The 144,179-nt window shown below is 34.1% G+C and overlaps 3 pseudogenes; 2 read left to right on the top strand and 1 right to left on the bottom strand.

Moving 5' to 3' along the window:
* The first annotated feature begins 6,886 nt into the window (after nt 1-6,886).
* On the top strand, nt 6,887-7,347 carry LOC109445571 (uncharacterized protein KIAA1143 homolog pseudogene; annotated as a pseudogene).
* Nucleotides 7,348-37,653: 30,306 nt separating this feature from the next.
* Nucleotides 37,654-88,423, bottom strand: LOC109445559 (vesicle-associated membrane protein-associated protein B/C-like; annotated as a pseudogene).
* Nucleotides 88,424-91,934: 3,511 nt separating this feature from the next.
* LOC109445566 (GTP-binding nuclear protein Ran-like) lies at nt 91,935-92,799 on the top strand (annotated as a pseudogene).
* Nucleotides 92,800-144,179: the final 51,380 nt, after the last annotated feature.

Here is a 144,179-nt window from a genome sequence, read left to right as displayed (position 1 = left end):
GAAGAAAACAGAAATTAAAGAAACAAATATATGATGTTAGATGGTAGCAGGCACAGTGAGCAAAATAGTCTGTGAAGAGGCTAGGCAGTTGTGATGGGGATAATGGTGGCAGTGAGGCTGGGGTGAGGCTGAGCCTGGGGCGGTGAAGGTGAGCCTGGGTGGTAGTGAAGGTGGTGATGATAGTGGTGCGTGGTTTACTACGTGTTCAGTTGTTAGAGAAGACCTCAATGATAAGTGTCCTGTGAGCAGAGAACGAAAAGAAGTGAGGAAGTTAGTAAGGCACAGAGTAAAATATAAAAGCCATGTAGTTCAGCTGTGGTTAGCAGGCAGGAGGAACAGGAATAAGGCTAGTGTGCTTGGACTGAAAAGTACAAAGTACATGAGGGTGTTGAACTCAAACTCATGATATCAGAGAAATGCAATGACTTAGCATGTAGAACACACTCATACATACATACATACATACATACACACACACATACACATACACAAAACGTTTGTCTTCTGACAAGTCTTTTTCTTTTGTTCAACATTTAATAATATTCTAGCATTTTGTCTTTCCTGGGGTCCAAAATGCTCGTTTATGGCTATGCCAATTCATATCCAATCCTTGAAACACTGAACGTTCAACCTCTCCATCTTCTAAAAGCTTTTTCTATCAAGTAAAAAGATCATAGAGTATGTGCTAACCCAAAGTATGGTGTTTTTTAATGCTTAACCTCTCAATTTTAACATCTCAGCCAATTTCAAAGTCATTAATTTAGGTTAAATTGTAGTAATCCTTTAAGTAAAATGCTACATTTTTCTGGTACTTTCATTCAAAATTAATTTCATTTTAAATAAATTCAGAGAAAGCCAAAATTTACAAGTTAATAACTGGCTTGAGCCCATATCTTAGTTATGTGGAGTTCTGTCAGATTTACATAACTAAGTCCAAATTTCTGGCTTAGTATTATACACTATTAAATGGAACACTGCATATTGAAATGAGCAACTTCTAAATAGGATTTCAGGTGAATCTACTAAAACTCTGGCACATATGATTTTTACTACATCAGTTCTTTTGGTAGCTTTGATAAGTCAGTTTATTTGGACTAGTATTAAATTGGTCTTCAATTTAGTCCCATTGAAGATCACTATTTTAATGTTCTTAGGTTCAAATCTACATTGATGAGAATGAGAAAACAAATGTCATCCCTCATCCCATTGCCTTATGTTAGGACTTTTATGAAGTATGATACAAGATGATAGATTCACAATCCAAGCAGACAAGCTCTGGTGAACCTTCTGTTATTTGGCAAGCAGTATGAAAGGCATGTCTTTATAACAGGAATAACAAAGGACTTTTGAAATACATAGGTAAGACATTAATACATTTTCATTATAAACTGTAAAAAAATGAAAATAATACTGAAGTACTAATTTAGATTTACTAGTCCAAGTTCTCAAGGTTAACCTAAGTTATCAGTTTTGTTTTGTTTTGTGTTGTGTTGTTTTTACACTTCCAGACCTGATTGTATTTATTTATTTACAATATAAACATCTGGCAAATATATTATCAAATACCTATCTGGTTGATATGGTAATATGTGTCAATCTGCTATGAGTATGAACTGAGAATTATTTCAAGTTTCTTCTACCTTCTAAGCCTTCTCTAAATATATTTTCTGCTTTTTTCATCTATACAGGCAGTCTATCTAAAACAGAACATTATAAAGCAGATACAAAGACTAGAATATACTTTAGGCCTACTATTTTGTGTAGATCTAAAATGACTTATGTCATATTAAATTTTAAAAACTAGTGCCAATTTCAGCATCAAATATCATGTTCCTTAATGCACACTTTTGCTTCAGAACAGGTATCCTTTCTGTTCACCAATGTAAAGCCAGCACCTAGCACATTAACTGCCATGTGAGTATGTACTCAAAACATTTGCATGATTAAATGAATGCACTGAGGAAAACAAATTGTTATAGATTCAATGGTGGGAAAATCTAGTCAGAATATCTTAAAAATCAAAACTGTGTTGGTGAATAAAGGGCAGGGAAACATCTATTGACCCTATAGCTCAAAATAGACAACTCTGCAGCTTTCTAATGAATTCTTCCTCTGAGTCACAGTTGGCCAGTGTACCAGAATCATCACTAGCAGATTGGTATCCTAATTACATCATCATCACCATCAGTATTATTTTTATCCTGACCTGCGATTGCACTACTTGGTTCAGTTGGACACCCAAGTCAGTCGTATTCGCTCAGGACCTTAGTTTCCTACTCCATATACAATCCCCACTCTATTATCTGAAAAACCATTACAGAAACCTAAAATTTCCAAAGTAAGAATAATTAACTAGTGATATTCTTCCACACATAAGATAGCACTGATACGAAAATGAATAGTATATTGTTGTATATTAATGTACTGTTCTCTTTTGAATTTTTTGTGTATGATTTTTTCCCATACTTAACAACTCTCTCCCCAAAATGAAACTATGTAAAAATTTAATCACAATACATTGAAAATGTAGCTTCTTTATTTTTCTATTCTGATTTGATCCTCCTTACAAGATACCATCCCATAATCAGTTTTTCTTATTTGTAAAGCTGCACTACATTCAATTCCTATTGTCAGCTATAACCCCAGCCTTTGGCAAAGATGGGACTTTGCTCCCCAAGGTTCTCCACTATAATTCAGTCAGGGCTCCTTGAGTGCTACCCACAGCATTCATTCTGCCATCACATATTCAAGCTGAATAAATTGGTTGGTTAGGTCATATGGGCCAAGTGTGAGAATTACTTGCACTGCAGTCTGGACCAACTTCAGAGACTTTGCCCTTGACTCATTTCAAAGCTGTCAGCCTTTCAGTTACCCAAACAATTGTATCAAAATACTCAGTCAAATAAGGAGATGTCCTACAAAGTTCAAACACCAAATAAATGTGTGCTGCTTTCTGACATCATTATCTTTTCATTTAGAAGGGATAACACAATACACCCTTCACCTCCACTGGCCCAGGAAGTTCAATAAATTGACAAGTCCCTTTATTTGTGTAGGATTTTTTTTTCCTCTTTCATTATTTAGACATGTGTTTTCCAAGTCATTTAGGATGCCTACAATCTTTTACCTTCAGTTTTTATTAAATGTCCAAGTGATATCCTTTGGGATGGTAGCAGAGTAAGTGTTCTGTTGATTAAATCCTGTCTAAAATAAGATAGGACACATGAAATGCCCATTATAATTTCTCTTTTCCTTCTCCATCATTTTAATTTCCCTTTCATCCCCTGCTACCTTGATCTGTCCTGGAAGAAAATTGTATATCCATAAATACTAATTCAAATAGAATATAGATATATTTCAAGTAACCCCTTTTCTACATAGACTTTCCTTTTACTAGAATGTTCTTCCTGCAGTGAACTGCATTTATCTCATTTGCTCCTGACTTTGTTGAGCTTTCAGCTCAATTTTCATCTTATTCAAGATACCTTCTCTGACAAATCTGAGGGAAACAGCGTTTACCTTAATCCTAGAATTTTCTATCTAGCGAAGCCATTATTGTCCTTTGTACACATGTAGGTTTAAGTCTGAGAACACACACGTAATTAGAGTTGTTTCTGCATATTTTAATCTTTTCTAGTATTTTCTGTTTTCAATAACATTTAGATCACTTGTTAACTACCTTATATTTATAAAAATGATATACTTATAATGTATTAGTGAGATATTGATAATAACGATAAGTAATCATTAATTAATTAAAGTAATTCAATAGCACCTAAGTACTAAGTACCTGTAACTAAGAAAAAAGCATCTTTACAAAATACCTTAATGTCCATATACTGCAACTGTCCCCACTCTTAAACAGTTCTAACCTTCTCTTCCTCATCAATGAGTCATTTTTTAAAATCTTCACTTTTATTATATATATAGTATTAGTATCTAGTATATATTAATAAAATATTTATTAGCTTTGTATGTTTTTTTTAACTTTATCAAATGGCATGTGTCATATGCATTTTTATTATTTGCTTTCATGCTTAGTATTATGGTGCTGAGTTTCATGATCCTTGGTACATGTAGGTCACACTTTGGCCATTGTAACTTAGAACTGAATTTTCTTATAATTTATTTAGCCACTTTTCTGTGGAAGAACAATATTGCTTTTCAAGTAAAAATAGTATTTCACTATTCAAAGAGTGCTAATATGAATACTCTCATACACATTGCCAGAGTAAGTATGCAAGAGTATCGCTGGTATTCTAACACGTTAGTTCTTTTTTCTTTTTTCCTACTTTTGTTCTACCTTCTCCTACTTTCATTCCAGTTAGCATGATGACTCTTGTACCTATTTTCTGTCACAGGTGAGACAGTTTGTGTGTTCTGCTTCTTTTTGGAGAGGCTTATCTCTTTTTGGAATTTAGGTTACTTCATTGCTTGCAAATTCAGTTCTCTTATGGGTCCAAGGAAGGTTATGAATTAGTAGTATATTTGGCTTTTTCTCATTGTTACAGTGGCAGCAACATTGTTTTCTATATCCTGAGCAAAAGCAGAGGCCCTGTATTAGATTTTAATATATGAAATAGAAATATTTGAGGGATACTTTTAAGAGATAGGTATTAACAAACAAATAATGAACTTATGATGAACCTAGAATTTGGGATAATGTTGTTATTTTTTAATTGTTGTTGTTACTTTCTGTTTTTGTCAACAAATACTAAGAAAATATGAAAAGGACACTTGAATTATATTCCCAATATTATACCTTTTTAGCTTGGTGGTGGGTCCAAGTCTGTTGGCAGTAATAGTCTCTCTATATATTTTTTATTCATAGAAGTTTATATGTCTGAAGTGGTTCTATCTCAAAATAAATACAAAGGAAAAAAATTACTTGTTAATTAGATGATCATATACTTAATCTAATTTTGCCTTAATCAGCTATTTTGTGTTATCACAATTTTAGATTGTGAGGTACTGTGTTTCCCTGAAAATAAGACCTAGCTGGACCATCAGCTCTAATGCATCTTTTGGAGCAAAAATTAATATAAGACCCGGTATTGTATTGTATTATATTATATTATATTACATTATATTATATAAATCATATTATGTAATACCTGGTCTTACATTATATTAAAATAAGACGGGGTCTTATATTAATTTTTGCTTCAAAAGGCACATTAGAGCTGATGGTTTGGCTAGGTCTTATTTTGGGGAAACATGGTACAAACAAGCAAATTTTATGCATTACTAATTGTAATAACCCTGCAGAAGTGTCTTTGGAATATGTCATGGCACATTCATAGGCTAAAAGTCAATTATATGTGATAGGTTTGTTAAACTGTTCCAGGCAAAGCAATTTATTTTTTAATTTCAGAAACCATGCTCTTGTTTTCCTAGAACTAGGGAAATATCAGTTCTGCAAAACATTCAACTCTTATTCCATTACAAGTCTATTAAGAATTACAATGTTGGTGATTGACCTGTACACTCTGTCCCTATAAAATCTCAGGTTGCTACAGTTGTACTATTAATTATCATTATTTCCTGATGCCCTGGTGATCCCCCTGAGAAATGTACTTTTAGAGAATTTAATATGTTAACACTCTGATGGAAACATTTAGAGTACTGGAAAAGGCAAATGACCAAATATCACCCTAGTAGTTTCCAGCTGTTAATTCTTATTTTCTGTAAAAGCAGTTTTTCATCAGAAAGTATTTTATCAAACCTTGGATTATCCCCATCAATTACTCACTCACTGGAATTTTAAGCTGTAGAGGAAAATGTACTTTAGAAGAACATGAGAAAAGTATCGTTGGATGTGATATGAAAGTTTGAAATATATGTTTAGTTTTAGGTTAAGAGACATCCAACATGAAATATAGGGGAGGTAATGTCAGCCTTGCTAATGTTCACAGAAATACTGATTATTATGCCAGTGGTGTGAGAAAAATAGCCTGGAGAATCATACTATCAGGAAAACTATACGTGAAGGTCATAGACTCAGATATTGAAGATCTGACACTTGGCTTGGCATTTCCTTATGAGCCTAAGCTTATAATAGCTTTGTAAAGATAAACTGAAAAATAAAATCAGATTTTTATCCCTAGTCAGGGATAGAAAGACTCAATACTGCCAAGGTGGCAGTTCTTCCCAACTATAGCTTCAATGCAATATCAATAAAATCCCAGCATGTTTTTTTGGATATCAATAAACTGATTCTAAAGTTTATATGGAGAAGCAAAAGATCCAGAATAGCCAACACAATATTAAAGGACAAGAACACATTTGGAAGATTGATGTTACCCTATTTTGATACTTACAGTAATCAAGCAGTATGATATTGGGCGGGAAATAAACAAATAGATCAATGGAACAGAATAGAAAGCCCAGAAATAGACCCATAAATATAGTCAACTGGTCTTTGACCAAAAAACAAAAACAATAAAATGGAGCAAAGACAGTCATTTCATCAAATGGTGCTTGAAAAACTAGACATACATACACACAAAATGAATCTAGTTACAAGCCATATACCCTTCAAAAAATTAACTCAAAATGGATCACAAACCTAAACATAAAATGTAAATCTATAAAACTCTTAACTGACAACAAGTAGAAAATCTAGATGATCTTGAGTTAGATGAAGACTTTTAAATACAAACCAAGGCACAATCCATGAAAGAAAAAAATTGAGAAGCTAGACTTTATTAAGTTTCTTTTGCTCTACAAAAGATACTATCAAAAGAATGAAAAGTAAGCCACAGACTGTGAGAAAATATTTCCAAAAGACACATTTAAAAGGACTTTTTTTTCCAAAATATAAAAAGAACTCTTAAAACTCAAGAAAACAAACAACCCAATTAAAAAAAAAAAGTCCAGAATAGCCATGAGCAAGCGGAACCAGGAGTCGTACGTGCAGCTGGCTGAGCTGGAGTTCCTAGCCTGCTTCAAGGAACAGGTCAGTCACAGGGAAGGGCCCATCGTAGAGACCAAGAGAATCCAGGCCCAGCTCCCAGATTAAGATGGTGATCACAGTGACAAAGAAGATGGTGAACAGCCCCAAGTGGTGATTTTTTAAAAAGAGAGACCTGTCATTTGAAGAAGTCATGAAAATGAAAGCAGAAATATAGGCGCCAAAGCAGATGAAGAACCAGCTTCAGATGATGGAAGAATCACGTATCGAAAACCAGTCAAGCGTTCCTCAGGTGCAAAATATTCAGATTTAACAGCAATCTCAAAGAAGAAGACAAGTGAAGATGAAATAAATGAGCAGGACTCAGTTAAAAAGAATGCAGGCAAATCAAAAACAGAAGCCTCCTTTCTTTTCACAGTAGAGATGAAAATTAATAAGTGTAAAGATTTGGGATTTAGTGTTTAAGAGCACGAGGGGTGTTTTTCAAAATAATTTTTTTTATTATAATGATAATACAAGTTCATTTTAGAAAATACAGAAAAAAAATAGTAAAATAAAAACTATGTCCATTCATCCATACAACTTTAGCTTGAAATGCTAACTCTGTAGACATTAACTCCTATTAACTCCTATTAACATGTTATTTCCCATGTGGGGTATGCACATTTGTAAATGTTATATACATACATACATATAATATATATATATATATATATATATATATATATATATATTTTTTTTTTTTTTTTTTAACTTTTTTTTTTAAGTGTATTTTTACAGGACCCATCAGCTCCAAGTCAAGTAGTTGTTTCAATCTCGTTGTGGAGGGCGCAGCTCACAATGGCCCATGTGGAGATCGAACCGACAATCTAGTCAATAGCACTGTGCTCTAACCAACTGAGCTAACTGGCTGCCCTGTAAATTATAGTTTTAAACAAAATTTGAGATATACTGTGTATGTTCTCTATACTGCTTCTCAGTTGATGTTAAATTGTGAGCATTTTTCCAGTTAAGTAAAATTCAAAATGAGAGGATTTTGTAATTAAACAGAACCCCTGTTGTATCTTCCTCATCAGCAGAACCCCACTTTGATGTGGGGGAGAAGATCATGTCCGTAGGTAAGAATTCTTCCCCAAATCCTCCTAAGCGTACTTCTATGACAGCTCTGGAAAGTTGTGCGATACAGGTGGGTCTTGTACAAGTAAGGATCTAATACAGATACAATTTAGGATCTAATGTATAACATGGTGACTGTAATTGATAACAGTGTAAAAAAGAGGGAGACACAAGTGGAAGTCAGCTTAATAAAGCTACCAGGTTTTTTGATGCAAAAGGAGAGATTTGGCAGGCATGCACCTTTGTCCTTCTGTCTTCATCCTGCCTGGAGCATAGACATGAAACCTAGGAGTACAGGGCCCATTTTTAGGCATGAGGAAGGCAGCCATGGGTGGTACAGTGGAAAGACTCAAGGAGCTTGGATCCAATGGCATGCCTCCAGGAGCTGCTACACCAGCCTTGGGCTGCCAACCCTTTGGAATTGATACAGGAGAAACAAAAGAAAAAACAAAACAAAACTCTTTTTTAAGCCTCTGTCAGGTTTCTGTTACATGAAGTCTAAGTAAGACAGTGATCAAACTATGCTTATACAGAAACCTCCAAATGCAATTCTAGTGACTCCTTGGGATAAATTAATGGAAGCAGAATTACTGGATCAAAGTGTGTATTTTTTTTCTTTAATTCTTACAAATATTTTTTTCCAGCTTACTGAGAAATGATTGACATACATCACAGTATAAATTTAAGGCATATAACATAATGGCTTGATTTGCATCTATTGTGAAATGAAAAGTATTTGAATATTTTTAAAGCTTTTGATGCCTACTTTCAACTTGCTTTCTCGAGAGGTTTTTACCACTTTTCCATTTTTCACGGATGAGCTGAAGAGCCCACTTCAGCTCCTCTGTGATAACAGTACACCAGACATGGGCTGGCACCAGCCATTTCATTTTTGTCAATTTGATGTATTGAAAATGGTGTTTCATATTTAAATTTAATTGGCATTTTCTTTGATTTACCAGGGAAGCTAAACTGTTTTTCATAGGTTAACAGGCCATTTTGTATCTTTTTGAATTAACTTTTTGTTCAATTTTCATTCATAGTCATATTTTTCTTACTAATTTGTAAAATATGTAATGTCAGTCTTTTTTGTTGTTCTGTTTTCCAACCTCTGCATCAGATAAAAAATCATCTATATTAAAAAAAAAAATGGTCCAAAGAAAATAACTAGACACCTCCCCAGAGAAAATATACAGACGGCCAATAAGCATAATAAGAAAAGATGTTCCACATCATATGTCATCAGGGAAATGCAATTGAAACAAGATACCACTACACACCTATTAGAAAAGTCAAAATCTGTGACACTGACAACACCAAGTCCTGGTTAGGATGTGGAACAACAGGAATTCTGTGTCATTGCTGGTGGGAATGAAAAATGCTTCACTCACTTTGGAAGAGAGTTTGGTGGTTTCTTAACCAAACTAAACATACTTTTACCATACTATCCAGCAATCATGCTCCTTAGTATTTACCCAAAGGAGTTGAAAACTTACGTTCACACAGAATCTGGCACATGAATGTTTATAGCAGCTTTATTCATAATTGCCAAAACTTGGAAGCCACCAAGGTGTCTTTCCATAGGTGGAGACACAGAGAAAATTTAGATGTGCATTATTCATTTCCTCACTGAGTATATGCTCAGTAAATGCAAACGATTGCCAATATATCTTGTTCATTAAGTGAAAGAAGACAATCTGAAAAGGCTATATACTGTATGATTCCAACTATATGGTATTCTGCAAAGGCAAAACTACTGCGTTTTCCCAAAAATAAGACCTAGCCAGACAATCAGTTCTAATGCGTCTTTTGGAGCAAAAATTAATATAAGATCCTGTATTTATATTATATTATATTATATTATATTATATTATATTATATTATATTAATTACATAGGACACAGTCTTATGTTATATAAGACCCGATACTATATTTATATTAATTATATTATATTATATTATTATATTTTATTATATTATACCCAGTCTTATATTACATTATATTATATAAGACCAGGTCTTATAGTAAAATAAGACCGGGTCTTTTATTTATTTTTGCTCCAAAGGACGCATTAGAGCTGATTGTCTGGCTGGGTCTTATTTTTAGGGAAACATGGTATGGGGATAACAGATCAGTGTTTGCCAGGGTTGGAGGGTGTGGTTAGAGGTTATAAAAGGGCAGAGCACAGAAGGGTTTTAGGAGAGCAAAACTACTCTGCATGGTGGATCCACTAAAATGGTTGATACATGTCATTATGAATTTGTCCAAACCCATAGAACGTACACCAAAAATGAACCCTAATGTAAACTATGGACCTTAAGTGATAACGATGTGTCAGCATTGGTTCATCACTGGTGCAGGATGTTCCTATGCATGTGTGGGGGCAGGAGGTGTGTGGGAACTCTCTGTACCTTCTGCTCAATATTGCTGTGAACCTAAAACTGCTCTAAGACGCACAGTCTATTAAAAAAAAAGATTCCTGAAGCTATATAAGAACAAAAGCATTCTGATGCTTACTTTGAAAACATTTTTGTATCTTGATTTAAACCTGAGATTTAAACCTGGGCGATGATACTCAGCAAACTCTAGAATAACAGGGAGATCAAGACAATGGGATGATTTCATATACTTACAACTCCCCTTCACTATCAAAACAGAGAGAGAGTGGATAAAAAATGAAAAGAAAAAATATATAATTTATTACTGGAATCATACACGAATTAAACATATTTGTGATTAGGGAATGAATTGAAACTACAGAATTGTAGGCAAACCGACTGGATTGGGTTGAGTGCTGTGTCTGCATGCACTTTCTAGATACTGCTGCAGAGTGAAATCTAAAAGTAATTGCCAAGGAGGTTGGTGATAGGTCAGACTTCACAGTTTGAAGCCAACAGCAGGAGGAGGAGGAGTCCTGCTTAAGAAGCTAAAAAAAACGACAAATAACGGGGGTGCAGGGGGAATCAATACCAAATAGCTCTGGATAAACGTCAGGGTTTGGAGGGAGGTGGGGGAGATGTCAGGCAATTTTTCAGAACTGAGATTTAAGCTAACATCCCTAGTGGCTCTTGCCTGCATCTCTGAAAGCCCTCACTGAACAAAAAGCGGTCACTCCAAATTGACAGTGAAAGAGAGATTATGAAGCAGGATGAATGTTCCTAAATCAAGTGTTGTTGTTGTTGGTCTTGTTGGTGTTAATATGAGAAATAAAGCAAGTTGTTTTAAAGGCTGACTATACTGTGTAAAGGAATATCCCTTTTTTAAACTAGGTTCCTAACTAATTTTGTTAGGAAAAACAGAATAATTTATTCCATTTCCTATTAGGTAAGGGTGAGAATATTTAGATTTGATTTTGGAGGTATTGGGGATATTGTATAAGGTCAGTAAGATTCAAAATGAAGGCCCACAATCTCGGGGTATTGAAAGCTTCGGGTGATTATGCAATACTACGTTCTCTTCCAGGTCTTCTCCCTAACCCCCTCTATTTTCTACTTCTGCACATTCTTGTTTTCTCAGGTCATTTTCTACTTCTCTGCTCTTCTTAGGTTGAAAAACAATGTCTCTAATCAATAAAGGTGATCATTCCTTTTATGTTGTGGACCCCACCCTCCTTTCCCTGAGCCTAAATGATCTCCGATCTCTTACCTACTTCATACCTCTATTGTCAATATGCACAGATCTCTGTCATCTTAAAACAACTCAATTAAATGAAAACCTAAGTTTCATTGTCTTCAGCAGTTTATTTTTCTCGTTTCCTTCACAGTGTTTCAAAATAACATTCTAATATCATTTTCTACAGTTCCTAATCTCAGACTTCCAACCTGGTAACAGCATATCTGAGAACCCCTTGTGCGCTTCTGCCAACGTGACCAGACAAGGAGACATGAGGTTGCACAAGCACCGTCCTTTATAGCTGTTAAAGTTTTACATTGACTCATATCAATGCAATTCCGTGCCACTTCTGGGCAAAACACCAGCTTCCATCATTTTTTCATATTATAATGCTAAGGCATGTGCCTATCTATCTATGTACTGTCTGGCATACATTTACTAAGGATAATCTAGGATTGCTTTGGGACACTTTGTGCCATGAACAGGATTATTTATTTAAGGCACATTAAACAAAAAGAAAACGAAATCTTGACTATCAAATAGTCTGCATTATTAAAATGAGGCTTTTAAGTGCAATTTGAATTCTAGAGTCATCTCCCTTAAAAATGCTTAGGCTAAAACTATTAAAAAGGAAGAAACTTTGTATTTCCTTAGTGTATATCCACCAAAGCTTATTCACGGGGTTTTCCCTTTCTCTTTACATTTCCCTTCTGCTCCTTCTCCTGAAGTGTTCATAGTATTTCAGTATACCTTAAAGTTATAATCTTCTAATTAAAAGAACCCAAATGTTTCCTAATTTAAAAGCTCTAAATCCTGATTGTGTTCAATTCCCTGTACCATGGTTAAGGGCTTCCTAAGTCCCACAGTGGAAAAGGAAAACTTGTTGAAGACTTCAACTTTGTCCCAGGTATACTCATAGACTCCAGGCTTACCTTCCCTTATGTTCAATTGATTTGATGTAGTCAGAAAATGAAAAACCTGTCAGTATTATATATAAAAGGTCACTAGATTTGTCACTGTTCTATCTTTCCCCCAAAAAAATTCAAGAACTGGAAGCCTCTGACAGATTATGAAAGGCTTCAATGGTACCGTGACACTGAATTTCTAATGTTACCAGTAAAACTGCAAGGAGAACTAGCAAGAACTATCTTAACAACGGAAGCTCAGAAACAATCGTTTAATAGAACAAGCTCTATTTGTCCATCATAATTCCTTCCTGTCCCTTTACTTATCCCTCAGAATTATAACTAAGGCCCCTGAGAACTTCTCTATACTGAACGAGTATTTGTAACCTTCTCCATATCTGGCCATAAGCAGCTCTTACTTCATATTGGTTTTTTTGTGTCTTTACTTTCCGTTTCTCTCTTTCTTGGAAAACTTTGGAGACTTATTCACCAAAAGCTTTTTCTCTAATTATGTGTGTACGCAAAGTATGTCTTGTCCAGATGAACAAATCTAATACAACATAAAATTTGACAGAGAGAGCAAAAGTTAAACTTCAATGGTTAACATATGTTGGCATCTCATTGCATCTTGCTAAAAGCTGCAGCTTAAAGAAAAACAAAGTTTTCACTGTGAGTTTCATAATGACTTTTATTACTGGCTTTTAAAAATAAGAAATGTGTGGCTCTCAAAGTTATGGAATATATATTTTTTAATTATTTAAATTTTGATTTATAAATACATAGATTTATAAACTATAAATAGATGACTCCTCAGACTAATTAGAATAAATCAATAACTTTGATTTTAAAACCACACATATATTGAAGTAAGCTACTATTGGAGCAAAACTCACAGTAGACAGCTGTAAACTTCAGAGAGCACACAGAAATTAGCTTCTAGTTTCTCTGATGACTAGTGAGGTTGAGCACCTTTGCATGTGTTTATTGGCCATTGGATAGCCTCTTTTGAGAGATTCAAGTCTTTTGCTCATTTTCCCACTGGGCTATCTGTCTTTTTATTATTGATTTGTAGGAATACTTTATATATTCTGGATATGAGAATTTTATAGGATAGATGTTTTATAAGCATATTTTCCCACTCTGTGGCTTGCCCTTGTACTGTCTTAATGATGTTTCCTACTGTCGTTTTAAATTTTGTTTAATGCAAAAAGTTGTTCTCTTATGCCTGAATGAAAACTCATTTCCAGTAGGCCCTATAGTTTGCCAGTTTCCTCCTACATAATAAAATGTCCTTAGAATGAGTGCAAAAAAAAAAAGAAATTAGCTTCTAAATAAATGCCCTGGAGAGAGAGCAGAGGCAGCTAATTCTGGAAGCAGGCTGATTTTTGGAGGAAGAGAGTGGCAGGGGTGAATTTCAAATTTTTGTGGCTTTTGGACTGAGGCCAGGACTCTTTTGGATTGAGTCCAGTTGGACCAATATAGACTCCTAAAACTCTTAACTGGTCTGAGGAACTGGACAGAATATGAGACAACCAAACTTCTTATAGAGGTAGAGAGATCACAAAAAGAATTAGAGAGGGGTATTCAAAATATGTATATAATCTCATCCATAATTTCCAAGCAAACCAGAATTATGCATTAGCAGGTTATATTCCGAGCATCCCAGCTAGAGAAAGAACAGAACAGAGGTATGAGCTGACACCCAAACGCCAGTTTACAGTTTGATTTCAACTAATTTAATGCCTGCCTGCTGAAACAAAGAAATCGACACTTCCAAGGAATACAACAGAATCCAGAGTCTTCACAGCATGACATTTACATTACATTTCTATATAATTAAAAATATCTTGTAACCTCAGGATCTTGATTTTAGTTAATTGACTAATCAATATACAGTCCATGTCAATTTACTAATATGTATCAATGAGGTATGCTCACAAAGTTTTAATTCTAAGGAAGATTTTATTATTTAAACAGTGGAAGTTTCAGATAGAAAGGCAGTGGACATTATTTTGTGGGTAGGCAGAGTCCTTTATCATTAAAAATTCATTTTAAAAACAACATAGAGTTAGCTTTAGCCCATAAATAGATTTGGTGATCCTTATTTTCTCTAAAGCGTGTGTGATAATTTTTTCCCATATATATGTATATCTCTTAAATTGATGGACTGGAACTCCCTGGGATTTTAACATTATTTTCCCAAATTTGATCTCTCAAATTTGGATTGTTTTCCTTTTGATACTAATTTACAGCTTTCATCTATGATAAAAATAATAATACAACAGGAAGAATTGCCAATAAGCAGAGAACATTTGTTGCTATGAAAGATTAGGTTCTCTTATTTCTGTCTGACACAAGTAATTAGTCTTATTACTTACAACTGATTCTCAGTAATAAATCACTGAAAATGGCAAGTTCTTTATAGGAAAAAGAAACAGTACATTCAGAGTTATTCCTTTGATAAAAACATTCCATAGGTGAAAGACATTTTTCTCTTTTAGAGTTCCAACACATTAAACAATGGTTAAAAATTATATATCATTTAAAAATACAAATAGAGTCATATATTATCATTATTGTCAATATTGAAAATAGACTTTAGAAGAAATAATTACTGACAAGCCTATAATGGTATGTTTGGGGGTAGGAGGAAGCTAAGGTTAAAACAATGACCAAGAAAACAATGTAGAATGTAAGATATCTGATATGAAAAAGTTAAAATGGCAAAGACTTAAATTATGAGGAGGCTTGGAAAGTAAATATGAGAGGAAATTTATGAATTACTGAACACAATACTTAAATTTACTAGAGAGCCAAAAGAATAAGTACATTGGTTAATTACCATATCTAATAATTCAATGATGCAAATTATCACTCTAGTGTAGTAAAATCAATGCGAAGAGACCTAAAAATGTCAATTAATTATTTAGAAATCTGATAAGTATACAAACATATTTCACTAAAGCACCCAGAAGTTCAACTCACTTTTTAAATTTCTTAATTCTACATCTGATAAGTAATTAATGACTTGTCCTGTTGGTCAGGCCTGACACTCTGTTAGCTGCTGGGAATAACAAACTGACACAGTCCATGCATTCATTCATGGGATTTCTAATGGGGAGAGAGGTTCGGGGAAAGGCAGACGCATAATTTCAGTTGTGAATGTATTATGACAAATTAAGGAAAGGACCACCATTGTTAGGAAGTGAACATACAATACAGGAACATGAATCAGCCAGAGTCATCAGGGAAGGCATCCCTGAGAAAATGGCAGGAGCTGAGACACGGAAATGATAGCAGTTAACTAAGAAGAAAGGGGATGAGATGGCAGAAATTTAAGGGTCCTAGACATCCTTCCAGAAGTATAACACTTGCCACTACCATATGGACACCCTCCCTGATACACCTGATCAAATTACTCATTCCCTTTAGCTGTATGACAGCTGATCCCCTTCTGCTTCACTTTCCACACTATATCATAATGATGTTTGGCAAGCCTTTTTTTACCTCACTAAACTAAGAGCTCTTCAAAGGCAGAGTCCACATGAAGGAATTTTATTTGCAAATTTACAGAAACAAATCACTGCGTTTTTAAAACTTCATAACAGGATCACTTTGTAAGGTATATAGATGCTAATCACTATGTTGTACATCTGAAACTAATATAATATTGTATGTCAACTGTAATTGGAAAATAAATTCAATAGATAGATAGATAGATAGATAGATAGATAGATAGATAGATAGATAGAGCCTCTGAGAACACTTACAATAAAAAAAGAGGTAAACTAGCAGTTTGGGATATGGTACTGTGACTTTTTTTGTATAATTATTACTTTCCTTGCTGCTTGGTTTATAAGAGATGACCAATATATATTAATTTTTCTATGGTTTACATGTATTCATGTGTAACTTATGAAGAGTGACATGAAAGCAATAAACACTAAAAATGTGCTCTTGGAAAAACACCTATAACACACACACACACACACACACACACACACACACACACGAGTATACACACAAACGCACGCACAGACATACATATCTGGGCACCCCAATTCCCATGATAATTCTTGACTAAGAGTAAACTGATTTGCAATGAATAATTCTATTAAGTTTCAGTAAGTCAACTACATCCAAAACATATTATTTCATGACATAATTAACATTTTGCCAATATAACAGAATTGCAGAAGATAAGAAATCTTATAGTTACAGTCTATTTCCTAGGATAAATGCTGTGTTATTTTTCTGCAACTTCAGTTAAATAATTGAAGGAAATGCGCACTCAAAATGTTCAAAAAATAATGAAATAACTAAACAACATCTAAAGAAAGTTGATAATAAAGTAAAAAACACAAAGCAAACACAAACTTTAAATATCATTTTAAGGTTCAATTAAAATGGGAGTTTTGGAAATCAAATAATTTTCCTATCTCTAGATAGTTTCTTGAGAATATAAAAATTACTTTCTAAAAATATAAAGTTCCTATTTCTGTACTACTAATTAAAGTCAAAAGAATACTTTGAGAACTGCATAATTCTTGTTCTCCAGAAATTAATATTGTGCCTAACTGCAAAATGTTATTGTAAAACAAAACAAAAAATATGGATCTATTTAGAATATCACTGGTTATGCACTGAAAATCGTGTCTCTTTCTTGATTCATTTTGGAATACATGATTGATGCAGAATTCAAGTTTATCTTATTTTGAATCAAATGGACTTCCTAACATGGGAGTGTTCCAGAACTCATTTCTTACTCCTCTACTTTAATTAAATTTATTCCCTTAATTTTCTCATTCAGTTTTTAAATATCATCTGTATGATGACTACTAAAAAATGTGTATAACTAGTACAGATCTTTTTGATAGCTCTAGACCAGGGGTGTCCAAACTACAGCCCCGCGGGCCAACTGTGGCCCACAATCCATTTTTTATTGGCCCGCAGCAAATTCCAAAAATATATTTAGTTTATGTAAATAAACCAGGTGAGGCAATATGTACTTCACCTCGAGTGAGTGGCCCGGCTGTTTGTGTATTTTACCGCTTATGGCCCTTGATGAAAAACATTGAAAAAAGTTTGGACACCCCTGCTCTACACACATATATATATATATGCCCATTTAACATTACTACTTGAATGTTGACTAGATCCCTCAAGTTTATCCTGTCTAGAACCTTCCCACTTTCAACTGATGGTGGCTCCATCCTTCCTTTTCCAAACAAAGGAAAAAAAACCTTGAATTTAAACTTCACCTTTTCTTTTTCTCACTTCGTGTTGAATGAGGCAGGAGATGCTATGGTCTCTGGCTTCAAAATATATCCAGATTCTGGCCATCTCTCTGACCACATTCACTGTTACCATCTGGATTGAGAGATCTCCATTTCCTTTCCTGCAATTGCCTTCTTGCTAATCTTTCTATTTCCAACCATTCCCCTCCAACAGCCTATACTCAAGAGCCAATGTATAGAAACTGTTACTTGCTAACTGTATTTCCGTCCTCAATGGCTCTGGCCTCACTCATGGCATCATAGTATGTGTGAAGAGTTTCATAGATAGAAGAGAAGCCCATGAAGAATGCCTAGGACATTCTGTTTAAAAGCACTGCATTTGTATCTTCGTGCTAAAATGAAAAAAACAATAATCTTGACTTACCCAGTCAGCCTTCCTGAGCCCACCTACACTTGCTGAATTCCTAAAGAAATTAACATTCACTAAAATGGAGAGACAGTCAACATTATAGAGTACTGACTTTTCTGGACTGTTTAAAGAACAATGTCCTGAGGAACTGGGCAGAGAATCTGTAAGTTTTCATTGGTATGGGGGTATCGAGAGAATGAAGTATTACTGCTCAAACTGTGGACTTAGGAAACTAGTACTGAGGGCCAGCCCCAGAAAGAGAGTCTGGATCTATGTGTGTTTTAACATGGACAAACTATAATGGCAAATATTTAAAACATTGAGTGAATCCAAATGTATCAGGTCATTTGATACAATGTTGATTCCTTCCATTTTATACCTTTAGTCCTCGGGGTCATAAAAATGTCCCTAAAATAAGGCCCCAACTTTCAGCATCCTAAAACGTTTGACTCCCCATAATCACTTCAGTAACATCAGTTCACTGCAGTCATAAGACAAACCACCCAAGGATAAGTGGTAATAGAAACTAGAGTATTTCATCTTACTTAACTGCATACACAGTGAACTCTGAGGAAGGAACTTTCAGGAAAATAGAGATGATGTATTGAAATCCACCTAAGATAAGGTGGCTATCAATAATGCAATATGCAAAAGAATATTAACTCCATAAAAAGATATGTTTACCTTATATAACATATAACAACAAAATATTGACAACCGAATAGTTTTCTATTGGGTGGATCCAGAGAAGAGAGATATTACCAGGGCCCTGGAAGCTTTGTCCATCCTTAATTAGCCCAAGTGGGTTCGTCCATTGGAGGAGAGGAAGAGATACACGTTTTGCGCTCCAAATTTACCCTTTTGCAAATCAAATTCACCCTCTTGCATATCAAATTCATCATTTTTCAATTCAAATTTACCTTTTTGGAAATCAAATCCATCCTTCTGCAGATCAAATTTTTCCACAAAAATGTTTTCTTAATCTTTGTGATAAAAATAAATCCAATGTTAAACTATTGTTAAAATTAAACATTTTATTGTATGTATTTAATAATTAACATAAAATACTTATATTTAACATCAGAAATACTTACTTACTTATAGCTTCATTTATAACAGTTCTCCTGCCACTGCTCATTGTAATTTCATATACATATTCATAAAATAATTATGACAATCTGTAGGAGTAATAGTTGCAACAGAATGATTAATAACATCTATTAAATGTTCATCGTTTGATGGATCAGTCAAAATATTTCTTGCGCAGAACGTAATTTTTGAAAAACAAAGGCATGATTGAAAGTTAATACATATACCAGCTCATGTGACTGTGTCAGTGGTTTAGAGGACAGAATGTTTCTCCAATTGCAGCAATAAACATTCAGGGAATGGTGTGGCATGAAGTAATTGCACATTCTACAGTTACTTTTTTTTTGCCCATTGTACGGTTACTTATTTTTTGTGAATTTCTTCAGAGATTATTGCAGAAATTGGATGAAGATAGTCTGGAGGAAGTGCGGTTTGTTTTGGACAATATATGCCTCCACAAAACCCAGAAGTACATGAACTTGTTGATTAGACAAGAAACACTTTATTATTTCTACCACCATACTCTCCAATGATGAACCCCATTGAAGAAGATTTTTTCAAAAATTAAGGTCTGCACAAGAAATATTTTGGTTGATCCATCAAACCATGAACATTTAGTAGATGTTATAAATCATTCTGTTGCAACTATTACTCCTACAGAGTGTCGTAATTATTTTGTGACTATGTATATGAAATTACCATGAGCTGCGGCAGGAGAACCGTTATAAATGAAGCTATAAGTAAATAAGTATTTCTGATGTTAAATATAAGTATTTTATGTTTATTATTAAATACATGCAACAAAATGTTTAATTTTAACAATAACAACATTGGATTTATTTTTATTATAAAGATTAAGAAAACATTTTTGTGGGAAAATTTGATCTGCAAAAGGATAATTTGATTTGCAAAAAGGTGAATTGGAATGCAAAAACTGAAGTTGATTTGCAAAAGGATGAATTTGGAGTGCAAAACCTGTACTTCTGCCTGTTCTCTTAACTTTGTCTCCCATCATCATCATGAGTGTTTGCCTCAAATGTTTATGGAGCTTTAAAAAACAGAGTTCAGTGGTGGCCAGATGGCTCAGTTGGTTAGAGCACAAGCTCTTAACAACAAGGTTGCTGGTTCAATTCCCAAATGGGATGGTGGGCTGCTAAGATTGAAAACGGCGACTGGATTTGGAGCTGAGCTGCACTCTCCACTAGATTGAAAGACAATGACTTGGAGCTGATGGGCCCTGGAAAAACACACTGTTTCCCAACATTCCCCAATAAAAAAAATTAAATTAAAATTAAAAAACAAACAAACAAAAAGACCGGAGTTCAGAGCTATCTCACTCCACTCTTAAACAAAGAGATTTCTACTTATTATCCCAACATCTCAATTCAAGTTATTCTCTAGTTTCAGAGAGCTATTAATGAATCAATTGATCTGTTTGAATAAAATGGGCACTGCCATAGGAGTTTCTTGCAAACAGTTAATTATTCACCTAGACTGTTAAACAATATGTACAAATCAACCATGAACTTTCAGCTGAGTGCAGCCCGCTCAAAGCCCTCTGATTCTTCCTCTGACTATTCCTACACTGAGGAAGAAATGGAGACTCCCCAAGGTGCGAAGAGAGCAAGAGTAAAGAGGCCTCAAAACCAGGTGTATTTGCCATTCCCCAGCTCAAAACTATCTACTGGCTTTCTATCCCATTTAGGAAATAATCCTTACCCCTTTCTAAGTCAGAAGGCCTTACAAAGTATCAACTCTAGCCACACCAGCCTTGATTTTCTTCACACTGGAAATCTCCAAGCTCAGTCCCTTCCCAGAACTTTGCTCCTACTCCTCCCTCTCCTTGGAGGCAGCCTCTTCAATCAGATTCATCTATGATTCTTCCTCATTTCTTTCATGCATATACTCAAATGTTGATTTCTCAGATGAGCCTTCTCTGATCTTCTCTAAAGTAGCCGCTTACTCCCCACCACTGTCACTTTCTACTTCCTATTGCTTTACCTACTTTTAACCTTAGTCAAGGAGATTGCCACTCCTTAATAATTATATTCAATATACAGTTGTCTATCCTTAACTTAGAATATAAATCCAGGACAAGAGTTACTACTATTGATGCTGTATCCCAGGCACTAAGAACCGTGTCTGGCACATAGTTGATATTTAATAATATTTTTGATTAACTAATGGTTCAAGGATATGTTGAAAAAGTATGAGAGGACATTTTTTTTCCCCATTTACTTTATCTCTTATATTTAGACTAACATATTTTAAATTTTATATTCAATGAGTTGTGACTCCTTTCTAAAATTTCCATTTGTTTACAAAATATTATTGTTTTGGAGAACAAACAAATCTGTTAATTATCAGCCTAGGGCCGTCTTGCTCTGGATACGATTTCTTGTTAAAAAATTTGTTCTAATAAAAGATACTCTAACTTTTCATATTATTTTTTGCAAAACTGAAATGTTAAAATGACAAGGTCACTACAGATAAAAAAACAACAAAAAACCTAAACTACAAATCTTTGATGAAAATGAACCATCAAAAAGCAGTAACCTGATATAACAATTATTATCATAGCAAATCTTTAAATTGCCCTTTTTATAAGATACCACCTTATTATCATAAACAACAGAGTTACCTACAAAGTGCTTTTAGGCTTAAGATACACTGCTTGGCACTGTGTAAATAACAAAAGAGCTTAAGGCCTTGCAATTAAATTGTCAACATAAGACTTATTTTAAGATGTTAAAATTTCAGACAATGCATGATAATTAGAAAACATATGCTACCATAGACTCAGCAGACAGAAATGTCTGTAGGCTCAGATGGTCAATTGGAACCAATATAAGAAGCTGAATTGAAGACCATCTGTGATTTAGGAAACAGATAAAAGAAGAGTAACTCAACATGGATAAAAAGGTGGGGAAGATTGTACAGAGCACTTTTGACATCAGTAAGTATGCAGAGCCCAGTAACAAAAGGGAGGGTTTCTACAACATAAAAATAAGAGCTACATCTTCAAAAGAAAGTTTTGGCTACATTGCTAAAGTGGCCAGTATAAAGTTAGGCATCAGAAAACATTTTTCTAAAAATGTCCTAAAACTGAAAACATGTCATTTTTACTCTGGAGGGGCAAGAAACAAATTCTCTTATAGATTTTCTTATAAAATTAAGCTTATTTGGATAGTATTCTTAGCATTTGAATATATGTCACCTCTGACAGACTCTTTCTTTGTTAATAATAATATGTAATATATTTAAAGAAAATGTGTGTTCTTTCCTTATCATGGACTTTATTTGCAAGTCTAAGACTGACTATGCTTCTCTGACATTGAATGCAACAGCATTCCAGGGGCAGAATTCTGTAATGCTATTGTCAGCATCAGACAGACTGAAATTTAATCTCATGACTGATCACAGGGCTAAAACTTGACTACCATCCCTAAAGCTTAGTGGTTAGGCTCCACACTCTCCTGGGTTCATATACCCAGTTCATACAGACTGGGGCTTAACTCTAAAATACTAGACGCAAACCAATTAACTTCATTATGTTGAATTTTATGAAGGGTTTATTTTTAAATTCATTATGTTAGTAAACATTCAACTATTGTCTTACACAAAGAGAAAGAAAATATCTGACATTCAGAATACCAATTAGTAAAAAAAAAAGAAAATAAAAAAAGAATAACAATTAGTGTTGAGACTGGGCTTCCTAATTAGAACAACAGCTAACCTCCATTGGAATGTGCATTCTTAATGAGACTGCTTGCAGTACCTGGATTATAGTTTAAACTGCAAAACATACTCCATATATCACACTGTTTGCTGAAATATTTTAAATTATAGGTATGAGTATTAAATATAAATATATATATATTTAGAAATATATATAGAGAATATATATATTTTTTATAGAATATATATATATATAGGAAATATATATATATATATTTGTAAGCAATATATACATTTTATATATATATATATATATATATATATATATATATATCATATATTTTCTAGAGTAAGCACTTGTCGTGCAGGGTGTCATATGGGGTCTCCACTCCCGCTCCCCACATAAGAACGCAGGATGTGGCTAGGCCCAAAAGGAACACCCACGGAGCCACAGACAGGGGAGTCATACCACCATAGTCTCGCTGGCGGCTGGGTTGGAGAAACAGGAAACAGGAGCCACACAATTCTCAACCCTCATTGCGCAGCTTGCAGGCTCAGCCACCATCATCTTGCTAGCCCCCATTTTCTGCTAGCGTAGCCACAGCAGTTATATTGGTTGCCAATGGCTCACTGGTTACAGCTGACGGCCAACTAGCCACAGCTGATGGCCATGCAATCACAGTTGATGGCCATTTACTACCTGAGCCAGCACCTTTCTATGTGAGGCAGAGAGCCTGGAAACTGCTTTCTGGGGCTCTGTCCTCACAGCACTATAGCCTACAGTCACAATTGCATATGAAATGGTGATAATTATTCTAGTGAAAAATATTTGTCTAGTTTTAGATGTAAACACTAAAGAGACTAGGGTAGTCCCTTCCTCTCTTTGTAACGTGCTTATAGCTTAAGATAAAGATTAAGCAATTTTACAAGTGAGTATATTACAAAGTTATGTGGGAACAGAGATTTGGAGATTTAGAGGTTGAGATTGTTAATGAGAAAATCACAGGCCCAAAATGGCCCATGATACCAAACCTAGATTTAATATCTGACCTAATTGCTGTTTCATTGTCTTCCAGATATATAATCTTAATCAATTAGTATGGAATTTTCTGGTCAACACCAGTGAGGTAATGTGTTACTTGAGTCTTCTCCAACCCCCCACAGAAAGAAGAGGCAATCTGTATGATAAAAACCCTTGCCCTTATGTTTCCCCCAAAATGACTTTCTTTTCTTTTGCAAATAGCTCCCTTGCCCCACCCTTCTTATTATAAAAATCTTACATTTTGTACAATCAAGTCGGTTGCACTTCAACTTGCTAGATGAGATGCTCCCCAACTCATGAATAAGCCAATTAGGTCTTCAAATTTACTTGAACTTTCTTCTTTAACAAGATGGTGACTTCTACATACAGTTAATGGAGAGAGGGCTTCATGAAACAGTGGAGTTTAGGTATACTTAGAAGAAAGAACAGGCAGAGATGGACTGTAAAAAGGTTTCTCTTTTCTTTTTACACAAAATGGAAGCAAAATGGAGTCAGAGAAAACAGTTCTTTCACTTCCTCGTATAAATATTCCTGAGGATTGTCGTTGAAAAAATATCCAACCTAAGAGAAAGCTTATGAGTTTATTTGGGCCAAATTGACAACAGTTGCCAGGAAGCAAAATTTCAATGGGCTGAGAAAACGCTCTGCAAAGTGGAGGTTTGCAGCCTATTTTATGGAATCAAAGGAGGAAGGTTACATGAAATCTATTGGTGGTAGATTAAGGGGGTAGGAGAAAGCAAAGCAGGGAAATCACTGGGATTGGATAAAAGTAAATTGGAGAGACAGGTACTTATTTTACATAGGTGAGTACAGGATAGTTAATAGTTAGCTTTTTACATCATAGAGAGATGGTAATCAGGAGACAAGAATAATAATGAGAGATACTGTAGTTTCCTGCTCTGGTCCTGAAAAAGGGATTACTGACATTCCAAGGGTGTGGTATGTAGATGCAAAAAGACAATTGACAGGCTCACTTAAGGTAGAGATTGACCTTTGTCAAGGAACCTACAGATTAAAGATGTGACTTCCCACATGGTCCACCTTAGTTAGGAATTTTTATGTTCACGCCATCCTATGTGGTTACTTTCAGTGTCCTGAGCTTGTCAGGTTTAACCTGTGGCCCCTTTTCCACCCACAGGACTCAGGTGCTATGTACCAGCCACAACGATGTGATGAGAGTAATGCCTACTCTATGTAGTTTATGGTAGGGAAACCAGTTAAATGGCAGCTGCAAATGTCATTTTAAAATAAATGTTGCATCAGAAGATGATACCATAGTTTGACTGTACAATTAAATAAATAAATAAATAAATACTAATAAATAAAATATTTATATTTTTAAAAGTGGTGACATAAATATTGTCCAAAACTGTAGAGAATTTTTATAAGTGTTTATTTGAGCCAAACTGATGACAAATGCTGGGGAGCAAGATCTCAAATGCTCCAGAAACTAACAGTTCTGCAGCTTCTTTCATGCATTTGAAATTAAGGAAGGAAGGTTAGGAAGATTACGTGGAGGTGGAAAGCAAGGTGGGGATTTGATTACAGAATAGTTAAAAGTTGATGCTCTCTCTTGACGGTGGTTACAGTTTATTTCAAAGGTGTTAACCTACCTGCACAGAAACACTGGACAGGGCTTGCTTAAGGCAAAGATAAGCCTTCTACTGTTGCCTTTTACTGTTTTTACCAGAAGATATACCTGGGGCATGACTACCCACCATGACCTGCCTAATTAGGAATTAATGAGCAGATTACCTTGCGAGGTTACTTTCCATAGAACTCCCTTTTTTTTTCACCCATAAAAATCACTAAATCTAAAAAGATTAAGAAGGATAAGAATGTGGAATAGAGGCTAGTTTGGAGTTGGGTGATAATTTAAGATCTCTTTCAGAAAATAACATACCAGCCAAGACTTGAAGGAGAAAAAGGAGCCAACCGTGCAGAGTGGCAGGAAAAGGGCTTTTCGGGGAGGATAATTTCAATAAAGCGGGTCAATCCATAATGAGGATATAAAAATCCTTAATGTTAATGCATCTAAAGAGCTTCAAGATACACAATATATTTCAGAAAATAAATTGATAGAACTGAAAGGAGACTTAAATCCACAATTATAAGGAGAGCGCTCAAAACCCCTCTCTGAATAATTGCTAGAGTAAAAAGACAGATAATACAAAAAACATAAAACCTTGGGCAGCATTATCAAACAATTTTAACTGATTATAGAACACTCCATTCAACAGCAATATGTTCTTTTTATGTAGATATGGACCATTTACCAAGTTAGATCATATTCTAGTCCATAAAAAAGTCTCAACACATATGAAAAAGATACAAGTATACAGAGACTGCTCATTGTAAACAATGGAATTAAATTAGAAATAAATAACATAAGACAAACTAAAAAGTCCCCAAAATATGGAAAGTAAATAATAAATTTCTAAATAGCCAGTGAGTCAAAGAACTGTCGATTAAAATTAGAAACTATTTTTAAACTAAATTAAAAAGAAAACAAAGCACATCAAAATTTGTGGATGCAATTAGAGCAATACTAAGAAGGAAACTGATAGCATTATATTATAAAAGAAGGTCCAAATCAATGATCTCAGGTTCCACATTTAAAAAAAAAAAAAGTAGAAGACCAAAAAATTGCAAAGAAAGCAACTAAAATTAAATAGTAATTATCTGAGTAGAAATCAATGAAGTACAAAAATAATAATAGAGAATAATCAATGAGACCAAACGATGGGTCTTAGATCGATAATAAATTGATGAATCTCTATCCAGACTTACTGGAAATACAAACATTGGAAACAAATTAACATTAACAGGAATAAAAGTGGTGACATGAATACAGGCTACAGATATAAAGAATAACAAAGAAATATCATGAACAAATTTAAGCAGTTAGTTTGTTAACTTAATTATATAAATAATATAGATAGGTAGACAGACTCCATGAAATTCTCAAATTACCAAAGCTCACTCAAGAATAAATGGCTTGAATAGACTTACGTCTATCAAAGAAATTGAATTTATAGTTAAAATTTTTATCCAAAAGAAAACACCAGAAAAATAATGACTTTACTAGTGAATTCTTCCAAACATTTAAGATATAATTCTATATTAACTGTTCCAGAAAATTAAGAGTATTTTTCTCTTATCTGTAATCAAAGAAGAGTTTTACTACTTCCCAACTATTTCTACAGGCCAGCCTAAAACAGAGCATTCTATCTAATAATTATGAAATCTTAATGAACATCATGGAAGTCCTAACGTTTTATGCTTTATTATACATACTAAAATAAGTATTTTTAAAGTGACATTATCTAAATTATATCTAATACACGTCTGTGTTAATGATTTAAAAAACAACAACATTGATTGAGTAGCTTAAGATGCATTCTAAATCCACACCTATGTAGGTGAACTCAAAATGCATATTATTTACTAGGTTATGGTAACATTTTTATAAAATTGGAGTTAAAGATAAAATTGTGTCTTATAAATGTACAAGAATAAGATGTGATCATTGCAATCAAGAAGGAGAAATATGCAAACTCTACTGCTTATTACTTCATTTAATCGGTGACATTTTGCTGTTTAAAATTAAATAATTTGATATATAAATCAGGGTTAAAATTTAGTCATAAATAGTTAAGTTACCTGTCATTTCTAGCATGCTTACAGCTTAAATAAATTTAAACATTAATTGCTTTAACTTGTATTACAAGAACATATTGAAAGTTCAACTTTATTCCAGCTATATGATTTATACTGCTTATACTTTCCTAGTTCATAAGTCATAACGTGTTTATCCTATTTCTAAATGTGTTTAATGTTGTTCCTTTACTGAGCTACACTGCTTTTGTGTAGAGATAACAGTACTTATCTCTGACATGCAAAATGTTGTCCTTTGCTTCTTTTTAGGGGTATGGAGGAAGGAGACAGCTACCATCACTGATATGTCTACATTGGCAGTAAAATATCCTTTATGTGAGTATGTGAGTATGATACAATGTAGGTGTTTAGACCAGCCCTGCAGGAATTACTTCATTTGTTTTCACAAGGACACTAGTCTTTATTTCAAAAGACAATGTTTTCTTGCTTCAGTTATTTTTAGAAATTTAAATCTGACATCACTTTTACTTCATCTTTAAATTCTGCAATATGTTTTTAAAAGGTAGATTTTATTTTGTACTTACCTCTACTGTAGTAAATACAGCTGGCTTTAGATGACCAAAGCAGACAGGGTTTTCGGCTCAACTTCAGGACAGAGCAGACTTTCTAGACTAGTTGGTCATCACCAGAACTGCTATTTATTTAGTGAACAACTTGCCCACTTCCATCCATGTCTATTAAATAATAGGAAAGGAAAAAGATGTTTTTCCACCACGCATCCCCCATCCTGTCAAATTGCACATTATAAACACAAAAACAAGAGAAGCAACTGTTGTCATGAAACTTCACCCAATAGTTTAATTAACCTGCCTTTTACAAAACATTTTTTACCTGTGTTGAATTTAGAGGTTGCCTTTAAAGAATTCTAAGAATTGGGATGGAAAGAGAAGGTAGAGAATGTGACACAGCTTTAACACAAGAATTATGCCATGTGCTTTTCTACAATAATAAAGAGGTAACATGTAAATATTTTCTAAACCAAGAAATTATGCCTAACTTTAGCATTTATTCACACCAAAATGTTTGCATTTTTATAATCACCATGACATTTAGCTATTCTTAATACATTTTCCCCCTTTTGGAATGCATTTCCTCATTTGCTCTCATGGCAAATTCCCACTAATTGAGACTCAGGTCAAACTTTTTTTTTTTTTTTAATTCTAGGAAGACTTCCTTGCTTTTCTCTTTCTGAAACAAAGTTTTTTGTTTTTGTTTTTTTCTATTATACTATCACAGTAACTCCATTACAACATTTGCCAAACTCTATTTCATTTGATACCCCAAATACCCACCTGCCCTTATAGTCCATAAGCAACTATTGACAGGGAAGGTTTATTATTCATCTTTGTTTTACTAAGACCCAACAGGAACCAGCACATGGCAGATGCTCCATCTTATGAATGAATGATTGAATTAATGAATGAATGAAGTTCACATCACTGAGATAAAAAGAATGGATATTAATTCAGAATACCACAAACACTGTGAATGTTCATTACGTCATGCATTATAAGGTGAATGCATTTTACTAAATATATAATTAATAGTACTTATTATTAATAATAAGCTTGACCATATGCTTGCACAGTGCTAAGTGCATTATGTCACCTAATTATTAAAGCTTCATAAATTAAGTATTATTTTAATTGTCATTTTAAAGATAAAGATATTGAGGGTGAGAGGTTAAATAACTTATCTTAAAATAATTATGTAAAGGCAACAAGAGAAAAAATAAACAAATGGAACAAAATCAAACTAAAAACCTTCTGCGCAGCTAAGAAAACCATCAACACGATGAAAAGGCAATCTACCAAATTGGAGAAAATATTTGCCAATTATATATCAGATAAGGGGTTCATATCCAAAATGCATAAACAACTCATACAACTCAATAGCAAAAACAAACAAACAAACAAAAAACAATCAGATAAAAAAATTGGCAGAGTATTTAAATAGATTTTTATCCAAAGAAGACGTAGAGATGGCCAACAGGTACATGAAAAGAAGCTTACCATCACTAATCATCAGGGAAATACAAATTAAAACCACAAGGAGATACCGTCTCATAGCTCTTAGAATGAGAATTATCAAAAAGAAGAAATAACAAGTGTTGGTGAGAAAGTGGAGAAAAAGGAACCCTTGTGTATTCTTGGTGGAAATGTAAATTGGTGCAGCCACTGCAAAACAGTATGGAGTTCCCTCAAAAATTTAAAACTAGTATTACCGTGTGATCCAGCAATTCCACTTTTGGGTATTTAACAGAACAAAAACCACCATTCTATTTTCTATTTCTATGAGTTTGATTACTTTAGATACTTCATATAAGTGGATGAAACTTCAGAATATTATGGTAAATGAAACGAGCCAGTAACAGAAGTATAAATACTTCGAGATTAGCATAATTTTTGAATCAACAAATTCTTTCTATTTTTTTGACTATTAACACAGATCTCTCTCTCTTTCTCTCTCTCTCTCTCCCCCAAACACACACACACACACACACACACACACAAGAATAATAATTCAGGTAAGCTTTAAGAGCCACTGTTTACTATCCTATACCAAACACTGTAAAACAGGATAGAATCAACATCAAGCCTTTCCATGTGACAGCTGTGTACCTACAACTGTGTTAGATTGTCCAGTGATTGTATACATTTTAAGATCTGATTCAGATCATTTCATGGTTCACCATTCTGTGTTTCTGTGGTTAACCACTTAATCCTTCACTGTTCCCTTGTGTGTTATGACTGGGTAGAGATGAATGCCTGTCTACCCCGTCATTCAACGGACAGGTACTCTCAAGCATTTCAAAAATATATTGAAGATTATCAATGTAACTTCAGAAATATTTGTTTGAAAATTGAATGACTCGGACTAGAGATCCAAACTTAATCATAACTTAAGATATGAAAACACTAGACAACAAAGGGCAAGGACTAGAGAGGCAATACAAATTCTATTGCACACCTGAAAATCATGCATGTGAACCCAGGACGGACTTCCTGTTGTAAAATCATGCATGTGAACCCAGGACGGACTTCCTATTTTTAAACTATAGTCTAGAGGCTTTTGCTGACAGGGGCCTCTCAACCCTGCCCCTAGGAAGAACCACAGACTGTGTTTCTAACCTCCTACACTATGCCCTGCCTGTTTACTCAGTCTGAGTAGACCACTGCAGGGAAGTTCCTTGTTCAGTCATCACCATACTACTATCTAGCCAATAGACTGTGACATGCCCCAACCATCAGAACTTCACAAAACCTCATTTGCAAATGTATATCTAAATGAGAACTTGGGCATGGATTTTCTCTACAAAAGACGGCCTCTCCTTTGTCTCAGGGGAGCACATTTTTGGTTTTCATCAGAGGCTGCATTTCTCCAGTTTGCAAACTGTTCACTTCAATAAAGTCTCTTCTTTTAATATTCTTTTTTGGAACTTCTGTCAACATGCAATTAGACTGTACCACTTCCCTGCCCTGCAGCATTGCTCTCAGTTAATAAAATATAAATTCAAGTTAGCACAAAAGCAACACAAAACACGTCACTGTCTACTGTTTCTACACTTTTCTACTGTGTGACATTTTTCCAACTGCTAGAAGGACATACTAAAAACTAATTTTAAAGGCACACATATGAGTATACATTTAAGAAAAACACAACACAATTGTTTCCCACCTTTCTGGGTCTGCCTGTCTGTTTTCCTCTTCTCCAAATCTTATAAGCAGTTGGACATCTAGAAAAAAAGAAAATGAAAGAAAATGTTAGCAAAGCCTCAGCAGCTTATTCTTTCTAAAGAGAGGATTATAGAAAGTTCAGCTTCGTTTGTTCTCTCTAGGATATTCAGGCACGCAAGCACAAAATGCAGATTGACTATTTTAAAAACAGACTGCTATGGAATGAAATGTGTCCTCCCAAATTCGTATGTTGAAGCTTTAACTCTCAATGTGATGGTATTTAGAGGTGGGGCCTTTGGAGATCATCAGGTTTAGATGAGACCATGAAGGTGGGACCTTCACAATGGTTATCAGTTCCTTATTAGAAGAGGGAGAGACACCAGAGTTCTCTGTCTTTACCACATAGAGACAGTGAAAAAGCAGCCATCTGCAAGCCAGGAGGAGAGTTCTCCCCAGGAACCACCTTGAACTTGGACTGTCAGTCTCCAGGACTGTGACAAATAAATGTTTTTTTGTCTAATTCACCCAGTTCTCGGTATTTTATTATAACACCAGAACTGACCAGGACATGCCATATACCTTAGTAGACAAATTGGGTAAGAACATCAGCCCAAAGTAACTCTTGTACTTTATTATCTTGTGGTGAAGCTTAATTTTAGTGTATTTAGTGAGAGAACAATGATAATTTAGTACATGTGTTCTAGATTCAAAAATTTTGTTAAAATTTCTCCTGTACTAGTAAAATTAAAAGTAAAAAACCGATCCATTAAAACAATCACCTCTATTTTGCTTATTCACTTCTATTTATAAAATTTCCCCCAAAAATAATCTAATCAGTTAAATAGGAGAAATAATTACATAAGAATATTTCTCCACATCCTTTATTCAAAAAATATTTTATTCAAACCTCTATCTCAATAGTTTATTATTATTCAAAAACTGAACATTACTAGAATAAAGACTATGATTTAACTGATACCTGGAAACAGAAATAATGCAAGTTTACATTTTTTCTAGGATATAATGTACAATTCTGCTTTTACCGCATTGTATCAATAGCTAACTATATTTTACTATAATTCTGATGTTATTTCCCTTGAATCTAAACTTTGTCTATTTAAATTATCTCTTTAGTTTTTTTTTTATATTTTTGTATATTAAAATAATGTTATTCTCATTCATTCTTTAGGTATTGTTAATTTTGAGGGTATTTTATGCCTTTCTATTGTTTCATATTTATTGTTTTTGCCAAATACAATGATGGTCATTTCAAATAAAATTTAATTTATTATATACATATTTTGGGTAAATCAAATAAATTATTATAGTACCATGGAAATAACAGATCAGCACAATTTATCATAAGGTTTATAATATACATAAATGGTGACTACTGTGATAAGTTCCAATAAGAACAATTGAAATTCCCAATAATATGGATTACTATTTTCTCTAATCTTTCTGCTTTTTATTTTCTTCTTTTTGCTTGTTCTTTCACTTGTCCAGGAAAGACAGATCACATTAATTCTAGCAGAAGGTCTTGATAAATCTATCCACTAAGTCATTAGTTCAACTGCAACAAAATCAGGGTAAATGATGGCTTCAAACAGGACTTACTTACAAAGTCAATTAACTACATGGGTTACCAAACCAGACAGGGACATTCTCACAAAATTCCACAGCAGAAAATGAAACAGAAGAAGAACATCTGGCTATATATATATATATATATATATATATATATATATATATATTAAGATTTTATTGGGAAAGGGGAACAGGACTTTATTGGGGAACAGTGTGTACTTCCAGGATTTTTTCCAAATCAAGTTGTTGTCCTTTCAATTGTAGTTGTGGTGGGCACAGTTCAGCTCCTGGTCCAGTTATCGGTATTAGTTGCAGGGGGTGCAGCCCACCATCCCTTGCAGGAGTCGAACAGGCAACCTTGTGGTTGAGAGGATGCACTCCAACAAACTGAGCCATCTGGGAGCTCAGTGGCAGCTCAGCTCAAGGTGCCGCGTTCAATCTTAGTTGCAGGGGGTAGAGGCCACCATCCCTTGCGGGAGTCGAGAATTGAACCGGCAACCTTGTGGTTGAGAGCCCACTGGCCCATGTGGGAATCGAACTGGCAGCCTTCGGCTGTAGGAGCATGGAGCTCCAACCACCTGAGCCACCAGGCCTGCCAAAATATTTTTAGATTTGTTTCTCTATTTGTACAGTGATTGAACCTTAAAAAATTCTTCCAGTGATTTGAGTCATGCGAATCATGGCTCACAGTGAGTGATTTTGAGCTTGAACATATAATTATTTAATTATGAACATATCTAATCATATAGACATATCACATGTATATGATACAATGTCTAAAATTATTCTCTATTGATCTGTATGACAAATGTGATATAATATTACTTTAAAAATGTACAACATGTATGATTTTTGGCAGAAGAATAAATTCTTAAAGTACTTTTGTCTATTTTAATGATCATAACTTTGATAACCTGAAATACATGTTAATTTTAAATTATTTGACAATTTTTATCTACTCTACTTAATTTGAAGTTAGATATTGCCTATTTTCTCAATTCTGGCTTTTAAGGCAACATTGAACCCAGGAGGAAATGATTTTTGAAATCCAAACATTAAATGACATGCCTATGCATGAATCTAAGATAGAATGTGATGTGAAAAGCAATATAGGAATGGGCAACGTGGAAATAGAACTGCTTTCCAGTCAGTCTTCCTGAACAAAATGTTCACATCCTGGCTATTAGATTGGGTTAATATTAATTTTCACAGAACTAAATGTCTATTCAAAAATAACAATGTAAACTTACACAAGCCACTTGCTGACTGTTTAGATGGAACTAAATATCTATTCAAAAATAACAATGTAAACTTACACAAGCCACTTGATGACTGTTTAGATACAATAGCAGCTACAGTCTTAAAAGTGAATGACTTTTGTTAGGTCCCCACTGTATACAAGTCTGAGTTATTAAAAGTAGATTCCAAGACATGATTAAATGTGCAAGAATTTTGTTGGGGGTGGGAGCAGGAGAGAGCCTCAAACCATGATGCAGTTATGACACCTATAGAAGCAGTGAGAGAAGAAAGAGAATTGGATAGGAAAAATAGGACTGCAGTAGCAAGTTTCAAGAAATTTTTGGCGAGTACAATGAGACTTCCTTAGTCATCGGAGGAGTACACATCTTGCTGGAATGGGTCTGATTAATATCTCTGCCATGCATAGTCATTGGCTGGGAGCTGCCTGTGGGATGTATGTCCACAGTGTGAAGACAGAAATGGTTGCAGAGGTGTGCAGCTGGGGTCAGTAAGTTATGCTCCCCATGGGAGATTGGAGCAACATATTTGCATTGCCCCATAAGGTCCAAGATATTATTAAACATCTATTGTTTCAAAATATTGTCTGTAATATCTTAGGCCTATTATATTACTCTTTTGCTCATTTTCCATAACTAGAAAAATATTCCAAACCAAACGTGGGACAAATGAAACATCATTTCTCTTGAAATTAATCTGTAACATTACTGAAATTGTAATAAAAAATATACTGAGATGTTGTAATAACAACCAGATTATTCTAAAATTTATTGGAAGAAAAAATGTGCAAATGACTCAAGATTATGAAAAATATAGAAAAGACAAAAAGTAACTACAAAATTGTGTAGTCATTTATAAAAACCTGCAGCAAAAAGGTTAGTGATAAATAGTGTGCTATTATTAAGTATTAAACAAATATGCTAAGGTAAAATTTTAAAATGCAAATTTTTTTAGAAATTAATGTAAGAAAAGTTGGCCTTTCAAATGTGTATGAAAAGAATGTGTAAGATAACACTATATATCACAATACAGTTGGAATAAAATTGACATACGGACCCTAAAAATCAACTCATAACCAATTGAAACACTCAATATAATTAACTAGAAATAGATTAAAGGAAAAAAATATGTGTAAATAAGAAGTTGTGAAAGCCTTCTTGAGCATGACACACAACAGATCCTGTTCTTTCCTATGATATATATATATATATATATATATATATATATATTCTACATCAAAATTAGTAATTTTATGTAGAAAAACAAACAAACAAAAAAACTGTGCCTTCTTATGAGAATAAAAACCAACCCCAATTAAAATTTTCCCCATAGAAGTGATACATCTCTTTACCCACTGATGTCAGGCTTAGTTCTGTTATTGGTTTTAACCGTATCTATGAGCAGTAGTAATACATGGCACAATGAAGCAAGAGACATACAATAGAGGCTTTGTTTTCAGTCTGGCTCCTGGACTAGGAAACACACAGCATAGAACTACAGAAGACTCAGCCTGTAGCTAACTAGTAACATGAGGAAGAAATAAATCTTTATTTTTGTAAACTACCCAATTTGGATTTGTCTGTAGTACATTACCTAGCAAAATAATTTTGGTGTATGTGATATAGAAGAAATAATCCTACCCTTACAATTTCTCAAAACAAAATAATCTCTTCTTCGTCATATGTCTCAGAATTCTTTTGTCTCTATCAGGTGTTTGATAAAATGCCTGAATACAATGATCAAAAAATAGAGGAACTTAAAAAGCCTGGTGGTCTGACAACTTTATCTTTCTGGATCTTGAGGAAATAAAGTGGTAAGATGATAAAGCAAGTGCATTTATTTCTATTTTTCAAAGCATGACATTTATCTGGTAACTAAAGAATCTATAACACAACTTAATTAACAACGCAGAGTATGGATATTTGGGCCACAGCCATGACTCTGTGGTAATTAGCACTTAGAGAAAAATTATCATGGATGTGTGGCTAATTCTCTAGATTACCTATGTTCTACCACAGTATTAAATTAGATCTTTACTTTCCAAAGTAGATTCCCAAAAGATGCTCCATGATAAATGTTGTGTGGTCACATGATTGTGGGAAATGCTGAACATCAGAATTACCTCCAGAAAATTTGAGTATCTACTATCACAACTAAAGATCTCATCACTCTGAAGTAAATAAAACTGTTTAATTTGACCCAGAATTTCCAAGCTTATTTATCTTGGGATGCTTTTTAAACCAATCACCCCTATTATCATCCTGCTAAATTGGCTTTCCTATAGCACATTTTAGGAAGTGTGAAAATAGATGATATAAAGAAATAAGATGAGGTCATGTAATCTTAACTTCCCAAGAACTGGCTTCCCTGATTTGTATCTTGGACTCTTTATTTTTACATCTAGGCGAAAAAGTAAATACGGATTTTAATACTATATCTTTCGGCACAATTATAGTAGATGCTATTTTTTATTATACTCCCAATGTCCTCTCTATAAAGAATAAAACAGCCAAAAAATACTCTAGTAATTTAATATTAGGAAGAAATACTTCTCTATGTGTAAGCTTGCATATTTTCTTTTAATGCAACTAAAGTGTTCGGTTTAGCTTTTAGAAGACTAAGAACCCAATTAAATGGACTATTTCAATAATACCCAAGGCATTTTTTGTACATCTATTTCTTTACTTTTTTTTAACTCTGAATTTTAGGGCTTTATTTTATTTTATTTTTTTATTTTTAAGATGCTACATAGTCAAACAGAATTGGATTAGTCTTTTATGGCTTAAAATTACTTCACAAACTCTCAATTACTACTTGATAGATTATCTGAAGACACCCTCTAGCATTCCCTCCCCACCCCCACCTATTTGGTTCCCTCTCTCCTAATTACTCTGCTGCCTGACTCACTCACCCTGATCCAAAGCTAGGGCTATGCAGGAAAGTTCAGGACCAGACCAGAGGCATATGTGCTGGAAATCTGAGTGGTGGTTGAGGGACAGGCAGTGAAAGAACAATATGGAAGATCGGCTATTCTTCTCCATTAAAAAGGGTAACACAGAGTTTGCTGTCACACTAAAACCTCCCTCTCTGTCAAAGTTGTTTATTTACACAGAAAAATACTTCCTGGCCACTGTTCTCCAACATCTATCAAGGAAGCCATACCTACATATATATGTAGAGCCCAGAACCTCCAAAGAGGAGCCCAAAGCTCTCCAGCAGCAATGCCAGTTTCACCCACCTATATTAGGTAGCACAGGTGATTTTTAGGCCACAGCATTAATTCTAATCTCATGATAATAAGAAAACATGAGATAAAGTGCATTAAATAAGTTAAATATGCATTAAACATCTCTGAATAAGAGTTCAATCTCAATACATGAACCAACAGTAATTTAGCTTCGTCCCTTTAAGAGAACAAAGAATTGATTTTAATTTCCAAAGTGTTGGGTCAATCAGTCAACATGCACCTCCCACTCTTGAGAGCACATCTGATGCTGCCACAGCACAATTTGTTTCCACTTCTGACTGTTCTTCAGTCCCAAGGAACTGATGTCCAGGGCAGCACATGGAACACAATCCCGAGGAGTGAGTGAGAATCGTGGGGGGTTACTATGTGGCAGTAACAGCACTCCCCACTGTGCTGGCTCCTGGCGGCCCGCACCAACCCGCGGGGAACAGTGTCGGGTTTTAAGAGAGGATTTTCTGACATCATGTACCAAGGTTACACATGCTGAAAATGATACAACATGCCATTATTTAATCAAGGTTTCCCTTGTTATTAATAAAGACTATTCTTTGCCCCCAATCATTTAGTAAATATTCACTATTAACTTTCCAAAAGATAGTTTATTTGTGTGTGTCTGTGTGTGTGTCCGAGCACTCACATACACAGGGACAGGTAATTTAAAGGTAAGACCTGCGAGATAGCATCGTATATCAATTTCTTTTTATACAGGGTTATGATAATTTAAATCCCATTATATGGGGTTTTAATTTTTATGGAGGATCCAACAATCCAATTGACCATCCTTCGCACACTGCCTCTGCAATGAGATCTTCCTTCCCTAAGATTAAACCGACCGTCCAGAAGAACAAACCCTGCAGCGCGGTAGCCACGTGCTGAGGCCCTCCCCCCAGCCATGGCTAAGGCAGGAACAGCTGTTGCTCTGCTCTGTCTTCTTCATCCCAAGTCCATCTTCTTCCTTGAATTGTTTGTTCTCCTCCAGTAGCCTCTGAACTTCACCTTGCAGCCTCTTACCTTGTTTCATAACCTTAATTTCAGTGTCATCCAAAGAAGAACTCAAGAGATTTAGACACCATTGGTGTTTCTGTCTCCGACACAGTTGTGGATATACTTTTATTTATTTCTACATCATGTGGTTCATCATTTCTGCTAGCGATTCCAACACACATCTAAGTTTTGAATCCATAAGGTTTTCCAGTTTTGCCTCCTTTCATATCGCTTCAGTATCAGAAGTGTCGATTGGAGCAAACATAGACTGAACCATAAACATTGTGTTTACTTTTCTTACCGGGATAATGAAAGGGCTGTAACATCACAGATATGTTCATTGCTGGCCCTGCATCACTGATCCCACGGTTGGGCCTAACACAGTACCCACATTGCGTCCCGATCTTCACTTGAAAACGCACATTTGGGTCTGTTGGGTTGCCGAGCTTTAGGCTGGTGGTGACAATGTCAGTGAATGGACCTCAGAATTTGATCTGGTGCTGCAGCGTGAGGCTCAGGACTTGCTCTGCCTTTGCCCTGTTTCTCAGCAGCTGGGCACCTCTGGCAGGGACCTCTGAGCGGTCACCCGCGGGGGAGGCAATAATGCTGTGCCCCCTTTAAATTCAGAAAAGGGGGCAGGGAGCTGCCAGTAGTCACTGAGGGGTTGTCGTGCACGGAGGCCTTCTCGCAGCGCCATCTTTCAGGCGGGGCGGCCTGCAGGGTCTCTGCTCCCGCTCCCCACACAAGAACGCTGGATATGGTGAGGCCGAAAAGGAACACCCATGGAGCCATAGGTAGGGGAGTCATACCACCACAGTCTCACTGGAGTCTGGGCCCACCGGACGCCAACCTGCCGTCTGCTTTTCCGCCAACCGACCGACAACGACTCTCCTCCACTCTCTCCTCTGTTCCTCTGTCTTCGGCCCTCCTCTTCCGCTCTCTTCGGCTCTGCTCGGCTCCTCGGCAATCCTCGGCAATCCTTCGTAGCCACAGCAGTTATACCAGCGGCCAATCGGCTAACCAGCCACAGCCGACGACCAATCAGCCACAGCCGAAGGCCATCCACCACCCGAGCCAGTACCCCTCCACGTGAGGCCAAGAGCCTGTAAACTACTCTCTGGGGCTCTGTCCCCACATTGGGTGCAGGCAGGTATCTGCCTACAAGTTGCAGGGGTCAAGGGTGAGGGGTTTCTCTACTTTTCCATCAGTTCATTTTTAAAATATGCATCTTTGATATTATGTTGAATTTGGATAGACTGTCTCATCCTTTCACAAAAGAGCCAATCACTACTTTTAGTATGCATTTTATATTTTCTAAACAACTATTCACTTAGAGCTGTATCTTTATGTACTCTGTGACTTTTAAAAAAGCAATGCTACTGGACAGTGAGGAAGAACTTGGACTGTGCTATTAAGAGAACCAAGTTTTAAATATAAAAATAATTGGTATTGAACTTTGACAATTTCTTTTAACTTTTCTGAGTCTCCATCTCCTCATCTGCAAAATTAGAGTAACAATGAGACCTGCCTCATAGGTAACCAGAATTAAAGAACAAGATGAGGTCAATATATAAATATTAGTTACTTCTCCTAATTCTCAATCATGTTTTTGTGGCTTTCTTGAAAGTGCAGCAGTGTCTCAAGCAAGAGAACTTTCTCAGCACTGACATCATAGCCTGTGTGCCCTGGTTCCCAGTTTTCTCTAAACTGAAAAATACTTTCTTCTCTCTTTCTTATACCCTGGTATAAGGCTCAGTTGTGGTGAAACATCACGATCAGACTAACAAATCTAATTATTGTAAACCATCCATTATCCTTTTCTTTAAACAATAATTTCCCCTAAACCCTTGTTGTTCTTGCCATTGCTGGAAGGCAGGATAGGTGTGGTCAATTTATGAAAAGGAATCAAATTAATAAAAACTTGAAGACAATCAATTATGCCAGTTTTAGTAATCATACCTTTCCTACTGTGTTTTCAGACTCTTGTGTCCAAAGTATTGCATTCCTCAGTCTTTTAGATGGCAGCCCAAGAGGTCTAAATTTACATACTGTTCATGTTATTATCAGTCATTGACTTTTTTCACAGGAAACTGAAACCTACTGCCTTCTTCACTGTTTTTCTGTCTGTTTAATGGAAGACACCCAATTTTCAATCCTGGCTTTCTGGAAGGGATAAAAAGAGCATAGAATCATTAAAGAACTTGCTGAAATGACCTAAGTCAGAAGGAGGGTGAGAATAGCATCCAACTACTCACAGCTTTCTGATCTGACTGCCTGTTTTTCAGAGAAAGGTTTCTGTTTGGCTAACCTGAAGTAAAATGAGGCTTAAGGGAGTCACTGGTTGTGATTTCTCCTAAATGTTCTCATATGCATCTGGCATATTTGGAAACTTTTTAGAATTTCTTCCCTATGAGTGCTATTACTTAGTGAAGTGAAAATCTTTACAACTTGATTTCCTTGATGATTTATTTACCCCTGAGACACATGGTTGATGAGGCTGTATGTGGCAAAGACGGTGTTCCACTTAAAAAAAGAGAATTTATATAGTTGGGATACATAACTCTTTCTGAGTATTTAAATCTCCTGCTTCTATGTGGGAAAGCTCATAAAAGACATGTAGAAGTTGAATGAATTGGGCCCAACGGTGCTCTGTTGCTCTGTCATGCATAATAATGTAATATAATTTATCTTGGTTGTCCCTTACAACAGAAGCAATATATTTAAGAGACTCCTGGGTATACAGAAAGAAATGAGATTTATGTTTGTGTGCATTTGGAAATATTGAAAATTAAAAGCTAAATTGTAGAAAACAGAACTTGAGAATATCTTTTAAAGGTGAATGTCATCAATTATTTCAGATAAACTGTAAAAAAGGGCATACTCTTATTGTTTTAACAGTATATTACCGGGGCAAAACTATGTAAACTTAGAGGGCTACATCCACAAATTAAAAATACAGAAATTGCTTCTTTAGAATGTACTTTGGGCAAACCCCTTTCCGAGGGCACTCTTTAGAACATAGAGATGATTCTGATATATTTATGACCATCAAGGATTTCATACTATAGTAGGAGCCATGAGATAAGAAGGTAATAAATGTAACACAAGACATAAGGTGATCTGTGTTTTGTTCAAAATTTAAGTATGAAGGGGGTTAGAAAAGACAGGGTTTAAATTTGGTAGGGCCATTTTTATTTAAATTTTACTAGTTTTCTTAAGTTTGACACAATTTTGATTCACAAATAGCCAGACTTAAATTTTGAGAGTCAGAGTAACAAGGAAATACAATCAATGTCATTAAGTCCTAAGTCCCAGGCATATTAGCAGCCATGATCATAATTATTATGCTCCTTGATTCTTGCAACAACCCTTTCAAGAAGTTATGACTAGCTGCATTTTACAGATGAGGAAACAGAGTCACAGTAATCAAGTACACAGTTTTTTTCGTGGTGGAGCATGGATTCTTACATTTGAAATCTTTTTCACTGTCTTGTCTCCTTACCATGAATTTCTATTTAGGAAAAACAGATTTTTTTTTTTTTCAAAGATTAAGTGACAGTTTCTGTGAAAAGAACCAACATTTAAGTAAAGAGGCTGTCACAGTTAATTATAAGGAAATAAAAATTTTATTGTGTTCATAAAAACATTTACGAACATGATAAGTCCAAAAGAAACAATAGAGAATATTTGGCACATACTCATATGTGGAAGACAAATTCTTAATCTTTTATTTTTTTTCATATGATATTCTTCATGGGGACAAGAATTGTAGTCTATTTTGTTCACTAGTGTAACTAAGTGCCTAGACTGACAAAAGATAGCATTTTCTTGAAAGAAATAGCAAAACAGCAGTTTGCAAATGCAGGTGAGTAGTACGTGGGCCATGACTTTGTTGTAACTTGTAAAATATACCAATGTTCTAAATATTTCTGAAAATTGTGTGTAATATTTATGTAAAGTAGAACTGAAACTTACATGCCTACTTAAAATGATTACATTTTGGGGACTGTAATTGGACACACTTGAATTAATGGAATTTAAGAGAAAAAAAAAAAAACGAGCAAGCAAAATAATCTATACTCCAAAAATCAAATATTATAGATCCCAGATTAAACCTAACCTGGAGATTAAATGTGTCTGAGTATAGTCAAGAAAATGTGTGGGGTTGTTCAGCCAGAAATCTGTGTGCATAAGTATCTAATGAGATTCTTGGAAAGAGCTCCTCCTGAAAGAAGAGGGAACCGGATGTGACAAGCATAACACACTCCTAAAGCCTCAAGAGTGGAGAAGAATGCTAAGAAGTGCAATCAATATAATATCCGTGCAATCAATATAATATCCGTGCAATCAATATAATATTCCTTCCATCACAGACTTCCCTGTGAGTCCTATTGAGAAGAACCACTCATAAATATGGGAAAATGTTAACTCAACACTCTGTTATATGCGAGAGTACATGTGGCATAAAATAACTTTATGCAAAAAGAAGAAAATCAGAAGTACCAGTTAATCACAAACATCGTCTTGAGAACATCAGTGAATTTTTAATAGTCCTGGTTAAGACCACAGCACCTACGTAAAATAGTACCTGCATCCAGCAGTTGAACAGCCTTAAGGGTGCAGTGAAACACAGCCTAGGTGGAAAAGTAAACTCAATGGCAGAAGTTGTGTAAAAAAAGTGAAAAGATGGCTGACCAGACATATGCTCATATGAGATAACCCTGACGTTTCCAAAAGTATTTATGCTAGGAAGTACCAATAAAGGAGATATGACAAACTATGAAATGTGCCCTCATTTGTAAGTATTGGCTAATTAGGCATGGGGAAATTAGGAAACCAGAGTAAATAATAGAAAGGGAAAAAATCCATTTTATATATATTTTCTACTGTGAACAATCACATAACTTGAAATTAAGTGTTACGTATTAGTGTGTAGCTATTTTTCCTTTGCAGTAGGAATTTTAGGATGATGATGGCTCTTACATTTAAAAAAAATTTTTTTCAGAGAGCAATTTCAAAGGAGAGGCATAAAAGCATGTCCCTTGCTGCTCGCCTTTTTAGTGAACAGACTCCTTTGGAAACAGAGACAGAGTAAAAGTATTGGTTTTGTCCAGTCCCTAAGAAGAGATATTCTTCTACTGATCTGTGTATCTGGTGATGTGTATGTTTAAAACCTAATATTGTGAAAATGTCCAGAAAATTTCACACTCAACATCTCTGGTTATATTTTGTGCCTAATCTTCCCCTCAGCTTGATGAAACTTTAGACAGGCTTCTTCCTGATTACAGAGCCTTGACCTCCTTTTTTCTTCGAACATTTACTTTAGAAAGCATTTAGTTGTAAATCCTTTCACTGCCTCTTTAGATGTAAATCTTTTTAAAGGCTTCCTTTGTAAGTTTTACAACCTGCCAATGTCTTTCTCAAGGACCTAGGAGTCATCTCTTTGAAATGTAATCATCAGGGAAGACAGAACCCCTCTCTCCCAGTTTCTGTGGGAAGACAGGAGCCTAACTTTGTCAGAATGACTTGGCTCCAAGTTGTAAAACTACCTCCTATGATGAAAATAAGATAACGTTTATTTTTCCTCTAGTAAAGCCAGTTATCAAAAAGAATGCCCTATGAGCTTCCCAACCTCGCTCTTAAAAGATCTGCAGCATTATGTTTCAGGTAAAGTTTAGCTCAGGTTGAATTCTGGCCGCTTCACCCTATTGCAATAAGCTTGAATAATGTCTTCCTTACTTGTTTATCTTTCTCAACTTCATGTTAGCAATTTTTGTTTTGACATTTGCTGAAATATCAACTCTACCTCATTTCCATATATATTTAAATTAGTATTCTTAATAATTCAAAATAATTAGGATCAAATTCCACCTATGGGTTTTGAAAGTTTTTGTTCCATTTGTCCAATTTCCTAGTTCTCAGCCATTTACAGCACTTTTTTTTTTTTTTTTTAAATCCTAGTAGGTAAGCATAAGAAAAGAGAATAAACACTGCAAATTTTACAAGATTTTCATTTCTTAGAAAAAGATGTTTATTATGTGGGGAGGTGTAAAGAAAATGGATAAAAGATGTTTTTAAAAATAATCTATAAACTTATTTGTGCATGCTATCTTTCTGTCCCAGCTGCCAAGTTAAATTAAGAACTGCCTAGTTTTGTAAATGCTCAAGGGAAGCACATTAAAAATGAATACAAATATCCAAAGATAAACTAAATGATGACTTAACCCAAATTATTCAAACATATTATTTCCCAAGGAGTCTGGAAATAATTGAGAAATTCCTTGACTTTAAGTCAGTATATCTAAAATCTGTTCCATGAAACACTAATCCTCCCAAATGCTGTAAGAAAGTATACTTCTCTTGTCAAATAATTGTGAAAAACAATGCATAATGTCATCGACATGAAGATTCAAATTGCACATTAGTTTATAAAATCTGAGCATTTTTCAGTAAACCATGAGAATATGTTTAACTCAATAACCCCCAAATTTGTTTTCCTAAGGAATTTTTCTAACTGGTTTATGATTCTGTTTTTCTGAGCTCATTTAATACAGAGTGTGCACACACACACACACACACACACACACACACACACTATATTGGGTAAACCTACATTCAGTTTTTAGGCTTTTATTGTTGTTGATGATGTTTTTAAAATTATAACTATGTTGTATGACATTCTGGCCAAGTACAAACATATGATTGACATTCTTTCTCCACAAAGCCTGGATTTCATGCTGGGGAGCTCAAATATGCATGAGTACATCAAGATCCTTGTAGGAAGAACATTAAAAACCACTAAAATTCTTTGATCTTTAGTACTGCATGAATTTTCTTTTTAAAGTAAGATTCAGCACTTTTTGTTTGTTTTAAAGACTTCTATAAGATCCCCATTTCTCCTAAAGCAAAACCCAGTTACTATAAAATGGTGTCGTCACACAGCAGCCTAGCTGACTGTCCCCTCGTGCCTTTCCCAAAGGAAAGAAGAGTCTGTGAGACTGTGCCTTTCTGGGACTTTGTTTCATCCGCGTGCTTGCACCTCAGGTCTCTCTGCCTGGTCCCCAAAAGATGGTTTGCCAGCCAATGACGGGTAAGATTTCTGTGTGAGAAACAACCCAAACCAGGCGGAACCCTGTGGGGACCACCAGGAGAATTCACAGGGTCAATAGAGGAGGGAGGGGACAGCCCCCGCCTTCCCCCAGCTAAGGAGAGCTTCTGCCTATGTGGCTAAACTCCTTCCCATAACCTGCTAGGGAAATGAGTCAATGAGACGATAACATCAGCTCTCCTTCTTTACCCTATAATTAAGTTTCCATACGAAAAACCTGTCCCTAAGGAGGAACATACCATTATTGTTAAGACATCATGGGACTTTCTGTTCCAGCCATTTGCAGGCAAGGGTGATTGGTTTGAACCGTTTTTCTTATATGATGTATGAGACTCACAGACAGTGGAAAAAACAATGTTACTTCCTTGTATGATCAATAAAAGCCACCAGTCGGCCCGATTCTGGGCTCCAGTCCTTCAAAGACTGTGAGACCCTTGGCCCTCTGTGATTTAACAGCATTAAGTCTCTTTCTTTCTTTCTTAAACTTAACCTAACACCGCCCCCTTCTTGTTCCCTCACTGCCTGTGTTGTGCTGGATGAGACAAAATGGTACTCAAAAACTTTTCATTCCCCACCCACCCGAACATTTTCAGTCACCCAATCTGTTTATGCTTCTTGAGAATCAACTCTAATTTTTTTTTTTTTTTTTTTTTAGTTTCCTTCTTTACTGTTGCAAACTTTTTCTTCCTTTACCTAAAATCTCCTTCCAGTTTCCCCTCCTGGAACATTCCAATTTGTTCTTTAAGGCCCAGTGCAAACATTATGATAGTGTCTATGGTGAAAAGATGCTAACCAACCACCCCATGCTCCTTGTAATGGAAAAGCCTCCTCCCCAGAGACTGGCAAGCTAAAAGCCACATTTTCTAAACCCCATTGCAGCCAGCAATGTGGCTAGAAGGGAGCTGGGATCTATCTATCAGATGGACTCCAAATTTGGATGTCAGAAGGGAGACAAAGATTTAACTTCCTTTTTCGATTTTCACTGGCAAATAAGATCTGGGTGGAATTCTTTTTCCTGGGATAATATTAGCAGCAGTTGCAATGTATACTTATTGGCTTCATGGCTGTCACAGGTATGGGTATTACATTTACTGGTGTGGATGATGCTCACTGCTATAATAGTCAATTCCTGCTTCTTGCCTGCAGCGTGCTGAACTGTTTGAGTTCCAGGAGCTACTGGTGAAACTTTCCAGTTAGGCAGATTCATGATCATGGAAGGAGATGCAGTTGTCCAGTGGCTCAGACCTGGAGTATGGCTTTGGGGGCCATTTCTAAAAGGCCCACTTGTTTCTTCACCTCTCCTAAAGATTTAGCACATGACTTAAGTATACAGTATCAAGACTCTTTCTATTTAAACTAGCCAGACTGTATTTTGTTCTCTATAACTGAATCCTGACCTTTAAAAATCTCATATCCTTTGTGAATTCTAATTTCCTGGGCATTTAACTGTTTTCTTATGGAAACTTGCATACATTAATACCACTTATTAAATTGCATTTTTATGCCCATTCCCTACAGTGAAATAAATCATATTGCCTTTTATGACTGCCACCTCTTCCTCTGTGTTCTCCAAAAGGCAAAAACTTCTCTTGTGTCCTGTCTTTCCTCTGAAAGTCCAGTCATCCTTTCAAATTCAATTGATTGTCTTGTGACTCAGTTCATTGATTGGCTTTATGAAATTATGTATTTAAATTATCTGTCTTTTTCTTGTTAGTGGGGGAGGGACCCTCTCTTGTCAGCTTCCACATTCTAAGTAGAATCATAGACTACTCTTGCTTTTATGATTAGAAAGTTATTTTCCAACATTGATCAGATAAATATTTCCAATATGTTCTTTATATTCATTTTGTAAATTGTTATAATCATATGTATAATTTACCTGGGATTAAATGTATGAGAGAAAAACATAAATGTTTATTAAAGGTTCCTCACTGATTTCAGATGCCAAATTTATCATGCACCACAAATGACATCCACTCTGGACTTTTTTTATGCTCCAGCAAACACCCATTTTTCACATATTACCATCTTGTTGTTCTTATTGTAATTTGATAATGTTTTTAATATGTGAGAGTATGTGTCCTTCCATCTTATTCTTCTTTTTAAAAAAGTTCCATGTGTTCCAATAAGTTCCAAGTGTTCTCTTTTATCCTTTTTTTTTTTTTTACTATTTTCAGATGGAATTTTGAATTCACTGAATTTTAAACAATTATCTCATTGGAGTTATATAAAATTTATAGATTAATTTAAGAAAGTATTAATTTCTTTGACAATGAAGCCTACCTATCCAGGAACAAAGGAGTACTCAATTATTCAGGTTTTCTTTGGTTTTGAAATAAAATATTATATTTTCATTTATATAATTCTTGAACATTTTTTCTGATTTTTATTGCTTTGTAGTTGATATTTTGAAGGATTTTAAAAAGCATTCATGTTTAATTGGTAAATACATATATGATTAATTTCTGTTTGTTGATTTTAAACTACCACATTAATGAATACATGCATGCTAATATTTTACAAAAAATATTTTTACAATCAGAAATATGTAAATTTTATTCAAGGCCTTTATGAAATCTCTTAGTATAATATCCCCTTTGACTAATTGTTTATATTATTTTAATTTCAATTTTCATTTTCTCTATTTATTAACTGGATTCTTGAGTAGTGTATCTGTTTCATTGATCTTTTTGTAAAGAGCTTATAGATTTATTTTTCAATTGTATTACTTTATGTTTTCTAATAAATTAAATTCATCCTTTGCTTGTCTTATTCCTCTACTTTAAATCAGGTTTTTGCATTATTTTTAACATCTTATTATGATGTTTTGATTGCCTTTTCTTAACCTTTGCTATACAGTAGAATCACCCTCGGTATTTATAAAATAAACAACAATAATAAAAACTACAGATGCTAAGATCCATCCGCAGAGTTTCTAATTTAACCAGCTTCAGGTGGGATTCTTCATATGAATCTAATATGTACCTACAGCTGAGATAATTCAGCTTCAATATTTCATTTGAATAATCTAAATTTCTTAAAGTTATGAACATTATGTGAATTATTAATACGATGTTCTATAGATTTTCTTAGATATTGTTTTTCTATCATCAATTTACACATTCCATAATTTTTGTTTCTACCTATTAATATTTCTTTAATTTGTGAGTTTTATTTTCTTTTGTAGTTGTATAACTTTTTGTTATTATTTAAAATTAAACTATAGTGTTATAATATTATGATAAATTACGGCTTATATAGTTTTATTATTTATAAAATATGGAAGTCGTAATTTGATTGAATATACTTATTTTACTTATAAATAGTAGCTTAGATTTTGAAAAGAATAAAGATTATCTCCTTTGGTTATAAAATGTAATTAACTACCCTTAATAATAATGATGATAATGATATAAAATATAAGCATACATAGCCATATAAAATATACATTATTTTGCAAACTTGATATTGAAGAGAGAGAAACGATTAAAATTTCACAGTAAATTTCTGTTTTTAATAACCTTTTGAACGTCTGTTTATCCTTAGCTATTTTAGATGATGTGCATTTTGATGAATAAATGCTATACTGAATTTTACATTGTTTTCATTATTATACGATGTTCTATTTGGTTTAATATAATGATTTTTTTTATTTCTAGTTAAAGTTTCTGTTAGAACTGTAATACCCGTTGCTTTTACATGTTTATCTTTTGTATCTCTTTTCATGTTTTACTTTTAAACTACACCATTACATTTCTACGTGATTCTTTAAAAATCAATTAGCTTTGTTTTTAAACAAGATTTGAAAATTTTAACTTTAATTTCTAATGTTAATATGTAATTATTGTCACTTGCGGTAAATATGGCCTTTCTTTGGTTATCTTTAGAATTTCTGTTTTTTAAAACTATTTTTGTGCTCATTTTTAATGTGAAGTACATCTTCCCTATTATCTACTTTGGAACATAACATTTGGCACAACTAAATGTTATTAACCTTTTCATTGCATTAATTGATTTCAAGATTGTTCTCCAAAATGTGTCAAAAATCCGCAGAAAATAAATATAGTATTTATATTTTTAAGTAAATACAGTAAGGATGCTACATTTTATTAAAATAAATGATTAAAGTATAAAAATTTCCTATTGTTATTCATTCTTGAAAAACACAAAAATACAGAAAAATGTACATTTGCTTTCCAAAACTTCCTTTCTGGAACATTGAGCTCTTGGGGTAAAGTCAAATGCCACAGTCAGTAGCATGGAAATATCATTCAACTAGAGATGAACGTCGTAGCAAAAATGCTAATTTATATCACAATACTTAAACCTGTATTTCTCTAGTTTGAATCTGAAGGAAAATAAACTGTCGCTCTCCATGTGCACATCCTATGACCAGCCAATTATATAAGACAAAGAAATGAGCATATTATTACTCACCTCTTAAACACTTCCACTTCTCACTTTTTGTTCATGAAATACAGTATTGTAAATTCAGATTTTTCACTATTAATTTTTATTAATATATGCTTTTAGTGTTAAATATTTATGAAATTTTATTCTGCTTATTAATAATATCTATAATAACTTTCATACATAGGAGTGGATACCATAAACCCCAAACTTAGAAAATCAATATAGTAATTCCCCCCTTATTTGCAGGGGAATATGTTCTAAGACCTGCACTGAATGCCTGAAACTGTACATAGTACCAAACATTACATATACTATGTTTTTTCTATACATACATACATACCAATGATAAATTTTAATTTATAAATTAGAAACTGTAAGAGATGAACAATAATGACAAAATAGAAGAATTATAATAATATATTGTAATAAAAGTTATGTGGATGTGGTCTCTCTTTCAAACTGTTTATTGTACTGTAGTCACCCTTCTGTTTGTGATGGTATGAGGTGATACAGTGCCTATGTGATGAGATGAAGTGAGCTAAATGACAGTATTGTGATGTAGCATTAGGCAACTATTGATATGGTATGGAATTTTTGATTTAATATTTTCTGAACGCAGTTGACCACAGGTCAGTGAACTTCAGAAAGCAAAATCACAGATAAGGGGGGACTACTGGATTAGCTCAAAACAGTTAGACTGACCATTCTAATCAATATAAAAATAAATAAACTTTCATACCACACAATGATTTCCTGAAATTAATATCAAGATTATGCCATCACCATATTTACAGAGTATTATATTAGAAGTCCCAAAGTAATGTATATGTCTAATTTCTTTAAAGTTTCTATAATTGTCAGCAGGAAGAGTGAAAAATAATTACTTTAAAATACATACATGTACACAAGCAAAGTCAAGTAGATAACAGAACTGCAACTACTTCTGGTTCAGTGATTTCGCTTCTCTAGATGACACAATAATAGCTATTTTCTGTTTCTTCAATATTTTAATGTAGTAAAAAGTAACAATTTTGGAGTCTAGTGCAGAATAATAGTATAGAATTGATTTCAATGAATTATATCAATCACCATTAAATGGTTTAAAAATTATCTTGCATGAGTCAACAACAATTAACAATATTCTGAATTAGACTAACTATATTTCACTTTAAGTGGACAAGAACACATTTCACATGTTTTAAGAGGCAGTGTGGGCGGGGATTATAGAATATGGCTTTGATATCAAACAATGGTGGATTAGAGTTTCAACTTTCTGCTTATTATCTATGTAACTCTGTAAAACTTACTTAATACCTGGTGTTTCTGTTTTCCCATAAAAGAGCTAACTATAGTGGCAAGGAGTAGCTGTGAAGATTTAAATAATAATGAACAAAAAGCATTTAGCACACTTCCTACTGTGGACTAGCACTCAATAAATGCACACTGGCAACAGGGTTGCTGTTGTGACTGATGTATATGTTTTAAAGAGTTGATAGTCAAAATATGTACAGACCAGTAAACTATCTGTACTATCTATAGATATGTATCAGAACAGTCACCTGACCAATCAAAATAATCCATTTTGCCCTACTACTGGTGCCGAATTCTAAATATCAGATGTATGAGATGTGAAATTTTAAAATTACATATTTAGAGGAAGCTTTATGCATATTTTATGTATATCACTTTATAGTTGTTTTCATCTGTTGTTTTTGTTTTTCTAAAATTTTTAAATTAATTTCAAGTGTACAGAGCAGCATAACAGCTAGACATTTAAACCCGTTATAAAGTGATAACCCATCCTCTAAGCTACTATCCCTCTGACATCTTATATAGCTGTGACAATACCATTAACAGTCTTCCCTATGACAAGTTATAGTTGACATTTAATTTAGTTATATTTGACATTTAGTTATAGTTGACATTTAATATTATTATACGTCAGCTTCAGTTGTATTGCACATTGGTCAGGCATCTACACAGTCTATAAAGTGATCCCCTTTAAAAGTCCAGTGCCCATCTGGCACCTTACATGATCTTTACAACATTGTTATTATATTCTCCATACAGTATTAACTATCAATTTGTATTTCTTAATACCTTCACATTTTTCATCCTGCCCCCAACTCCATTCCCATCTATCACCCTGATAGATCTAGCACAAATCTGGCACCATACCTACCCTGTTTCCCCGAAAATAAGACCTAGCCGGGCAATCAGATCTAATGCATCTTTTGGAGCAAAAATTAATATAAGACCAGGTATTGTATTGTATTATATTATACCTGTTATATTATATTATATTATATTATATTATATTATATTATATTATATTATATTATATTATATTATATTATATTATATTATATATTATATTACATTACATTATACCCATTCTTACAGTAAAGTAAGACCGGGTCTTACATTAATTTTTGCTCCAAAAGACGCATTAGAGCTGATAGTCTAGCTTGGTCTTATTTTCGGGGAAACACAGTAGTTATGACAATATTATTGACTATATTCCTTAAGCTATACCCTATATCCCCATGACGACTGTATAACAACCAATTTGTACTTCTTAATACCTTCCCCTTTCGCCTATCCTTAACCCCTTCCCATCTTAAAGAAGTCCCTCTAAGATTCCTATTCTGTTGTTTTATATCCTTATAAATTAGAAAGTATATGTAAAGAAACAATGCTCTTTTGATTTCCTGAGAAAACACATAATCACATTTTGAAGAAATCACATATTAAATAAAACAAGAGAAATACACCAAATCAGAAGTGATTAACTTGATAACATAGGCTATTTAGTATTATTTTTATAACATAACATAATTTATACAAGAGAGGAAATAACACATTTTAAATGAAAATACTTTTTAAGTTGAACTGTATAACTGAGGAATAATTTAAATTTCCTAGGATACGAAGAAATAATATAATTTTATATATTGAGGACATACCTACAGTAATTATAAATAAAGACCTACATACAGCTTAATATTTCAAACTGACTTTTTAAAATATTATAGTAGAAGTATTCGAAGATTTAATATCTGGACTATGCTAAAATTGCTCCATCAGTGCACAAAAAAATGAGTAGGTACAAATTACATGGCTATCAAACCTTGAGCAGTCAAATGGATTATACTGTATGCAGAGAATTTTCTGAGGAAATGTTGAATAAAAAGAATCATGTCATTTGGATTTTTCTCTATCAAAGTAAATATATTAGAATGAAAATGTGTACTTTGAATGATTTAGGTAATCTCTTGGCAGTTTCCTGTGGGTCCCTAGAGTTTTATTTAAACAAACATTTTAAAATAGCAGGGTCTATGTCAAACAAGAAAATGAGACTACTTGTTTGTTTCAATTTTTTTTTAAAATCACGAAATCCATGTAAACAATGACTTTTCAGAAGGACAAATAGGTCTTCAAAAATTATTACATATAATTCATTTGAATTTAAATGCATTTTCCAAAACAAGTATATCTCAGATATTAAAAAAGTAAATGAAAATAATTAAATAGATCATTTTGAACTACAATTTAATTTCAGCAAATACGTTATCTTTTAAAACATGTGCCTCTCTTAATTATGCACATTAATTCTGAGTTTCAACCAATAAAGTGCAGTCATTACAAATCAATAACTAATACCACAAATGCAAATTCTACTCCTAAAGAAAAATTATGGTGACTAGAGTTAGGAATGCAATTATATAGGGTCAAAAATTATTATAGAAATGAAGAAAAACATTGATGTAAACATATAAAAGAAGGAATTTACCATAGGTCATAATTGATATTGAAATACTTTCAGTCAGATATTTTAGCAAAGAATTTACTGTTAAAGATAATTATTTTCCTACTCATGATGTGAATCAATAATATTGATTGGCAGAACACAAAGTAATCAATACCAACAAATATAGAATGGACTGAGGCAGAATAATCATCTATCTTGTTATTGACCTACCTTTTTGCACATCTATTAGTAACAAAGGTGGGAAAACACATCAAAGGGTGGAATTACTTATCATTACCCTCAAGTTTAAATCCCTTCTTTGTAAATAAAAATTATTTATTTCATTTATGTGCTCTTAACTCATTTTTTTGTTTGTTTGTATGTTTTCAACATAAGTCAACTTTCCAGTGCTCCTGAGGTGAAGTTGTGCTGTGCTATGACAACAGGTTGTTATAATAGTTTTTTTTCTCATCTACTAACAGAGGGCTTGGACTGCCTTGATCTGGATTTCTGAAAATGTAATGGCTAGGCTTGTTTTCCTTCTTTTCTGCTCAGTTCTGTGCAAAGTATCCTGTATGGTATCTCTTGAGTTTAATGATTACATGATTAAGCTATGACAACAAAAAAGAGCTAGCTACGACTCTTAATTTTTTTTAAAGGTTACCTTAACTTGAATACAGTTCTAAACAATGACATTACCTCATAGAATAAAATTGAAAAAAATTAATATAAAAATTTAGCACAGTTCTGGAAAAATATTGCTTTAAATTAATGATGGCAAGTTCTTGTCATTTCCAAGATGTTTCCTATTTTCTATTTATCCTAAATGTATTTTTTTTTAAATCCTAAATCCAAGGATATATTATCCAATTCATTGGCTGTCCCATTTGCGATTTGTCTTTTCTTTTAATTGCACAAATACTAATTGAACTGATTATCGTGTAAAAATTTTAAACAAAACAAAATGAACATTAAAGTCCAACTTGACACTTCAGTTACTAATTGCATCCCTCTAGAGGCTATTTAGTGCTGTTCCCTCAATCCTTTCAATTACACATTTGCACTATATCCATTGTATTTGTGTAAAGGAATACACAATATAATTTTACCACAAAGAATCATGCACATAATAATTACTCACTGAATATTGATGTTATAATTTATATTATATTACTGTTGCTATTCGCATTAGCAATTACAATAATAGTATTTATAAAATGATAAATCCTTAAACCTACTTGCAGGAGGACAACCTAAGAAGGTCAAACAAGCAAGACTGCAGGAATAGAATTCCACATATTTGGATATACTTGACGAGACAATATACATATAAAATGACAAATGTGAAGAAAAGTCTAATGAGAGCCTTGTATGACATTGTGAGGCAAGAAAAGAAAACACTCAATAGATATTTATTGAGACCTGAACATGAAATATGTTTACTTACCTTGTTCCAGATTCTGTGCCCAGCTCTGAATGTGAAAGCATGAGTTTTGGACTCAGGAAACACCTAAAGGATATACAAGAGCTGGCCAGATGGCTTTGGGAAGGAGAGTAAACATATAGTGTGGGTAAAGCCAGTGCCAAAAGAATGCATGGAAGCTCAAAAAACTATATAGTTTAGTTGTCTACAGTACAGAAAGCTAGCATGGAGATAGACAGTCTAAAGAGATGGGGAAATTACATCAGACACCGCAAGACATTGCCAGGAAGTTGAACTGTCCTAAAGGTATGGAAATACCATTGAAGGAAGCACTTTAAAGCCAGAGAGTGATGAAATCAGACTTCATTTCATTTTCTTTTTAGGAGAGAGCAATGTATCTACCAATTATAGCTGAGAGAGAAGTAGGGGCACATTTTAATATTTCAGACTACTACTAGCATGATAGTTATAACAACTGGGGAAAAGAACATGTAATATAGAAGTCTTTAGGGGGTAAAAGACAGGATGGAGCAATTAGCTGGGTATGGGATAACTGGAGCCTGGCTGTGAGTACAAAGCAACTGTGAGAGACTGCCCAAGACCCTGATTCAGGTTACTACTTGATGGTAATGCCAGTTACTAAAACAGGGAATACTAAAGTAAAAGCAGTTTGGAAAAGAGGGAGGAGTATTTGAAGTATTAAAATTGATATTTCCTTGTGAATATTCAAATGAAAATTTTACTTCACAATGAGAGATTATATATATATATATATTCTCAAAAGATGTAGATATTAAAATTTATCAGCATAGAGATTGTATTGGAAACAAGATAGTTGAGAAAACTTCCCAGAGGTAGGAAAAGGAAGATGCCCTGGGATTGATCCCTGAGGATGACAACATTAAGGACTGCAATAAAAAAGAACCTGAAACATGTGTATTCAGACTCTGTGCCCATTTTTTTTCTTTTTAAATTAAGGCTATTTTTTAGCGCAAATGTAATGTTCACAGCAAAATTGAGGGGAAGGTAGAGAGATTGCCCCCATTTCTCCTGCTCCCACACGTGTATGCCATCCCCGATTATCAGCATCCCCTACCAGAGGGGTGCATTTGTTATAATTGATGAACCCACACTAACACATCATAATCACCCAGAGTCCATAGTTTATATATGATTCACTCTTGCTGTATACACTTTATGGGTTTAGACAAATGCATAATGATATTTATCCAACATTATGGTATATAGAATATTTTCACTGCCTTAAAAATTCTGTTCTCTGCTCATTCATCCCCCCCAACCTCCTCAACTCCTGACAACCACTTATCTTTTTTATTATTTCCACAGTTTTGCCTTTTCCATAATGTCATACAGTTGGAATTATATAGTATGTAGCTTTTTCAGATTGACTTCTTTCACTTAGTAATATGCACTTAAGGATTCTCCATGTCTTATCATGGACTGATAGCCCATTACTTTTTCAGTGCTAACTAATATTCCATTATCTGATATACCACAGTTTAGACATCCATTCACCTACTGAAGGACATCTTATTGGCTTACAAGTTTGGCAATTATGAATAAAGCTGATACAAACATTTGTGTATAGGTTTTTGTGCAGACATCATAAATTCTCAATTCCTTTGGGTCAATACCAAGGTGCGTGGTTACTGGATTATACTCTAAGAGTATATTTAGTTTGGTAAGAAACCAACAAACTGTCTTTCAAAGTGTTTCTACCACTTTGCACTCCCATCAAGAATGAACAAGACTTCCTGTTGCCACACATCCTCACCAGCATTTGGTGTTGTCAGTGTTACAGATTTGAACTATTCTAATCAGACTGCAGTGCTATTTCATTATTGTTTTCATTCTCGTTTCCCTGATGACATGATTTTAATATGTCTATTTGACATCTGCCTATCTTCTTTGGTGAGGTGTGTGTTAAGAGCTTTGGCTCATTTAAATGGATTGTTTTCTTGGTGTTGAGGTTTAAGGGTTGTTTGCATATTTTCATAATGGTCGTTTATCAGATGTATCTTTTACATATATGAATAAAAAACATAAAGACTAAAAAAAAGTGCTTCTCTATGCAGCTTTAGTAGCTCCATTCAATTGAGAGGGTGGCAAGCAGAATGGAAAACAATTATTGCTAAGAGTGAAATGGGATGAAGACAAATGTGTATGTACAGAAGAGTGGGGAGGAGGTGTATGCACTGAATACCAAACTAAGGACTTAGGTTTTATTCGGTAAGCGGTAGAAAGCAAAACAGATATTCCATCCACCATTTTATTTACAAGCACAATTCACTCTTGATTACACAGTGCCTTGTTAACACAGTTAAGCTTTAAACCTGTGTTGCTGAGCACTGCTAGAGAAAATTCCACAATTGTTGGAATTAGTGCCACACAAATGTGTTTCTCACCCTCATTAGTATCACCAGAAATACCATCAGCATTGCTTGTAAATGCTTTATATATCCCTGGTCAACAAATGTTTTGTTCTCCTCCCCCCCAAAAAAAACAACAACAACAACAACAAAAAAAAAAAAAACACCGAAAGACTATATGAAACCCTCATCAAGTTGCAGTCCTTTAGAAATTATAGAGTTCCATGTTTGCTGCACAAAGGCCCAAATTCAGGTAAAATAACAGCAGATTTAAAAAGAGTACTACTATTTGAGATGTCAAATATATTCTTTTTGAAGAAAAAAATCAATCCTAGTTACTATGTGATATATGAGCAGAGCTCTTGCTTGACTGCTTTGGCTGTTTTTTTGCGTGTGTGTGTGTGTGTGTGTGTGTGTGTGTGTGTGTGCGTGTTTCTATATAAAACCTGTTTATGTATCTGAAGCATCATAAAAAGAAAAAAACAAAAACAGAACACAATCACCCTTGTCACATTGTTCTAGAACCACCAGTGTAAGCAGTGAATAGTCACAAACTGATATCAATTATGCAACCTTGACATCAAAAGAATGATGATTTGCTATATACTGGGTGACACATTGTAGCATTTTATTGGAGACTATACAATTAGTTAAAACCGTAAAAGTACCAAATATTGCAATTATCCTAAAATATTTCTGACCTAATAAGTTCATTTTTCTCTCTCTCCAGGATGAAAAGGCAGGGGCAGATGAAATTTAAACTGTAGATTTGCAGTTTTATCACTGGAGAGGATCTAAGTTGTAAGTCATTGCAAAGAAATGACTAAAGGAACATTACATATTTGTGGCAGACATACAAACTGCAGACATTAAGTACTCAAACATTTCAAGCTTTAAAAGTGGCAAAGAAAGCCAAAATTCTCCCTGAGGAATTCTTGGAAATGGAACTCACTTTTCTTCTTCAGCATCACCTGTCGGTCAGAGTAGTTGGTGTCTTAGGTGATGTGATATGATGGGACCAATTAGCGCCAGAATGCCCTCTGACCCTGCTGAGCTGCAATCAAGTTTATCATGTTCACAAGAGGATTACTCATTCTATCTAGAGTATTATGCCTTCAGAAGTCATCACTTACAATATATTACTTGGAAATAGTAACTCACACACTGATAAGCATCTATTAGTTCATAGCATTCAGGACCTGTGATCTATTAGGTTGGTGCAAAAGTTATGGCGGTTTAAAAGGTTAAAAATAACTGCAAAAACCGCGATAACTTTTGCACCAACCTAATAGTTTAGCAATGCCTGAAAAACGTGAGGACTAGGGAGGGAAATGACGTTTATTAGAACCTACTATACATAAGGTGTTTAATAGCCTCACCAGAACTTTCTACGTTAGTATTATTAACAGCAGGAGGAGGAGCCTCCCAAGTAGCTCAGGTCCCCTCCTCTGTGAAGCCCTCTTTCATAATCAACACAAACATGACTATCCATCGTCTTCTCAGGATAAAGTGCCCATTGGTTCTTCTGCATTCCCAGCTATAAAAACTGGGAGACAAGACAGGTAACAAAACAAAGTTCATGTAACACTGCCTGTGAAAATTAAAGAACAAAAGGTGACTGATGGGGCAAAATTTTCAAGCCTAAAATCTCTATTATTCACCCCTTCCCATGGGAGAAGGAGAAGAATAACAAGGTAAGGACCAGAATAAATCCTAGTCCCCAGGAAGCAGCTTGGATTCTAATGAGGAAAGCTTACTGATACCATGTTTCCCCGAAAATAAGACCCCCGTCTTATATTAATTTTTGCTCCAAAAGACGCATGAGGGCTTAGGTTCAGGGGACGTCTTCTGAAGAATCATGCTAGGGCTTTTTTCCTGTTAGGTCTTATTTTCCAGGGAAGCACGATATCTGCATTTCCCGCAGTTCTAACTTATTAGATAATTAATTGAAAAAATATCATATGGTTATAAATTTAGAATATTTCATGTTGGTTAGGTATGATACTGATTTATTACATTTCAAAAAATAAGCAATTGTGAAAATATAAAAAAATACGAATTGCAGATCATTAATCACTCAAAAAAATAGAAAGAAAATGCATTACTGAATTGACTGTTTCATTTCCAAAGAAACACTTTATCTTTTCCAGGGGTTTACAATTGGTGTCTGGAAATGTTTAAATCCAGTCTTTTACACCTACAAGAACTCTTATCTCATCAAGGAGGCTTTAAAATTCACTCCTATAAATAAATATATGTTCTTTTTGAAAACTCCCTCCTAATTATTTATGTACATGTATCATATAACAGTCTTAGGATCACCATGACCATGAAAAATAGTGTATGGATCATAATAGTTAGATAATGTATTAGTGCTTGAGACCATTTTGAAAAAACAATAAATATTTTCATATGCAAAAAAACCCCACTATCTACCAGAGTGACTTTATAAGTTATTTGAATTACAGTGAGTAACTATATACTGGAAAATGAACGGTATAGCATTTATTTAAGATGGAACAACAAACAACCTCTGCTTAGGCAACTTTTTTTTTTCTGTGTATACAATTCAAAATCTTTAGAAACCTATGTAAGAATTACAGGGGTGGTCATCAGTCATAAAACACATGAAGAAAAATATCTACTTGAGCATATGTTGTGAAATACATTTGAAATAAAGAAATCTTCTAAATCAAATACACAATATATGAGCCAATTTTTGTTCCAAATATTTGAGCTTTTTAAAAAATACAACCCACTAATATTCAATTATCTGAACTTTGCACTGAGTAATCATTGAATAGCATACTGAATATATGCGTCATTATATGTATATAACATAATAGCTACCTATCAGTTTATCTGTATGTAATATCTATATATCACTTTTTTTTGAAATTGTTCCTGGTCTAATTAAGCTATGTAAAATATCAAATAAAACTATGGTTTAGAAGTATCAGTTTAATATATTACTGTTGAAATGGGAATTTGCTGATACTTATGGGATTTAAAGCTAAAGACTTTTTTTTCTCCCCTTTTGAAAAGTAGCTAATGGAATGGTCTTCTTTTCAAAAACTTGGCAGCACTGTCTGTATGCACATTTTTTGTAATGCTGTTGAGATTAGGAAAGGATGTATTACCCACAAAAAGATCACTGTAGTTATAATTTAGGATACTTGTCACCAGTACTTCTAATTTTTAAATTTGGTTTTGATTTTAAGTTGTGCTGAAAAATTAAGTTTAATTGGCAAAAATGTGAACTTATATATGTATATAATTATCATTCCTTAGGACCAAAAAAGGAAAAATGCACTAGTGGATTCAGTCCTTCACCCTCTCTCTCCATTGTCTACTTCATCAATTTCCTCAGAAAAGAGCACTGCACTCTCCCACAACACACACACACACAAATGAAGACTGATTCCTTATGTAACTCACAGAACTTAGAAGTTGTTTGTTCATTAAAACTTGTCCCCTCCATCACCCCAATAAACTTTAATTAAAAACAAACAAACAAACAAACAAAACCGTGTCCCCTTCCTTTATACACAATGAAAATCAAATGAGCAAGCAAAACAAAACAAAACAGACTCAGAAAATAGAAATCAAACTGATGGTTGCCAGAGGGGAGTGGGGTTGGGGTGGTATAAGGATAAAGGGGGTACAGTCAATAATATCATGGGAAGTTTGCATGGTGACAGACGATTATTGGACTTAGTGTGGTGATCACATCGTAAGGTATATAAATGTTGAAATATTATATTGTACACCTGAAACTACTAATATAATATTGTTTACCAATTATACTTAAATTTACAAAAAAATAAAAACCTAAACAACAAAAAAGCTTATAGTAAGGGATAATATTGAAATCAATAAAGGAGAAATCGCTTGTGCTTTTTACTTTTGATTTCAATTCCCTCTATGAAATAGAATATAACCAATGTTTTTTTCTTCAGAAGACAGAAATATTGAAGTGCCTATAATCCAAGAAGAATGTATTTTCCTTCGTCCACTCTTAAAATTTTTTGTTTGTTTTTCTTTTAAAATATATTGTCTTTCTACTATTTATTGGACAATCTGATAAGAAGTACCTTGAACAGACATAGAAGAAATGAAGAAATAAAAAGGAAATAGAAAGCAAAAGAAAGAACAGGGAAACAAAATATATTAATTCAGCAAGCATTATAAAGTATCTACCATGTACCTGTCACTGTTAGAGGTGTTGGGACACAGGTCTTGAAGAGACTTATTACAACTATTACAATTGAAAGTATGCTGTTAGATACAGTATATTATAAGATGCATTTCTATTATGTGTTAAGTATAGTATTAGGAAGTTTCACATAAATTTTCTCATTAAAATATACTAAAATAAGATTTTAAAATATACTACCATGAGATTTTTATATATACTTATTGTAAAAAGAAAACATAGGCACTTTCAGGATCTCAGGGAAACACAGAAATAACAGTCATTTCATGCCTTAAGTAAAAATGGAGGAAAGGGGTATATATTGACTTTCTGACCCTTACATCTGAAGGAGACCCAGATGTAAGGGTCATTACCACCTTTTCCCATTCTGTAGTGTACCACAAACCTGAGCTGTGAAGGCTGCTTTCTCCACCTCTCTGAAGCTCATGGGCTTTGTCTCTGCTTATCCCATTCTTCTCAACCACCTGACTCGTACACTGACATGTAGGAACCCAAAAGGTGTCCAGTGGGCTGGGGGGAGGGTGGTACATGATTGTAAAACCTTGGAGTCTATGTTGTCTGTATTAATATAACAATTATCCATCATCCAAAGAAATTTCTTCTTTGGTAGAATCAGCACTGGTGTGTCTTGGTGTGTGTGGGGGAATTTACCCTTCTCAAGATAGACTCTAGAGAGGCCACCTCTTTTCTCCAACCATCTCCAAGCAGGAGAATGCAAACATTGATAAGTCTTGGATAGAAGGATTTTACTTTCTGGGTCTTGTGCGTCTTTGGGGAGTTAAAGAGATGCATAGAGTGTTTAGACATTTTCAAGGTTCCAAGAATATTGACAACCATTGCTCTGTGCAGTTTTGTTTTCTTTTTTTCATTTGTCTTAAAATATTTATTTGATGTAAACCTTTTCATGGAAGTCTGCCAAGTATACCAAAAAATGAAGGAACCATAAGAGTACAGGTTTGGATTTTTACAGAATGAACTCACCCTTATGTCTAACACCCATATTAAGAAACAGTGCAGTTGTCCCTTTCAGACTTCCAACTAGTCACTGTGATCCCCAAAGTATCCACTGCCCTGACTCTCAATGCCATATTGAATTTTGCCTCTTTTGAGTTTTATGAACAGGGAATTATACAGTACGCATCTTTTGTGTCCGACTTTTTTTTGTTCAACATTCTCTTTGTGAGATTCATCCATGTTGTTACAGTTTGTTCATTTTCTTTTTTTTTGTTGTTAAATTAGTTTCAGGTGTACAGAACAATATAATAGACATTTACACCCCCAATCTACTACCCCTCTGACATCGTATATAACTGTTACAATTCCACTGACTATTCCCTATGCTGTACTCCATATCCCGTGACTATATGTTAAATTATAGTTGACACTCAATATTATTCAGCTTCGGGTATACAGCACAGTGATTAGGCATCTATGCCGTCCAGGCCATGGGGATATGAAAGACAGTTTTGGTGCACATAATCAATAATGTTGTAAAGATTTTGTAGGGTGTCAGATGGACACCTGTCTTACCGGGCAGTTTCTTAACCAAACTGATTCTGAGGACTGATTACGCTGTGCTTCTTTCAGCCTAAAGTCTCTTGCCTCTTGTACTTTTCTCTGGCCTGATTCTCTCTTCTTTTGTGATAAACCCAATTATTTCAAAGAATTTATATTTCACCTTAGGTTAGCTGTTGCAATAAACAATCCCAACTAAAATATTCCTTCTTAACAGAGATAGGGATGAGGGAAAGAGACCCAGGTAAATACTTGGACTACATAAATGCTAAAGTACATCGCATAGAGTGTATGTAATATAGGTTTATAGATAAAGGGAACAATCATCATAAAAACCCTGTCATCTTTTTTTATTTCTAGACTCACCATTCTAATTTTTAAAATGTCTCTGTCTCTCTCTCTGTCTCTGTCTCTCTCTCTCTGTCTTTCTCTCTCTCTTTCTATACACACACATACACACACATATATGTATATATGTAATATATAGTTGTATGTATATAAAGGGGCATGTGTACATAATTTTGAAAAGACACATATAAATTAAATATAAGCTATAAGCCTTAAAAACAGCTAACATTCAGTCCTTGTAAGCATGGCATAAAAATTTGACAAACTTTGAACTTGGATTTATATTAGATAATAAAAATAATTCGTATACTGATGTTGAATTAACAAAGTTGATTTGACTCATCCTTCTACCCAGAAATAGTACGGACTCATAGTAAGTCTATCCTGGATATCCTGTTTTCCCAAGAAAATATTTTTGATGTGTGGTTGGAAAGATATTGACTGTAACAACTATTTGCTAAATAAACAACATCTCAGAAATGTTCTGCTATTCTGTCCGCTGTGCTAACTAAAGATTCCCATACAGATGTGGGACAGTGTTCAATGTCCCCCAATGAAAACAGTGCGATCTGTGAGTTACAGACTTTAGTCCCATAAACTCTTCAGTTATTTACACTGTTAACATCACCCAGAGGAAACATGAAGGATTAAAATAGACAGCACTCTCCAAATTCACCAAAGCTAGTAATTTAATACAATAAAGCACTTAGAAGGAATAGAAGACTGAGTTTGTTAAATGTTAATCAGATGTGGACACCATGAGTTATAAGCAAGCATAATTATGTCGCATGCCCTTTTTAGAAGGTTATAATTCAATCCTTTAAGTAAAAATACTGGAACACTGAATAACTGTAGTTTTTTAGCATGACTGTCTGGCTTATTAATAAATTTGACGGCCCAGCCTCACAGGTTCACAGATATATTTTGAGTCATTCTTGCTGCAAAGCTTTCAGTACTTATTTATACAATTTCTCAAGGAGTGGACCTGATATAGGCAATCTTAATTTATGCTAAACTAATCCCAAGAGGACGGAATTTTAAACTAGGCAGTATTTCTAATCAAGTAGTTAAATCACAGGAAAAATAGTTTTAATTTCACAAAATATTGTATCTCACAATTAAAGTGTGTGGGAGAAAACACAGAAAAAGTATTTTCAAACTTTAATAAAATATTTCTTATGACTTAATAGTACTAATCACAAAAACAATGATAAAGTAGTTTTTATCAAAATTAAAGGCATGTTTTTTTGAAAAATATACCTTAAAAAACATGTCACAGAGTGGGAGGAAATATTTCCAATACATATATGTAACAAAATATTTATATCCAGAAAATATGAAGAATGCTGATAATTCAGTAAGAATATAAATAACTCATTAAAATTGTGAAAAGATTTAAACAGATACTTTATAAAAGAAGATGTGTGAATGGTAAACACATGACAAAATTCACAACATAACTAATCATATGAAAAATGCAAATTATAACTACAATGAGATACTACCACACATCCGTAGACAGGTATGTTAAAAGTCTGACAGTATTAAGTTTTGGCAAGGATGTAGAGTGACTGAACTCTCATGAAATACTATTAGGAGTGTAAAATTTTATAACCATTTTCAAAAAGAACTTCGCAGTATAAAGTTTAACAGATTTTTTCACGCGGCTCCATAATTTAACTCCTACTAATGGATCAGAGAACACTGAAAACATCAGACCACACAAAAGATTTAGACCATTATGTTTCCAGTATCTTTATTCATAATGGTCCCAAATTTGATGCAACACAAAAGTCTATAAAAAGGCATGAACAACTGATTTATCCAAAAAACATGCTTATTCTGAAAGAAGTCAAAAACAAAATGTTACATCTTGTTTTAATTCACATATATAAAATCCTAGAACAGGAAGAAAGTAATCAATGGTGATTAAAAGTATATCAGCAGCTCCCTGGGTTTGGGAGGGAATAAGCATTGGCTTGTGAATTTAATACAAAGAGATACTATGGAACATCTGTGATATTCTATATCTTGATTGCCATGGTGGTTAAATGGATAAATACATTCGTCAACAGTACATTTAAAATGGTTGCATTTTATTTTATGTAATTTATCCCTCAGTACAGTTCATTATTAAAAGTTAAAATAAGAGATAGCGACAGTATATTTTAAAAAGTACCCAAGAAAGTTTAATATGCTATATACGGCTAGGGATGAATACCGTTTTTAAAAAGAGCAGCATACTTGAGAGAGAAACACATGATAAAAAAAACTGGATTGTGAATGAAAAGCAATACTTCTCACCAAAAATAATTAACGTAATTATTTATTGTATTTAGAATGATGACTACTACTGTTTACTTAAAACTTCGTTCATATTCATTTTTTAAAAATACAACTTTTTAAATAATAAACACTCTGTCTTAGGTCTAGACTTAAACCAATTAAATTTAAAATATCTGGCAGTAAAGACAGTGATCGATTTTTTTTAAATTTTAGTGGTTTTATTTTGAAATGATTTTAGATTTACAGAAGAGTTGCAAAAATAATAGTTTTGTATAACATCTAATGTAACTCTGCTACATTTATTGAAACCAACAGATTAAAAATGAATCAATATTAACTAAATTAGTCACTTTATTTGGATTGCAGCAGTTTTTCCACTAATGTCCTCTTTTTGTAATCCAGGATCCAAATCAGGATATCATATTGCACTTAGGTTTCATGTTTCCTTAGCTTCTTCTAATCTGTGAAGTTTCTCAGTCTCCTTGTTTCCTACTATCTAGATCAGGGGTGTCCAAACTTTTTTCAACATTTTCACCAAGGGCCATATGCGGTAAAATACACAAACAGCCGGGCCACTCACTCGAGGTGAAGTACGTATTGCCCCACCTGGTTGATTTAAGTAAACTAAATATATTTTTGGAATGTGCTGCAGGCTAATAAAAAATGGATTGCGGGCCGCAGTTGGCCCACGGGCCGCAGTTTGGACACCCCTGATCTAGATAGTTTTCTGAAGAGTTCTGGGTAGAATGTGCATCCATCTGTAGAAGACCAGTCAATTTGTGTTTGTCTGTTTTCTCTTAATTATATTGAGGTTATAAATTTATGGAAGGAGTATCCCAGAAGTTATGTGCCCTTCCCATTGCTCCATGTCACAAAGTGTGTGACATCAACGTGACTTATTATTTGTGGTATTAACCTTACTACTCGGTTATGTTGACGCCAGTCAATTTTCACCTCTTCTGGAAAGTTACTATTCTTCCCTTTCCACACTGTGTTAGTTTGGAGTGATTAACTATATACTATCCACATTAAAGGATAGGGAATTAAGATCCACCTCCCAAACGGAAGAGTGTCTAAGAAATTGTGGACATAAGCTAAAACTAATAAATAAATATCTTGGGGGAGGCTTTGTGAAACTGCAAATATCCTGGGTCTCCTTAAAGTTTCATACTAGTTTTAGAAACTAATTTTAGCATTCATCATCAGTTTTTACTGTGGTGACCTAACGGTGATTTTCTATTTCCCTACTCCTTTTACATGCTTTATGTGGAATTCTTCTCCCAATGTATTTACTTATTCAATCATTTATTTAAGTCACTATGTGTTCATGGATATTTATTTCATTATTTAGTTATATGTATATATTTTTTTGTGCCCAAATTATTTTATCGTTGGCTATTGTGGGACTTTTCAGATTTTCTCCTGTGCCCTTTTGAAACACCCCATTCAATTTTTTGCTGTTTGTTTTTGTACTTTCTTACTTTATGGCCCTATAAGATGTTCCAGGTTGATTTTACATTTTGCTTGTCCCAGATTTTGAATCAGAAATTTCCTGAAGGGCCCAGGTTCCTTTTGTAACCAAGAGGGAGATGAACTCATTGCTCCTGGGATGTCAGTTTCCAAGGCCTCACAAAGAAAATATGTACACGTATATGTATTTCTGTCATAAATATGTTTATAAGTATAATAAAATAAGTGAGTTCATAGTTATATCTCTGACTCTAACCCAGCACCACAGGCTTTATTACAGCCTTTCTCTTATTATTAGTTTGTTTGACAGTGGGAAACCTGGCTCCCATTATCTACAATTTATATGCTTATTTGTTCAATACTTTCCAGACTGTTAAACCATACACGTACGGAAAACAAATTTACCAACTAGAGTACAGTGTTTACGTATAGTTCTTTTTACATTTAGCTTTACAGTATCTAGACAAGACACTCTTTCAGAGTTATTTAGCTTCTCTCCTTTCTTTCATATCCCCTTCAGTGAGATTTTAACGTACACGTCTGTAACACAAAGACTCATTTACTGCACTCTACACTCCACCCAGGATTTCACCTGTATCTTTGTTGATATATTTTTTAAAGTGTAGACATTAAAAGTTTATCTTCATGATGTACCCTTCTAAGGGTTTTATTAACACATAGTCATGTATCTACCATCACAGTGCCATAAAGAATAGTTTTATCATCCTAAACAATCCCTTATGCAGCACCTTAGCTCACCATCAAACACAGTCACACAAGTTTCCGTCCCAGATGTTTTATAGTTTTACATTTTACATTTAGGCATATAAAAAGATATATAGAGCTAATATATATATTGAGTTAATATTTGTCTAAGGTGTGAAGTATATGTTAAGGTCAATTTATTGGTATATAGATGTTCAAGTATTCAAATACCATGTCTCGAATGGCAATAAAAAGTCCATGGATCATTGTCAAAAGGAGTTGACTATATTTTTGTAGGTCTATAAATGTCAGTTAGGTAAAGTAGGTTGATAGTATTATTCAGGCCATCTATGTATATCTTCACTCATTTCTATCCTCTTATTCTATCAATCACTGACAGAGGTGGACTCAAGTATGTAACTATAGTTGTAGATTTTTCTGTATATATATATATATATATATATATAAATTTTGCCTCACATAATTTTGAAACTCTGTTAAGTACATACATATTTGGCATTACTATATTTTTTAATTACCCCTCTATTTATATGTTGCGTCACTCTTTATGCCTGATAATGTTCCTCGATGTAACATCTGCTTTTCTGAAATTATTGTAGCTACTCCAGCCTTCTTTTGGTAATACATTTAAAGTGATTATTTGATATGGTTGAATATTATTTTTCTAGCTCTTTTCTATTGTTCTATTTATTGTATATTTCTTTTTTCCACATTTTTTGTTTTCAATGTGTTTGATGTTGTATGTTTTATGTTCCACTTCATCTGCTATTTTGAATTATTCTATACATCTCTTTAAAAACAACTTTTGGTGATTTTAGCAGTGTTTACAAGACATTTAAATAATCTATTTTACCATCAAATACAATTATATTACTTCATATTTTTGTAAGCATACAAAATATCCCAAATTTCTCCCTCATATCCTTTTTGCTATTGTAGTCATATATGTTTACATGTGTTATAAACACGATATATTATTACTATATTGCTTTACATAGTGGTGTTTTAGAGCAATTATAAGTGAGAGGAAAATACATTCATTTTATCTTTTTTACATTTTATTTTCGATGGATCATCTGTGAATAGATCCATTTCTGACCTATGCAACATTCTTTTCCTGAATAATTTCCTGTAATATTTTTTGCAGAGTTATCTGATGATACATTGCCTTAATTTTTTTGTTTGACTGAGAAAGTATTTTTCTTCATTTTCTTTTATTTGAAATAAATTTTTACCTACAAAGAGTTACTAAAATAGTACAGAGAGTTTCAATATGTCTACTCTCCTTTATTTTTGAAAGATATTGTCCCGCGGGTAGAATTCTGGATTGACAGAATTCTAGCTCTAATGAAATGTCTTTTCTGGCTCTAATGAAATGTCATTCCATTTTCTTATTACTTTCATAATTCATGACAAGACTGTTGTTATAATTCTTACCCTGTTCCTCTGTTGGTTATGTGGTTTCCCTCTCTCTGATTGCTTTCAAAGTTTCTGATTTTCCACATTTTGAGTTTAGTAATATACTTAGGGTTGTTTGTTTCACCTGCATGAAGTTCCCTGATCTTGAATTTGTGGTTTGATATTTTCATTAACTTGGGAAATTATTTTGTAAACTCTGTAGCCTTCATATCTTATAACATTGCTTCTTCCTCAGTCTCTTTCTCTCTTCCTTCTTGGATTCCATTAAGCACGTGTTAAATTATTTCATATTTTCCCATACTTTTCAACGTTTTGTTCTCTGCCTATTTGCTTTCCAATTTGTTCTTCACACTTTGCATTTTTGCATTTCAGTTGTTATTTCTATTGACCTATCTTCAAGTTCACTTATTTTTTTCTTTGGCTGAACCTAGCCTACTGAGGAGCCTATGAAAGGCATCATTTACTTCTGTTACTGTGCTTTTTATTTCTACCACTTTTGACTATTTCTTGTACTTCCCATCTCTCTGTTGAAGTTACCTATTTGATTTTGTATGTTGTCTACCTATTTCTCTACAACATTTAACCTGCTAGTTATACTCTTGTGAAATTCTGTATTGTATATCTGTGTCATACCTGAGTCTGGCTCTGATGATTGGTTTCTCTTCAGATGGTGTTTTCTCTTACCTTGTCTTATTCCAGTTATTTATTGAAAGTTGGACAAATTGTATAGGTCAGAGGGTACAGAGTTACTCTTTTTATAAATTTTTTTATTGGGGAATATTGGGGAACAGTGTGTTTCTCCAGGGCCCATCAGCTCCAAGTAGTTGTCCTTCAATTTATTTGTGGAGGTTGCAGCTCAGCTCCAAGTCCAGTTGCCATTTTCAATCTTAGTTGCAGGGGGCGCAGCCCACCATCCCATGTGGGAATTGAACTGGCAACCTTGTTGTTGAAAGCATTTGCTCTAACCAACAGAGACATCTGGCCACCCCCAGAGGTTTTTTGTTTTGTTTTGTTTTATATGATTGCGAGTACATCTTTCCTTCTGTTAAACCTTTAGCATAAATGTTTGTGTTACTCTAGTCAGGAGTTGGGTTGTCATTGGAGTTGTTATGAATTACACTCAGTAAACCACAAATATAAAATTCCTTAATGTACCCTCTTTTTCAGATGGTTCTTTTCAATGTTCAATGTACTCTTTGACCTGGATCCTCTCCCTGCACTTTCACCACAGGAAATCACTCTCCTGCAGGTCTTTCAGATGTGTTTTAGTGTTATTCTTCATCAAAGTGTGTTAGCTGGTGGGAGGAGTAGAATAAGAAGGACATTCTCTGACATTCTGGTTAAACCTCAGTCTTATGCACGGCTAACCTGGGTCTTGAGAGTGTAACTTCCATATGTTTCTCTGTCTCTTATCCAGCTGCAATGATGGATCTAGTAAGCATCCCTGCTCCACTCCTGGGGTAGAATTTTTTTTTTTTTTAAATTCTTTCTTTTCACCAGCCACAATGAATACCCACTTGTGTCCCAAAACAACTATTTCCATTTCTTTCCCTTTGCAGTTGTAAACTTCATAATGAAGGTTTCTTTTCTGCCTCCGGGGAAAATGGGAGCTGAAGCTGGATGGAATTTGACAGAGGCTGCTGCTACCCTCCCAGACAGAATCACAAAGGAAGCTTTTCAGAATTCTCCTAATTTTCTCTATGTGTGCCTGGTGGGATTTGTGGAGGAGACGCCTGAAAGTGTTCAAACTCTCTTGTAGCTGTGGCCCTCAGGGCATCACAATCTCATATTAGCCCACACTCAGTCTTTACCAATTTCAATTTTTTAGCTGAATCTTCTCTATAGCTTATGTTCATCCAGCAGCATCTGCCACAGTTACATAAATGCTTGGGCACTATTTTTTCCTGCAGATCCTTTCTATGCCCACATTTCAGCTTAGTTGTTAGCCTTCCATTCTCTTACGAGTTAACAAAAGTCATTTATTTGCAGTTTTGCCAGTTTTTTGTTGCTGTTGTTGTGTTGTTGTTTTCTTGTTATAAGTGTAGCAGTAACACTCCAGTTCTCTGTACCTGAGCTGAATTTGAACACTGATAATTTTTTAAACTACTCAGGTAACAATCATGTGCAGCCTGGATTGAGAGGCAAATCATTAGAACATGTACCTCAGTCAGAAAAGAGTAAAAGTCTTCAGTATGATGTAGATAGTGCTACATAATCTGGCCCCCAGCCATATTTCTCTCACCCTGTGTCCTGGCTCCTCACTGCTCTATTGCTTTGAGTTTTCAAGTCAAGGTGAACACTTCTTTCTTGGAACGTATTATTCATGCTCCAGACTCAGAGTCTTTACTCTGACTGTTGACTATACCTGCAGTGCTGCTCCTTGATACTCTTACGTTTGCTCCCATACTTCCCCAGGTTATCTTCCCATCACTTCATTCAAGAAGGCTTAATCAACTCCTCTATTTAGAAGATGATGCCCTACAGAATCATTCTTTACTCCTTTTTATTTTAATTCCTTTTTTCAGAATTTAACAGAGAGAGAAAACTCAAAGTTTTCTAGATTGTGAGACCGGAAGGATGAAAATACTGTTTTAGGACATGGGCTCTAAAATAACAAAATACAGAAATATATGAGTGGTTAATTTTCCATGGTTCTTTTATTTATATCTATTTATTATTGCCACTAGGCGTATATATATTTCAATTTTCATATCAATTATTTCCACTTGTTACAAAAATGTTCTATGAAGGCAATGATTTTAGTTTATTTGCTATTGATTAACTGTTTTATCCTTCATTCTTAGAACAGCACCAAGTACCTAGCTAATTGAGAATATTTTCTTAAAATATGAATAATACATTTTATTATTTTTGGATATGCCTCCTGTGTGTCAGATATTCTGCCAGGTAAGCCCTAACGATTAAAATTCAAGGTATAATCTATAATATTAAGAGTTTCATATCTAATTTGTAACATAACTAAAGTGCAATTGAATGTAAAATCCTAGGCTGAGAGAAATTTGGGTAGAATTTATGAATAACTTCCTGAAAGGAATCCTGAGGTGAGCCTTGAGGCATTAATGGCCATATCACAGATATTCTTCTTGTAATGCTTCTACACACGCAAATCAGGTTAAAATGTCTGTTTTAGCAAGATTATAAATCCTGACCCAAATGATTTCAGCGTGGGGTAAATGTCACTTTCAAAGCACAGTGGAAATGGGAATTTAAGTTTTTATTCTAGTTCACTAAACAAACAATGAGACTGATCTAATGTAAATTTGATCTCACCAAAGCTAGCTAAAATCGCTCACAAAATGCTTCAAAATACAGAAGTATCATACTCCTACATTCTGAATTTTCATACTCACACCCTTTGTCCCTGCTATGCTGCTTCCTTGATCATCTCCCCAATGTCCTGAAGGCTTCAGAATAACACCATTCCTTACTGGTGCCCACTGCCTCAAAACTACCATGCTATAGCTCCAGGAGAAGGGAGTTCCTCTTCCAATCTCACTGTTTTGTTGGCTGAATTCTAAGGTCCAAGGTCACTTTATTTTTCTTTCTTCTTTTATAAAACATTTCCATTTTCTGCTCTCTTTCCTTGCATTCACTCTCTAATTCTATAGTTCCTTGCCCTATGAATGTTCCTTGAATGTTCGAGTCCAGATAAGAATTGTCTGAGAATTCTCAGAGGAGGGAGAGCAAAAGTTCATACGCATTTTTGAATTATTTGATAAGACAAGGCACAAGAAGATGAACTCAATGTGACAAGCCATTAGGGGATTTTGCAGGTTTATAAGAAAGATTAGCACAACAAAAGCAGTGTTTTAGGAGAATTAGTCTGGCATCAGAGGGCTATGTGTGTTAGAGGATGTAACACTGTTCAGAGAATTGTTAGGCAATTACCATAGGTGCCATGGTAGGCAGTGAGGGGAGTGATAAAATTGGATAGGAGAAAAAGAACTCCAAGGTTTGTATGCCATGAGATTGGCAGGATGAAAATACTATTTTAAGAAATGGATTTTAGAATAAAAAGTACAGAAATATATAAGTGATGTATTTTCCATGGTTCTCTTATTTATAGCTATTTATGCTTTGTTAGCAGAGGGTCACTGTAATGACTTAATAACTTCTTTGCATTATTTTAATAAAGCACAATGATAATTGTAATGTTAATGGGATAATTTTAAATTTTTACAGCATGATTTTTGGTAATTTAAGTGATCTGTAAATTTAGAAGGCTTAAATAATTCAACAGTAGTCTTGAGAACAAATATTAATTCTATTTAACATAGTACTGTGCAATACTCCTGAGATCTACAAGGCCTAACATAAATTTGTTAGTCTAGAGAAAAAAATCCAATTTGGTGAGATTAAATATTAAGATTAATTTTATGGGATATGATATAGCTTATAGATATTAGTGATTTATTATATGTAATTAAAAAAAACAAATGGTAGGTTAATGGTCATTAGATAAACATATAATTCTGTGAATTACGTATTTGTGAAATTTGCCAGAAAAGTAGATATGTTTGTCGTTCGTTGCCCACCTTTTCCAAAAAACCTTAGATGTCAAAGTTAATCTACTTGCATTATCCAAATAAAATTATAGGTGTCATGTTTAAATAATAAATTCCCAATATAAACTATGATTTATTATTCTTTACTGTTAATTTATAAGCAGTTTCTAAAAAATCCTTTAGTGTTTATAATAATAAAATATTTCAATAATTTTTTAATGATTATAAGCTAAAGACATCAAAAGAAATTCAAATTCAAATAAGTAGACAAAACAAACAGACAATTCCATGTAGTTTTCATTTATGTCTTATTGTTAATGTATAAATGCATTTTTCTTTATAACATTCAAGTTAAGATGATAAATTCAACGAATGGATTGTACATATTGTTTCATTATAGGTACAATAATGTAATTCTATTTTAAAACCTGGAGTTGCAATCTATTAAATAATACTATCTTTAAACCTATTGTTTGATAATACTATACGTGAGTATGTATTTTTGAATGTGTGAATAACAACATATATTAATATACAAACACACATTTATTATAAAACAGAAAAATGTAGCTCAGAAAAGGAAAATTATTTCTGGGTGTATAGTCTGGTCTTAACACGAAGCATCAAAATATTTTTCTTTTCTTGTGCATACGTTTTAAACTTGCTCTCACTTCGCCATGTATTCACAGTTTTCCATTTCTTACTCTCTGCTTCATCATGACTAAACTTTCGTTAGGCCCTGAACTATAGCGTGATTCTAAGTCTGAGCAAACACTGAAATGCAGAATACCCTATCTCAACAGCTCATCCCAAGAATGCAGTTACCTCAGCAAAACATGTTTCCTGTCAGACCCCTGATTATGCTGTCTGCTCACTCCCCCTCCTGCTTAATTTTTCCCTTAAAAGTAACTGCTAGCTCTGCTTATCCCTCCCTATAAAAGAAAATAGTTTTGGTTTGATTTTGAGGTGCTGAGTATCCTGAGATCAAAATGCTCACCATATTGCAATTAATCTTTTGGAAAAAAGTTTCTCCTTATCTAATTACAGATTTGTTTTTATTTGACACACTCAAGAACATGCTCTCACTTTTTACAATCAGTTTATATTTGTATTATCTCTTCTTATGATTTTGTACAATTAACTGCTGTGGATAATGGTAAACATTGTCCTTACGCTGCTGTCTGCTGCAGCGTTTAAAATAGGATTACTTTAGATAATAATGAAATGAAGAGAGCAGTCATTTCTTATTCTCAAATCTTTTTTTTTTTTTAATACAATCAAGTAACTACTTAGTTGATTTCAAATGTTACCATCTCCAAGGTCAGGCTCCAAAGTAAGAAAAGAAGTGTTAAGATTGGCAGGATAAATAATACACCCAGAAGCATTATTGCCACCTGCCAGATGTCTGCTTGGTAGAAGAGTCTTATTCAACCATAATTTTCCTGTAACCCAGAAAATTATACACAAGGACAATTCTTGGAAAGTTTCTGCATGGTTGACTGTTTGACTTCTAATTTTTCCAGTATTCTATGAGAACTCTCCTAGTTTTCTAGTCTTGCACTGAATGGGCAGTCCACAGCCATTGTTTCTTTTGAGACTTACTTATTAAATTTGCACTAATATTATTCAAATCAGGAAGTTCTAATCATTCAAATATGAGTTAGTAATTGTATGCATCTCAGATAGGTTAAAAATATACTTGAATATATGACACCATGACTGTCAGCAAAACCTCCTATGAGATTACAGTACCTAGTTTGTTATACACATATTTGTTAAGCACAAGAGGATCAAACACGGTCTAGAGGCTATTTTGGTGTACATATTGCAAAGTAAATTTGTAAAACTTTGCTAACATATCGTGTTTCCCTGAAAATAAGACCAGGTCTTATATTAATTTGTGCTCCAAAAGACGCATTAGGGCTTATGTTCCGGGGATGTCATCCTGAAAAATCTGCTTGGGCTTATTTTCTGGTTAGGTCTTATTTTCGGGGAAACACGGTAGGCACACCATCCCTCAACACATCATTGAAATTTGGAGGTCAAAATCTGTGGACATATAGTTCAGAATTGGCCAGATGAACTGCCCTAGCCTTGATGGATTTGAGATATAAAGCAAAAAGAACGCTGTGACTCATTCCTGATGAAATATTAGTAGGCATGTTTACAAGACTTCTGTATATTCTTTCAGTAGTTATCCAATGAGGTTGTGTTAGGCTGTTGTATGTAAAAACTTTTATTCATCATTGAGAGAAGCCTGTTCAGTACACCCCAATCCATTGTCACTGCAGCCACTATAAGCAAAAACTCCCACATTCTGTAAGAGTTAGAAAAGTGATACCCTTCCTCAGATAATATTTTAAAGGTGATATACCATTATTTCTTAGAAATAGGAAATATATCAAAATTATTCTGCAAATGTGTACAGAATCAAATTTAACATAATGGTATTTTAATTATGTTCAAATTGAGAATAATTATATTTAATCAAATTGAACATAAAATAATGTAAAATTCAAAATTGAATTCCAGTAATTAGGAACTCATAATTACTTGTATACAAGTCTTGCTTTCATAGGAAATAATTCTTTATGATATTTTGATGCTTACATTTTCTGATATGTTATTTTCTATGGAAATGCTAACTATATTGGGCAGCATTTATTGTGACACTGTGTTCCTCAAATAGTTATAAACAAATTTTAATTTTGAGAAGCTACATTTTCTAGTTGCAAACAATTTTGAAAAAAATAAATATATCCCTTAAGCTAGAGAATCAATTCCAAATATATCCATCCTTTTATGCTGCAAATATGTTACAGTACTTCATTGGGAAACACATATTTTAGGATAAAAAAACACTGTTTCTTAAATATCAATGTTTCATCGATAAGGCATTCATTGCAACATTTTTTTTCAATTTTAGTTTTGCTTTTTTTAGAGTCAGTAGTCTTGGCCTCTTGTAACATTAAATGATGTATGTTGTATACAACACAAAATGCTTCATGATAACCTTTCAGTATGTAACTTTTAATTCTAATATGACTTTTTTTCATAGTGGATAGATAAGACATACAAATGGCTTTTTCATTTAGATATAAATTTTAGATAAGCAGAATATAAAATTTATAGCTCAAAATAACCTTTTGATATTATTATTCCAATTTTCTACAATGAAGAATTTGGCAACAAAATTCTGAAGAGTCTGAAATTTCTTTTGTATCAATCGTATATTTTTCATAGTGATCAGCACTTCTGTTTTCTTCAAATAACTATTGATTGCCTTAACACTGTAAGAATATTATATACATTAAATTTTCATTCCTTCATCATTTAACTTATAAATTAGTTTCTTAATATGTCATACTCAATTAGTGCATAAAGCATGTCAATTATTTTTTAGTGCCTATTAGATTGTTATTTTCGTTTTTTGATTAATTCTCAAATAGGATCATTTTTGTGGACCACATCCCTTTTGTTTGTATTGTCATAAAAGGTCTGCTGTACAGAACACATTATGCATTCATTATAAAGTAAAACATGTCAATTTAAAAGTGAATATTTTCAAAAGCATCTTTGGTTTGAGACTAGTATTTATAACTCTATTTTAAGAATTAACTTAGACTTATAAAAGTTCACTTAGAACTACATAAGAATTCATATAGACTTTCTATAAGAACATTGAATTTTGTTTTTCCAATTGACTTTCCAACTAATAAAAATTTGGAAATGAAGAAAACTATAGAAATAGAAAAAGGAACACTTAATTTCATATTTCGTAACATGTTGCTCTTTTTTAGTCTTTATTCATCATATATATATATACGTGTATATATTTTTTTTGCTGAAAAATTTGAAAATAACTTGCAAATCTTGACACTTAACTCCTAAAGATTTCAGCATAAACCTACTAAAAATAAGGACAATGTTTTTCATAACATATTTATCATACACATTAACACTATTTTTATAATCATCTAATGCACAGTCCATATTCAAATCTCCACAATTTTCCTCAATTTGTCTTTTATACTTTCATTATGTGAGCCAAAATCCAAACAAGATTCACATATTGAATTGGACTGTGGCTTTTTAGACCCTCCAGATATCTAGAAAGCAAGATTATATAAAGCACTACAGTAGAGGCAAGAGAAAAGACAAACAGACCAATAGCCAAAATACAAAGTTAAAAAAAAAAAAAAAGCCTATACAAATATTTTATTTATAATAATAGTTGAACAACGTAAAAATATTTTTTCAGTAAGTGATTCTGGGTCAATTGGCTAGCCATATGCAGAAAATAAATCGGCTTGTAGCTCACACCACATACTAAATTAATTCCAGGTAAATTGTAGCTATACATGGAATAGTGAACAGCAAAGCTTCTAAAATAAAGCATAGGAAAAATCTCTGCAGTGTTACAGTATACAATGTTTTATAAGAAAAATCCCAAACAATATTATCAAAAAGGAAAAGACTGATAATATTTACAACATTAAGATTAAGCACTTCTATGTATCTAAAAACACCAAGAAGAAAGGGTAAAGTAAACCATAAAGTAAGCATAAATATTTCCAATACATTTATCTAAACGTCCTAGATTCTGTTAATATATGTCACCAGTAACAGTTCACCAACACTGGAATAGTCAGCACTGTCCACCTTAGTCTCCCCTTCTAGCAATTGCTGTCATCTGTAAACAGCAATCCTCAGGTCAGACCTCTTCCTGGAGGTAGCATGCATCTTTGTGATACAGTTGTGTAAAGTCTTAGTTCTCATATCCCAGTTTGCTAATATTCTGCAGAGCCATTCTAGCTCAAGAAGTTCCAAGGGATCAGCTGAGGCCTTTGTTGTGATTTCATCATAGTACACTTTCCTCCTCTTCCTAGTCTTGCTTCCTTCATTCCCCCAAGGGTTTTGATCCTGTGACCAGGCCACCATAAATTTCCTGTCTGCATATCTCTAGCCCAAAGTGTGTACCCCAAGGAATCAAACCTGTGGCAATGACAAAGGACTTACAGAACATGTAAAGATTTTTAATAAGAGAAAGACTCTGGTAGAAAAATGAGCAATAGACTGGAAAAGCTACTTCACGGAAGGAGACACGTAATGGCTAATGAAAATGCCCAGGATTTTTAGTCATCAGAGTAATGCAAATTAAATCTTGATAAGATATCCCTTTAAACACAACAACATGGCAACTATGAAAATGGCAAGTGATATAGTATTGGACATTCCAGAACAAGTGGAGTTCTCATGTACTGCTGGAGAGGGTATATAACAGTATAATTATTTTGGAAAACTGTTGGTAGCATCTACTAGAGCTGTAACCCAGCAATGCTTCTTTTGGAATTAACTCAACAGAACTATGTGCACTGAGAGATGTTCCATGAAACAAAGTACACAGCAACATTATACACAATAGCAAATCTCAGTGATACCTATTGAGAGAAGAATGGATAAATAATAAATAATGTGGATAAATAATATGGGTTCAGAAACAGAAAATATACAGCAAGAAAAAAAATACTGTAATATGTTAACAACATGAATGAATTCAGACACAAAATAGTAAATTCTATGTTTCTGTTTATATAAAGTTCAAACACAGACAGAACAAACCTATAATGTTAGAGGTCAATAGGCAAAACACTTTGGGATGCTCTCTCGAACTACAGATCTCAGAAGAAAATCCTCAGCCTTATTACCAAAGGAGGAAGAATTCATTTGGAGTGGAGGGCAAAACCTACGGCAGCACTGTCTGTGTAAATAGCAAACTCATTAGGAAATGAATGGGGAAAACACGCAGCTCTGTTATGGGGCCACCAACCCAATGGGCTCAAGTGACACATCATCCTGAAATGTAAGCGGTCTCTAGGAAAGGAGGAAACCTGTAATTGGCAAAATAAACCCCTTTCATACACCTTGCTGGGAAACTGCAAGTGTACAAGAAAGATCTGGGAAGGCATAGTAGAAAATACAAGCCGAGGAAGATTTATATACAAACTGACTGAGTGAACGCCCCAACCACTCAGAGATCCAAGAGCAGAGGGTGGACCTCTTATGGATTCAAGGAGTGTAAACACAACTTCTGCACAGATAATTGGTTGGCCTCTGTGATATGCAGACACAGGGGCAACTCCTGAGAAGCCAAGCAACACATAAAACTAAGAATTTAAACAATAAAGCATAGACTTCAGCAAAAACACACCGAATTCCACAGAATAAGTCCAAGAAATACACCAAACAAAATTTTTAAAAAGCTAGATACCTCAGTTGCCATAATGTATTACCTACAATGCATAGTTTATAACAAAAATTAATGTTTGCAGAAAAAGTGTGATCCATATTCAGGAAGTCTCAATAGAGAAACAACACCTCTCCTACTAACACTGAGAACAAGAGGAATTATCTATGAAACCATGCTTATTTTAAGCCCACCAAAGAGCTGGTGTTCCAAAGTAACCTAACAAACTAAATAAAATCCAATAGGCAATATCCCCTACAGCTGTGATGGACACAGCTTTTTCTTATTCGGCAGAACAGTGAAAGGAAGAGGGAACCACCACAAATACAGAAAATACAAGATGGTTTCAGTGAATTTGAAGAGGTTGAGTGTCACGCAGGCTGTCATGCAGGGTCTCTGGTCCCACTCCCTGCATAAGAACGCAGGATATGGTGAGGCCAAAAAGGAACACCCACGGAGCCATAGATAGGGGAGTCATACCACTATAGTCTCGGTGGCGGCTGGGTTGGAGACACAGGAAGCAGGAGCCACCCGATCTGCAATCTGCTGTCCGCTTCTCTGCCAACCAACCTCACTTGCTAACTGTAATTCCCATTTGCTAGCTTAGCCACAGCAGTTATATCAGTGGCTCATGGCTAACCGGTAACAGCTGATGGCTATCTACTACCCAAGCCAGCACCTTTCCATGTGAGGCAGAGAGCCTGGAAACTGCTCTCTGGGACTCTGTTCCAACATTAAGTATGAGCTCCCTTGATAGTTTAAAATCCCTGAGTGCCCCAGATACAAGGAGACTTTGCACCCATCTCTGTACTCTTTTTCATGGGCTTCACTGAAGCTCAAAAACTGTGGGAAGGAGAAGAGCACTGAGAAAGCATCCCACTGTCATAGGTGTAGCAGGCGTGAAATAGTCTGAGGGTGGAATGGAAAAACCTAACACATTTCTGCACATTCAGGGTATGGCAGGAAAACTGAGAGAAACCTCCTCTGAGAATTAAGGCAAACTTCTGTATGTGATATGAGGGCAGAGCAAGAACACAGAAACATTCCATATTCTAGGTCTCACACTACATGTAAGGCATCACCATTTGCAATGAGAAGGGCCTACCAGTTTGTGATGTTTGAGTGATAACTGTTTGACGTAAGTCCCTTTTGAGCCAGGAATGCTCCGCAAAGGCCCCTCACTTTCCTCTCCCTAATTCCCTCCATCTTTAACTGACATATTGAACACCCCCATGTATGTTATATTTATAAGCTTATGGCTTGTGATAAATTTAGAAAAAGTAGTTCTCTTTTTGGCAACACCTGCAACTGTCAGTTAGGGTTCAAATACAATCAATTGATTCACAACTCATATGAAATATAATCCTTTCCGAATTAATGTACAAACACTTTCAATTCTGTAATCTCTCTTTTCTCCAGTTATCCACCACCAACCTCAGGCTAGTAAAGCCCCTCCTCCTTTGGGATTCTCTGCTGGTGTAAATACTTATAAATTTTATTATGTTTGGTATTTGTCATGTCATTAGCATAGCAACCTGGTATATTGTCAGATAATTTGGGGAGGTTCCTTTAGAGTCAATCAGAACACCATCTACCACTGGAGAAAGAGTAGGAGAATTGGAAGTGACACCCTGAAGGTACCGTCATATGAGGCAAGTTAAAATAGGAAGATAGGGCAGAGAATCTAATACAAAACTAATAGTTTCCAAAGCCCAAACCCTAATAAAAGGGAGCCTATGATCCCTTCCTCAGAAATAAACTGAATTGTGCAAACTGAATACAACTAAAGCAACAACAAATCCAGACTCAGCTAAATTACAGAATAGATTGACTGAAATCCCCACTTTTATGACCTAAAAGAATAAACAGGGCACAGGCATTATTTACCTCATCTCTATTGTTTTTTGTTTATTTTACACACAATGTCCAGATTGCAACCTAAAGTAAAAATATGAAAAAGGCAAGAAAATGTGACCCACTCTTAAGAGAGTAAATAGTCAATACAATCAGACTCAGAGATGGCCCAGATTTAAAATTATTAGGCCAGCTTTGAAATAAGTAATGGAAAAGTTGGACAATATATGTGAACAGTTAGGAGATTTAGTCAAATAGAAATCATAAAAAAAGAACTAAATGGCAATGCTAAACATGATTGTCAGTGATAAACAGTTCACTTGATGGGCATATAATTATGCCAGACATAAAAGAGAAAGTAAGTGAACTTTAGAAAACGTCATTAAAAATTATCCAAACTAAAATATAATGGGTAAAAAGACTGCTAAAGAAAAAAGTGTCCCAAGATCTGCATGATAATATCAAACAGTCTAACATGGGTTAATTACATGCTGGAAATAAGGTATAGAAGAAATACCTGAAGAGATAATAAATTAATGTGAGATATACCTACCATGGAAAAATTAAACTGCTAAAAATTAAGTGAAAAACTTGAGAACAGCCAGAAGAGGAAGGAAAACACATTAGATTCGGTGAAAAGAAAAATACCTTGATACAGTGAAACAAACTTAAAAGTTATGGCTGAAGTAAGAAGACAACAGAATTAAACCTCTGAAGTAAAATGCCTGTCAATCAAATTCTATGGTAGCAAAAACTTTCATCAAAGATGAAGACATCTGAAATTAAATAGCTATTAAATAAAGACATTTGAAAACTGAAAAATACTGTCAGTACAAGAAACAGTAAAGACTTTTTTTTATTATGTTGGAAGAAAATATACAGCAGTTAGAAACCAAGTTTTATGATAAGTGAAGAACATGAGAATGAGTGAATATGCTGATAAATATAAATCTCTTTAAAGACTACTGACACTTAAAAATAAACATAACAATGTAATATGGGGTTTACAGTGTATGTAGATATAAATTATATGAGCAATTGCACAAATGGTGGGAGGGTGATAACTTAAGCACTGATATCAACAGTTATAGAACACTGGACCCCACATCAGAATATATATTCTTTTTGAGTACATGTGGAGTATTCAGGGACTTTTTAGGTTTTAATCTTCTAAACAGATGATTTAAGTACTCTTTAAAATATTCTTAATTAAAGTTTATTGGGGTGACAATTGTTAGTAAAGTTACACACATTTCATGTGTGCAATTCTGTAATACATCATCTATATATCACATTTTGTGTTCTGAATTAAAAAAATACACATTGTTTGCAGTATTCTGTTCAGCTAAGAATATAAAACATTTTCTTTAGTATTTCCCAAAAGACCTGTTACCAAATGTATTAATGTAATATTGACACATTGTGCATTATTCACCATTTTGAAACTTTTATAATATTTACCTTTATTCTTCCTGGAAGTTACAAAGGGGGATGGGAATACCTTGACACATATAATCACAGATACATATGCATCTCCTTCAATGAATTATGGAATAGAAATACACTGTCAGATATACGTAGCTGAAGACGTGCCCTGAGAAGCCACTGACATATTTTCCAGAGCTCTCATTTCCCGCCCATTCCTCTGGCATCCCCAAAAAGATCTTGGAAGGTACAGACAATTAATTATATCTGAAAGTGATTATTCTCTCCTCCTGTTTTTCCCTTTAGCTAATGCCTCATGATTCATTTTCAAGATTCTGCTGAAGTTATGGATGTTAAACAGTCTGTACTTTAGTTTGAAGCTCCATTAAATAAATTTTAGAATCAAAAAGCTATTTTTTAAAAGCCAAAAACTTTTAACGTATACTTACAAAATCTGCAGAATAGTGTGCTAGAAAATAACATCAAGCAGATCAGCTGTTTTTAAATAATTTCCAACTTTTTAAAAAATTAAAGTTTATTGGGGTGACAATGGTTAGTAAAATTACATAGGTTTCAAGGGTGTAATTCTGTAATACATCATCTATATATCACATTGTGTTTCACCACCCAGTCAGTTCTCCCTCCATCACCACATATTTAATCCTATTTACCCTTATCTACCATTACAACTTTTCTGTTCTTAAAATGCAAGTACATATGATTTTTACTCAAAATCGCTGAGGTATATGGAAAATGTTCACCAAATACAGAAATTTTCAGAGAGCTACATATTTTGTGCTCTATGGCCTGTCTTTACATTCTCTTGCTTAGGTGAATATTTGTGCAGCCGATGCCACATCATCACTAATACCTTGGAGAGCCCTTTTATCTGTGAGAGTGGGAAATAGAAACTAATACAAAATAGTGCATACAGGAAATTTGTACACAGAGAGGTGGTGACATTCTGGGTCTTGGGTATCATTATGTCTTTTAATGTTCTTTAATAAGGATGCACCATTTTTCTGTAATGATGCATTTATTCCTCAGGGTATTAATAATAATTGGCAAAAAGCATGTAACCTTTTTAAGAGCATCAGTAGTTAATCTCAAGATTGCCATGAAAATCAGTGTAATCATTTTACTTTGGATTACTCAGATATGAGTTTTCCTCAAAATTCCTGAGCAGCTCACAGGATGACCTAATCATTTCTGAGTTGAACCATTACTGATCTTTCTCTGTTGAGGAGGATAAGAACTCAGTTTAGGTCATCCCCAACTTTCAGAAAGAGCAGTGATTGTAAATAAAGAATTAGTACCAGTTAGTGCAGCAATGCTAAGTTAATAGAATTTCTTTTTCTTAACTATCACTGTTAAAAACATTTTTTTCTTTAAAAGAAAATAAAGCTATTATGTCATAATGTATCTTAAGCCATAATCATGTTTATTTATCAACTAAGCACCTATTTATATATTGATAATGTGATTTACCTTTTTTTTTTTTTAATTAAATTTATTGGGGTGACAATTGTTAGCAAAATTACATAGATTTCAGGTGTACAATTCTGTATTACATCATCTATAAATCCCATTGTGTGTTCATCACCCAGAGTCAGTTCTCCTTCCATCACCATATATTCGATCCCCCTTACCCTCATCTCCCACCCCCCACCCCCCACCCCCCTTACCCTCTGGCAACCACTAAACTATTGTCTGTGTCTATGAGTTTCTGTTTCTCATTTGTTTGTCTTGTTCTTTTGGTGATTTACCTTTAACGGTCACAAAAATGCAATTCATTTTTGCCCTTCAAATATAATATGGAGCACAAATCAAAAATACTGGCTATATCTACAGTAGATATTACATAATTCCCCAGAATTGCAAAGTAACTTTTGATTTTATGAGAATCACATAGTTTTTAGATTGCAAAAAAATGCCATATAATCTACAGTATAAGAAGACACACAAAAATGCAAGCATTATGTATCATGTCATTCAGTGGGTCCAGTAAAACAGCCCAAAATACAAGAGGGGCTTTTGATGAATATTGGACACTTAACAGACTATGAATCAGCTTGTGTTTCTACTCTTATTTCCCTTAATATTTATTAATAAACATAGTAGTAAGTGAATCACTTAAAGCTGGAGAACACTAATGACTAATGGGAAATATTTCATACTGATGGTCTATTTCCCAAAGTAGGATGTTTCTGTACAAATAAAGACAAGAAGCAGCCCATAGTAGTACATTCTGGAGATTTAAAATTTCCAGTACATCAAGGATGGATCACAGAATCAGAAAATGGAAACAAGAAAAAGTACCTAGATAATTAATCAACTAGAGATAAAATAGAGCCTGCTGGACAAAGAGAAACTGTTGGAGTATGGCCATCAACAAAGTTGCATATCTCAAGTGCAAATCTCAAGTAGCAACCAACGTTAAAGTGAGAGGAATAACACACCTAGGTTGGGAATACTTGCACCTTATATATTAATAATCACCACACTGTGACATCCTTCACCTTGTCCAAAGATGATTATATTATAAAACCAATTTAAAGAGTAAGATGCACCAGAAAAATTACAGCAAACCAAGCACTAAGAAACATTTTCATGAAATGTTAAAGATTTCTACCTCTAAATATGAGTACTACCTCAGTCCAAAACAAATACAAAAGCTACGAAAATACCATTTGGAATCATAAACAGAATGCAACAAAGATATTCTACTTTTCCTTCCATGCGTGCGCTGTTATTCTTACCAGTATCTTTCTTCTGTCATTTCTTTACCCCTACAGAAAACACTTTCATGGTAGGAAGGATGTTAAGAAAACTCCGCAATGGCTATTCGAGCCTCTAGCCTAACATGTGGTCCAACTAACTGTGCTTTATGCTTCTGCAGTAGCACCCATCTACAGCTTTTAAATGATTTTTGGTCCCCAAGGTGCTCTGCATAGCTCAGCAAAAAAAAAGTGCAGGCCCGATTTACCTTGGGAATCATTAAGTTGCTTAGGAGTTTCTTTCCAAAACATTATCGTATGTAATCACTTTAGACGATTTTTTCCTACTCCAAATTATCTAATGTACCACCAAGATATTCCAAGTTGCAACATGTCTTACTAACTAGCATAAATAGAAAATTGCAGTATCCTCGAACTGGGAACAATTTTTTGCAACTTGACAGGATACAGGAATTAAAGGTAAACCAAAGTTTATTTAAGCAAAGGCAAAAACTAGAGCAAAATAAAATAACTGAAATAAGTACACCCTTCTTCATTAGTCACATGCATAATGCAGAGTACTTACAAGAAACTAATACTTATAGAAAAGACTCTGAAAATACTTAAAAATGAGCAACTTATGGCTTTGTTTATTTAATGGTTGTGTAGACTGTATTAATGAAAAGCATTAAATTGATATATTTGTTCTAGTTACTAAAAGTGTGATCTTACATTTCAATGATGAATCACTAGAAAGTTTTTCCATTTTGTTGAAATATTTTTATCCTCTATCAGGTTAGGCAGATAGTGTTTGTTGCCTGGGTGGCCTGATCTTTCATTGCAAACTCCAGACGGCTGTGGTAAGCCCATTATCTAAACTGGTCTTTTTATGTACCATTCCTTCACTCTGTATTCCAAGCATTATTTACGTACCTTTTATATCTACCGCTCTCATATAACACTGAACCTGCTGCCACAAGAATTACGTGATGTATTTATCTAAATAAAGTGCATCTGCTTTGGTATATTGTCAATTTCATTTTCTGAGTTCCGCTTTAAAAGTCTACAGTGCATTTTGTTTTATTTTTTAACTTAGAATTGTGAGATGCCATGTGATAAATCAAGGTAATAAATAGGAAGCCTATTTCTCTCACCTGTGTAGAAGAACAGTGGGAGTTATGCTCTGGAGTCATGTAATTTGGGGTTACCCCACCCGCAGCTCTCTGATGGTGGCCGCTGACCACTGAAGGAGGCGCCATGAGATGTGAAATGAAACACAGCTGAAAGCTTCTGGTCTTATATTCATCTGGGCCTGCGCAATTCCACACTCTGGCTAATTTTTCTCAATTGCTGATTCCTGGCTCTCTACTTCAGATTTTAATAGTTGCTTTTGCTGCCTTGACTTTGGGCAAACATTTCCAAATTCCTTTTGGTTTATGATATTTCAGTTGTTCATGAAGCTTTTGACTCAGTTTCCCCTGAATTTGGACCCTTTCATTACTGCAGATTTTATCATCAATCTCATCCTCAAGTTAAGTAGAAGTTCACCAGACAGAATAAAGAGTTGAAAGTATTTAGAAATGCCGCAGAATTGTTTAGAATATGCCTTAAATGTCCCCCCTTTTTTTTCATTTAAACTCACTCCCAGGTAGTCCCTACACACCTACACACACATACTCACATGCACTCAATATTTGGTTAACATTTCAATACTACCTTGCAAATAATCTGCCACTTTGTATTGTATTGTGTGTATGTGTTTACAGGTGAGGGTTGGAGGCTGCCACACGAAATTGTGAGTTTCTATGGGGCAAACGCTTCACTTTTGCTTCCCCTACAATATTGCGTGCCTAAGTGCTACTACATATATGTGCAATTAAGTTGAAGGAAAATGGCTGCTTTTTCAGGGAGATGGCAGAACATGTATTTTTACAAGACATACCTCCCCACCTAGGTAGAACTTACAGTGCCAGAAATACAGCTGAATGAATGAAGGATTCCAATACAAAACACAGATCTCACGGACTCAAACATACATTCCTGGTATGCAAACTGGTATTCTATCACCTCTACAAAATCTACTCCTGTGTGTTTCTGCTGATTCTTACCCGCTGAACAATCTCTGTGTCGAGCGGGAGACCCTGCTCGGTGCGCCATTTGTCGGGCGGGGCGGCCTGCGGGGTCTCTGCTCCCGCTCCCCATACAAGAACGCAGGATATGGTGAGGCCAAAAAGGAACACCCACGGAGCCATAGATGGGGGAGTCATACCACTATATTCTCGCTGGCGGCATCCGCCTTTCTGCAATCCGCTCTTGTCAGCTCAGCCACCATCTTCTTGCTAGCCCCCATTCTTCTCTTCTTCAAGCGTAGCCACAGCAGTTATATTAGTGGCCAATGGCTCACTGGTTACAGCTGACGGCCAACTAGCCACAGCTGATGGCCATGCAATCACAGTTGATGGCCATTTACTACCTGAGCCAGCACCTGTCTATGTGAGGCCGAGAGCCTGGAAACTGCTTTCTGGGGCTCTGTCCCCACACTCTGCCTCACCAAGTGTTGACAAATGTCACTGCTGCTACCTTTTGCAAAGAATGAAAGAACATCTTCCAGAAACTGTTGCCACATGGCCCCCTTTCCAGTTCACTAGGGGGCCATGTGGCAACAGTTTCTGGAAGATGTTCTTTCATTCTTTGCAAAGGGTCTTTAGTCTGGTATTGTATGATGCCACATACAGTATATCTGTCATGGGCAGTCCCCACTGGAAACACTTAACTTTATATAAAAGGATTCAGGAGTGAAATAAATCATGGTAACTGTTGGGGGTGGGTGGGTGTAGGCATCCTGATGCTCCTACTTGCAAATGCCCAGGATTGTTTCTTATCATCCCTCTTTGTAAGAACACTGCACATCACTTGGAAAACCTATTCCCATTCCATATACTCTTGGAGCACTATCAACCTCTGCACTGCATTTACCCCCAATGTAGGGGAACGCATATAATCCAGGCTGGGTCACTTGGAGTCCTTCCCGTAATTTCTGAGTTGAAAATAGAAGGAAGGATTCCCACCTTCTTGAATCTTAAGTGTAAGCTTATAGGGTTCTCATTAGTCATTTCTCACCGTGTGGAGAAGCTTTATGTAGGAAAAAAAAAAAAAAAAAGGAACCTCGTAAAAACTAGCAGAGATAAGAGATAGTCCTGTAAGTACTGAATCCCAGAGTCAGTGCCTGAGTCCTGATTCTATTTTTTTCTCCGTTGGTGTTATGAGGTGCTCCAGTACAGGTGTAGCTCAGAGATATCACAGATTCAGTTCCACACACTATAATAAAGAGAGTATCACAATAAAGCAAATCATAATCTTTTTTGCTGGTGGAGGGTCTTGCCTTCAATTTATTAAAAAAAAAAAAAAAAAAGCAACACCTGTGAAACATAATAAATGCAATAAAACTAGGTGTGCCTGTATTCCTTCCAGCTGAGAAAAGGTATTTCTTTTGTTTTTCATTTTCCTTCAGGTGATTTGAGTTGTGATTCTTACCACTTGCATCTAAAGGCAAACAACTATTGCTGTGATTGTTGGCTGGTAATATAGGAGCACATACTGTTTGCAGTCTATTTTAATCTTGAAACGCTCAGAATATGAACCTTCTAAACTCGGGAAGTTTAGATCACCTCACAAAATGGTGGTGTCTCTCTAAAATATCATAGGTACTTTTGAGATTGTAAGCTATTTTTCTAAGTCAAAACAATTTTTTAAGCCAAAGATGCTGTCCATTCCAGCTCTTTGTAAAGTGTTATGCTCAAAAACACCAGTTAGCAATGAAATTTACATCTTATTGCTTTGTACTAGGTTATAAAAATGTATTTGTCCTTTTTTAATCCTGTTGGCCTTAGAGATAAAACTTTGCACAGTAAAGTTTACCTCCAGGCTCTTGCCACTTCCTCTGTCCTGACATTTTTGACATACAGGGAAGAACAGACCTCTGGGTTAAGTCTGACAGTTAAGAAGAGAATATGAAAAGTATATTGTACAGGCTGAAAACAAAATATGAGTAAGTGGCACATTAATACAAATGTATTATGATTAGCATAAGGACAGTTGCCCTACCTTAGCACAAGGAGGTTGTGAGATATCTTTCCCTTGTAAAAGCTGTACACTGAAGTGGATATTTCCTAACCCAGGGAAGGAACATGTAATGCCATTTTGTTCCATCTGAGCTACATATTCCAGGAGAGACATCATTGTTTATAGCTGACATCTGTTCCTATTGGCTGATGCCCATAAAATAGCAGTTATTAAATTGTTCAAAGTCCTGAATATCATTCCAGGATTTCAAGAATGACTGAAGGGGAAGACCTAGAGAGAGAGGGGGAATATTGCTAAGAAGAAACTTTCAAAAAATAATAATAAAACCAAGAAATTATTACAGTGAGGACTCTCTAAGATATCTAGAAATTGCATAATATTTACATAGCTAATTTTGTTACTCATAACTTATTTTTTCACAACGGTAATAAAGTAATTAAAATGAGAAAGCTTTCCTTCCTTCTTTCCTTCCTTCTTTTCTTCCTTCCTTCCTTCTCATTCATCTTTTCCCATCTCAAAAAACTGGGAATGGAATGCAGAGATAGAGAGAAGAGAAGGCAAAATCTGGATTTTGTTTATTTATTTATTTATATTTATTTATTTATTTATTTTTATTAGTTTCAGATGTACAAAGCAATGTAATAGTTAGACATTTACACCCCTCACAAAGTGATAACCCCCCCCAATCTCCTACCTCTCTGACATCATATATAGCTGTTACAATACCATTGACTATATTCCCTATGCTATACTCCATATCCCATGATTAATATATATACAGTATGTCAAAAAAATGTATACAAATTTTAAGAAAGGAAAAAACTGTACTAAAATTGTAATAATGTATACTGATAACAAAAGATGAATACAAGCCATGTACACATTTTTTTGGTATCCCAGTATATATTTAATTACAGTTGACATTCAATATTATTCTACTTCAGCTTCAGGTATACAGCACAATGGTCAGGCATCTACACAATCTATGAAGTGAACCCCTGATGAGTCTAGTGCCCATCTGGCACCTTATATATGAAATACAGTATAGGGAATATAATCAATAATGTAAAAATCTGGATTTTAAAAAGAAAAGACTGAGGTCCAGCCTGGGACGTGTGTTAGTGTTGGTCTGGAGTGGGCACTTACACTTTATTCCCTGATTTTTTTTCTCTCATTTACAAGATGGATATACCACAATTTATACTAATTCTTCTAAATTTCTACCAATTGATTTCGGAAAATGACTTTATAAGTCCGCCTTGCACCCAATTTTGAGCTATCTTTGAGACCCACATCCCAATAATAGTTAAATTGCCTGGAGGAAAGGTGATAAATAATTTATTTTTTGTTTATACAGACTGAGACCAGATATATACTAAAATGTTCAATAAATATACATTGGAAGAAATTGGCAGACATTTCAGACTACTTTCTTCTTAAAAAGAAAAAAGTTATGAACTCCCATGATGCATGTAGATACTAATTTTATAATCCTGCTTTCCTTTTCAGAAGCATTTGAAAATCTGGAAAAACAGATTCTGTCTAAAAACAATATGTGAGACGGGCCCAGAGACATTTCTGTAAGTGACATCACGATGGCTGCCCAAGGAGAACCCCAAGTTCAGTTCAAAATTGTATTGGTTGTTGTTGGTGGGACTGGGAAAACTACATTTGTGAAATGTCACCTGACTGGCGAATTTGAGAAGTATGTAGCTATCTTCGGTGTTCAAGTCCATCCCCTCGTGTTTCATACCAACAGAGGACCTATTAAGTTCAATGTGTGGGATACCGCTGGTCAGGAGAAATTTGGTGGACTGACAGATGGCTATTACATCCAAGCCCAGTGTGCCATTATAATGTTTGATGTAACTTCCAGAGTAACTTACAAGAATGTGCCTAACTGTCATAGAGATCTGGTACGAGTATGTGAAAACATCATCATTGTGCTGTGTGGCAATAAAGTGGATGGATATTAAGGACAGGAAAGTGAAGGCAAAATCAACTGTCTTCCACCAAAAGAAGAATCTTCAGCACTAGGACATCTCTGCCAAAAGTAACTACAACTTTGAAAAACCCTTCCTCTGGCATGCTCGAAAACTCATCGGAGACCCTAACTTGAAGTTCGCTGCCATGCCTGCCCTTGCCCCACCAGAGGTTGTCCTGGATCCCGCCTTGCTAGCACAGTACGAGCATGACCTAGACGTTGCTCAGAAAACTGCCCTCCTGGATGAGGATGACAACCTGTGAAAGTGAAGCTGGGGCCCAGCATCAGAAGTCTAGTTTTATAGGCAACTGTCCTGTGATGTCAGCGGTGCAGCGTGTTTGCCACTTTATTACATAGCTAAGCAGAACATGTGCTTAATCTTTGGGATGCTGAAGGAGATGGATGGGCTTCGGAGTCAGTGTGGCAGTTAAAAATACCTTCCTTTTTTGGACCTGCATATTTAGCTGTTTCAGAACACAGTTGGTTCCTTATTGAATTTCAAATACAAGACTGCTACCGTCACATAACAATATTCAGTAGGGAGATCATGTTTGTTTCTGTCATTCCCATTCCTTTTCGTTTAGAATCAGAATAAAGTTGTATTTCAAATATCTAACAAAAATAAAAAATAAAAATAATAAAAAATAACAATATGTGAGCATTTTTTTTACTTTGTTTTAAGATTGTAGTCAGGAGAAAAACACTAGACAAGACTCATTTTCAAAAGCTGACTGAGTTGTAAGCCTAGATTGAATTTAAAGGAGTAAATTGAAATGACTCTTTTTTTTTTTTTTTTTTGCATATAAATAATTTTTTTTTTTAACCCACAGAAAGAACTATGCAAATGATTCATTGGAGTATTCCACACTTGCCAATGGATATGGAAGTTCAGCTTGTCAACACACTGCTAGAATTGGGACAGCTATGAGTATTTCCTAATATTTATAATCAAAGTGCTCAATTCATTTTACCTTAACCCTTATAAGAGCAGACATCTAGAAAATAGAGTACCTTATCTCATTAGTTAAAGTGAATGGCTCATTCCTCTTGATTGCTATAATTTATTTGTAAATTAGGAATATTGATCCCCCTGACAACATTCATACTTTATATGAGAATGTATTTTGATCATATGTTTTGATCTGAAAATAAAGAAAGCCTGTCATTTTAATAGGCATTGCTGCTTGTAAAATAAAACAACACATTAACAAGGACAGCAGCATAAAGTACACCAAGTAAAAAACAAACAAACAAACAAACAAAACAAACCTTTTCAGTTACTGTATTTTGGTTTCTATATTATTTATTGTAATGTATATTAGACTTTTTATTTACTATCATTATATGATCAAATAATTACCAAATATTGATAAAAAACAAATGAAGAAGACTCTAAACTTGAAACACACTGGTAGTTGAAAATTAATTAAATAGTGAAAAATAATATTTAAAATGAGAAAAAAATATGTAAGTTCTAAAACTGTGAAGATTGCTTTGTCTAAAGATCATGACAAGCTTGGTGTTTAGGCTTTAGAAGGGTTCTATGATTAAATTAGTTGTCCACAGTCAGGAGAAGAGCGGTGTGTGTGTGATGTGTATGTGTTTTATGAAGGCTTATTTAATATAGCCTATGATTAATTCAACAAATACCTGTGAGTATCAACTTTCTGTGAAGTTACTGTGATATGCTTTCTGCAGTAGAGGACCTTAGAGTTTAGAAAAGAAAAGGCATTGAGTTCTAAAACTATAATTGAAGCTAGAGTGTGAGAATTGTGGAATTTGGAATTCAGAGAAAGCATAGTACAGGGGAGGCAATTCCTGTTCTGTGTCCAGATCTGGCTTTCCAACGGACTCCGTTCCTTGTTATTGGGAGTTGGCGAATAAGTTAATGTTATGTCCCTCAGTTTGTATTTCTGTGAAATAGTGATGAAAGCAAACTTAAGAGCTACTGTGAATAGCCTTCAACATATATTGATTGAATGTTACTTTCAATTAAGTATGTGAAAGATACAAATCAGGAGAGAACCACAAATATTTTGGCTAAAATTAGGAAAATGCATAAACACAAACAACTTAAAAACACATACATATGTACAAAATAACTGGTAGCACTTTTTCTTCATGTATTTTATACGTGCTATGCCATAAAACCAGCCAGATAAATTAATTTTCTTCATAAATTAATGTCTCTTAGAAATAAACAATATTTTCTTTATAAAATCTGAAACTTAAAACAGATTCTTACATGTTTCATTAGATTATACTGCAATCATTATTTTCCATCACAGACTCCTAATTTGTCATGCTTTCTTTAATAAAATTAAAATTGAAAAGAGCTATTATCTTTACATTTTTGAAAATGTTTATTTAAAAATTGATCCAGCCAATTATGCCATTTTAACTGCAATTTGTACAGATGTTTGGAAATTAAAAATGTGTGATTTGGACATACATAAAGGATATTTTCCTTTGTCATCTCCCGTTTTTGGAGGGGTATGATTTCTTATTTATTTATTTTTATCTTTTATTTGAGGTATAATTGGTATATATAATTATATTTGTTTCAGGTGTACAACATAGTGATTCAACATTTGTATATATTGTGAAATGATCACTATGATAAGTCTAGTTACCATCTGTCACGTTACAAAGTTAGTAAAATATTGTTGACTATATTCCCCATGCTGTACATTACATCCCCAAGACCTATTTATTTTATAACTGGAAATGCATACTTTTTAATCCTCTTCATTCATTTTGCCCACCTTTCAAATCCCTCTCCTGTATGGTAGTCACCAATCTGTTCTCTGTATCTGAGGCTGGGTTTTGTTTTTGTTTGTTTGTTTTGTTTTCTAGAGTCTATGCATAAGTTAAATTATGTAGTATTTATCCTTTTCTGTCTGATTTGTTTCACTTAGTGTTATACTCTCCAGGTATATCGATGTTGTTGCAAATGGCAGGATTTCATTCTTTTTTTATGGCTGAGTATATATATATATACACACACCACATCTTTATTCATTCATCCATTGATGAACACTTAAGTTGTTTCCACATGTTGGCTATTGTAAGTAATGCTGCGTATATTTTTTCTAATTAGTGTTTTCCTTATCTTCAAATAGATACCCAGCATTGAGGTTGCTGGATCATGTGGTAGTTCTATTTTCTTTCTTTTCTTTTTTTTTTGAGGAACCTGCATAATGATTCCACAGTGAATGCACCAATTCATTGTCTCATACGAGGATTGCCTTTTCTCCACATCCTCACCAACACTTGTTATTTGTTGGGAAAAGAGCTATTATTGACAAAGATTATCTATTTTTAAAATAAACTTTTTAATGAAGTGTAACACATTATGAATGGTAAACAAATCATAAGCATACAGCTGATAAACTATCATAAAGTGAGGTCACCCCTCCATCTGACTAGCATCCAGATTTAGAAATAGAGGGATACTCAGGAATCCAGCCCTTCTTTTATGTCTTCTTCTAATCATTTATTACATTTCCTATCCCAGGGGTACCACTATCTTAACCTTTAAGACTCCACTAATTTTGCTTATTTTTGAATTCTATGTAAGTCGACTCATACAGATAAATTATTTGGCATCGGGTTTCTTTTATTAAACTTTATATTTGAGTGACCTATTCATGCTATTGCTTATAACAATAGTTGATTTATCCACATTGTATGTATCCATTCTCTTGTTGATGAATTTTTGTGTTTCTTCCACTTTGGAGTTATTATAAATAATGCTATTTGCATTATTGTACACATATTATGGTGAACAGATATAAATACTTTATTTGAGCATATATCTTAAAGTAGAATTTATGTATATGTACTTTTCACTAAAATACATATTGCCACACAAGACATTTTCCATAGAGATTATACCAATTTATACTGCTACAAACCAGGTAAGAAAGCTGAGTTTCTTTGTATTTTCAACAACACTTGATGTTGCCTATCTTTTCCAATATATACTGGTATTCCCTGTGGTTTTGATTCAAATTTCCTTAATAACTGTTATGGCCTGACTTATGCTCCCTTCAAAATTCAAACGTTGAAATCCTATTCCCTAGGACCTCAGAATATAACCTTATGTGGAAACAGGGTTATTGTAGATGTAATTAGTTAAAATAAGGTCATACTAAGGTAATTATACCCTTATCCAGTATAACTTGTATTCTTATAAAACGGAGAATTTGGACACAGAGACACAGGGAGAATGTCATGTGAAGACGAGAGTTTCGATGCCACAAACCAAAGAATGCCAAACATTAACAACAAACCAGTAGAAACTACAAAAGAAAAATGGAACAGATATTCCCTTAGAGGCCTTAGAAGAACTATAGCTCAGTGATACCTTTAATTTGCACATCTAGCTTCTGAAAGGTAAGAATAAATTTTTATGGTTTAAGCCACACAGTTTGTGGTCCTTTGTTATGGCAGCTCTAGTAAACTAATGTAATGATTGATGTTAATTTGTATTTCTTTGTTTACAGATGCTGGCATTTGAATATTCTCCTTTGTGATGTGCCCATTCTAAGGGCATTGTCTGACTTTTTTTCCCGAGATAGCACTAAGAATATATTAGCTATTTGGCTAAAAGTTGAATTTCATATATATATATATATTTTTTTTTTCTGCAGTAGTTTTATTAATCCCTTAATAATGTCTTTTGATAAACACAGATCCTAATTTTGATATAGTAAGATTTATTAATGTTTTCCCTTATGTTTACTTCTCTTTATATTCCTAGTTGTTGTGTCTTTCATAAATAGTTCTACAATGTTTCTAGAACTGATTTTTTTGTGTGTGTATGATGTGCAGTAGGTGCCAGATTCATTTTTCAACTCAAAAGTATTTATAATTATCCATGCCTTCCTTTATGAAGCTTAGTCTCCTTTGTCAATTACTTTCAGAATCAAAGTTTGTAATGGAGACACGATATCCTAAAATAAAAGTTTCTCTATAATAACTAATGTTAAAAAGTAAATACTCATGAAAAATGTGTTAATGTTCGGCCTGTATGAGAAAAACTGAATCAGAGAAGTCATTTGATATCTAGTTTATTTTTTTAATGGCCTTGAATTCTGGACACCCTTATTCACAAAGATCTATATAGAAGACATGTTACAGTTTCCATATTTGTTTTGCCAAGTGAGGTAGAATTTGTGTCCAGAAATGACAGAATTCATAATAGCCTTACCCGTTTAAATCTTGTTTAGTGTGAATACTCCTTTTGAAAATGAGTCTGTGTTTTGTCTCTTACATTTTTTAGTTTATCACCACAATGCTGGTTGACTTGGAATATTTACCTGCCTTAGGGGAGACAGGAATTAAAGTGTTAGGGAAGAGATATAAATAGAAGTAGTCTTGCAATTAATAGTGTTGCCTTCAGAATGATTTTCTCACTTTATTTTATCAAGGGCCAGCCCAAAAAAGCTAGACCACACAGTTTCATTCAAGGAATAACAAAACAAAAAGGAATCCAGGTGGTCTTTCTCATACCCAAGAAAAATTTCAGGAACAATGTGGGGGAGAGGTAATGGGCTGATGTTTAAATAAGTTCACACCTCAATTTCTTTTCTTTTGACTTTAGCTTACCAGGGGGACTTGTAGGGAAAAGTGAGTGTAACTAAGGCAGGAAGTAGCTCTGTGTCTTCTATCCCTACTGGGTCTCTGGCAGGAGATTACTTCGTGGCTTCAAACAATCTTTGGCAACAGCCTTAGCAGTGCAAAAATTTTTTTCTCCCTAATCATGATGTAAAATATTCTCAAGGAAAGCCAAGTAATTTTCTGAGAAGTGTGACAGGGGAGATTGTTACATGGACAATGAACTGAATGTGTATTTAGTGCTATAGAAAAGACCACTAGAGCTGAGGACGGACGGCCTGTCAGGAAAACATCATCAGAGTATGGGTCTAGAGCCCTGGGCAAGTGGAACGCAGGTTGAGTCAGCATTTCGTGACAAGGCATAAAGTCCAGCTCATGAGTTAACCCAGATCAATCAGCCAGCAGAAAGAAACCAGGGTAATAAGCGACATCGTCTCAGAGATCATAAGAGGCAGAAGAGAATCCTCACTTTTCTTTGCCTTGTTTATGTCATCTAAAAAGGATCTGAGGGGAGTAAGAATGGGAAATTGGTTTCCTAAAGGACTGAGCATTTTTATCCAGTAGACTGAAGAGCGTAAAGGTTCATTTAAATTTTCAAAGTAAGATAAATTTTAAATCAGTTTAGATTTGGTCCTTTTCTTTTTTATTCTTCTCTGTTTCTCCGTCTCTCTGTCTCTGTCTCTGTCTCTGTCTCTGTCTCTCTCTCTCTCTCTCTCTCTCTCTCTCTCCACACACACACACACACGCACACACACACACCTCTTTCTTTCTTTCTCTTTTTCTTTTATCCTTCTGCTAACCAGAATATAAGTTTTAGAGAAAGTCAGGTTAGATGTAGTTAAAACAAAGAAATTATAATTTCTCTATTCATCTCATTTGAAGGGAAATGTGTGACTCCTTCAAAGATGTCCAACACCACATCATTTCCTTTATCCCAAAATAAAAGAGATTATTTTAGCAAGCACACACACACACACAATGGATGAATTGATGGTTGATATTTGTTGCCTCATCCTAAGAACAATGGGGAAATACTGAAATTCTTTAAGTAGGAATGTGGTGAGGGGCACTGAGCTAGCATTGTTGTGGGATGTTAAAAATATCACATTTCTATCCCCTGCAATTCTAATTGCATGTAGCAAGACCACAGATCACCAATATAATTTTATATTTCTGTTATTATAATTTTTAATATGCCTAGCCAAAGAAAACCCAAATGCGTGGTGTGGTATTGTCAACTCTAGGATCCTGGGTTTTTCAGGCATTAAGAAAAGATGATATAGGAACATTTGTGACAACATGGATGGATCTTGAGAGAGTAATGCTGAGCGAAACAAGTCAGACAGAAAAAGCAGAGAACCATGTGATTTCACTGATATGTGGTATATAAACCAAAAACAACAAAAGAACAAGACAAACAAATGAGAAACAGAAACTCATAGACACAGACAATAGTTTAGTGGTTGCCAGAGGGTAACGGGGGCGGTGGGTGGGGGGTGGGAGATGAGGGTAAGGGGGATCGAATATATGGTAATGGAAGGAGAACTGACTCTGGGTGGTGAACACACAATGGGATTTATAGATGATGTAATACAGAACTGTACACCTGAAATCTATGTAATTTTACTAACAATTGTCACCCCAATAAATTTAATTAAAAAAAAAAAAAACATAAAATTAACCATGAAGATGTTGGAAAACCAACTGAGACAATAGAAAAGAGTAAAGGAAGGGAAGTCGGGTTGGCAGGAGTTAGTCCAAATAAATTCAGATACAGTGAGAGCCAATGCTGAGTGCAACTTTTACTTGTTTGCAGTTTGTGGTGCAGAAACAGTATTTAAGTGTGTAAATTCTGGAGTCAGGGAGATGTGAATTAAATGCTGGAAGACCTATTTAACAGTGTGACATTGGACATTTAACAAACGACTCTGAACCATGTTTTCCTTAAGTGTAAAATGGGAAATGTAGTATTATCTGCCTCATGCGATTGTCAGAATAAACATGATGATATATGTAAAGCACTTAACACAATCATACATAAATCTGAAAAATAAATTTTGGGATACTGTGAAAAAAAAAAAGAAAAAAAAAGGAAAGAATTTAATGATCCCTCTAATAGATCAAGTTTTCTGATTACCAAATACATTCTAGATGGGCTATTTGCTTATAAGATAAATGTAGTGAGTTTTGTACTTGTTCTCACTTTCTGCGAGGTCCGTCCCTCAGAGAATTTGAATGACCAAAAGAATCCACAAACTCATTTTTAAGGGCATTTGACAGGGTGGTTATCTGTAAGTTTAACGTAAAAAAATTAGTTGCATTTTATGCAACAGTAAACAATTAGAAGAATAAAGTAATTAAAGAGAAAATACTATCAGGAAAAATAAATAGCTAATAACGAATCATTGTACAAGGCTTTTTACAGGTAAAATTCTAAATCCTGATTACTATATAAATAAAGTCTCACTTTATTTAGCTCTTCCCTAAAATATATATGCTATATTCACAGATAAAAACACAGAATGTCACAAATATATTAATTAACTCCAAACTAATCTACATAACTCAACGAAATTCCAATTAAAATCTCAACAGATTTTAATGGAATATTATTATTTCTACATTTAAATGAAAGGTCAAAGACTAAAAAATCCACCATGATAATTGAATAGCAGGACTTATGAAGAAACTCAAATTTAGACAGTGTGATAGACAAATTCATCAATGTAATAGAAGAGAAAGTCCAAATACAGAACCATGTATTTATAGTATATATATAACAAAGGTAGAACAATAATAGATTGTTGAGAAAATGAGGGACTATTGACAAGGCAGAGCTCTAAAAAATGGTTATGCATAGGGTAATAAATAAACAAAAAGGCATACTATGTATATCAATTGAACTGTAGGTCAATTAAGAATGCTAATGTAAAAAATAAAACTTAAAATTTCAGTAGAAAGTTTAGGTTCTTATATTTTGGGCTTTGGTGTAGAATAGCAAGGGAATTAATAAAAATCCATGTAGCATTCTTCAAAAAACTAGTACATATTACTATATTAAAACTAAGAATGTTTTTTTACATCAAAAGAAACAAACAAAAACAGCAAAAAGAGTGATTACAGGGGTGTGAGGGCATGTTTATAATCTCCACAACCAGAAAAGAATAGCATCAAGCATATTTAAAAAATAACCACAAATCAGTAAGAAAAGCAAAACTACTCAACTGAATAAAATAGCAAAATATAGGAACAGGCATTTTGTTGAAGAAGAAACATAAGGAACAGAATTATTAAAAATCAGAGAAATTTAAATCAATATCATAATGAGATGCTCTTTTACAGTATTCAATTGATAAAAACTGTACGACAATATCAAATGTTAGAGGGTTTATGGCCACACAGAATCTCATACATTTATATTAAGAGTATGCAAATATTTTCAAAATAATTTAGCATTATCTCCTAAGACTGAACATTGCATACTTTATAATGAAATAATTCTACTGCTAAGTTAATATAGAGAAGAAACCCTTGGCCATGTACAATAGAAGACACGTGTAACTAACTATGTTCATAGCAGTATTTATTATAGAAAAATAAATTGGAAACACTCCAAATATTCACGATGATATCACAAATAAGGTGTGGTGTAGTCACACAATGGATTATCATAAGGTGGTCAAAATAAATAAATTATGGTAACATGCCCAATGTGGATAAATCTCAGCAAAATAACATTTAATGAAAAAACACAACTCTAGGACTATATAAAGCATGATACGTTTAATAAAGTGAACGTAACTAAAATTGAAAATATACTTCTTGGAGAGTATTTAGATGAACAAAACAATTTAAAGAAGGAAGCATGTGAATGATGAACACAGACTTTAGAACAATATTACAAGATTACATCAAATAAGGGAAAGCAGGGTAATGGGATGGACAAGAATATATGTTTAGATATAGATTAAATGATGTGGTGGATTCACTTGTACTTACTACATACATGAAAACACTTAACTACATACAATAAATAAAAACATATCATACTGGGCCAGCAATGAGAGTGAACCAACTTATATTATTAATGCAATTCTATTCTTACAATAGGAAAGAAGTCTAAAGAATTTTAATTAACGATCATAGGTGGGAAAAAATTGAAATTAGCCAAACATGGATTCACATAGAAAATGACTGGGTTAACTGATAAGGAAGGCAAAAATCCAGCTTTATCAATCTTTTCCATTTTAGTCCAAAGGTTAATGGTAACATGGTGGGACTTGGAAAAGCATACTGATTGTACTGTATTTAGGTATCTAAAATTTCTGTACACTCTGATTTTACTTGTATTTCTTAGTAGGACATTTAGACAGGATCTTAGGCACAATCAATTGTTTCTATTCGCTTACAAGAGGCTCCATCCAATGCAGCAGGTTTTAGCTTCTTCAGTAAAGGTTTATTTTCATCAGAAGGTCTCCAAGCAACATAATATATCCATCCATATGTCCTTAATATTCAGGTAAGTGTGTTGCTAATATGTGGAAACTGAACTGAGAGCATAATGGACTGTAAGAAAAGGGATTGCAAAACATTGTGCAAAATATTATCAGCACACTTAACAGGCCATATTGTGATACATGTTTACCTGTTTGTCTTCATTAAAATAAACTGTTTGAAAGCAGAGGCTGCATCATTTCAAGAATTGAGTTAGTAATTCCTAGGGAGTGCCTGGTACTCTGTAGAGGTTTATTCAAGGGAAAATGTATGATGTTTTATATCTTCCTAAGTATCACAGATCACTTTGACAATTATGAAAACTGTCATTTTGATGGAGTAAAAAAATACAATACTCCCTGGAAGGGATCTTGAAAGGAGTGTTTCTGGTGAGGGAGAATATGTCTATATGCTATGCAAATACAGTGTTCTCACAAATATTTGAGAATGTAATATGCTATTATTCCTGAAGAGTAGCTTTGAGAATCATTTCTCTTTTCAGACTCTGTTTATTAGAGTTCTCCTTAATTAACCTGGTTATTATTCCCATTCCCTTTCAAAGTTGCATTCTCTATCACTCAAACACAGTAACTGTCACATTGCCCTGCATAGTTCCTAGCTAGGACACTCTGCTTTGGCAACACTTTCTCTGACAAGAAATGAGACTTTAGGCAGAGATAATTTCATGGAATAGCACAGCCATGGATGGCCACAGGCATATACACACTGAAGTGGAAAAAGAAAGGGGTGTGAATGAGCTGGTAGCAAGGCACTATGGAGCCTCAGATAAAATGACATGAAAGCTCTCTCTTGGTATTGTGCATTTTATGGGTTTGAACAAATGTACAATGACATGTATTGACCATGATAGTATCACATCCAGTAGTTCCGCTGTTCTAAAATCCTCTGTTCTCTCATTCATCCCTTCCCCCAAGGAAACACTGGCAATCATTGATATTTTTACTGTCTCCATAATTTTGCCTTTTCCAGAATGTCATATAGTTGGAATTAAACAGCATGTAGCCTTTTAATAGTGGCTTCTTTCACTTAGTAATATGCATTGAAGTTTCCTCCGTGTCTTTTCATATCTTAATAGCTCAGATCTTCCTAGTGCTGAATAATATTGCATTGTCTTGATGTGCTAAGGTGTATTTGTCCAGTTAACTACTGAAGGACATCTTGGTTGCTTCTGAGTTTTGGCAATTATAAATAAAGCTGCTAGAAACTTCCATGTGCAGGTTGGGCATGGAGGTAAGTTTTCAACTCCTTTGGTAAATACCAGACTGTGATTATATGATAAGAAAATGTTTAATTTTGTAACAAACCATCAAACTGTCTTTTGGTGAGAATTTTTTTTTTTTCAAAATAACTCAAATAAGAATATCCCAAACATCTCTATGCTTCAGTAAGAGCTAATACAAGCAATTAATATATATATATATATATATATATATATATATATATATATATATATATATTTTTTTTTTTAATATCTCTCACAATGTCTCACATATATTTCATTATACAATTATTTTATAAAGACTAATCATAGAGATAGGAAAACAAAAAACAAAAACAAAAAAAAAAACAGTAACACTGCAACACTTCCCCAGAGAATAAACCATTTCAGGAAGTGGTGGAATTTTTTTATTTTACTCATGCAAAGGAGTCTAAAACTTAGAATTTACTTTTCTTGGTTAAAACCCATAGATCAAAACTCAAAACAACATTTTCAATGGATAAAAGAGGTTACATCTATGTGAACAATGGGAAGTGGACAACTGAATTTCACAAATTATTGAGAACAAATATTATGTGGACATAACGGGAAATTACAATTCGACTCATAGCTTGTTCATGGACTGAGAATCTGTAACTTGTTGAAAGGATTTAACACAAATTGTGAACTGATCCCTTTCATTTGTTTCATTATTGTTTTACGTTATATATATCCTATCTACAGGGTGGACTGAGTAAGGTGTGATGAAAGCAGATACCGCTCCTCCTTGCATGCCAGACAAACCTATTTTCATCCTAAAAGATAACTCAAACATTACCTTCTCTGTGAAGATTTCTGGGATCTTTTTTATCCTCTTACAATCTCCTTCATCTGTGCTTCAAGACACATGTACAAACATCTGTTTGCACTTGTCACATTGCTGTGGTTGTTTACCTGCTTGTTCCTCTGTGTTCCTTGAGAATATCTGTGCACAGAGAAATCTTTATGAACTGCTTGTGCAATGAATAGAGAGAAAAAAGAATGATGCATTTTGCTGTGCTATGATCTGACTAGTAAGTTTGTAAAGGTCTGAGATTTTCTACTACATTGTTGGATTTCTGGTTACAAAGATTCTTAACTTTAGGAATGAACAGCAACTGAAAGTAACTAGTTATTATCTACCCATCAAATTAATAGTTCCTTTATATCCTGCAAATTCTTCACTATCAATTTAAATGTATTATCCATTGCAGAACGTTCTTTATTTGCTCCAGTGCCATGTGACATCACATGTATGTTTAACAGTCTCATCTTCTTCATGAAATGCTTTCAAACTATTCTCAGTCTCATTTCTTTTTCAACTAAATTTTAAATCCAAAAAGCACTGGCTATCTGTCTAAGAAAGTCCCATTTACCCACAAGCTGAACCCAATGATTTACTCAGAACTCAGTAAACGTCACTTGTTATTCATTTAAATAAATTGACTATACATTTCAAATTCAGAAAAAAAACAAAAACAAAACATTTGCACAAGAACTCCTAACTCTGTTAAGAATATGAATATATTTAGACGATCCTCAACTTACAGTTGGGTTACATCCCGATAAACCCACATTAAGTTGAAAAAAGTTGTAAGTCAAAAATGCACTTACTACCACACTTTATAGACTATCAGTCATTTACCCCTTGTAATCACATGGCTGACTCCGAGCTGCAGTTGCCCAGGAACACAAGAGAGTATTGTATTATATATTGCTAGCCAAGGAAAGATCAAAATGCAAAATCTGGGGTTTGGTTGCTACTAAATTGCTTTCGCACCATGGTTAAGTTATAAAAATTGTTAAGTCATAAAATCATTAAGTCAAGGGTTGTCTGTGTATATATACACAGACATATATGTGAAAATAAATGTTTCAAAATGCACTTTCTTAATTTTACTGTGTTACTTTAACAAAGGTAGAAATGTTTTCCTCTAATGAAGGTGGATATGAGAAAATGTTTACATAGAGAGTTGTTTGTTTCTGGTGGGAGCTATTTCCTATTCCCTCCTTAAGTAAATCTGGGAAGAAACAGCTTAAGTATTAAATCTTCACTGAAAAAAAGCGAGGTCAGAATCTACCTACGCGTCCTCTGGATAAACTCCACTGAATCCTATGATTCTATTTAGACTTAGCAGCCATTGGGAATTTACTCTGCAGCACGAAAAACAGTATATACTCCTCAAGATGCTTGCTGTAAATCACATTTTCAGTTAAAAACAAATGACCTCCTGTGCGGTCCAAACATATAGGTAACCCTTAAATTTCAAAACCAAATTGTGGAGGATGCAGTATAGTAATTTCTTTGATTTTTTTTACACAAGATATTACATGTTCCAACTTATTTATTTTAAATGGCACAAATTAAGGTGAGGGAGTGGTATGATCCCATGAAAACTGATGCATATAGAGTGCTATTTTCCAAAAACAGAATATAAAGGTTATAATAATATGAAGGCTTTAAAAAAAAAGTTGACAGAGTCAGGCATAGGTAAAGTCAGGGAAAAATAAAAGACTTTTATTTTATCACTGGGCATAGAAGCAGAAGATCAGAACTGGAAGGATTTTTATGAAGAACACAACACCACCATTAATATATAGATAAGAACATGGAACACAGTGAAAATTAGGAATTTCCCCAGGGGCATATGGGTAGAAATGAAAGAGCAAGAGTTGAAAGCCCTAAAATCAGTATCAGATGCAAATGTAGTTACAATACCTCCTTAGATATTGACACAGTGTAGGCCTCCAAGAAACTGTCATTCTCTTGTTTTCGTCCCTCCATCTTTTTACTGCTGTGAAAGGCATCATAACACAGTGATAAAGAATGTGATTCACAAGCCAGGCTTCCTGGATATATAATCAGTATTCTGTCACCAGGAGCTGGTAACCTCAGGCAAATTGCAGAACCTCTCTGTGCCTGGGATGCCTCATGTGTAAATAAGGATTGAAGCATAATTTTTATCATAGTGTTACTGGGAAAGTTAAGTAAGTTAATAAACCCAAAATGTTTAGAAGAATACCTGGCACATAGGACATGCTAATGAAAGTTACCTATAAATATTATAATAACTATTATGATATACCATCTGTTGGCATTTGCCTATTTTAAAGTGCTCAGTGCCCAGTGCCCGTTTTTGCTGCCTTGTTTCTCACACTGAGATAAATATTAAGGATATTTATCAGTTTCCTCTCATCAAAACATACAAGAGATATAATCTAAGCTGTCAAATTGCAATAAAAACTGAAGATAAACTGATAAATTAATATACTACTTAGAGTTGCCAATGATTTAATATATTTCACCTGCAAGATACAGGTTTCATTTGAAGAGTAGTTCTTTCAATTATTTAAATAGAGAAATGTGTAGAGAAATGTAGGATACTGTATAGGATCAATAAATCTGTATTTTGGTATGTGTTAGGGTCTTGTCCAGGTGGTGGTTGATTTTTCCATCTGCAAGTAAAACTATGCATTACAAGTAGACAATTAACAATTTGAATTGAAGATTTGATATGGGACTTTTATCCTAATATGGCAACATTTGACCAATCTCAAATTTATAGAGATTAAATTCTATCTGATTAAAGTAACAGGTGTATAAAATAAAAATTATTTTTAATTGGAAGCACAACATTGACCCAAAAAGTGTTTGTGTATATTTTGTATATTTTCATGTGAGAGAGAGGGAGAGAGAGAGAGAAAGAGAGAGAGAGTGTAGTCAAACACATACATGTTTTCATTCATAGATAAAAACAGAAGAGATATTTTCCTTCATCTAACATGCAAAAGTAAAAATATCAGAGCTAATTCATTCTGGAGAGTTCACTTTAAAACATCTATTTTTATAGCTATAATTATGAAAGTTCATATTATTTTTATTTTAGTGGATTTTTCATTAAAATTACTTTTTCAGAAATATTCTTATTTTCTCTGAGAGCAGTAAGGAAACAACCATGTTATAACAATGAAAATCTAGGCTGCATTTCTAAATATTTCGCAGAGTCATTTAACTATTTTCTTATATACTGTTAAAAACATTTTCTTTATCTCCAAATTGAATAGCAAACTAAATGGAAGTCCTTATTGGTTTTTACCCTTTATGCACTTACCGTCTATGACCAATGCTAATTCTTCCTGCAAACTACTGACAGCAGGGGTAAGACTCTTTCTGAAATACTATTAAGCTTTAAAAATCACACCAGGTAATTTAAATGATAAATCCCAAGTCATATTAAAGTGACAGAACTAAGAGCTTCTATTTAAACATTTATGTACGCATTAATAAGTCTAAAAAGACTGCGTTCTTTGGGATAGGAAGTAGGGAGAGAGAGTATTCCCTAAGAAATTTAGAAAGACCAAATAGTGGCAGTGTCTATTTAACCACAATCGAGAAGAAAGGGAAATTGAGAGAATGGAGATTGACTATTTTCATCTTCATTGGCAAAATAATTACTCTCTTAAATTAGGAGCTGTGAATTTGTAATTATAAAGCTCCCATATTTTCCAGTACACCTTTCATCAAGTTTGGAACTTATGTATATCTGACATCCTGTGATCTGATACATTAGTCTGGCAAAGACCGGTATTCCACCCTGCATGAGAGTTACATTTCCCATTGTATATTCCAAGGTGGCATTTGCTTTTCTCCATAATTATTGAGGGCTTGGCTAATGTGACTGGATCTCTGGGAAAATGCTCTGTTCTCAGTCTGCAGACATACACAGAGTTTTGAGCTGGAATGAAAATTATGGTACATTCACCAAGGTGATATTATAGTGTGGGTCTCGTGGGACAGTCAGCTGTTCATCCTCAGGAGACCCAAGGCATCCCCATTAACCGACTGCTTGGTTGTCAATTACTGGTTTTTAAAATGCTACATCATATCACAATTACAAATACCACACACCAAAGTATGGAAGGCTAGTGGCAAAATCTGAATAATAATACTAAGAATAGTAATAATAAATAATCAACAGTGGAACATTTACTAAGGGCTTTATAGAGATTATCTCATTTCATCCTCATGACAGTTTTATGAGAAGAGTATTATTAATGCCATTATCCTCATTTTTCTGATGAGGACATTGAAACCAAAGAGACATAAACTAATTTGCCAAAGTCAAATAGATAAACGGAAAAGGTCAGATGTGAAAACCAGGCAGTCTGACGGAGGGCTCTGCTCTGAGCCACCAGGCTGTATGGATTTGTTTGTTTGCTAAGAAGGATGACCCATTTAAGATAATGACCCACTCATCCTATTCCGTACCTGGCACACGTCCTTGAATCTGGAAGCTTGATAAGGATGAGTTGGACTGAGTCAAAAAGCATTCAAGATCACTAGGTCTATGAACTCTGAATTGAGAAAGCTGACTCAACAAGCACTTTAATTAAAAAAATAAGTTCCACTAAGATTGTGATAGCCTTCAAAATAACCAAAAAGTTAAGATACTGAATACTGATGTCTCGTAAGCACTTTCTAAGAGGCACAATATTTCCTCTATTCCTTTTATAGAGAGTAGTAACTACATTTGCATCAAAATAGCTTGTAAAAAGGATTTTGAATGGCTTTCATTACTTCTAAATCTCATTAATGTATCTATATACTTTTTTAATTTTGCCTCTCCATAATTTAATAGACCATTTTAGATAATCTGGGTATAAACTGTCTACCCCATTATCAAAAGCAAAGAATATAAACATGTATTTATTAACAGATGATATGGTATTATTCTGTTAAACAAGAAATGGCTGAGACTGATAGTCCTGCTGGGTAATTATATCTGTGTTCATAAAGAACACAGATAAACTATTCCAAAATGTAATTATGTCTAATAGATGCTTCCTGATATTATATATTGATTTTAATATTATTTTTGATGGTGGTATTACCATGACATGCACCTTGCATACAATTTACCTGCTGGGTACAACCAGGATTAGAAGTTTTGACAGGCATTCTGCGGGGGCTTAACTGAAGCAGATCTGTGGCTATAACAGCCTTAATATTTTTTGCTAGGTTGAAAGTACTCCTTGCCATGCTATATGACATAGAATTTTAAAACTTTTCTCATAAATTCATCTGTACATTTAAGCAGACTACAAACAATCACTTAGGGGGATACAGACACCATCTTTCTCACCCCTGCATAGAGTTGACATGGTCTTCAATTCAGCACAAGCCTTTATTGGCCTCCAGCTTTCACAAGGAATCACTGATCTAAACTCCAGTCAATAGACTATTGAGGGGGTATGGATATTCATTCAAGAGAAGAGTTGCTTTCTAGATACCAATCATCCCCTCTTACCCAAGGTTCAATTAAGTGAAACTACATTTAAAGTGAATGCTGGTAGAAAAGGGTAAACAGGGTCAAATATATAGTGATAGAAGGAGAACTGACTCTGGGTGGTGAGCACACAATGCGCTATATAGATGATATATTATAGAAATGCACACTTGAAACTTATATAATTTCACTACTAATGTCACCCCAATACATTTAATAAAAATTTAAAAAAATAAAGTGAATGCCTTAATACATTACACCTTTTACTTATTGAAATAAGCAGGGTAAGGCTGGCATGTTTTCAGCCACCTGAAGTATTACTTATACTAATTTCAGTTTGATGTTATGTCACTAACTCACGCTGAAGGTCAGGATAAGAAATGATCCCATTAAATTAGTACTTAAATATACTACATGGATTTCATTGGGAGGAATCCAATCTCTTTATTGACAGCATCCTCTTCTTGTGGCCCCCATCTCCAAACCTATATATTAAAAACAAACAAACAAACAACAAAAAAACCTGAAGCCTGGAAGTGTCCTAGGATGGGGAGCCAGAGGGCTGTGAAACATCTGTGTTCTGACCTTTGGCCTGGGCAGTGCCAACAGGGAGTGTGCATGGGGAAGGCAGGTTCATAACTCCACCTGCAAAGGATGTGGCATTGGCTAGGATGCCTGGGGAGGAAGTGCCTACTGCCAGCTCTCCTCTGGGACTCCATGGCGGGTGTGCTGGGGGGACCAGCTTGAGGCCTGGGACAGTGCAAACCCCTCTCTTGCTGGTGATCCTCACTCGTCTCCCGCTGCTCATGGCACGGCCCCATCCTCCACATCTTGCTTTCCTTCCTTTACTTTCATTTCAACAAATTTTGTTTACATAGACCACTAGGATCAATACCCTCCAATCTTAGAACAACGAATAAGAATTTTTGAGCAATCACGTTGTTTATGTCTTATAGACAGTCTGGATTACAACCGTGGACAGGTTTATCCTTTTTTGACCTCCTGTAAGAATGTGAGAGTCTCATTTTTGGCCCACACACCAAAGCATATGGGTCTTCATGGCATGAGTTTTAAGCATTACTCTGGACTTCATTTTAAGCAGCCATTAATTATTTGTTTTTAATTATTAACTTTAATTGTTGCAATCTTGCATATTATGTACTCCATTGAAGTGACATTTTTTCCTGAATATGTACATAGGATATAAATAAAGTACTATAATGATTCTTATTTACAATCTGCCAAATGATTTGACCACAAAGTTCTCACCAGTGACATTAGTTCCCTAACCTCATCCTCTGAAATAGCTATGCATTCTTCCCTGGGGCATCCAGACAGATTTTCCACAACGCTTTCTGAAATTACTGCCAAGAGGCGAAAATATTCATGATCAGAGGCCACCGATCAACTGAGCTTCACGCTCATTTGGTAGATGTTAATTCTGAGAGAAAAGGCTAGAGAAGGAAGAAGAGTCTGTCATCTGCAGGCAGAAATATGTGTTTCTGAGACGTCTTGGTGAACTAAGCACAGTATGTCCTAGCTGAAAACTACACATACTGTAGACAGATTTGAAATAGAAGCAAAGTGTTGCATGGCATGGCTGCCAGTACTCATCAGGACTCACACAGGCCTGAAAATCATGATGGAGTATTCAGATCACACACTTTCTCATGATATCATTATCAGTATTGCCATTTTCAAAACCAATAACTATTAATAAAAATCAAATACTCAAAATTTATCTGCCATTTTAAAATTTATGATCATGGGGATGAGGAGTGAGTCACAAAAAGAGATACCTATAGGGGCCAGCAAGGTGATAGAATAAGTGAACTTGGCAGAGTGTATCTGTGCTTAAATGGAAAGGGTACAGGTATAATTTATCTTAGGATGACTGATGCCCTTTGGAAATAAGAGCACTAACATATCTGATTATCCTGCCAGAAATATGCCAATTTTTAAAGGATGTCAAATAATTTTAAAAGTGTTTTAAAAATTCAAGTGCTATGTAGGTCAAAGAAAACAGCCTGCCAGTTTATGATGTTTAGTTTAAAATGTAGAGCTTGTGTTTTTTTTACATAAAACCTATTATAGAACATTTTTTAAAATAGCACTTGTAAGAACAAAAACTCATAGACATAGACAATAGTTTAGGGGTTACCAGAGAGTAAGGGGGGAAGGGGGAGCAGGGCTCTAGAAGAGGGTAAGCAGGGTCTAATATATGGTGATGGAAAGAGAACTGACTCTGGGTGGTGAACACACAATGTGAGATATAGATGATGTAATACAGAATTGTACACCTGAAACCGGTGTAATTTTCCTAACCATTGTCACCCCAATATATTTTAATTAAAAAAAAGAGTAAATGTTAGCAGATTTTTAGCCTAAATTGGCACATTCTAAAGAGTAACTGAGGAATCTCAGATGATGATTAAAGTAAATATTGATCTTGATTAAACTTTGAATATTTCACTCAATAAAAGCAGAAAAATGATTTGTTGTGGGCAAGGTATGTTGTTTGTAATATCATTTGGGGGCATACATTATTAAATTCCACCTGAGTAGGAAGTTTATCCCCAGCCCACTACATGATTTCTAGATCCAAATTTCTAGATTCCACTTACCACACTGGCTCTGTCTAAAATCAAATCATATATTGATTATATTCAGTTTTGTTCATGTCCTGATTCTGCTACATACCATGTGACATTAAACAAGACATTTTGTACTCACGTTATAATTCGATGTTATATATTGAGAAATGCAAGTGCTATGAGAATAGGCCTTCTTCATTATTATTGTTTAATTAATTCATTTATACTTAACTACACATTGTTGTTGCTGCTTTAAATTAAAATTTATTGGGGTGACAATGGTTAGGAAAATTGAATAGATTTCAAGTGTACAATTCTGTAATACATCATCTATATATCACATTGTGTGCTCACCACCCAGAGTCAGTTCTCCTTCTGTCACCATATATTTGACCTCATTTATCCTCATCTACCATACCCTCCCCCTTTACCCTCTGGTAACCACTAAACTATTGTCTGTGTCTATGAGTTTTTGTTTCTTTGTTTGTCTTGTTCCTTTGTTGCTTTTTGTTGTATATCCTACATATCAGTGAAATCATATTGTTTTTGACTTTTTTCAGATTTATTTCACTTAGCAAAATAATCCCAAGTTCCATCCATCTTGTCACAAATGGCACTATTTCATATTTCCTTATGGCAGAGTAGTATTCCATTGTGTATATATACCACATTTTCTTTATCCAGTCATCTATGGAAACATTTTGGTTGTTTCCATGTCTTGGCCACCATAAATAAAACTGCAATGAACATCAGAGCACATTTATCTTTACGAATAAATGTTTTCACATTTTGGGGGTATAAACCCAGGAGAGGGATTGCTGAGTTTCTCGAAAATACATAAAAAATATGGCCTGATAAAATATACTTAAAATGAGTAAGATAATTGATTTGAAGTGATGCAAATGTTTAGAAGGTAATATGAATGTGGGTGTGTAGGAAGCACTGTGTTGCCCCAAAATAAGAACTGGCTAGACAATCAGCTCTAATGCGTCTTTTGGAGCAAAAATTAATATAAGACCCTATCTTATCTTATATTATGTTATATAAGACTGGGTCCTCTACGATAGTAAAATAAGACCAGGTCTTATATTAATTTTTGTCCCAAAAACCCATTAGACCTGATTGTCTTGCTAAGTCTTATTTTCCAGAAAACACGGTACACACACACACACACACACACATATTGAACAGGTTGGAAAAATATTAAGTTATGAAACTTGCAATAATCACATATCATGTCTCCTCTTCTCATTCAAAGGTTGGTTACACATGTGGCTCTAAACTTTCTAATAACCATGGAAAATGGTGAGATATTAACTATAGGACTGTCTTTGAGGTAAGAAGAAATCAGTCTCTTTGATTTTATTTTTGATTGTCATGAAAGACAACTTTGCTACAACTCCTCAAAGAATTAACACTGTGTAATACATTTCCTTTACAATAAATTTAGGGACGAAATGTACAGTTTCCTGTAACATCCACCAATATAGTCTAAAGGGATCACATCAGTATATAAACCATTGAGTAATCAGTTATACAGTATATACAATATACTAATACACTGTAATAAAATCCAGTTACACATTCCTAAATACATGGCTTCACTTTGAGTAAAGGTAATAAAGTATCTAGAGCTAGGTTTTTAAACTTCATTATAAATATTTTGAGCCCGATATTTATTTGCTTGGGGAGCTTGTCCTGTGCATTAGAGGTTGTTGTCAACATCTCTGACCTGTACCCACTAGATGCCAGTAGTCCCTTTCTGCCAGTTGTGGCAACCTAAAATGTGCCCAAACATTTCCAAGTGCCTCCTGTGGAGGAAGACAAAATCACCCCTGATTAAGAAGCACCACCCTAGAGAAATGAAATGGTTGCACAAAATCCTCCATAAATAGTATTTCTTTCAGCTGAGACTTTGAAAGCTATCAAGCAGCTGTCAATTCAACCTTGATCTGCCTCAGAGGTAACTAGAGTACAGATGTTTGTCAGAGAGAATGGTACGATAAGTGCAGAAATTTAGACTAGAAAAATTAGCTGCACTGATGCTGGCTGAGGGAGAAACTCTTAGCTACTTACCACAAGTTTGCCTTCTCTTCTTCTTGGGCATACAATACAAAGGCATTTACAGCCTCCTTTGTAGGTAAATTTGGTTGTGTGAGAGAGTTCTAGCCAATGGAATGTGAGCAGGAGTGATGAGTCCCATTTCTGGGTAAGACTTATAAGGAGTAGGTCAGAGCCTTCCTTCCTCTTTTCACCATTCTTCTTACCAGAAGGAGAAAAGGATCACCTGGGAGATGATGAAGCCACAAGATGGAAGGAGCCTTACTTATTGAAAAACAAGTGTAGAAACACGAGTAGTCAACTAGGAACACCTGTGCTAGGCTGTTAGCAAATGAGAAAGAAACTTGTATTGTGTTGGAGCTCATAACCAATCAATTTGGGTTTACATGTCACAGTGGTTTAGCTTATGCTAAATAACACAGTAGGATCAATAACCTTTTCCAAACTTATGAAGCCAAATATAGACCTTTTCATGTCATTTCATTGTTTAGAAAAACATTAGTTTATCACATGGATATTTGTATGTAGTATCATATGAAAATAAGTTTCACAATTAAGGATTTTATCCTCAAGGGTATTATTTTGGAATGCAGATGACAGAAGATATAGGACATGGATACAACAGAATAAAATAATAAAGAAAAACAAGCAAAAAAAAAAAAAGCAGATTATCTGTCATAAAAATTCTAAAGAGAAAAGTGATAATACTAAATTCCGTTGTTATTACTACTTCAAGTCAAAGAATATTCAAGTTAAAGCAATTCTCTTTTTTTATTTTTTATTAGTTTCAGGTATACAAAACAACATAGTGATTAGACACTTATATACCTCACAAAGTGATAACCCAAATACGTCTATGACCCATCTGACACTGTACATATTTATTACAAAATAATTGACTATATTCCCTATGCTGTACTACATATCTCTGTAACTAATTTTTACATATATTTGACATTCAATATTAAATTATATTAGTTTCAGGTATACAGCATAATGGTTAGACATTTATATAATTTATGAATTGATCTTCCAATAGTACCCATCTAACACTATACATAGCTTTTACAATATTATTGACTATATTTCCCAAACTGTACTTGACATCCCGTGACTCTTTTGTAACTTGAAACAAGTCAGACTGAGAAACAAATACCATATGATCTCACTTACATGTAAAATATAAAGAACAAAATAAATGAACGAACAAAACAGAAACAGACTCATAGATACAGAGAATAAATTGATGGTTACTAGATGGGAGGGGGTTGGGAGGCTGGGTGAGAAAGGTGAAGGGATTAAGAAGTAAATCAATTGTCTTTTAATTCTTAGGACCCATCTCCTCTATGAAATCTCTGTAAGTTGATCCCTCTGCCCATATCAGTTGCTTACTGGTGTTTCTCATTGAACATGTATCAATTGCTACATTGTATTTTTTAGTTATTTTCTACCTTGTGAGATCATGAGAAAGACTGTGAACCACTTGAGGTTAGGGTTGGGGTCATAGGTACTTTGTTTTGTCTGATAGCATCTAGCATATGATGTCCAATTTAGAGACTGGGGGAAAAAATAGAATGAAATCAGAGAAGCTAGTCCAAGTGTGTGTGTGGTGGGAAGGAGACCAGGAGGGTACAACCTTAAATGAAAAAAAAAAAAAAAAAAAATTGCTGAAATGAATAGGTCCACAGGCTCTTCCTAACAACAACTGAGGAAAGCTGAGGCCAGAATTTTAAATGGTAGGTCTAATGGTGCCTTCTAAAATTGACCATGAAATGGGCAACGGGTACTACAAGAAAGCACAAGAAAGCTTCAGGTAGTGTCTCCTTTGTGGACTGCAGGTACTAAGTGGATATGTGCACTGGCATCCAAACGAACCCAGACTAAGAGTTTGGGTCACTTTCTTGAACATCACAGTGCAGTCTCACTTCTCAACTCCCACTCCCCTCCAACCCCCTCAAAAAAATGTTCACAATTTTTGAAATAAATTACTAGAAATAAACCAGTGTATTTGGATGTTGGTAAAACCATATCCCTCTCATACAGATCGTATAGAACTTTATTGGCCAAGTAACAGAGAAAATGCCTTTGAGTTGGGGACAAGAACATAACATGTTTAATCCATAAAATATTGTGGATAATTGTACTAGGAAAAAAATATATAATTATCTAACCCTCATGTGTTATATAAAAATTGGAATCTCTTGAGTATAGACTAACATAGCCAAAATTCCTCGTAAAGCTATTAATGGATCACCAATGATAATGCAAACAACAATTTATCCCTAAAATAAATGAACTGAAATGTTCTAGTGACTATTAGAATTCAACTCTAAAGCTGCTTGTTCTGAATGGAAAATGGCACTTTTCCCGATGAAAACAAAAAAAATTCATTGGGAGTTCTAGGTCTTAGCTGAAGTGCTTGCATTTTTGCATTGGGAGACAATTCTCTGTGTGTCTATCACATATTTGCACATCTTGGAATCAGAGGCCCTGGCAGCTTTCCTCTGTACTACAATTTCAGGAATGTTGATGTAGGGAACAACCCCAGGAGACAGACATAGTGTCCACATCTAGATCAGGGTGCATGTGTGCTTGCTGTTAGGTGTAATAAAGATGGTATCTTTCTACGAGTAAGAGGTGAAAGCTGGGCAGGTTTATGTGTGGCCCATTGTAAAGGATTCAGATTCCTTGTTTTAAATTAACAAAGGAGGACTGAGAAGTTAGGGTAAAACATACTAATTGTAAAAAAATGTATGCAAGTTCCTCTGGAGTTTTGTCTTGTATAGCTCTCTGTTAGGCTGAGAATGTAAGTGAGGAGTTCATACGTCTGGTGGTGCGTGACAGCGGTTTTCTACCGCTTACAAGATGCAATTATTAAATTTTCAGGAATTTTGCAAGATGGTTGTTAAATGATTGATAGCTTGAAATCAGTACACTGAAACTATTTATGCCACACAAATCAGCATACGCTACCAAATAAAAATTAGGACTTTTTCTGTTCTTCCAGAAGAACTGATTTTCCAGCCTATAACTTAGGCCATAACTAATGGCAACAAGTCCCACCCCTTGGTGCCTTTCCTAACTTACAAATGGTTTTATTTCATATCCCAGGGTTAATGGATATGACTATTATATACCAAATGTAATCCGTTTATTTTATGAATTTATTAAAAGCTATTCTTACAAAAGAGTTTATTATATTACAGTTACAAAAACAAAAGTCCAAATGAAAAATAAAATCGAATGATTTAATCCTTGTTTAAATTCCATTTCTGTTTCTAGTAAGCAGGAGTTTACTCATAGTTAAGGTAGTATGTAATATGACCCCCAAAATTTTTATAGCACAAATTTCTACACCATAATCACCACTGTCAAAGTTTCGGAGAAGTTGAGAAAAGGAATAAGATATTAAAAAATGAGGTGACAAAAACTATAACTACACATTTTTCAAATGTCCTGAAATATAAGCAAGCAAGAAGTTGCTTGCTTTGCCTCAAGACCCTTGACAATCTTCAAGTACATGTGCCAATAATAACATAACTGTATATTGTCAAGGTTGTATGCATTTTCTTCAGTCTTATTACTTATAATAGGTCAAGGTTAACTTTTCTGAAGATCCCACACAGTAATATCCTCTTGTACAATCTTGCATACTGGGTCCTGATCAAGGAACATTTACTAAAACTTCTTGACCCTTGCTGAATCAGGCTTTACCAAATTTTCTTGAAAATCATTCTGGTAATAGTGATGAGGAAATTACACACACACATACAACTGCAAAGTATTTTCCAAACAAAGAAGTAAGGAAATAGAACATCACCTTTTCTGAACATCAGAACAAAAAATAACTGCCACAAATCAAAGTTTATGCACGCCTAATCCTTAATTCCCATCACCACCAGTTGAAATGGTAAGAGAAAAGTGACTAATTCACCTAAAGATCCAGCTGTACGCTTTGGAAAGACAGGCATTAGGAGTACTCTGGCCTGTGCTACTATTAATGATGGCTATCCTTGCAGACTGAAGTGTCTTTGACATTTAATTATTTGTTGACAAATGGATGAAGAATAAACAGTAAATGGTTCAAAAACTCCTTGGTGGCATGGGCCAAATACTTGTCATATATGAGATTCAGTAAGTACTCACTTAAGATTGTGAATAGGTTCTTGGAAACTGCAGCTTTAAGTTGAACAAGATATAACAAAACCGATTTTACCACAGTCTAATTGACATAAACAAGGTAAGTTCCTATGGCATATTTCTGGTCACAAAAACATCATCACATTTTTAAATAAAGACCCAAAACACTTGTAATATTAAACATTGGGGGAAAATGTGAGCTATATATACATTTAAGAAAGATGAAGAAAAACAAGTAAGACCATGATTTTCCAACCTGCTTATTCCAGTTCATGGTTGAAGATGGCCAAGCCCATCCCGGAAGCTCAGGGTACCAGACAGAATCCATCCAGACAGGATACCCTTCCATGGCAAGGCATCTCACACCCACAGCCACACCCACACTCACTCAGACTGGGACCCATGGGAAACACCAATTCACCTCACACGCATCTTTGGAATTTGGGAGGAAACCAAAGTACCTGCAGAAAACTCACTCCAACATGGGAGAATATGCAAACTCTACACAGTGGCCCTGGCTGGGAATTGATTTTTTTTTCTCATTAACATTATAACGAAACAACATTAAATGAAACAACATTATTTAAGAACCTCTGTATATAAGGACTATGCTTCTCAAACTTTGATATACATGCACATCACCTGGGTTTTTTTAACATTTTGGATTTTGATTTAGTAGGTCTGGGGTTGGACCTGAAATTCTGCATTTCCTACAGGCTCCCAGGGAATGGCAATGCTGGTGTCTGAATTCAGAGTAGCAAGGTTTGTTTTACTAGTAATCCTTGATAACTAAAATCCATAACACCTATCCTAGAAGTACCTCCAGACACTTCATCAGAGAGTATCGTCCTGACTCTCAGCAATGCTGCTTCTTCCACACGTTGCTCACCCCATTGGCCCAGAGTGAGCCAGAATAAATATGGTTACACTGATATCAGATCTCCAAACTAAATCTGGTATTACTCCTAGTCAGCCTCTTATTAGAAGCCTTATTCTGCCTTGGATTACTAACAAAATGGACTCCCTATTTTGTTAGAATAAAGAAATCACTTAGAGACCTAGGGACCTTCTCTCATTTAAAAAAAAAAAAAAAGTATTGGTAGTCTAAATTAAATGGGTATAATAGTACTTCACAATCATCAAACAAAACAAACAAACGAAACTCAACCAAACAAACAATTCAAACCAAATCATGTAGCTTCTATGAAGTATTTCTATTTTTACTTTTCTCAATCTGACCCAGACCATTGCCACCTTGGGAAATTATATCCCAGTTGGATCTATGGCAACAACGGACTAAGCCCAGATGGATGTAGTTACATCTTCACTATTCCTGCCAGGCTATCTGCCTAATATCTGACCATCTGAATTACATAAAAATATTGTTCAGATTGAGACTCAACTTTGGATTTGGTTTATTTAAGCTTGGAGTGTGAGTTTCCTCAGCTGAGCATCTGATAGTGCCAGAACTGATATAAAATGTATGGGTTGAATAATTGCATTCATTATAAATGGAACAAAGGGAGACAAACTGTTCTGGACATTTGTCTTCCCCTGCACATTGCACTAACACATGATTCAGAATTTGTTGAGATTTGTGTGTTGCAAATTTGCGGGATTATTTGAGTCTTCATGAACCAAAATGCAGACAGCTTTCCTCTGACTCAAAGTCAAAACTAATGCCAGGTGCCGACCATGCAGTTCTGAACATACAGCTTCTAAAATAATTCAGTTTTTGCATTATTGAATTTCATTATTTATTTTAATACTATACGTGTGCTACATACCTTAAAAACATTGTCAATAAAGGAGAGAACTCCCCAGTCATTCTAAATTAAAGAAAACCAACAAATTTATAAATATGAGCACAGTATGTTTTCTACCACTAACTAATATTTGTTCATTTACTTTAATATTATTTTCTGTTATAATAGCATCATTTTCAACTTCAGTTGTTTTATATCTATTTCCTTTTTCATTTATTGGTCTTTTCAAACAAACAGCTCTTGTATTTACTTTTCATTTTCACTGTTTCTGATTCATTAAATTTAGATTTTATTATTATTTTTTCCATTTGCTTCCTTTTGTTTATTTTTCTAAATTCTTCAGTTAAATGGTGACTTCTTTGTTTGAAATTATTTTCTTAATTTTTTTATTATTATAAAGGTAATGCATTGCTATTGTAAAACTTTGAGAATATACAATAATATAGCAACACACCAAACACCCTTCCTTTTTACAACTAGTCTCTCTTTTGTTTTAATTCATGCACTTGAGGGTATCATATTATACGTATGTAATGGTTTTAAAATTAAAGCTTAGGATGAATGGATGGATAGATAGATAGTAGATATATAGATATAGAAAGATATAGATGGATAGGTGATAGATCTAGCTAGCTAGCTACCCACCTATATCCTTTATTTTTTTGACTTGTATACAGCTTTCCATTCTTTGAGATTATCTGTCCTAATTGAATTATGCTTCTAATATAGATATATGTTTTCTGTGTCTCTGCTCTTATGTTGCTTTGAACATGTTGCACATACCACTGTGCTCCAAGTGTCTTACATTTTTAATATGGATTACTACATGTACATTTTTGAAAAAAGAGTATGTACATTTTAGAACTTGAAAGACAATGAACATAGGGGTAAATATATCTCTATGGATAAATGTTTTCAGATTTTTTGGGTAGATACCCAGGGGAGGGATTGCTGGGTCATATGGTAATTCTATTTTTAATTATTTGAGGAACCTCCATACACTTTTCTATAGTGGCTGCACCAATTTACATTCCCATCAGCAGTGTATGAGGGTTCCTTTATCCCCATAACCTCTCCAAAACTTGGTATTACTTGTCTTGTTGATGATAGCCATTCTGACGGGTATGAGGTGATATCTCATTGTGGTTTTGATTTGCATTTCCCTAATAGCTTGTGAAGTCAAGCAGCTTTTCATACATCTGTTGGCCATTTATATGTATTTTGGGGAGAAGTGTCTGTTCAGGTTCTCTGCCCATTTTTTAATTGGATTGTTTGTTGTTGTTTTTCTTTGTTGAGTCCTATGTGTTCTTTATATATTTTAGATATTAGCCCCCCCTTACTGGAGGAATTGTTTGCAAATATCTTCTCCCATTCGGTAGATTATCTCTTTGTTTTATTGATGGTTTCTTTTGCACTGCAGAAGCTTTTTAGATTGATATAGTCCCATTCCTTTATTTTTGTTTTTACTTTCCTTGCCTTTCATGTCAAATCCATAAAATCCTCTCTGAACCCACGGTCCATATTACCTATGTTTTCTTCTCTGCAATTTAGTATTTCAGGTCTTATATTTAGGTCTTGGACCCATCATGAGTTAATTTTGGTGTATAGTGACTGATTTTGTTCTTTTGCAGAAGGCTTTCCAATTTTCCCAGCACCATTTATTGAAGAGGATTTCTTTTCTCCTTGTATGTTTTTGGCTCCTTTGCTGAAAATTATTTGCCCATACATATGTGGGTTTAATTCCATTCCGTTGGTCTGTGCATCTGTTGTTCTGCCAACACCATGCTGGTTTGATTATTATCCCTTTGTAGTTTAATTTGAAGTCAGAGTGTGTGTGATATGTCCAGCCTTATTTATTTATTTTTTTTCAGAATTGCCTTGCCCATATGGGATCTTTGGTAGTTTCATACAAATCTGATGATTTTTTGTTTTATTTCTTTAAAAAATGCCATTGGGATTTTGATGGGGATCACAATAAATCTGTATATTGCTTTGGGTAATATGACCATTTTAATATGCAGATTCTTCCAATCCATGAACATGGACTATCTTTCCATTTCTTTGTGTCTTCTTCAATTTCTTTTAATGTCTTGTAGTTTTTAGTGTACAAGTCCTGTACATCTTTTGTTAAGTTTATTCCTAGGTATTTTATTATTTTTGTTACAATTGCAGAATGATTTTTTTTCATTTTTTCCTGAAATTTCATTGTTAATATATAGGAATGCATGGATTTTGTATCCTGCAACTTTACTGTATCTTGTTTTTGTTTTTAATAGTTTTTTGGTGGAATCTTTAGGATTTTCTATATAAAGAGTATCGTCTGGAAAACAGTGACAATTTGACTTCTTCATCCATATTCATTGCAGCATTATTCACAGAGGCCAAGACATGGAAAAAACCAAAGTGTCCTTCAATAGATTATTGGATAAAGAATATGTGCTACATATATACAATGGAATATTACTCAGTCATAAGAAATGATGAAATACTACCATTTGCAAGAACACTGATAGATGTGGAGATTATCATGCTAAGCTAAATAAGTCATACAGAAAAAGTTGAGAACCACATGACTTCACTCATATGTGGGATATAAAACTGAAAGCAACAAATGAACAAGATAAGCAAACAAAAGCTCATAGATATAGACAACAATTTGTTGGTTATCAGAGGGTAAAGGTGGAGAGGGGGAAGTAAAAGAGGGTAAGGAGGATCCAATATATGGTGACAGAAGGGATTTGATTTTGGGTGGTGTTCACAATGCAATATATAGATGATGTATTACAGAACTGCAATTACTTTTGCACCACCCTAATAATTCCTATTCAAATAATTTTTGTTGTGTTTATCTTTGCTATTGTTAACATTCCTAATTTCTTCTGCAAAAATTTCTTTAAATGAATCTATCTTTTTTCCTTGAAAACATATTTCCAAAATCCATAACCCAATTACAAAGTCATTGTTAAAGTCAATGCTGAAAAACAAATAACATCTTATTCTAGTTACAATTATCTGCAAGTAATCATAAGAAAAAGGTATCTGTAATGATTCTTACTCATAGAAAGTCATATTTTGCATGTCCTTTTAAAATTATTAAATTAACTTCTTGCATTCAAGTGTATATTTAATTTCAGTGCAAGACAAAGTTTATTGCATACTTTATATGTTGCAGATGCTTTTCAATATTACAATAGAGAAAACAATTCACATTTGATATATGGAACCATTGCTGCAAAATATATTCCAATCACATCATGCTAAAATCATTAGCTTGCTTTTGAGATCTATCTGTGAATTACTTACGAGATTTGCCATAGTCTCATAAAGTAAGTCTATAGCATTGGCATATACTTATATCTGTACTTTTGTGTTTCCTTCTGAGAAAACAAGCTGGTAAAATGATTTCATACTTCAAATTGTGTTTCACAGATATGACATTGTTCCATTTAAAGTTTGTACATATTCTATATTTGCTTTCTAGTTGACAGCTAGTTCCCTGGTCACCAATAAAAAAGACAAAAAGGATGGCAAAAATGATTTTGACAGTTTTCCCATCATTTCAAAGAAATTCTAAGAAAATAAACCAAATTTATGCTTACTATTTTATGTTTCACTACTAAACATAGTTTATATACAGTAATTACTACATTTCCTTGAAGAAGCATATTTAATTTTAGGGAGATGGGATCTTATACATTTAAATATTTTTTACATATGATTAAATTTGCCCTGTCAATAACACCAAGTTAAGTAAGCTTATTTGAGGAACAAAAGAAAACTGAAGTAACATAAAAAATAATTTGTCGTGCTTTTTTTTTGCTCACAATAGTCATACAACTGTGGATGAATGAGAACACTGCATGTAAATATATAAAATATATATTCTGCCTTCCAGTAACTACTCTGTGAAGCCACTAATGAATCATCTCTTTACCATAGAATTTTATTTTCCAGTCAGTCTGGTCTTTGTATTTGCTCCAATATGTCTTACTAGCTATGTGATTATGAAAATGAAAATGAAAAGAATCAAAGATTATTCAAAGGTTTTGGGCTAACTTGCAGAGTGATATGTTCTTGTTTAAAACATAGAAAATGAGAAACAAGCTACCTGAAAGAAAATGAGTTACACTTTGGAATGAAGAATTTGAAATAACTGTGTTATGTGCCTGCATAGATCTATGTAGATATGGAACTACTGTTTCACGTAAGAGGTTGGGGCTCCTCACTATAAAGGAAGAGCTGAGATTTAACATGTAATCTGTTCACTTCGGGAGTGTATGTATAAGAATAGTAGCTGTAATTCAAAGACTCAGCTTGGTATTTTCACATAATAAGGAATGAGACCTGGAGCCGGCAAGAAAAAGAATAACTATGTCTAGAGAAAAAGCTGTAAACACTAATGAAACACTTATGATTATATATAATATTGAACTACTCTGTCCCTAATATTTAAAAATAATGCAATTGATTCACTATCAATGAAACATACACTTTCAGGCATTTTTTTTAATTCTAGTAGTCACGGGAGAATATATACTTATTTCTACTCATGATCCAGAAGCAAGTTTTATAAGAAAGATAACCCATATATAAGTGAATGTGAGGTCCAGGATAAGAAATAAACTATCTGTCTTTATTATCCCCAAATCAATTTGGTTCTACTTGGTGACTAAATATTCAATTTAAAAGATTTTGCAGAACAAGAAGCAACAGACCCAGTGACTAATATATTACAAGCTCAATGCAATAGAGACATAATGTCATGTTGGTCCTATAACAGGACACTTCACAATATTACAAGGGCTGAAATTAGGGCATGGAATTTAATTTGGGATTTGAGAAGACAGATAATTGTGTCTTACTCTGTATAAGAAAGATTTATTTTAAATGGAAGAACTAGAAATGGGCATAAAGGATATGTAGTCAAAGAATGCATGAGTGTTTTAATCACTTCCTGTTCATACTGTTGGTGAGGGAGGAAAACTCACCATAAGGGTGATGGGGACACCCAAAGACACAACATCCAACACTGAACAGGTAAGACTGACAGCAGTTTTTTAATCACAGATACTCACAGGTGGGGAGATAGCCTACATAGAGGTAACATCTGGGAACAGAGTAGACAAGCAAGGCAAGTGGGAAGCAGGCTTTGTAGCATCAAGAGGGTGGGGTAACCCTAGTTCCTATGGGAGGATATGGTTGGTTGGTTTGAATAATTCTGTGGGTCAGCAGAAAACTGAACTCCACTATTTGGGAATAAGTAGAAATTGTGTACAATCTCTTTGATAAGGAGGTTATTTGACCATGGACCTTTATCTGTGGGAGCATAATGGAGAGGTGAACTTAGAGTTATGCCATTTGAGACCCTCCTGGTTTCAGTAGATACCAAGGCAGCAAAAAGCATCGGGCCTCAAAGGCATTGCATCACTATGGGGAAACAAATATGGCCATGATATGCAGATGGGAACATGCAGGACAGGAAAGACTGAGGCAATGCCATCTGACGCATATTTTAGGAAAACCCAAAGAACAATGGAGCAAGAGTGAGGTAAGCCTATGGAATTCCAGAGAGCCTGACTGAGGAGCAGGAATCTTGTCAGTGATTTAACGCCTTGTTCATTTTTATTATGGAATGAAATTTGTTCAAACACTTTTAAGCAAATTTGTACCAATATTCAGGTAAATAGTTGGCATCTTAATTACAGTCCAGATTAATTTACTGAGTTTTAAAATTTATAAATGGTACTAAATTGGATCTGTGTTCATCTGCTATAACTTATCACCTCTTCTTTACATAATTTTCAAAATACTCATATAAATTAGATTATCTTTCAATTCACTTGGTCTGCATATATGAATTCATTGTGCTGTAATATCTATATAGCTCAAATTAAAGAGAAATATAAAATTAGCCTATCTGATGTTCTGATTTAAAGAAAAAGAATTGCTTATATTATTTAGATTGATTTATAATGCTATTATAACCAAAAATCAAATTAAATGAGCTATAAATCTTATTTGATTTTTGTTGTCTAAAATTATGAGGCAGGAAGCAATTTCTCTTATAGTCAAAAGACTATATTGAGCTGCAACCAATTTTTAGGAATGATATTTACTAAGAAAAAATATGCAGTGTTACTACAGTTGGTGTTTCTCTGACAGGTGCGAAGATGAACAAAACCCTCCTGGCTTCCCTATACTGGGCATGTCTCCTCCTGATTGATTCCAGAGGTGAGATGGAATTACCAATTTCTGTCAGATATTCCAGCAAACAATTCTAAACATTTGAGGATCCTATCATACTACCCAGTCTTACCAAGAGAGCCAGTAGGAAAGAGCAACACCAAATCAGGCGAGGAGGCAGAACGTTTAAGGAGCCTCAGTGAGCAGGAGGAGAGTAGGCTCACTTGCCTGGTCTTTCACCTACAGCAGCCAGGCTCCATCAGGACAAGAAGAGGGGTCTCATCCCGCAGAGGCAGAGTTATAAACTCCCTGCCACTCTCAGCAATAGCTGGAGTAAATGATTGAGAGGCTGTCACTTAATCTGTCAGACATCACCACTTGTTGTTTACCTAATGCCACAGGAACTCTCTAATCCGTGTCTTTAAAAGCCCTCAAGGACTGGTCTTCAGTGACTGTAGTGCCAAATTTATTCTGTCAGCAAATGACCTTGGATATCTGGAAAGTGTCTTTGGAAAAGTATGAAGGGCTCCCACGAACTAGCATTTCAGTTGCAAAGGTAGAATTCAAGTAAATTCCAGAATATATTTTTTTCTGTTAACAGGATGATATGATTATCTGTAATCTACATTTAATTGTTGTAGTGTTTTGTCACTATATTTCTCATTAAAAATAGAACCCTAGCTTCACTGTGCATTGAAACTTTGTATTTTGTGCTAAACAGAAAGTCTCAATACCCATGCTCTATAATCATGGAAAAAAATAAATAAGTCTGAAGATTCTTGTTTTTAAGATTCCCCATGCATTTCATAAAATGCGTCCAATGTGTTGTGAATTATATTTTCAAATCTTCTCCAGTCAAGGAACCCATAACATAGCACTTAAATCACTTTCTAGAAGCCAATTCTCTGACATAACTCTAAATACCAACTTAATGCTCACAGATAAACCCTTAGAGGCTCAGGCTTTTATGCTTGGTATTAAAGACTCCCTTTTGTCTCTGAATAAATAAGAAACATAAGATATTTTTTTTAACAAAAGACATATGTCTGCAAAAACTTCATTTTATATATTCACATTATCACTTCCTGGACTCATCTTTAGCCAATGTCAGTTAATTCTACCCACAAGTCATCTGAATATCTGCAATAGTTTTATTTTTTATTTGATTCTAATTGACTGGTCACAAAGAATATTAATAAAATTCAATAACCACAACACTATCTACTTAGAAGACACCACTTCTTTATGTTTGCAGTAGACGCTATTTAAAATAGACAACTTCGTATTTAAAAGAATAGATTAAGGTAAATTTATATATGGAAGAGCTCTAGGACTCAGCCTCTTACATACTCATATCATCACTTCCTGGCCTCATCTTTGGCCAATATTAGTTGATTCTAACCACATACTCAAGCTGAGAATCCATGGTGCAGGGAGAGCTAAGTTAGATCAGAAGGACTTTGGAGGAGAACAGTATCTAATTAGAAAGTTTATGCTCATTCTTGCACAATATACGACAGTTCTTCTCCAACTTCCCTTTGAAACTTTCAGTAAAGACGGATGGGGGGAGGGGGGTTCACACAGTGTGAGGGATATAAATGATAAACGTCTAAGTTTTGCTTTGTCTTGTGCACCTGAAACTAATTAAAAAAATAAATAAATAAATAAAAATTTAAAAAAAAAAAAAAAGACAATACTAAGGACCTTCCCCCCCCCATAAATAGTATGTATTAGATATCTTTGAGATATATCCTCAAAACAAAATAACTCTAAGCCTGGTAAAAATATCAAAATCAAATTTTACAATGCATGATTGACTTGGAGGAAAATAAGAGAAACGCTAGAGTACTGAAACCGTGAGAAAATAGCAATGCCAGGAAAGCAGAGACCTGCTATTCATTTAGGGAACCTCAAACTTGGACTTCAAAAGACTACAACTTCATCAGGAGACAGCAGATAAACTGAGGTATACCCAAGAAAATTTGTCAGACCAAGGAATTTACCATGAAGCATGAATCTACAGTGGTGACTTTTATTTCAACAAGTGAAATAAAAACCTAATTCAGTTAATGGACATACTTACTTGTCTCGGACTTAATTCTAATAGAATGCAACAAAGAAAATGCCTTGCCTGAGAAAACTCAACCACGGATTTACTCTCATTTGGGGCTAGAATTCACTCCATAGTTACTGAATACAAACAAACAAGCAAAAACAGAACAACAAAAGCAAAATCAGAGAGCATGAACCAATTTCAATTGCTGTATGTCAGTAGTGTTCTGAGGTAGTTGGCAGAGGTGCAAATCATATTTGGAGAAATGAACCCTAAATCCTGAAATAATTCCCACAGATTAAGTTCCAGAAAAGATAAGTACTGATCAAGAGCTTAGAAACTCAAAAATTAATAAACACATGAAGAAACAACAACTCACTGACACAATGTTAGCAAAACAAATATCAGATTTTTATAGATTATATAGAAACAACATAGATTGAAATGATCAGATATGAAATATTTAAAAAGGCTTTTGCGTATGCTAAAACAAATAAAAGAAGATTCATAATGCTTCGTGAATGAACATCAAAAATAAACAAACTAATTCCTGAAATAACCCAGTAGAACTTGTAAAAATGAAATATGTTATAATTAAATGAGAAGTTCTATGAAAGTAGCAGAGGATAAACAACTTAGAGTCTTCATGAATTGGTTGACAAATCTGAAGAAATTATCCAGATAAAGGCACAAAGACAGATGAAACCTAATAATAGAGGGTAATAGATCTGAGGGAAAGTATGAGACTTTCTAATATGTGTCTAATCAGATTTTCAGAAGAGAAAATAAGAGAAATGTAAAGAGGCAACATTTAAAACAACAATGCCTGTAATATGCTTCTAATTGCTGAAAGACATCCAGCCTTAGTTTGGTAATTCTGATAAATTTCAAATGAGAGAAATAAAAAATTAGACAATTTGAAACTAAACTACCAATACTAACTGTAGAGAGAAAACATGAAATGCTATCAGACAGAAATGACAGATAACCCACTAAATGGCAATTAGCAGATTTTCTAAAATAATTTAGAAAACAAAAATGTATAGGACTAGCATCTTGAACACAGCTTTCTATAAAAATATACTCCTAGTAAAGCAATACTTCAGAAATGATTATTAAACAACTATATTTTTAGATAAACAAAACCTGAGCAAGTTTACTACCAACAAATCTTGGCTAAAAGCACTTCCAATTTGGGGCATGAGAAAAAAGAAAAATTGTCTGATAAAGAAGATCTGATATATAGGAAGGAAATGTGAGCTAAGAAATTATGTCCAAACAAACTTTGATTGTACAAGATATTAAAAATGGAAGCTAGAAATAAAATATAAAACAAATATTGCTAGACAGAACTCAAGTATGAATAAAAGAAAAAAAAGTGAACAGAATAAAAGCTTTCATAGGGCTTTATATATTTCGAAAAAAGTGTAAATTTGTTTACCAAACTTAGACATGGTTAAATTTCTAACTCTAAATTCCAAACTAAAATGCATGCTGAATTCCAATAATAACACATGCACAACTAAACAACACATAATAATAACTAAAGTGATAGACATAGAATGTATAACTTCCAAACCAAAACAGGGGAAAAACAAGGTGAGAAAAATACATTCAAAGAAGCCATATCTCCCAATAAGAAAAGCAAAAAGAAAACTAAAAGGTGATTAAAAAACAATAGTTGGAAAACATAGCTCTGAATACAAATAACTGCAATGTTGCTTTTTTGTCCTTCTCCAGTCTTAAACTTTTTATTTGTTTTCCTTGTCTTGTTGCACTGGTTGTGCAATTCAGTATAATTTTGAACGAAGGTGCTCATAGAGTACATCCTTTTATTTACTTCATTTTCAAAGGAATACTTTTAATGTATCACAAAAGCATAGAGTAAGCATTTGTAGATACCTTTTGTTGGATTAGAGAAGTTTACTTCTATTGCTGGTTTTAAAAATAAATGTATAACAAGTTTTTGCCAGAGTATGTATGATTTATTTCCTTTAATATGTTAACATGGCTGGTTATATTATACCATACACAATTGGAAAAATATGAACTGGCTGTATATATCAAAATGAGTAAATGTCTTGAAGTTAATCTTTCATGAAGAAGCAATTTGCATGTCTATAATACGATCCCATTTATAGAAAGTCTAAAATATACAAAAGTAAATAATATATTGTTTAGGATTTAATTTATGTCTAGCAAAATGTAATGAAAAGCATAAAAAAGATAAACATAGAGCTAACTAGTGGTTATCTTAGATAACACAGAGCTGGCTTTAACAGTATTTGTAATACTCTCTTTCTTAGGCTGAGATTTGCTTTATTATTTGTTGATACATCCATACACACACACACACACACACACACACACACACACACACACACACACATATATGGAGATAGACATGTCTACTCACATTATACATATTCTTTAATAATCAAATAGTCTATTAGTGAAAACATGTTTAGAAAACTATACACTACTCTGTGAATAAAAACAACAGAAATTTTAAAAGCAAGGTGAGTTTATCTTGCTTTACAGATGCTAATATAATCTAAATGGATAATAATAGACAAATTTTATTTAGAGCTTAATATGTACCATGCTTGGTACTGAGTGATCTACTTATATTACCTCATTTAGTACTTACATATAATAATTCCAGGTGTGTTTTTGCCCATTTTACAGATGAGGAAACTCAGAGTTAAAGAGATGCACTAACATGCAGAATTCTCAGTGTCAGGCTCTGTATCCATGTGATTGGTCACTAATGTATACTGAAACACACACACACACATACACACACAATTCACATATACTTACATACACATATATTCTTTCTTTCCCTCAAACACATACAGACACACACACACTCATACACATAGAGCATCTCTATAGGCCAAATATTCCTGGTGTTTCAGTTAAATTTAATTTAAACAGTGTTAAAGCCAGATAAACCAAATGAAATATGTATTAACAATATTTTTTTTCCATAACTTCAGCCAGATTATGACATAAAAATAGTGTTACTAGAGCCTAAACTATTTAAGGTAGAGGAAGTACAAACCTTTGTAGATATAGAAACAGGTTTTCACTAATAGCTATTTTTAGATCAGATATTTTAAAGACAATGAAGTAAACATTCACAAAAGAAATGTATCATCTTGTATTTGAGATCCACAATTAGAAATATCATATCTTTTCTCAAATAATCCTACTCTAGCAGCATATGCAGTGTGACATTTAAACTCATTATTGTCCTAAATTTCCAAATAAACACAATCCTCTCTGAAGTAATCACAGTAAACTCACATATATACAATGGCTTTATAAACTTCTGAATTATTAAATATTTGCTCTAACTGACACTTGAATGTATATGTATATTACACGGAAAATTTAACCCCAGGAAATATGCATGACATTTGAAAATTTCCCTCTCGTGCTCACTTCGGCAGCACATATACTAAAATTGGAAAATTTCCCTCTCATACAGTAGCTTCATTATCACATTTCCTATGTGAAAGAACTCAAATTTTATTATTTAGCCAAAGTTCGATATATTTTCACTCATCTCTGAATTTAATTCAGCCAAAGATTCCGCACAGCACTGGTTTTTAATATGAAATAGGTCTATATTACTCTGCAGGAGAATGAATGACACCAGTGAAATTTAAAATAAAAATTACTCTAGCTACATTACATTTTTAAAACAGATTATTTTATACTTCTGTCCTTTAAGAGCATACGATTTGCTCATTTTTATTGTTGTCTAGATTAGACCTAATTATACCCTGAAAAACTTGGATAGATCTTATTAATATGAACATCTCTGGAACTAGTGCAGATTAAATTGATAACAAATTAATAACATAATCTAATCTGTAAATATTGTTTTAATGTCTCCCAGAGCTGACTTCATTATTTTGTGTTTGGATAATTACTAGTATAATGGACCCAATGAATTCACATCCCATGAAAATATAAATTTAGAGTACTCATCCCACACCCTGAAAATTGGACAATTAACATATGTGGAAAAGAAAAAAAAAAACAGAATAATGTTTGTAATCTGCGACTTTAGTCATGTTATTACATACCAAAAAGTAGCTGCCTTAATCTGACTCCCTCTTCATCATAGTTGATAGAACTTTACAATAATCATGGCATTTTAATTTTGCTTAGGTAGTAATGATATCCTTGTTTCCCAATTTTTATTGTCTTACTTTTAGCTTTTTAAAAAGTATTTGATTTTAAATGAGAAAAATACAAATGAGAAATAAATTTTGTTATAACTAATTTCAAACCCAAATATTTAAGAACTCTCTTTTTAAAAAAATCATTTACACATAAGTCATCTTTAATTTCCTGGAAAAAATTATTTAAAATTATATTAATATTATAAAGATCACAAAATGATAGGATGGTCATCATCTTTTTTGATAGCTTTATCAGGGTATAATTTAGATACAGGAAATACATATTTTGAAGTGTGAAATTCAATGATTTTTAGTAAAATTATAGTTGTGCAATTGTCATCCAAAGTCAGTTTTAGAACATTTTCATTAACCCAAAAGGATAACTTGTGCACATTGACAGTCATTCCCCATTCCAATATCCAGTCCCAGGCAACCACAATCGATTATTTATTCTATATATTTGCCTTTTCTCGACATTTAATATACACATTATGTGGTCTTTGGTGATTGACTTCTTTCACTTAATATAATGTGCTGAAGATTCATCTCTGTGTAGCATATATCTATACTTCACTCAAGTAATATTTCATCATATGGATATTACATGTTTTGTTTATCAATTCACCCAGTTAATGGACATTTGGATTGTGCCCATATATATGGCTTTGAAAAACATTTTCTGTATACATAACAAACATCTCTCCATGGTATTCATAAATTTTGCTGTGATGCCCTGCCTTTCAACACAGAAAGGGGCATTTAATGTGATTATGAATATATATATATAATAAAAGTTTTAAATAAATTTCTCTGGACTGGAGAATAGCTGTCAATGCTGGCTGCTTATCCCAATCAATAAATCATTAAAATCTAAACCTTGGAATCTGCTCCTCAAGTTTGTAGTTCAATTGGTCTAAGGTACAACCTGGGCATCAGAATTTTATAAAAATGTCTAAGGTAACTTGAAATATCTGTCAGGTTTGGCAGCCATTATTATATATTACGCACTTGTGCTTTGACTTAATAGATAGAAATCTCTTCAGAATGTAGCTTGCAGTACCTCCAGGCTCCTTTATGTGCATGGATAAGAAGTGGAAGAATTGCTTAGATGAAGAAAACCTTGAGATCTAACGAGAAGCAGGAATATATCAAGGTCTTAGCCTATCAGTTGACCACCTCATGGTGAGTGCTATATAGCCTTGTGTGGACAACTTCTTTGAGGAAACAAATCATCTATTTCATTCATGTAGATCAGACTCCCAATGAATATAGATAAAAGCAAATGATTTTTAGCTAACCAAATCTACTTATTTATTTTCCATAAGAAGAAACAAATGGAATTACAGAGGAAAAGTCTTTAATTTCCCTCTAATTGATTTCATGGAGAACAAACCTTATAAATCTTACACAGTAAGTCCTCATCTAATGTCATGAATAGGTTCTTGGAAATTGTGACTTTAAGAAAAAGGAAAGAATTTGTAACAAAATCAATTTTGCCACAGGCTAATTGATGTATACAAGAGTTAAGTTCCTGTGGCGTATTTATGATCACAAGAACATCATCAAACTTTTAAATGAAGACCCAAAACATTTCTAATAATAACATTGAAATAAATGTAAGCTATACATACATTTAAGAAAGACGAATGAAAATAAGTTAGATCATAATTTTCTAACCTGCTTATTCTAGTTAAGCATTGTGGATGGCTGGAGCCTGTCTTGGCAGCTCAGAGCACCAGGTGAGAACCAACCCTGGACAAGATGCCCCTTCCGTCACTGGTGCACTCACACACATAACCACACTCACTCAGACTGGAACAGTTTAGACATGCCAATAACCTACGGTAATGTGCACATTTTTGGGATATGGGAGGAAACCAGACTACCTGGAGAAACTCCATGCAGACATAGAGAGAAGGTGCAAACTCCACAGACATTGGCTGTGTTGGAAATCAATTATTTTTTTCATTAATGTTATAATGAAACAACATTGAATAGATGATGCTATTTGAGGACCTGCTGTATATGACTCTATTGTATTTCAAACATCAGTTTAAATGACATCTCTGAGAAGAGAATTTCGTACATTCCAGTATGAAGGAATCGTCCAGTACTATCTATTTCATATTATACTATTTTTAAAAATTCCTATATGTAACTTAATTCTGATTTTTAAAATTCATTTATATCATTATTATGTTCCTCTATGTTCTGAAATGTAGGCTGAAAGAGAAAAAGGAAACTTTCTGTATTAATATCACTATTTCTTCAATGTTGAATGAATATAAAAATAATCAGTTCTCACTATCTGTGAGAGTGAATAAGAAAATGTTGGTTTATTCCATGCCTGTCCTATTCTACAATAGAATAGATGTTGCTTAGAATATAGTTTTATCATTGCCTTTATCTGTTTTCTTGGAAATATAAACTCTGGGTTTGGTGGTTAGGCTAAAATTTATTTGCCATAAATCATTGCTTATTGGGCTATTATTCAGATTCCATATTTACTGAAAAAGCTTTTTTAACAGGAAAAACAAATACCTCTGACCATTTATTGCAAGCACTTGGCATCTTTCCAAATTTTTCTCTTGTTTCCAATGGTTTAATATGGATTTAAATATCTCCAATCAAATGAGTACCACTTAGAAGAGAAAAGAGAAAACCAAAGACAAGTTGTAGTGGATGTTATTTAACATCTGAATGTTCAAATATTGAGTATAGAATTCTAATTTTAGTTAGAAAATATTTTAAAGGGTAGAATAAGTTAGCTTTGAAGTTTTCAAAAATCAATAAGCAATAATAATATCAGTTATTACTCTCCACTAGGAACTCTTCAAAAGGCTTTATAACATTAGTTAATTTTAATTGATATCAATAAGTACCCTATAAAATTGGTTCAATTGTTACTTCCATTTTAGAGATAAAAAACTGAAGCACAGAAAATAAATATAATTTACCCGATGTGAAACAATTTATTAGTGTCTGAGGCAATCTGAATCCAGGATCTGTGGTTTTAGCAGAATAGAAGAGAGACGATGAAACACCTTCACCCAATTACACATAAAAATTTTATACCAACATCAGGAGACCTTGCTTAGGATACCCAGAATTAGTCATTCCTTTGGCTTAAAATTGTTAACGTCTTTATTCAAATAAAATTATATGTATTATCACAATAAACAATTATTATAAATTAATTTATGTTAGAAATATTATAACCATCCTGAATAAATATAATGGTAATATTTTATTAGAGGATATATAGGGTGGAAATATATATGAAATAACGCTAAACAGAATAATAAATCCAGCAGGATCTTTGAGATGTCGTATCATGTTAATACTGAAATTCTGGTAATTCAGGTGGAAGGCGGGAAAAGAAAATTAAAGGACAAAAAAAGAAATTTTACTAATTCACATTATTAATGTAGGCATAGCAGACTGTATTTAGCTAGCCATCTTCATCTCTTCATGCAAATGTGAATAGGAAGAAGGTACTGGGAGAAGAATTAAAATAGAATAAGTATCCAGATATTCAGGTTTATGATAGAGTTAAAACGGTAAAAGGTAATCTGACAATGCATAACAACAGATAACACATACAATAATATACATACATATATTCTTCTTCATATATATACATGCATATGTGTATATTAAATAATCACTTCCAAATAATCTTAAAAGTACAAATGAAAATAATGTGATACAACTTAACATATACTTCTAAGAAACTCAAAATAAAAATAATAAATGCTTGGTCTTTCAACATTAATTATGTTATATTGAACATAACATTTTTTTCCCATCCCCACTAAGATTTTTCTAAAGTTATTGAAAAAAAAATGAAAAAGGTATAAAACCATTAAAATCAAGAAAAAAAGAGTGAGAAATTTTCTCACTAGTGAGAAAAAAAAATTAAGACACATATGGTACAACAAAAATCTCTTGGAGGACTATTACTGATTTAGCTTACTGGAAGAATTAGCTTTTCAATGTTTTACCGAAGAGTTTGATATAGAGGCTCAGGATTGGTGGAACTAAACACTGTATAGATTAGGAAAAAGGGGAGAAACAGCAGGATGGTCAGAATATCTATTCAAAGAAACAAATTACCCTTATTCCCATGCTTAAAATACCAGACATAGCTATCTACTGTTTGAGCAAAATTAATTAACTTTTGGGTATTTGGTGTTAACTTGATCTCACCTTGATTGTCTAGACTGTCATATGGACAAATTGATTTAATTCCCAAAACAAACAAATGAGTTAGGTAGTAATTTTATCCCCAGATGAGGAAACACTAGAAGGTTAGCAAACTTGCCCAATGACAGGGATTTGAACCCACATAGTCACACCTATGGGTCCCTACTCTAAACCAGCAAGCTAGATTTGTTGCTTTTCTTTCTTAGGCAGCAGAAAAATCAGACATATATATTTTCTAAAGAAATTTAAAAGATGGAATAATGTATGCAAATGACTGGTGGGGAGGTAATATTTAAATTATTACAAATGGAATAGCCCAACAGCTCCCTTGCTTGTGAGTAGATGGGCTTGGAAAGGGGGAAAAAAAAAAAAGAGGTGAATCAATAAAACATTGAGAATTGCACAATTCTTATGATCTGTTAAGTATGAGAAAATCAGCAGTTTCTTTATAAAGAAGCCAATTTCAGGTTTGAATGATTTAGAATCTTCATGATTTTAGAGCATTAGCAATGCTCATTTATACATCAAGCTTCCGCCTTAATGAAAGAGGTCAACACCTGACATCACAGCCAAAAACACAATTTTGAATTGCAATTAAATAGATGCAGAGGCACTCGGTTATTGAAAGTTTCTGCAATTTAGGAAAATTATGATGATAAAATTCTAATTATACTGTAAATGTTAGCTGGAACCACAGAGCCGTAATAAAAAAAAAAAATACAGCATACAAGAAAAATAGTTTCAAATCTGAGAATGAGATAGTTTTGAGACAACAATGTTCCTTTAAGGCTAGTGACCAAATCCAAAAGATATAAAAAACAGCAACAACAAAACTACCCAGTAATTCTGATTTTACACTACAAAGCATTGTTAAAAATTCACAAATGACTGTTTGGTTTGCTCCTATAGAAAAGCGCCTCTTCCAATGATCAACTTTAATAATCTGCCAATTATAAATTTGTGAGGACAATGACCTCCATTAAGATAATGTAAAATGAGAATACCACTCCACACAAAGTATTGTCACAGCTAAGAGAATTTATGAAAAGTGCTTGGCACAGAAATCTGGTACACAGCAAACTCTCAGGAAGTACTACTTCCATTTTCTTCATTCATGTTGGTGTGACCAAATGCAATTGCTCCAACACTTGTGATTTTTTATTCTTCATGATTTCTCTGTAGTCTAAAGCTTCTCCTTTCAAATAACTGAAACCTAGATCAGAATAAATTAGGCATTGGAAGATTTATATTATTTTGAAAGCTAATTCTAGATATACGTCAATCACAATTGAAATTTATTAGGGAATTGTTCTCTGAGATTAAAGTGAAAAATTACATGGTATAGAAAACATACACGCACATAGATATGCATACATACACATAGTAGAAGCAATCAATATAGTATAGAAAATATTTTTTTTAGAAAAAATTGTAATCACTGATAGAAAATCCACCTTATTGGAACATATAAAATAATCTGCTATATGGGCCCTGGGTTTCTCACGAGTAATAGTTCAAGTATTAGGAACATAGTTAGCAACACTTTTCTTGAATTTACAATTTTGAGCGTAGAAATATTAACGATAGAGCTCCTCTAATCAGATTACCTGGCTTCTTAATGTTTTTCAGTACTTCCACTGTTCATCTTGATTGTCTTATCTATTTTCAGCACTGTAGAGTTTAATTTCTCATTAGTTTAAACACAGACCATCTTGTTTTGTTTACATATTTCCATAAATTCAAATGTAATAAAGAAATCTCACCTTTATGCATAATTTTTAGAGAAATAATGACTTCCTCAAAAAGTTAACTTAAAGGTTCAATTATTCTTCATTGATTCCCTCTGCTCCTTTGACCCCCAGAGTCTGTAATGCAAGTGTTTTAATAGAAAGGTCATTAGATGAAAAAACCAGGGAACCAGGCTTCTACTTCCAAATGGGATATGAGATGTGTGACCTAAAAGAAGCATCAGTTATCTTTGAGCCAAAATTTTATGATTTATAAAATAAAGGGATTCTACTATACCACTAATAAAACTTCTAATTCCAAAACTGGATTTTAGATTGCTAAATATTGTCTAAGTATATGCTGCAGTAGAATCTCTTAAACTCTGCTGATGTGAATATAAATTGCTAAAAGCACTTTGGAAATCAATTTGGCTTTACCTCGTAAAGTTGAAGATGCACATATACTACAACTTAGCAATCTACAGCTTAGAGTAACTCTTCTAAATGTAAATCACGAGACTTGTATATGAGTTATTATAACAGCAATATGTTGTATTCCAAAGCTAAACACAACCGGATTCTCCGTAAGGAGAGTAACGGATTAATAGTTTGTAAAGATGAACAAGTCACTTTTGGACTCCTCAGCATGAATGTATCTCAAAAGCTTAATTTTTAAAGAAGAAACAAGTTACATAGAGCCCGATCTTATTTCAATATAGAAAAATGAATAACCATTATTTAGGGTACATACATGTGATAAACTGTAAATAATACCAAAGAATAATTATACAACATTCAATAAAGTTTTCAACTGGGGTGGAGGGAAGAGGATGTGATTGATGAAAAGCATTAAGGAGGCTTCTATTTCTCAAGATGTATATCAGACACACAGAACATTATTACATTATTCATTAATCTATACTTAAATGTTATATATGCCCTCTTGTATGTAATTATATATTATTTTTAAAGTTTGAAAATTAGTGTCTCTAAAATTGCTAAATTATTACTATCATTTCTGTTCAATGCAGAAGTCTTGTGAAAACACATGATTGATTGACATTTGAAGAATCATCATTTTCCCTGTAAATGATAAGGATAAAGTCATCTTCAATTTTCATTCAGTTGATGTGGCAAGAGATCCACCAACCCTTCCCCCAGCTTTATTTATTTATTTATTTATTTATTTATTTATTTATTTATTTATTTGCCTTTGGCCTTGGTGAGGATCAGAATGACATTAAATCTCTTCACCACTGTTTTAAAGTGCTTCTAAGTCCATGTCCATAATAATGAATCATTCTTGTTTGTATATGAAAGATGTTTATCTGCCAGTGCCAGCAAAGGCAGGTAGGATAACCAAACTTCTCATTTAAGCAGGTCAACTGAAAGATTCCCATCCGTTGACCCAGTATGCTAGAGAACAACTCTCTCTCTGCATCCTCCTATTTTAAAAGATCACTAAGGATCTTCTTTTTAATTCTTATTTTTTTTAATTAAATTTATTGCAGTGACATTGGTTAGTAAAATGGTATAGAATTAATTATTGATTCATATCCTTTCTCACTGAAAAATTTCAGTTATAACTCTGAAACAAATTTTATTATTTGGAAGATCCTCTTAAAAGTCTTTAATTCAGGGACAGAAAGAGCTTGGAAATGCAAAGAAAATACTTTAGTCTGTGTGGCATTTGAACACCATCTTTGTTCCATCTTCATTCCTCTGGTGAGGTGTCACAGGCAATTAGCGACAGACATTCAGAGCTCCCTGAATACAGATCACCATGTGAAGCATGTAACAGAAATATGAGCTAACAATTAATTAGGAGTTCAAGAAAAGCTCTACAGATAAGAAACCTTTTCTCACAGATACTGTGTCAAGCTTACACTTTGTTAGAACAATGGACTTTGTTAGTACAATAGACTGCAATTAGTGGTAGTTAAAAACATCATTACCAGACATATAGAAAAGGGTTAGGGATAAGTAGCATGAATTACCTCATATATTCAGAATTCAATTAAATCATTAATCAAAATGTGTTTTTTATACAAAAGGACATCGTGTTTTTCAGGAAGGAAACGTTTTGGTGCTTTCTATGATTGGGGCAAAGATAAATATTGCAGAGTATCCAGACCAGTGTGACTTAAGGCTTAAGTGCTGGGTAACACAGTGTCTCTTATGCTAGAGTGACATATGTGGCCAAAGACATGTGTCGGAATCAGGGGGTAGAAATTAGAGAGATCCCAGGAAGGATTTATTTTAGAAAAAAGGAGAAAACCGAGGACATCTGTAGATAGGTATTTAGTTCCCATTTATCCAAACTTGTAAAATTGATTTCAGTTAGAAAATTTCTCTCCTTGAGAAAGATGACCAAAATAAAATAAATGAGTAATACTTGTGCCTTTCCTACCATTTGTTAACATTTAGTGTGAAAGACAAAATTAAGGAGATGATTTTATTCAGGCTAATGCAATAGAGAGAACATTTATTAATGAAGAACATCTCAAAGAAAAGGAAGAGGGCCTGGGTTTTCCAGAGGCAGGTGAACAAGGGTGTCATTTGGGAGTCTTAGCGGGAGTTATAAGAAAAGATGGAAATGGTCTTTTCTGGGAATACGCAAGGGGAGGGTGCTCTTACCCATCAGCCCTACCCCAGAACTTAGGGTGAGGAGATTTCATCATTTCTGCTTTCTGGGAACACAGGTCTCAGATGATGTTCAGCAATGCACATAATGATGACAAAATAATCAATATTGAGAATGAGTGAATCCTCACTCGGAAGTGAGAACTACTTACAACCTGGTAGGCACATGGCTGGCATGATGGTTTGCAGGATATAAAATGTGTACTGTGCTGCAGTTCCTCCTCATTACTGAGCATCCTTCCTGATTGTCTGTGCCGGGTACTGTCTCATGGTATCTGGTGTTCCATGTATGTGCTGCTCCTGAAGTTTGCGTCCCAGAATCCAAGATACACAAAGCAGAGCCACCTTACCCTCAACTTACATGTAACAAGTATCAGAAAAAAATGTTTGCTGTTGTGAGTCACTAAGATGTGTAGGTTGTTTATTACAATAAACAAGTACTATCCCATCATAGAATTTGTACTTATGGACCTGAAACTTCCTGGACCTCATGGCTGTGCTTTAAATATGTTTTAGTCCTCACATCATTATCCCGTCTAAAATTATGCTTTTCTGGCTGCCATCTCCAAGCCAGGGTTTTTCCAAAGCTATCAAACTACATATCTTTTGCAAAACATTGTTCATTTATTGGGTTATTGTTTTGTTGATCCATCATTCTAAATAGAACATAGAGTTTAATGGCTGAAAACAGCTTAGTTAACTTCTCAGAACATATTTGCGTTTTGAAGAAGGCCTTCACTTACTTGTTATAAAAGAGGGACTATGTGGCAGTTAGGTGTTTAAGCAAAGGGGATATTTAGTGAGAGTGGAGACTTTGAGACCTTCATATTATTCATTTGAGTCAAATGCATCCAATGTCTACTTGTTAAAATCCGTTTTAAAAAGGTAAAACACCCTTCTGATTTAAAAGGGAACATTTTAGTATAATAAAGACTAACAAAGTAACATTCATCTGGTCCTATCTATATATACAGATACATAGAAAAGGAAGAGGGCCTGGGTGGCATTTGAACACCCAGGTGTTAAAAAAAAAAGTGCTTTATACCTCATGGAGATATATCTGTATATATCTCTTTTGAAAATCAAAATTGTCAAGCAAAAATCATAATTCTCTTCACGTTATGATATAATCATAACAAAACCATTGCATTTTATGTATGGAAGTTGAAAAGAGGGACCTTTTTTACCCTCAAATTCATTAATCTCTTAGCATAGACCCAAGGTAACCATGATATGGGAGTTGAGATAATTTCATATTTCTGGCTGTCTTCATGATAACATCAGAAAATATTTATTTCTTTCATGATTGTTCTACATGTGACTCTTTTCTGAGCACAGTTTAACCTCACACTAACTGATTTATTCTTCTGACATATTTGTAGAGGTTCTATCAATTTAGAAAGCTTAGTCCTGAAAAGCAAAAGTAAATGTTACAAATCACACTGAAACCTCCACTACCCATGGTCAAGTCCTTAATGTGTTCCTGGATATTTGCATCCCAGAGAGTTGTCAGGTGGATGCCAGGCAAGATTGGCAAAGCACACAAAAAAATTGGAAATACCTGTTCAAATGCATCCTAATCTAATTACTCTTGACATTGTCAGAAAATTTCTTTCATAATATTCTTTTAAAAATGTCCCATTTTATGTAAAATATGTGTAAAGCAAATCACTTTCCTCTCATGAGGAAACTCTTATTAGAAATGTGAAAATATTTAACAAACGCTATTGAGCAGTGTTTTCCATTTTTAATTATTTGAATGTCATCCTTGAAATAGGCTGCATGTCCTATGCTCATCCCGGACCCCAGATCTTACAATTTTGTGATTTAATTTTAAATCTATTGCCTTTAGATTATTTTTTTAAATTTTATTTTATTAAATTTATTGGGGTGACAATTGTTAGTAAAATTACATAGATTTCAGGTGTACAATTCTGTATTACATCATCTATAAATCCCATTGTGTGTTCATCACCCAGATTATTTTTTATGAAGTATGATAATCTTTAAGTGACATACTTCTCTGAACCCCTAAGACAAGACACAGAAATTCGAGTAAGTCAAAAATCATAAAATAAAATACTTTCTGGAAATTTGTAAGTTTTCAATTTTAGACTTAGAGAAAACTGTATAAATGGTACAAAAAAAAATTTATATACGAGGTCTGACAATTAAGTTCACGATCTCATCCTTGAAAAAGTGCTTTATACCTCATGGCTGAATATCACTATAGTCACCTTCAAAAGACTCCCCTTGGGAAACTATACACTAATGCCAGCGCCTAGTCCACCCTTCAAAGTAATTTTGGAACTCTTTTTCTGAAAAGACCATCAGAGCTGTCGTCGTATTACCCTTGATGCCCTGAATGTCATCAAAATATCTTCCTTTCAATATTTCCTTTATCTTCAGGTAAAGAAAGAAGTCATTGGGGGCAAAATCAGGGTGAGTAGGGAGGGTGTCCCAATACAGTTATTTGTTTCCTGGCTGAAAACTCCCTCACAGACAGTGCTGTGTGAGCTGGTGCATTGTCATGATGCAAGAGCCATGAATTGTTGGCGAAAAGTTCAGGTTGTTTAACTTTTTCACGCAGCCTTTTCAGCACTTCCAAATAGT

Source organism: Rhinolophus sinicus, chromosome 3, assembly GCF_057876585.1.
Source record: "Rhinolophus sinicus isolate RSI-liver-muscle chromosome 3, RSI-T2T, whole genome shotgun sequence".
In the NCBI taxonomy this organism is placed as follows: domain Eukaryota; kingdom Metazoa; phylum Chordata; class Mammalia; order Chiroptera; family Rhinolophidae; genus Rhinolophus; species Rhinolophus sinicus.
Note: the sequence above shows the minus strand (reverse complement) of the source record. Positions and strands in the feature narration are given on the sequence as shown.